The sequence below is a fragment of the Engystomops pustulosus genome, chromosome 7, assembly GCF_040894005.1.
Source record: "Engystomops pustulosus chromosome 7, aEngPut4.maternal, whole genome shotgun sequence".
Taxonomy (NCBI): Eukaryota; Metazoa; Chordata; class Amphibia; order Anura; family Leptodactylidae; genus Engystomops; species Engystomops pustulosus.
The window spans coordinates 172611608-172755786 of NC_092417.1; the positions used below are offsets into that span (position 1 = coordinate 172611608).

Here is a 144179-nt window from a genome sequence, read left to right on the forward strand (position 1 = left end):
TTTTTTTTTTAAACAGATAATTTTAATGGAACTGTTTAAAAAAAAAAAAAAGGATATTTTGTTTTCCATTAGAGTGGTAGCACACGTTTTTAGGGTCTCATTCCAATTAATGGAGCGCCAGGTTGAGCGCATATACTGCCGTGCCGTGCAGTCTATAGGCGTCTTCCCACGTGGCATTTTTCTTGCGTGGCGTTTTTAGGCCGCGGTCACACGTACCGCTAGGCGTCCGTCATAACGTGACGCTAGCGCACAGGGGGAGGTCCTCGGCCCGAACGCACATGCGTTTCCAGGGAAATGCATGCGATTGTTAAGCCGATCGCATGCGTTTCTCTGGAAACGCATGTGCGTTCCGGCCGAGGACCTCCCCCTGTGCGTTATGAACGGACGCCAAGCGGTACTTGTGACCGCGGCCTGAGGGCGCGTTCACACGTTGCGCTTTCGTCGCGTTCATAACGCGACGCTAGCGCACACAGGGGGCGGAGTTTGGGGCGATCGCATATGCGTTTCCAGAGAAACGCATGCGATTGGGTTATCAATCGCATGCGTTTCCCGGGAAACGCATATGCGATCGGCCCGAGCCCCGCCCACTGTGTGCTAGCGTCGCGTTATGAACGCGACGAAAGCGCAACGTGTGAACGCGCCCTTAGGGTGAAGACACACATGGCGTTTTTGGGCCGTTTTTACTAAGTGCGTTTTCAGATCGTTAAAAAACGCATCCGTTTTTTAAAAACGCATGCGTCTTTGTCCGTTTTCCCACAATTGCGCAATGAAAAACGGACAGAAACGCATGCGTTTTTGACCAGTTTGAATTAAGATAATTGGTCACGTTTTTCAAAAACGTATGCGGTTTTTAACGCATGCGTTTTTAACGATGTGAAAACGCGCTAACTAAAAACGGCCCAAAAACGGCCTAAAAACGCCATGTGTGTCTTCACCCTAAGGGTGATGACACACGTAGCGCTTTGTCTGCGCTTGCAAACGCAAACGCAGACAAAGTCGCGCCCACCGGGGCGGGCATCGGCCTGATCGCATCGGCGTTTCTATGGAAACGCCTGCGATCGGGAACGAGCCACCTGTATTTTGCCTTTAGCTGGTACATTTAAAATAAAACGTCAGGTTTAAGGGTCTGGTCACACGTACCGCTAGCGCTGCGCTCGCCAATCTCTGCCAGCGCCATAGAGTTGACTGGAGCAGAGCGGGCACACGCGGCCATCGGCTCCATTCATCTCAAACGCATGTATATATATATACTTTGAAGCATTTTCTTATTAGCCAAACCCAAGTGTGGATCATATCGGGATTGGAACCTATAAAGTCTCATCTAGGGATCCACATCTGGTTTTGGCTTTGAAGACCCTTCCCTCGGGCTGTGTCACCATCAATCATAAATTTAAAGGGGTGTTCCAGTAACTCCTCCTATTCCCTGGAGAGGGGAGAAGGATTTGATTGTAGGACCTCCTGCTATCATGTGCTTGGGGGGTCCTCTGCCCCACGTATCGTCTATATACCCCTCACTGAGCCACCAGTATGGAGCAGGTTATTTATTCATGTTTCCCAGAATTTTATCTTTTCGTGGAGTTGGGTTTTGATTTTGGACATTCCTGATAAAAGTGAAACACATCTGAGATTTCTGCTTAATGAGGAAACATGGGCACAAGGTGGAGACCACCCTGCCAGGACCTTCAAAGTCTTCCTCCAGATTATTCTAATCTCTCTATTTTTCTTACCCTGCGGCGGATGTGATCACAGGATGAAGAAGGGTCATAGATGTTATAGGGAAACTGCATCAAACGGAGCTTCACTACTGTGCGTCTTCTATGGCGTCTCTCCATAAGCCAGAATCAGCGCCATTGACTACTCCGTTCAGTGCGGGGATATTCTCCCCCATGCTTTACACTGCAGTTCAGTTTGTATTGACTATTAACTTAAAGGGGTAATGTAGCTCTATAGAGGAAAAGAAGTGGATTAGGGAGGTAAAGGGTTAATGAGAAGACCAAAGGGGGAAAATTCTGTGATGGATGAGCAGTCTGGGAAAGAGTACGGGAAACAGTCTGTGAAGGGGTACGGGGAGCAGTCCGGGAAGGGGTACAGGGAGCAGTCTAGGAAGGGGTAGGGGAGCAGTCTAGGAAGGGGTATGGGGAGCAGTCTGTGAAGGGGTACAGGGAGTAGTCTGGGAAGGGGTACGGGGAGCAGTCCGGGAAGGGGTACAGGGAGCAGTCTAGGAAGGGGTACAGGGAGCAGTCTGTGAAGGGGTACAGGGAGTAGTCTGGGAAGGGGTACGGGGAGCAGTCTGGGAAGGGGTACGGGGAGCAGTCTGGGAAGGGGTACGGGGAGCAGTCTGGGAAGGGGTACGGGGAGCAGTCTGGGAAGGGGTACGGGGAGCAGTCTGGGAAAGAGTACGGGGAACAGTCTAGGAAGGGGTAGGGGAGCAGTCTAGGAAGGGGTAGGGGAGCAGTCTAGGAAGGGGTAGGGGAGCAGTCTAGGAAGGGGTAGGGGAGCAGTCTGGGAAGGGGTACGGGGAGCAGTCTGGGAAAGAGTACGGGGAACAGTCTAGGAAGGGGTAGGGGAGCAGTCTGGGAAGGGGTACGGGGAGCAGTCTGGGAAGGGGTACGGGGAGCTGTCTGGGAAGGGTTACGGGGAGCAGTCTGGGAAAGAGTACGGGGAACAGTCTAGGAAGGGGTAGGGGAGCAGTCTGGGAAGGGGTACGGGGAGCAGTCTGGGAAGGGGTACGGGGAGCTGTCTGGGAAGGGGTACGGGGAGCAGTCTGGGAAAGAGTACGGGGAACAGTCTAGGAAGGGGTAGGGGAGCAGTCTGGGAAGGGGTAGGGGAGCAGTCTAGGAAGGGGTAGGGGAGCAGTCTAGGAAGGGGTAGGGGAGCAGTCTAGGAAGGGGTAGGGGAGCAGTCTAGGAAGGGGTAGGGGAGCAGTCTGGGAAGGGGTACAGGGAGCAGTCTAGGAAGGGGTAGGGGAGCAGTCTGTGAAGGGGTACAGGGAGCAGTCTAGGAAGGGGTAGGGGAGCAGTCTAGGAAGGGGTAGGGGAGCAGTCTAGGAAGGGGTAGGGGAGCAGTCTAGGAAGGGGTAGGGGAGCAGTCTAGGAAGGGGTAGGGGAGCAGTCTAGGAAGGGGTAGGGGAGCAGTCTGGGAAGGGGTACAGGGAGCAGTCTAGGAAGGGGTAGGGGAGCAGTCTGTGAAGGGGTACAGGGAGCAGTCTAGGAAGGGGTAGGGGAGCAGTCTGGGAAGGGGTAGGGGAGCAGTCTGGGAAGGGGTAGGGGAGCAGTCTAGGAAGGGGTACGGGGAGCAGTCTGGGAAGGGGTAGGGGAGCAGTCTGGGAAGGGGTACAGGGAGCAGTCTAGGAAGGGGTAGGGGAGCAGTCTGTGAAGGGGTACAGGGAGCAGTCTGTGAAGGGGTACAGGGAGCAGTCTAGGAAGGGGTAGGGGAGCAGTCTGTGAAGGGGTACGGGGAGCAGTTTGGGAAGGGGTACAGGGAGCAGTCTAGGAAGGGGTAGGGGAGCAGTCTGTGAAGGGGTACAGGGAGCAGTCTAGGAAGGGGTAGGGGAGCAGTCTGGGAAGGGGTACGGGGAGCAGTCTGCGAAGGGGTACGGGGAGCAGTCTGGGAAAGAGTACGGGGAACAGTCTAGGAAGGGGTAGGGGAGCAGTCTGTGAAGGGGTACGGGGAGCAGTTTGGGAAGGGGTACAGGGAGCAGTCTGAAGGGGTACGGGGAGCAGTTTGGGAAGGGGTACGGGGAGCAGTCTGAAGGGGTACGGGGAGCAGTCTGGGAAAGAGTACGGGGAACAGTCTAGGAAGGGGTAGGGGAGCAGTCTGTGAAGGGGTACGGGGAGCAGTTTGGGAAGGGGTACAGGGAGCAGTCTAGGAAGGGGTAGGGGAGCAGTCTGTGAAGGGGTACGGGGAGCAGTTTGGGAAGGGTTACGGGGAGCAGTCTAGGAAGGGGTAGGGGAGCAGTCTGGGAAGGGGTACGGGGAGCAGTCTGGGAAGGGGTACGGGGAGCAGTCTGAAGGGGTACGGGGAGCAGTTTGTGAAGGGGTACGGGGACCAGTCAGTGAAGGGGTACGGGGAGCAGTCTGTGAAGGGGTACGGGGAGCAGTCTGTGAAGGGGTACGGGGAACAGTCTGGGAAGGGGTACGGGGAGCTGTCCGGGAAGGGGTATGGGGAGCAGTTTGGGAAGGGGTACGGGGAGCAGTCTGGGAAAGAGTACGGGGAACAGTCTAGGAAGGGGTAGGGGAGCAGTCTGTGAAGGGGTACGGGGAGCAGTTTGGGAAGGGGTACGGGGAGCAGTCTGAAGGGGTACGGGGAGCAGTTTGGGAAGGGGTACAGGGAGCAGTCTGTGAAGGGTACGGGGAGCAGTCTGTGAAGGGGTATGCGCCGCAGTCTGTGAAGGGGTACGGGGAGCTGTCTGGGAAGGGGTACGGGGAGCTGTCTGGGAAGGGGTACGGGGAGCTGTCAGGGAAGGGGTACGGGGAGCAGTCTGTGAAGGGGTACGGGGACCAGTCAGTGAAGGGGTATGGGGAGCAGTCTGTGAAGGGGTACGGGGAGCAGTCTGTGAAGGGGTACGGGGAACAGTCTGTGAAGGGGTACGGGGAACAGTCTGGGAAGGGGTAGGGGAGCAGTTTGGGAAGGGGTACGGGGAGCAGTTTGGGAAGGGGTACGGGGAGCAGTTTGGGAAGGGGTACGGGGAGCTGTCCGGGAAGGGGTAGGGGAGCAGTTTGGGAAGGGGTACGGGGAGCAGTTTGGGAAGGGGTACGGGGAGCAGTTTGGGAAGGGGTACGGGGAGCAGTTTGGGAAGGGGTACAGGGAGCAGTCTTTGAAGGGGTACGGGGAGCAGTCTGAAGGGGTACGGGGAGCAGTTTGGGAAGGGGTACAGGGAGCAGTCTTTGAAGGGGTACAGGGAGCAGTCTGAAGGGGTACGGGGAGCAGTTTGGGAAGGGGTACGGGGAGCAGTCTGAAGGGGTACGGGGAGCAGTTTGGGAAGGGGTACAGGGAGCAGTCTGTGAAGGGGTATGGGGAGCAGTCTGTGAAGGGGTAGGGGAGCAGTCTGGGAAGGGGTACGGGGAGCAGTCTGTGAAGGGGTACGGGGAGCAGTCTGGGAAGGGGTACGGGGAGCTGTCTGGGAAGGGGTACGGGGAGCAGTCTGTGAAGGGGTACGGGGAGCAGTTTGGGAAGGGGTACGGGGAGCAGTTTGGGAAGGGGTATGGGGAGCAGTTTGGGAAGGGGTACGGGGAGCAGTCTGTGAAGGGGTATGGGGAGCAGTCTGTGAAGGGGTATGGGGAGCAGTCTTGGAAGGGGTAAGGGGAGCAGTCTGGGAAGGGGTACTGGGAGCAGTCTGTGAAGGGGTACGGGGAGCAGTCTGTGAAGGGGTACAGGGAGCAGTCTGTGAAGGGGTATGGGGAGCAGTCTTGGAAGGGGTAAGGGGAGCAGTCTGGGAAGGGGTACTGGGAGCAGTCTGTGAAGGGGTACGGGGAGCAGTCTGGGAAGGGGTACGGGGAGCAGTCTGTGAAGGGGTATGCGGACCAGTCAGTGAAGGGGTACGGGGAGCAGTCTGTGAAAGGGTACGGGGAGCAGTCTGTGAAAGGGTACGGGGAGCAGTCTGAACAGGTACGGGGAGCAGTCTGGGAAGGGGTATGCGGACCAGTCAGTGAAGGGGTACGGGGAGCAGTCTGAAAAGGTACGGGGAGCAGTCTGAAAAGGTACGGGGAGCAGTCTGGGAAGGGGTAGGGGAGCAGTCTGTGAAGGGGTGCGGGGAGCAGTCTGTGAAGGGGTACAGGGAGCAGTCTGGGAAGGGGTACAGGGAGCAGTCTGGGAAGGGGTACGGGGAGCAGTCTGTGAAAGGGTACGGGGAGCAGTCTGGGAAGGGGTACGGGGAGCAGTCTGTGAAGGGGTACAGGGAGCAGTCTGGGAAGGGGTACGGGGAACAGTCTGGGAAGGGGTAGGGGAGCAGTCATTGAAGGGGTATGCGCCGCTATCTGTGAAGTGGTTCGGGGGAGCAGTCTGGGAAGGGGTACGGGGAGCAGTCTGGGAAGGGGTAGGGGAGCAGTCTGGGAAGGGTTACGGGGAGCAGTCTGGGAAGGGGTACGGGGAGCAGTCTGGGAAGGGGTATGGGCCGCAGTCTGGGAAGGGTTACGGGGAGCAGTCTGGGAAGGGTTACGGGGAGCAGTCTGGGAAGGGGTACGGGGAGCAGTCTGGGAAGGGGTACGGGGAGCAGTCTGGGAAGGGGTACGGGGAGCAGTCTGTGTGACAAAGATGGGTATAGGAAGGATTCATTCTAATATAGAGGGACATAGACAGCAGAGGGAGTGTAGGGAGCAGTCTGTGGGAGATGAGGGGACATGGGGGAAGAATCTGTGGGAGAGTGAGCTGTAATGCTGAGTACATGGGACTGCATGGCCGGCACTCAGGTAGGACATTAGTCCTTATGTTGAACCCTAAACTCCGGAGTGACATTAAAATGAAAATAAATTATTAATACCAATTAAAATAGTCACCATTCGATGTTTCAGCCGGATCCCAGACCCTTCCTCAGATTTCATCATAAGGATAAGACGCAATGTCAGGACCTGCAGCAGAAGTCACTACATCATCCGCATCATCAGGGACTGAACCCACAGACAGATGCAATGTCTTGAACTGAGATGTAAAGTGAGCAGCAGCTGAAAACGCTGAGGCTGCGGTCACACGTTGCGTTTTGTTTGCGTTTAACGCTTGCGTTTTCAAACAGCTGAAGAGGAGATTTGCCTAATTACATTGTTTTCAACATTGCATTGTTAACTCATATGTTAACATCGCGTTAACGCTCGCATTTCTTAAACGCAATGTTGACAACAATGTAATTAGGCAAATCTCCCCTTCCGCTGTTTGAAAACGCAAGCGTTAAACGCAAGTAAAACGCAACGTGTGAACAGAGCCTGAACCCTATTGCTGACTCATAATCGGTTCCTCAATCCTAGGATTCTCACAGAGCACTTAAAGGGGTTGTACGAATAATGACGGATAACAATCTGATTGGTGCCGTTCGGTCTGCTACGACTTCAATCAGACCCAGGGCTTGCATAGCCGGTGGGGGTCCGTTATCGTGATCAGTGAGGGGTTCCAGCAGTCAAAACATCACTGATCAGATTATGATCCCCAATCCTGTAGACAGGGATAACAATTCAACTTGATACAACCCCTTTAATTCCCAGCATTCTAGGAAGTGCATATATGATGTCCTAAATTCAGACTCTCCTATCTCCCCCAACATCTGCAGGCAGGGAGAAGTCATACACATGGGGGGCTATGTGACACATCCAGTTGGTTCTCCTGATCCCCTGATGTGGAGAACATACAAAAAGAATTCTAGGAGCCAAAAACATTACAAATCAAAATGAAGGATATTTGTCTCCATCTAGTGGCCATATTAGGTATTACATCAGTCGAAAATACTACATGGTAGATTTTACTTACTCTCGAATTTTTGCTTACGTTGTGACAATCGATATCAATATTGATTGATAAGAATTGATATAAATAAGGCCCATATGTGTCATGTACTTTAGATTTTTTTTGAGAAGTTTTGAAATGTATCTAAAGTGCATTTAATGGGGTGCGTGCACAATTTAAAGGGATTGTCCTGAGTTTGCATGTCATCTCCTATCCACATGATGGTCTATAACATGTATATTGGTGGGGGTGCGACTTACTGGGGTGAGCCAGTGTCCCAGTCCCCATAACCAGTAGGTCGCCATTGATAGAGAGTAAATATCTGGGGTCTTCAGCTGAGGTTTGGGGGTGACATTTGGCAACAGGTAGTTTAATGGATTCTTAGTATTTTTTTCATCAATTTTGACCCAAATCTAAAATCTAAGGTGTTGCTCAGTTCCACATGTGTCAGGTCTCCTCCTGATGGTTGTAGCCGCCGTCTCCCAGCAGGAAAACATCCATTGTCCCCATATTTTATAGCCATTGATCTGTCTCCTGCACATGTGCCGCTCAGCCCCTGCCCCCTATTTAAAGCCTAATTAATTAAGTAAACTCAGGACAATGCCCTGCGCCCCGCAGACATGATACTCGCATGTACCCCCAGTATCTGAGTAACCGTGTAGGAAGAGACAACATGGAGACAATAGGAGGACAAATAGCCCGGATAGCGAGGGGCCCGAGGCCGCCCCAGCTGTGGTCCCCATGGAAAACACATAATATATGTATGGAGAGCGGCAGATGTAGCATTCGCCTGGAGGACCCACTTATTGGCTGGAATGTCTGGTGTCAAGTGAACCTGGTGCAAGATATTTGTCCAGGCCTAAAAGAGGGAACAAAGTCAATAAAAGCACAAGAATGTCTAATAAAAGTGATGTCCCAATCAGGGGGGGCAACTATAGGGGGGCAGGGGGTGCAGCCGCACCTGGATCCGGGTATCCAGGGGTCCCAAAGCTGCCACATAGGAAGACAACCGTGTCATGATACAAAATATGATAAACGTAACAATGAGCAGAGATGAGTCATATTTTGCCTGAGATGAGTTAAGTTTAGAGGCTTCAGGGGAGAGTCACTTCTGATGTCCCTATTGTTTCATGTGACTGTTGTTACTCTCTAATGTCTTATTTTATTTGTGTATGTCCCCCAGAATCTTTAAAGAGCTACAGAATAAATAAAGATTATTATTATTATATTCAGTGCTATAGCACCTAGAAACATGTTACTGTTGTCATATTAAAGGTATAAAGAACAGGATCAGAACAAGATCTTGATAGCTGGACAGAGGAACTCAGCGGGAGCCCATGAAGAATGACATAATCCAATGAGATGATGAGGAATCACAACCACAGGCAGGATCCAGGCTGATTGTTTATTGCTACATTGTATCCAATAGATTTCAATTTATTGTCATTGCAGTTCAGAATTCGTCAAGATCTGGAGTCTTCCCTCAAAATTAATGAAAGTGGAGGGACACTCGACGTCTAGGTGGATTGTGCTGAAAAGTAGGAAATTCGAGGAGAGAATCAAAAGATGCACAAAAACATAAAAAAATATTCATTCATGCAAAAGTGGAGATTCACTTCAGACAGAAATCCTGTAAAATCTGGTGGTTTCTCTTTGTTGTAGCCACAGGGGTTGAAAAATAATTTTATATATATATATGGGCAGATTTACTTACCCGGTCCATTCACGATCCAGCGGCGCGTTCAGATTTACTTACCCGGTCCATTCGCGATCCAGCGGCGCGTTCTCTGCGGTGGATTCGGGTCCGGCCGGGATTCATTAAGGCAGTTCCTCCGACGTCCACCAGGTGGCGCTGCTGCGCTGAAAAGCATCGGCACGCGCTCAAGTTCACCGGCCTATTCCTGGTGTAGGTAAGCGCGAGCTCCGCGACACTTTTTTTGTTTTAAATGCGACAGTTTTTCCGAATCCGACGGGTTTTCGTTCGGCCACGCCCCCCGATTTCCATTGTGTGCATGAGGGAGCCGATGCGCCACAATCCGATTGCGTGCGCCAAAATCCCGGGGCAATTCAGGGGAAATCGGCGCAAATCTAAAATATTCGGGTAACATTTGGGTATATCTCCTTAGCCGGTAAGTCTTTGCTGCATATTGCAGCAAAGGCTTAACGGTAACACCCGTGATCGGTGCTAGCACCGATCGCGTGTGTTTTCACAGCGATGGCTGCCGGCAAAGCTGCCGGCAGCCTCAAAAACATTGCGGCGATCCGTCTCCATGGTAGCCTCGGGTCTTCCGAAGACCCGAGGCTATTTCGTTTTAACCCCTTCATTACAATGTGCTGATAGCACATTGTAATGAATGAGGAAAATCCCCATATACTGCCATACTGTAGAATGGCAGTATATGGTAGGATCGATCAGACAACCTAGGGTTAAAGTACCCTAGGGAGTCTGAAAAATAGTAAAAATTTAAAAAAAAGTAAAAAAAAAATAATAATAATAAAAAAACCTAAAATTTCAAATCACCCCCCTTTCCCTAGAACTGACATAAATATAAATAAATAGTAAAAATCATAAACACATTAGGTATCGACGCGTCCGAAAAATGCCAGATCTATCAAAATATGATAACGGTTTTTCAATGCGTTTAACCCCGTAACGGAAAATAGCGCCCAAAGTCGAAAATGGCACTTTTTTGCCATTTTGAAAAATATTAAAAAATCGATAAAAAGTGATCAAAAGGTCATACAGTCCTAAAAATGATATCATTGAAATTATTATTAAATTTCGCAAAAAATGACACCACCCACAGCTCCGTACACCAAAGTATAAAAAAGTTATTAGCGCCAGAAGTTGGCAAAATCAAAAAAATAATTTTTGTACAGGAGGTTTTCATTTTTGTAAATTTTTGTACATTATAAAACCTATACACATTTGGTATCCCCTTAATCGTACCGACCCAAATAATAAAGTAGACATGTCATTTGGGGCGCTCAGTGAAAGACGTAATATCCAAGCCCACAAGAAAATGGCGCAAATGCGTTTTTTCACTATTTTCATTGCATTTGGAATTTTTTTCCCGCTTCTGAGTACATGGCATGGAATATTTAATAAAATAAAAATGTAAGGTACAGTATGGTAACATTTACAGTAAAATGGACGATGGTAATGTTGTTGTTGTATGCCTTATGTTTATGAGCGACAGTTTTCCTGCTATATACCTGCATGTCATAAGAATTTAAATTAAAAAAAGGACCATGTTAAATTCAAATCTGTTTTTTTTTTTAAATTTTTACCGGTGTTTTGTATGCGTTGGAAAAGGGGTAGTCTTATACGGCAAATATATCTTAAACAGGAAAGTAGGGGGGTCGTCTTATACACCAGGTCGTCTCATACGCCGGAATATACGGTATTTACTGAAACAGACATGTCAGGAGAGGAATTGGTTGTTCTTGAAGGAGAACCTTAAACCACCCATGATCATGGTGATCCACACACCATTCTGTAGGGAAGGCTACACAAATTCAGGGGCACTTTGAATTTTCTTTCTAGCCCCCACGGTTGCTGAGATATCAGTCCTAGTATCTGACCATTATAATCTTCTCCACTGTCAGAGAGGAGGGGGGCGTGTGCTATGCTAATCTTCTCTGCCCTCTGCTCCATCTCCTCCTCTCTGACAGTGGAGAGGATTATAATGGTTTCATATTTTTACTGATATCTCAGGAACCATGGGGGCTAGAAAGAAAATTCAAAGTGTCCCTGAGACTGTGTAGGGGCAGTATGTTCACCTCCATGTGTGTGAGGAGGTGAAAGGTCATCTTTAACCAATTAAAGGAGAGGTTTAATCACTAGGATCTGCATAATGGACACTGCAACCTGTGCCATTGGCATGAATGGAGTTAGAACAGGGAAGAGAGTGCAGCACATAACTACAGCTGTGCCCCCTTAGTTCTCAGTGGGGGTCCTAAAGCCTCCCAGAACGGGGCATTGTGAGCATCCTATTACTTCTTACCAAAATGATAGTCCGCGGAGTATCCGCCCATGTTGAACCAGTTGTCGCTGCGGAATTCTAACAGGAGAACGTTCCCGCTGGAGACAATGGGGGGAAGGGGATGGTTCCAGCAGTATCTGCCCAGCAGGGGGGAGTCTGTCCGGCCCCCATCATAGATCAGCAGGAAGTCATAGAGGCAGGAGCTGGAGTATTCCACATCGAAGGCTGTGAAGTTCAGGACAATCTGGAAGGAGATACATAAGATATATACCGGTCTATGGGTGCCCTGACAGTGCGTCCCTATGTGATCCGCTTACAGCAAAGTCCCCTTTATCACTTGTGATCATACAGACCGAAGCCAGTGTTATGTATTATACCTGGGGAGACTTTTGTGTATGTTGTTAGTAGCAGCAGGACTGTGTAATATGGATTGCAATTCCAGGATTGTAGCTTCTCCAAGTGCAATATGGGTGTGTCCTCACACTGCTGTGCTCTTAGCTCTCTTCAGCCAGTGTTAGGTTTTGTCCCTGGTGAGATGTGTAATCATCCCTTTATGTAGGTTGCCAGTAGCAGCAGGACTGTGCTATGTTGAGTTTCCAGGAGCATGGTTTCTGCAATAGGGGCATGCCCTCACACTGCTGTGGTCTAAGCTCTCTGCAGCCAGTGTTATCTATTGTACCTTGGGAGACCTTTGTGTATGTTAGTAGTAGCAGCAGGACTGTGTAATATGAAATTGCTATTCCAGGAATGTAGCTTCTCCAAGTGTAATATGGGTGTGCCCTCACACTGCTGTGCTCTTTGTTCTAGGCAGCCAGTGTTAGGTTTTGTCCCTGGTGAGATGAGTAATCATTCCTTTATGTATGTTGCCAGTAGCAGCAGGACTGTTTCATATGGATTGAGATTCCAGGGGTGTACCTTCTGCATGTGCACTAGGGGCGTTTCCTCACACTGCTGTGCTCTGTGCAGTAGTGTATGTATGTCTTACCTGATAGCCTTCAGGGGCCCATATGGTGCTGAGACAGTCGGACAGGTTTGGATAGAGATCTGGGTAGCAGGGAGATGTGATAGTGCCGCTATCTGCTGTGTATGTTCCACCACAGTCCACTAGGGGAGAGGGAAATTTCACAATTAATTAAAAACAAAGATTTCTTACCTCTACATAGTGAGACATATAACTGCCCGCCTACTAGGTGTGCCCTCACACTGCTGTGCTCTTAGCTCTGTGCATTGGGCTGATCCAAGGTCCTTTCTATTATCTCTTATAGACGGCTCTAATTGTTTGGGTTTAATGCTAAAGCAGTCGCTCAGAGCAGGATAGAGGTAACATAGAGCAGATCAATGCAGAGAGCACAGAACACAGCAGTGTGGGGACACAGGGCATTTGAAGAAGCTACAATCCTGGATAAATACATATATCACAGTCCTGCTGCTACTAACAATATACACAAATATCTGATTACACATCTCTCCAGGGACAATACCTAACACTGGCTGCAGAGAGCACAGAGCACAGCAGTGTGAGGACACGCCCCCAGTGCACAATAAATACATGAACATATTCTTATCCTACCTAAGCTGTAGGAAGCGCGAAGATCAGAAACTACAAGCGGATCCTCATACACGAGCTCCACCAGCATGGAGTTCCCTGACCCCACCATCAGGGGGAGCTCCTGAGAGCCACACATTCTGTCTAGTAGCACAGGGGAGGTCTTGCTCGGCCCATCGTATACCGTCATGTGGTACGCGGTGCAGTCAGCGGAGGCCGGGACGTCAAAACTATCAAACTGCAAGACGGCCTGAAAGATACACAATACAGGACACAATGTATAGGACACAATAGTGATCTGCTCTATACATACAAATATACACACATACTACATAATGCCACCATACCGCTATACAATGCCATACCACACTCCAACCCTATATAATACCACTATACACTGTCATACCACACTCCAACCCTATATAATACCGCTATACACTGTCATATCACACTCCAACCCTATATAATACCGCTATACACTGTCATACCACACTCCAACCCTATATAATACCGCTATACACTGTCATATCACACTCCAACCCTATATAATACCGCTATACACTGTCATACCACACTCCAACCCTATATAATACCGCTATACACTGTCATATCACACTCCAACCCTATATAATACCACTATACAATGCCATACCACACTCCAACCCTATATAATACCGCTATACAATGCCATACCACACTCCAACGCTATATAATACCGCTATACAATGCCATACCACACTCCAACCCTATATAATACCGCTATACAATGCCATACCACACTCCAACCCTATATAATACCGCTATACACTGCCATACCACACTCCAACCCTATATAATACCGCTATACACTGCCATACCACACTCCAACCCTATATAATACCGCTATACACTGCCATACCACACTCCAACCCTATATAATACCGCTATACAATGCCATACCACACTCCAACCCTATATAATACCGCTATACACTGCCATACCACACTCCAACCCTATATAATACCGCTATACACTGCCATACCACACACAGACCCTATATAATATTATCATACACTGTCATACCACACACTGGCCCTATATAATACCAATATACACTGCCATACCACACTCCAACCCTATATAATACCGCTTTACAATGCCATACCACACTCCAACCCTATATAATACCACTATACACTGCCATACCACACTCCAACCCTATATAATACCACTATACACTGCCATACCACACTCCAACCCTATATAATACCAATATACACTGCCATACCACACTCCAACCCTATATAATGCCAATATACACTGCCATACCACACTCCAACCCTATATAATACCACTATACACTGCCATACCACACTCCAACCCTATATAATACCAATATACACTGTCATACCACACTCCAACCCTATATAATACAACTATACAATGCCATACCACACTCCAACCCTATATAATACCACTATACACTGCCATACCACACTCCAACCCTATTTAATACCACTATACAATGTAATACCACACACTGACCCTATATAATACCACTATACACTGCCATACCACACACCTACCATATATAATACCTCTATACACTGCCATACCACACACCGACCCTATATTATACCACTATACACTGAATACCACCTACACTTCCTATATAATACCACTATACACTGCCATACCACACACCAACCCTATATAATACCACTATACACTGAATACCACCTACACTTCCTATATAATACCACTATACACTGCCATACCACACTCCAACCATACATAATACCACTATACACTGTCATACCACACACCAACCCTATATAATACCACTATACACTACCATACCACACACCTACCATATATAATACCTCTATACACTGCCATAACACACATATACCATATATAATACCACTATGCACTGCCATACCACACACCTACCATATATAATACCACTATACACTACTATACCACACTCCAACCCTATATAATACCAATATACACTGCCATACCACACACTGACCCTATATAATAACGCTATACACTGTCATACCACACACCGACCCTATATAATACCAATATACACTGTCATACCATACTCTAACCCTATATAATACCAATATACAATGCCATACCACACTCCAACCCTATATAATACCAATATACACTGCCATACCACACTCCAACCCTATATAATACCAATATACACTGTCATACCACACTCCAATCCTATATAATACCAATATACACTGCCATACCACACTCCAACCCTATATAATACCACTATACACTGTCATACCACACACCAACCCTACATAATACCAATATACACTGTCATACCACACACCAACCCTATATAATACCGCTATACACTGCCATACCACACACCAACCCTATATAATACCACTATACACTGTCATACCACACACCAACCCTACATAATACCGCTATACACTGTCATACCACACACCGACCCTACATAATACCACTATACACTGTCATACCACACACCAACCCTACATAATACCAATATACACTGTCATACCACACACCAACCCTATATAATACCGCTATACACTGCCATACCACACACCAACCCTATATAATACCACTATACACTGTCATACCACACACCAACCCTACATAATACCGCTATACACTGTCATACCACACACCGACCCTACATAATACCAATATACACTGCCATACTTACATACAATAATCACTATTTACAATGACTTACCAGAGCCTCCATACTCACCTTATTCCTATTAACCCTTACAAGCCACAAGCAGCTCGTAGAATCCGTATAGGACGAGGTGACAGTCTCAAAGTCCAAAGATCCATTGACCCCAGTTAATAAAAAGCTGCAAATATCTGAAAAGCAATAAGTGTTAGGGTCTGAGAATGGCCTTGTAGACCCCATCCCTTCCCTGGACCATACCACTTGTCATATGGGGGAGGACTTTATTCACTGTAATCTCGAAGCTCCTTATAAAGTGAAAGTACAGGATTAGTCATAACTACTATTATTCATAAACAGCGCCACACCTGTCCACAGGTTTCTTCTGGTATTACAACTCAGATCCTTTACATTTAAACCCTTTTTGACAATTTGCCCAAAAGACTGTGGACTTTGATGAAATATTCAGTCCTGGTGCCTCCCCTTTTATATATAGTCTGCAGATACATTGTATGACGAGTCATGTGACCTCTATGTATATCGCATTAAAGGGGTCATCTAACAGCATAAGGGATAAGTGTCTGACCACTGGGACCCCCAGCGATCATGATAATGGGGTGGGGGGGGGGGGCGTCAAGTTTCCCATAAGACAATTATATTTATATTATGTTCTGATTCACATACTGCAGTCATACAACATCTTCACTTTAGAGATGTCTAATGGGCTCACTCCGTATCTTTGTCCAATCTCCACAGACTGATCCGGTTTAGGATTGAGGCTCGGCATACCAGACGTGTTAGAGTAAGAAAACCTGCAAGGACAAAGAACATAGAAGAATATGCAATGACTGCACCAGCAGAATAGTGAGTGCAGCTCTGGGGTATAATACAGGATGTAACTCAGGATCAGTACAGGATAAGTAATGTCATGTATGTACACAGTGACTGCACCAGCAGCAGAATAGTGAGTGCAGCTCTGGGATATAATACTGGATGTAACTCAGGATCAGTACAGGATAAGTAATGTCATGTATGTACACAGTGACTGCACCAGCAGCAGAATAGTGAGTGCAGCTCTGGAGTATAATACAGGATGTAACTCAGGATCAGTACAGGATAAGTAATGTCATGTATGTACACAGTGACTGCACCAGCAGCAGAATAGTGAGTGCAGCTCTCGAGTATAATACAGGATGTAACTCAGGATCAGTACAGGATAAGTAATGTCATGTATGTACACAGTGACTGCACCAGCAGCAGAATAGTGAGTGCAGCTCTGGAGTATAATACAGGATGTAACTCAGGATCAGTACAGGATAAGTAATGTCATGTATGTACACAGTGACTGCACCAGCAGCAGAATAGTGAGTGCAGCTCTGGGGTATAATACAGGATGTAACGCAGGTTCAGTACAGGATAAGTAATGTCATGTATGTACACAGTGACTGCACCAGCAGCAGAATAGTGAGTGCAGCTCTGGGGTATAATACAGGATGTAACTCAGGATCAGTACAGGATAAGTAATGCCATGTATGTACACAGTGACTGCACCAGCAGCAGAATAGTGAGTGCAGCTCTGGAGGATAATACAGGATGTAACTTAGGATCAGTACAGGATAAGTAATGTCATGTATGTACACAGTGACTGCACCAGCAGCAGAATAGTGAGTGCAGCTCTGGGGTATAATACAGGATGTAACTCAGGATCAGTACAGGATAAGTAATGTCATGTATGTACACAGTGACTGCACCAGCAGCAGAATAGTGAGTGCAGCTCTGGAGTATAATACAGGATGTAACTCAGGATCAGTACAGGATAAGTAATGTCATGTATGTACACAGTGACTGCACCAGCAGCAGAATAGTGAGTGCAGCTCTGGGGTATAATACAGGATGTAACTCAGGATCAGTACAGGATAAGTAATGTCATGTATGTACACAGTGACTGCACCAGCAGAATAGTAAAGCTTACCTTCCATAGTGCATTACTGATGAGTAGTCATACGGTAGATCCATGTTTTTTGTGTAAACCAAATCAAATTCACCCCAATCCGCTGCAATTGCATTAGGAAATGTTACTTATTTTGGAGTAGAATGACTGTACTTTCCATTGAGTAACATGAGTGCAGTGTAATACTCCAGGGCTTGTACCTTCATTGATGTATTGCCATAGGACGTCAACATGATCATCGCGATCACTGCGACTCTGCTCATGGTAGAATCCTAGAGCGTGTTCTATCTCATGCTGCACCACACCCCGCGCCATGCACCCCCCACTCATCAGGGATAACGGCTGAGGACCCCCGACCTTCCCTATGGAGGACCAGCACCTGAAGGGGAGAAATGTAACACAAGACGTATAATAGCAGGATGAAGGTATTTGTTATAAACTCAAAAACACAGTGTAAAGTAGCATCATTTTACAGAAAGGTTCACCTATATTCCTGTACATAGGGGGCAGTATTATAGTAGTTATATTCTTGTACATAGGGGGCAGTATTATAGTAGTTATATTCCTGTACATAGAGAGCAGTATTATAGTAGTTATATTCCTGTACATAGGGGGCAGTATTATAGTAGTTATATTCTTGTACATAGGGGGCAGTATTATAGTAGTTATATTCTTGTACATAGGGGGCAGTATTATAGTAGTTATATTCCTGTACATAGGGGGCAGTATTATAGTAGTTATATTCTTGTACATAGGGGGCACTATTATAGTAGTTATATTCTTGTACATAGGGGGCAGTATTATAGTAGTTATGTTCTTGTACATAGGGGGCAGTATTATAGTAGTTATATTCTTGTACATAGGGGGCAGTATTATAGTAGTTATATTCTTGTACATAGGGAGCAGTATTATAGTAGTTATATTCTTGTACATAGAGGGCAGTATTATAGTAGTTATATCCCTGTACACAGGGGGCAGTATTAAAGTAGTTATATTCCTGTACATAGGGGGCAGTATTATAGTAGTTATATTCTTGTACATAGGGGGCAGTATTATAGTAGTTATATTCCTGTACATAGGGGGCAGTATTATAGTAGTTATATTCTTGTACATAGGGGGCAGTATTATAGTAGTTATATTCCTGTACATAGGGGGCAGTATTATAGTAGTTATATTCTTGTACATAGGGGGCAGTATTATAGTAGTTATATTCTTGTACATAGGGGGCAGTGTTATAGTAGTTATATTCTTGTACATAGGAGGCAGTATTATAGTAGTTATATTCTTGTACATAGGGGGCAGTATTATAGTAGTTATATTCTTGTACATAGGGGGCAGTATTATAGTAGTTATATTCTTGTACATAGGAGGCAGTATTATAGTAGTTATATTCTTGTACATAGGGGGCAGTATTATAGTAGTTATGTTCTTGTACATAGGGGGAGTATTATAGTAGTTATATTCCTGTACATAGGGAGCAGTATTATAGTAGTTATATTCTTGTACATAGGGGGCAGTGTTATAGTAGTTATATTCCTGTACATAGGGAGCAGTATTATAGTAGTTATATTCTTGTACATAGAGGGCAGTATTATAGTAGTTATATTCCTGTACATAGGGGGCAGTATTATAGTAGTTATATTCCTGTACATAGGGGGCAGTATTATAGTAGTTATATTCTTGTACATAGGGGGCTGTATTATAGTAGTTATATTCTTGTACATAGGGGGCAGTATTATAGTAGTTATATTCTTGTACATAGGAGGCAGTATTATAGTAGTTATATTCTTGTACATAGGGGGCAGTATTATAGTAGTTATATTCCTGTACATAGGGGGTAGTATTAAAGTAGTTATATTCCTGTACATAGGGGGCAGTATTATAGTAGTTATATTCTTGTACATAGGGGGAGTATTATAGTAGTTATATTCCTGTACATAGGGAGCAGTATTATAGTAGTTATATTCTTGTACATAGGGGGCAGTGTTATAGTAGTTATATTCCTGTACATAGGGAGCAGTATTATAGTAGTTATATTCTTGTACATAGAGGGCAGTATTATAGTAGTTATATTCCTGTACATAGGGAGCAGTATTATAGTAGTTATATTCCTGTACATAGGGAGCAGTATTATAGTAGTTATATTCCTGTACATAGGGGGCAGTATTATAGTAGTTATATTCCTGTACATAGGGGGCAGTATTATAGTAGTTATATTCCTGTACATAGGGGGCAGTATTATAGTAGTTATATTCCTGTACATAGGGAGCAGTATTATAGTAGTTATATTCCTGTACATAGAGGGCAGTATTATAGTAGTTATATTCTTGTACATTGGGGGCAGTATTATAGTAGTTATATTCTTGTACATAGGGGGCGGTATTATAGTAGTTATAGTCTGGTACATAGGGGGCAGTATTATAATAGTAATATTCCTGTACATAGGGGGCAGTATTATAGTAGTTATATTCCTGTACATAGGGGGCAGTATTATAGTAGTTATATTCCTGTACATAGGAGGCAGTATTATAGTAGTTATATTCTTGTACATAGGGGGCAGTATTATAGCAGTTATATTCCTGTACATAGGGGGCAGTATTATAGTAGTTATATTCCTGTACATAGGGGCAGTATTATAGTAGTTATATTCCTGTACATAGAGAGCAGTATTATAGTAGTTATATTCCTGTACATAGGGACAGTATTATAGTAGTTATATTCTTGTACATAGGGGGCAGTATTATAGTAGTTATATTCCTGTACATAGGCGGCAGTATTATAGTAGTTATATTCTTGTACATAGGGGCAGTATTATAGTAGTTATATTCCTGTACATAGGGGGCAGTATTATAGTAGATATATAACTGTACATAGGGGGCAGTATTATAGTAGTTATATTCTTGTACATAGGGGGCAGTATTATAGTATTGGTGCTCGTAGGAAAATATATGCTGATTGCGATAGAATAGTGGCAGATATTTAGTATTTTGTCAGATCAACCTTAAAACATGCTCCCAAATCAAACAGTGTGTAGCCAAATGTATGAAAGATTAATATTTATCACCTGTATAATTCTCACGATGTGACTATGATTCTGCAGCTTCTATGATCAACTGGTTCCATCTTGTTAAGTCTAATAGGTCTGTATTCTAATATAACCTCTGTGATGTCCTGTTTTATAGCACTGCTGGCACAGCGGCATCACATGTTGCTGGGTATATACTATGGTATAGAGTATAGGGTGAAGTTACTGCTGTCCCTTTCTCATTTGCCGAACCATAGTAAACTGCTCTCTAGAATTATATTCATACCCGCTTCCAGAGTGGATATTCAGATAATCCGTCTCCGTGGTTCTCTCGATAAAATTGATGCAGGTTAACTCTGTGAAGGTCTGGAGGGCTGAAGTTATTAGTTCTTTGTTTTGATCACCTGGAATCAGAAATTGCACCATATATACAATATTCTATACTGTCATCTATAGGTCTTCAGTATAGATTAGGACCACCAATTCCACTAACCCCCACTCCCACAGGTGGCTCTCTTTTCCTGAGCCCCACTGTTACTGAGCAATCAGTGTGCTATCAATTCCGGCACCCAATATGCTAATTAGGTTCTTGATAGTCAGGTGGGTGGTCCTGGAGTTTGTACTGCCCACTTAGCAGTAGAGAGCATATTCCGAAACTAACAGCGCTGATGGCTAGAACAAACACATGGAGGACCCCTGTTAGAGCTTCCGTACTTACTGTAATCCGGGGCCAGAATGTAGGGCACCCTTACCACTCCATCCTCAGATTTACTCCATAAACATTCGGTGCACTTTACAGCGCTGTAGCTTCTGGCCATCACAATGTCTCCATGGTGTAGCTTAACTGTGGAGTCTAAATGACAAAATCATGTAAACCTGTCATGGGGCTGAGAACAGTTGTTGTTATATGTCTTGGAGAAAGGATGATCCTTACCCTTGTTGGATCTTAATATTTGTGTAAAGATATCTTCATATTCCTCCTCTCCTGGGTGGGTTTTTGAAGAATCTGATGATGAAATGTACATTTCCTATTTTCTACCATGAAATTACAGTATATAATTATTTTGGGCTATGGTCGACCCCCATCGCTGTCCCCTCCAATGAAATAAATGATTACCATGGAATGGGTTGCTGCTTTGGTGTATGACTCTGTAGGTTAGGGCATTGATGAGAAATAGTTTTAGAGTGCCCCTAGACAAACAGTCTAGAACCCAGTGCCCAAACTACAACCAAAACCCACTTATTGTTTGCAAAGAACCAACATGACAATTTAAGCAGTGACTTATTGCACCCTGCTCTGAGGACAACAATACAGTAGAAAGAAGGAGAAATTTGGATTAGCATTGCAGCTTTCCTGAACAGGAAAAATCTGTGGGGCCCAGACCAGGAGCTCTAACGATAATCCAACCCTGTCCAGACCTTCTCACTCCTTCTGTAGTCCTGGAAGCCAAGGATGTGTCACTTTAGAACTGGCACTGAGCATGGCAAGTCCTGAACTACTTCTGACCGGAGAAGACTGATAAACTGTCCTGCGGTGATGGCTTGGGTTTTCATAGGACTTTGCGTGCCACCTCTGGCACCACCACTTGTCTACAATATATTGTTACACATTTACTAAGAGCCATGAGCCAGTATTCTATCGGACTTTGCACGTTCTTTTAGGTAGAAAGAGCTTAAATAGGCTGTCCCCTATTTAAGGACACCCGACTTACAGACGACCTCTGGTTAAAGAAGGACCCCTCTGCACCTTGTGACCTTAAGAGTAAACCTATGGAACCTATCTTGTGCATAATCCGGGGACTGCCTGTATAGGTATTTTAGAAGTGTCTGAACCTCATATGTTTGTGCACTAAAGGGGGTGTTCCGGTCGGACCGTGCGCCACATTTATCATGCAAAGTCTGACAGACAGACACGCCCCATGTTAAAGGTGCACCAAAAAAAAAAGTGGTGCACTCTGTTGGAGCAGTGCAGGGGGTGCCAGATTCATGAAGAACGTGCACCAGAAATCCTGAATTTGGCGCCCCCTACAGTATACACAGGACACTGCACATAGTACACACTGCACTGTTCTTAGTAAATGTGCCCCATTATGTATAAATCAGTGGTAAATGCTACGACAATAGTTCATATTTTAAGCTTTGGGGGACTGTATAGTGGGTTAGTGCTAACTGTATTTTTAATGTCAGATTCAATCAACTCAGGTTTAAATTTGAGTTAAAAAAAATGAGGTGTCCTAAAATCTTTGCACCTTTTTTTTGGCAGGCCTTAGTTTCTGATGAACTTTTCATTATTTTTTGCTTTTTAAAAAGTTTTTTTTTTACAGATTTCCAAGAGTGGTCTTTGAAAAACCATGTTGAAGAATAGTGACCTCACAACCAGGGGTGTGAGGAGGGGGACTCAATATTTTGCATGTATTTTGGAATAGATACTCTCTGATTGATCCATCCATTGCTAAGGCTGGGGCTTAATAGAGCCGCCTGCACACACCCCCCCTACCCCATACCAGTAACTACTAGTTTGTATACAGCTTGTCTTGGCCCACAATGCATGTAATATTGCTCCGATAACTCACCCACTGATGGCCGTATGTATGGCAGCTGCAAAGAAAACACAGATAATAAGAATATTTCTAACACCGATAATATCTAAGTTTGTGTATCACATTATTTTGACACCACAAGGAGCTGCCTTTCCTCTTAATAAATGGATGGAAGGCTATAAATCAGTAAGATTGGGCATCATCATCGCTACATTGACAGCAAGCAGAGCTCTTAAAGGAAATCAGCCATCAAAGTCCATCATTATAAACCAGGGACATTACTCATAGATCCAGGCACGGGGACTGTGGGAATCTTCTTATGTTTGTTATCCATGGCCTCCTTCCTTCTAAAATCAACTTTTTGATTATCAAATTATGATAATGACCATGTAATTCTCTACCAGAGCCACTCCTTGCTGTAACTCCACATGCTGTTACACTGTCTCACCCTCCCCATGCTCCCTCAGCACATCCCACAGTGGGCTGCTGCCAGGTTTTAAGACTTATGCAAATGAACCTGAGGGGCTCCACGCTCAATTAACAGCTATGGTACATGGGTTCATTTGCATAATGTTGAAGCTTTTTTTTTGTAAAATCGAGGGCAAAATAAGCTAAAAGAAGAACAGAGCCTACCAGAGGGGGCGCACACCAGTATTTCAGTGCTTGTTTTACAATCTTTCATCCTGGTGGTAGATGTCCTTTATCGTCATTTTAAAATGTTATTTTAGAAGGAAGGAGGTCATGGATAAGACATATAAGAAGATACCACAGTCCTGGTGCCTGGATCTATGAGTAATGTCCCTGGTTTATCAGGATGGATTTTGATGGTAGATTTCCTTAAAGTTTTTAGTTCTATTACTTTGTTATTATTTTGTCAATTTACTTGCAACATTGTATCATAAGCATCAGAACCTGTTAGTAGAATACAGAGGACACTGCTTTTCATATAAGACTTAGTTCTAGGTTCATCTACGTTATAGGTTAGTGGTAAAACAAAGTGGCGCAGGACCTTAAATGTTTTGTCTTATGTTGGGGCCTATTGTGATCAGTATCAGGCCATTGTAGAAGCTAGTGGGTCAAGCCAAGATCTGAAATCCTGTTGTAGCCTCATTCAGGGTGTGCACATCACTGTAATCCAATCTGTGGCACCTAATGGGTGCACACCTGTCCTCCTCCTAAAAGGACACGTGGCTCAATCAGTATAGTAGGTGGCCAGCTAATCTCTCATGAGGTACGGTAACTGAGTTTTCAGCCACTTGTCCTTTTTAGGGTTAAAGAGTTGCCCCACAACCCACATCCCATCTATCCCTAATGAGTTTTCGGATTTCCGTTAATTAAAGCATGGATAAAAATCTTTAGTAAATTTTATTTATTAGGATTAAAAATTTACAGTAGAGATGAGCGGACCCAAAGTTTCCGTTCGGGTGCGTCCCAAGCAACACAGACGTATTTCCAGTTGATCCCCAGGCTGATCATAGCCATGGCTACTTGTCCCGGACGCTCCCGAATCCCAAACCTGAACGGAAAATTCGGGTCCGTTCATCTCTACTGTACAGCATTTTCAAACAGGTTTTGGCCGATCCATTGGTGACTTTCCAAGATGAACTTTCACCACTTCTATGGCTTTCCATCTAAGACCTATATTCTTCCAAAAAGTGCAAGTCCCAGCTGTCATTGGGGCACATTTACTAAGGGTCCGAATCGCTTATTTTCATCGGGTTTCCTGCAAATTACTGGTTTGCGCCGAATTGCCCCGGGATTTTGGCGCACACGATCGGATTGTAGCACATTAGCACCGGCATGCATGCGCCTGAAATCGGGGGCGTGGCCATCTGAAAACCCAACGGATTCAGAAAAAACGCAGTATCTTTTTAAAAAAAAGTGTCGCTTGACAAGCGCTTATATGCACCGGGAATAGGTTGGTGAACTCCGGCAAACCACGGCGCAGCAGCGACAACTGGTGGACATCAGGCGCACGACCTTAGTGAATCGCCGGATGACCCAAATCCTCGACGGAGAACGCGCCGCTGGATCGCGTCAGGACCGGGTCAGTAAATGTGCCCCATTATCTCTGATATTAATATCCCAAATAATTGAAAAAGTGGACAACCCCTTTAAGTTGTCACTTTGTCTCCGGGCTCTTGTACTCACCGGTATAGCATCAGTGAATGCTAGAAGCAGGAGCCAGATGGGGACACGACTCTGCATTGTGCTGGACCATCTACTGGTGACCATAGACCGAGTGTCTCGTATCTGAGAAGTAGCACCAGCTGCTATATGTACCAGTCTCGTCTGTCAGCTGCCAAGGTTCCCTATTGATAAGGATAACATTTTATTTTGGAAGGCCTTGGTTATAAATAAGCCCTGGCATCCAGTGCTCCTATTAGAAGAGCTGCGGGTGTTATCTACAGGGGCACATGCAAGATTGTGGGTAGAGGTGAGTCACATACACTACCATCCCAATGTTACCATCCCAATGTTACAGAAAGTAAAGAAGTGGGATGACTTTGGATGACAGTGTTGGTTTGGAACACGTAGTCTGAGATCTGGCAAACACCAGATTTATAGCAAGCCCCAGACTTCTCTGCAGTCACATCTCCTTGGACTCTGTATATAAGATGGCGGCTGACGAATGGTTCAATTATTTATTAAAATATTTTTATTCCATTCCCTTATAAAAAATGGCTGTCTGAGATGTAATGGGGGAGTCTGTGATGTAATGGGGGAGTTACCGACGTGCTTTCTGGTGTCTTGTACTACTTTTTGGGACTTTTTGGTCTCATCTTTCAGGTAAAGACTTTTGCATGACTTTTTAGTAAAATTGTCTCAGCAATGAAGTAACTTGTAACTTTTACGTGACAGGATGGCAAAAAATTTGCTGTTGCGATACATGTCTGTTTTTTTTCTTTGTCTCTGAATTGTGGGTTTTGGGGACTTTTTAGGTGCATGTATGGAGTCAGTTGTACTTCATTTTTCAACTAAAAAATCTCTAATTTACTCTACTTTACAAAAGTTGCAAAACAAAGAAAACATCCGTCTTGGAAAGATACAATTAGGAAAGATACATTTGGGAACACTGCAACAGACAACCACTGGATAACTTCTTAAGCATAGTCAAAAATGCTCCTAAAAAGTCCTCAAAAAGTCAAAAAATGGCAAAAAAAAAAGAGAAAAAAACTGATGAAAGTAAAGATACATGTCCCCCAATGTGCAATAAATCCCACTACTGCTTTTTTGGTGTGGGACAGAGATACAACATTGCCCTTCCTTAGGCACCTGGACACAGGGTCAAACACACCACTTTGAACAATAACAGCAGAATCAATCAGGTAATTATTCTGGCAAACAAGCCCCAAAATAATCACAGCTCCTATCCAGGGCACTTAGCAGCAGCATATGATAAATAACCCTCAATGGGGCAAATTTACTTACCCGGTCCTGTCGCGATCCCTGATTCAGTCCTGCGAAGATGAAGTCCAGCATCCGTTGCTTCCTTGCCGAAGTCCGAAGGAGTTCACCTTATTCTTCCCGGTGCTTGTAAGTGCATTGTCTTGCGTCACAATTCTAAATGTTAAATCCCGCGCATTGTCCGAATCTGTCGGGTTGTCCGACGGCCCAGCCCCTGATTTGTGTTGCGTGCAAGCCGGCGCCGATGCGCCAAAATCCAATTGTGTGCGACACAATCCTCTGCGCGATGCGGCACAAACCGGAAATTGTCGGGAAAACTCTCAAAAATGCGCTCCGCATTTACACTTATCACATACAGGATTATAAACCTTATAACCACAATATGGTATATGGAGGGAATATTTTATTTCCCGGTCCTCTGATGTGGAATATCCTGGACACATAGAAGGTAAAGGGCTCTCTGTTTCCTTTTGGTTCTCTCCTGGATGACGTTGGTCTTTTCTTCCATGTTCTCGTTGCTTCCAGCGCTCCTTCACTGTGTTCATTTCTCCTAATTTCAGTGACAGAGCTCAGGGTATCTAACACAAGATGTAAGGTGGGGCACCTCAGCATTTGGGGCAGTTTGGGTCATTTGCAATATCTTCCATTTGAATTGATCTTCAAGACTTGTCCACCACTGCCAGGTCCTTCATCCCTTGTTTTGACCACATGTAAGAAGTTGTTGCGGGTGATCAACAGGTGGACAAGGAACAATACATGTAAGGTGGAGGTGAGACATAATGCTGCTGCTGCTGTTCTCTGGTTTGCATCCATAAACTGTGGAAAAAAGTCAACTTTAGTCGGTCAAGGAGCGTATAAAAAGTAATTGTCAGAGAAGGTAAAATCTGTAATATTCATCTCAATATACTGTAGTTTTTTCCTACTCCTGTTAACTACACAACCCCAAGAGAGCTGCAAGGCTTGTATCACGGTTCTCATAGTAAGCTACGTCACTGGGTTACCAGAAAGAGGTAATTCCTCTAGTATATGTCTACACTAGCATGTCGTCCATGTCAGAGAAATGGCTTTTTGGAAGTTTCTGTTGGGATGAGATGGGAGATCTGGCTGGGACCAGGACTTACCGCTCTTTGTAGATGGGACGGTTCCTTCCTCTTGTGCCCTGTTGGGGCTTGCACCCGGATCAGAGATGAGGGCACTTGCTCCAGATGTAGGCATCATCGCCATCTTAATTGTTCTGAAGGAAGTATCTACAAAGATATTCTGATCCTTCGGAGGTTCTGTGTCCTCCACCTTGGGTCCTCTATCTCCTTAGACTGGGGGTGATGTCAGCATTGTCATTAATTTGTGGGGGTTTTCTGGTCTTCGCTTGTAGAACTGCACTAAGAATTGAAACAAAAATGTAAAAGAAAAACCCAAACATAAGGAATTATTCTACCAAGAAGACACTTGTAAATGGTGAGGGGTATAAATATTCAGATATAGATGTATAGATACCTCACAGAGATTGGATACAACTGGTTCCGTAGGGCAGAATGACATGACCCGGTTCTGATACTACAGTTACTTCTGCATCACCTCCACTTGTGGCTGGTAAAGGAGAAGCCACAGAAGAGCCGCTCATCCTCCGGTGATATCGGGGACTTGTCTTCTTCTTCCTCCTCCCACAGCACGACATCGAGAGGGATGGTCTCATTATAATCATCAGCTGGAGTCTAGGAGAGAAGACACATACAGTATATCAAATGGATCATAAGAACTGGACTTGTTTGGCATCGATGGTCCTAAGTGTAGATATAGTATCACAGCTTTAGTGTGCACTTACTAACATTGAGCGGACATAAAGAAACTGTATGTGACGGATGAACATTTCCCATCGTTACCATAAACTTACTGGATCCATTATATATGGAGGACACAATATTCCTTCCTCTGCCTCCTCCCAGTTGACTCCTTCAAAAAACGAGTGGTTTCTGATGGCGTCACAGAACTGCTGCCGCTGGTTACATGACTTGCAGAAGAGCTGGGATAAAATAATAGCAAATTGTAGTCAGATGAGCCCTAATCATGTGACCTATACAGACATAGATATATAATATATATTTCATCTGTAACATTGTATACACTCACCCCCTCTAGAATGGAACGGATAGTAGACGACATGTCCTCGGGATACTGGAGCTGTCGGATGGAGCGGCGGATCCGAGCAGAGTTTCCACCCTTATAAAATGGGTATCGCCCCACAACCAGCTCATATAAGATTACGCCAAATGAGAAGTAGTCCACGCTGGCGTTATATGGGTTCATGCACATAACCTGTGGGAGCATCATGGAGGATTAGTCACACGGTTTAAGAAATAACCTGGATGTATTATAGGTGCCATACTGAGGACACTTGTATTTCTCACCTCCGGGGCCATGTAGCCGGCAGTACCTGCACGATCCCTCATCTTCTTATTACCAAAGATATTCAATGCTGCCAGGCCAAAATCACTGATCTTTATATGGCCGGTGGTGTCCATCAGTATGTTTTCAGGTTTTAGGTCCCTGTGCAGATATTTAGGGTCAGTTTGGCTTAATACACTGTAATCTGTCATGTATGATCCCAAAATGTAACCTCCTCTTGGATATCTGCACTATGTAGTATGTAAACCCTTCTGACATTATCACATGCTCTCCATACCTGTGTATGACTCCTCGCCCGTGCAGGTACTGCAGCCCGCAGACGATCTCCGCTGATATAAATCTAATGACAAAGAAGAAAACATTGATTATTATCCAACACACTAGCAAAGTGATCACCACAAACCCAACGTCTACTGGACAATGGGAGAAATGGTGACTACGCGACCTACAATACACAATGTGCAGGTACCTGGTGGTCTCCATGTCACAGGGGGCTCTACGATCCATGAAATTTCGGAGCTCTCCACCGGTGATGTACTCCATGGCATAAAAGACGTAATCCTGGAGAAAAGACAGAAATGATACTACAGGACATGATGGAAACATTTCCCGTTCTAGCAGCCTAGACATGGCTACACGTAGAAGCCTCACAAGGTGCGAGGACTGATGTCTCTTCTTATGTAGTGGATGAACCAATTTAAGGAGACAAGCAGAGGTCTCCTACCTCAGTCTGGAAGGTGGCGTAGCAGTGGGTGAAAACATGGCTGTGGGCAGTGACCTCCAGGGCTCGGCGCTCTACGAGGACGGATCTTCTCGAATCTTCCAGCAACAGTCTCTTTTTCACAATCTTTAAGGCAACATGTTTTCCGTTTGACGGATGTGAGGCCAGGAACACCTGAAAGAGAAGGTGTAGAACTTCAGTCTGATCCACCATTAGGTCACTGAGAAGAACCTCCACCTAGAAGTCAAGATAATGGGATTAGGGATGTCCAGCCTTTTAGCTCCTGTAATTCATCTCTTCTGTCCACTTTCGCTCTTTATTAGTCATCATTATTAGACCTCATTCACACTAGAAGGAACGTAGGGGGAGATTTATCCATAAGTTGTCCATAAAGACCAATCAGCCATGGGCAACTAGAACACTTCTGCTCTCAGACACTCTTGATAAATCTCCCCCATAGTGTTCTATGGTTCCGACCAGGATTCTGCCAAACAGGATTCCGATGTTACAGATGATGTTGTTTGAGTTCTATTTCTATATAGTAGTAATTTACCTTCCCATAACTTCCCGATCCAAGTTCTTTATGGAAGATAAAATGATCCAATCTTGGAGGAGCTGTCACTTCGCGTACCATAGGCCTTGGTGGGAATTCTCCTAAAGGGAAAGAAGGCAAAGTAGTGTTTTTGGTAATCCTGCAACAGCATCCGAAATCTCATGTGCCCGGGATGCAAAGTAGTCAGGGAAAGAGAAATTTGGAAGCTGGTGTTAGCATGTGTAGCGACCCACAAAGGGGTTCCTACTAAATGTACTCTGGATAATCCTTGTGGTGGGAGACCTACCTACTCGCTCCAGTCAATTGCTGACGACTGACTCCGTAATTTTATCTGTGAAGCCCCTATCATGCTACTGAGCTGTATTGGTATTAATGTTCAGTGTTTGCTAATTAACATATTTTATTATGTACAGTATATTCAATGTTTACGCTTTAAAAAAAACAATCCACAACAGCACATGGACACCACCATCTTGCCTGTGATTGGTGCTCTCCATGATGTTATCAGCTAGCGATGATCCGTCACCATTACAGCCTCTTTGTATGTTATGAAGATCTGTTACATTATGCCAGTAGCACATTGTAACAGATCATGTTCAAAATCCGCTTATACTGGCATACTGTAGTTAAAGTAGCCTAGAGGATCTGAAAAGATAGTAAAAAAGATGAAAAAAAGTAAAAGAAATTTTTTTTAAAAGTTCAAATCACCCTCCTTTCCCTAGAACTGATATAAAAATGAACAGTAAAATCCTAAATATGTTAAGTTTCGCCAAGTTCGGATCTATCAATATATATAAAAGCAATGAATAACATAATGGAAAATAGCGCCAAAATGTCTGAAACGCCCCTTTGTTGTTTTGCTACTCATAAAAATTAAAATAAAAAAGCAATTGAAAGATGGTACTGTGCTACAAATGTTAGAAATATAAACTTCATCACGGCCTGCAAAAAGCAACACCTTTCACAGCTCCATACGCCAAAGTATGAAACGGTTATGAGCGCCAGAGCATGTTCCGTACAAAAGGTTTTAATTTTTTAAAATCTTTTAAAACACAATAAAACCTATATAAATTTAGTATCCCTGCGATTACACCCACCCAAAAGGAAATGGCGCGAATGTGTTTTTTTCGCCAGTGTCAACACATTTGTACATTCTCAGTACACAGAATGCAACATTAAATACCATCAATGGAAAGTACAGTTTGTTACACAGAAAATAAGTCCTCATACACCTCTATACATGGAAAAAATAACCAAAAATTATGGATTTTTAAAGGCGGGGAGTAAAAAATGGAAACATCCCACAAGTCCCATAGAAGGGAATGGAGCACCGGTGGATTGTATGCACCTCCACTATGTTCACATGGAAATCTCGGGGGGAGTTTTGGATATTCCCTCCGCCCCCCCATGCTTCAGATTACTGGGGGTTCCAGTGGTTGGCCCCCATGATCACTCAATCATTCCATATTCTATACATTAAAAAAAGGCCTATAGTGGGACCATCCCATTACCTGTCCTCGGGTTGTTGTCCAATTTCTTGGGGGTCGTCCTGTGGCTATCAGTTGGGTCCGAGATGATGCAAGGACTCTTTTTCTTGGTGGGAGGTTCTTCCTCACAATCCCTGTTACGCTTCTTTTTGCCTAATCTCTTTTTGGTCTCCATAGGATGCCCGGATGATGCTGTTGGGGGATCCTTCTTTCCGTCCATTCGTTTCAGCAGGATATATGGATATACAGATTATAGGGTGGAAGTAGCGTTTGTACCGGTGGTGCGGGGGGCTTCTTTACTCCATCAATTCGTTCCAAAATTGATAAAAGGAATCTTCTTCTTCGGAGGTTGGAGTTCCTCATCTCTCTGATTCTGCATTTCAAAATGTTGTTTTTCAATGATTATTGGATTCTATGAGGCCGGTGACAACGTGATGTTATAAAGCCACGTGACCTCATGGGATTCCGCGTATAGAACCATGTGACCTCATGGGATTCCGCGTATAGAACCATGTGACCTCATGGGATTCCGCGTGTAGAACCATGTGACCTCCGGAACAGCCCAGTGTTCTTCCTCCAGGCAGGACCTGATGTTATCATATAGTATAGTCCATGGTTTTATTCCATTAGATTGGTCCCCATTAACCATCTGGTTGTGGGCGGATCTTCATATAGGCGGTTTGGTCGGGCGCCTCATACCCGGGCCCTATATGAAGAACCGCTATAAATCTATACTCGCCTTCTGGCTTCTTCCCCCTGGCCCCACGGCTCCGTGTTCTCCGTCTTCCTTTTGGCCCGGCCGCATCACTATGAGGCGGTGGTGTCGCCACAGCGTGACATCATAGTTTATGCACCGCGCGGGCCCTTACAGTATGACGTCATGCGGCCGCGACACTGCCGCGTCATAGTGATGTGCCCGGGCCGGAAGATGGAGCCGCATGGCCGGGTGGAAGAAGCCAGGAGGTGTGTATACATTTTTTTTATTTTATTTTTTAAGCAGCTGGAGGGGTTTATGTAAAGGAAGGGGGGCATCTGCTGTGGACATTTCAGTAAAGGGGGGCATCTGCTGTGGACATTTCCGTAAATGGGGACCCTGCTGTGGGCATTTCAGTAAAGGGGGGCATCTGCTGTGGACATTTCAGTAAAGGGGGCCTCTGCTGTGGACATTTCAGTAAAGGGTGTCATCTGCTATGGACATTTCAGTAAAGGGGGGCATCTGCTATGGACATTTCAGTAAAGGGGGGCATCTGCTATGGACATTTCAGTAAAGGGTGTCATCTGCTATGGACATTTCAGTAAAGGGGGGCATCTGCTATGGACATTTCAGTAAAGGGTGGCATCTGCTGTGGACATTTCAGTAAAGGGAACATCTGCTGTGGACATTTCAGTAAAGGGGGGCATCTGCTGTGGACATTTCAGTAAAAGGTGGCATCTGCTATGGACATTTCAGTAAAGGTGGCATCTGCTATGGACATTTCAGTAAAGGGGGCATCTGCTGTGGACATTTCAGTAAAGGGAACATCTGCTGTGGACATTTCAGTAAAGGGGGGCATCTGCTGTGGACATTTCAGTAAAAGGTGGCATCTGCTATGGACATTTCAGTAAAGGTGGCATCTGCTATGGACATTTCAGTAAAGGGGGGCATCTGCTATGGACATTTCAGTAAAGGGAGGCATCTGCTATGGACATTTCAGTAAAGGGGGGCATCTGCTATGGACATTTCAGTCAAGAGGGGCATCTGCTGTGGACATTTAATTAATGAGGTGCGGCTGCTGCTGGACATTTTATTACAGTAGCGACTGCATTTCCTACCTAATAACTTTTCCCAGGTTTTTTTTGGGGGAAAAATTAGGAGCTTCAGCTTATATGCGAGTATTTACAGTGTAGAGGAGTTCAGCAGCAGAGTGCACAGGGCAGCATTCACCTCTCCTGCACTGTCTGGGGATCTTATCTGGACGGGAGTCGGGGTGGAGGGTTTCATGCAGTTAGGGAATGTGATTGGCTTTCCTGGATAGATGGGATATAAGAGCAGGATTGTAGTTCTTCATTAAATGAAGATATATAGGATATACAGTAGCACTTAAAGAGGACCTGTCACCCAAAATTTCAGCACTAGTGCTTGAACGAACACCGCAGTGTTAGAAGGATAGTGTTACTGGAAACCTAACACTGCGGCGGGGTACAATGCGGCGGGGGACAGCTGCTCACAAAGCTGTCCGACATATTCATGAGGGGGCGTGGTTGTCGCGCGGCAGTCACCGCCACCTTATGGAGAAAGCGGGGCGGTCCGGGGAAGAGGCAACGCCTATTATTGGATTCTATGAGGCCAGTGACAACGTGATGTTATAAAGCCACGTGACCTCATGGGATTCCGCGTATAGAACCATGTGACCTCCGGACAGCTTTGCGAGCGGTCCGACGATTACATTGTACCCCGCCGCAGTGTTTGATAGCGTTACCGAAAATTTCCGGTAAAGCTGTCACTCTAACACTGCGGCGTTTGTTCAAGCACTAGGAGCTGCTTACTTTAGTAACATCTCCTAGTGCCGAAATTATGGGTGACAGGTCCTCTTTAAGTCCTAACATCCGGACACATATTGGTTTGGACGCTGGGGGGGCCCTAGTCATGTGAACAGCCTGGGGCCCATGGACAATTAATCCGCCGTATTGCACTTTGTCTAAAGATAACCACCACAGATGTCAGTACAGCACAAAGGACAAGGAGCTTTTGTCCAGTGAATGTTATTACGGCACAAACCTGGCGCTGCCATCATGAAGTTAACATAATGACCAGCAGGTGTCAGCACAGTTTACAGTGGTAGCAGACACTACAGTCAGTGAGGCATCTGATTGAAGGGGTTAACCCCATGGCATCTTAGGGGTCCCCCTGGACTTGTACCTACACACACATACACATCCCGCCATTGGAGTTTGGTGATCAGACATCAGGGCCTGTCAGGTCATCATTTGTCCCGAATCCAAAAAAAAAAAAATAAAGTAAAAAAAAAAAAATATTGCTTCATTTTTTCAGAGGTTGTTCAAGATGACAGAACATCGATCACATCCTGAAATGGCGCCTCTCTTGTCCATAGGTTTTCATTGGTATTGCAGATATTGTGGAAGTTACGAGACCTAAGCTGCAATACCAGAAGCAACCACTAGACAAGAGGGGCGCAATATGTAGAAAAAGGCAGCCATGATTTCTGTAATTTCCTTCATCCCCACATGATAAGGGATAAGTTACGGTAGTAAATTCACACGTTGGGTATAAAGGCAACTTATCACGAGACAGTGAGAGGTAAGTGACGCCATCATGTGTACAACTCAAGAGGTGAAAGCGACACCGATCACATAATTATACAGTCACCTGGACCACCCCTTTAAAATTGAAATACCCATTTAAATCCGTTTTGCCAAAGAAATGACCCCATAAAAGGCTCTTGGAGCTGACTGGGTTCAATATTTGCATATATTATATTATCAGCAATAAAACTATAACTAAAGGTTGTGCAACAGACTACAAAAAGTCTCATATAAAAAAATATATAAAGTGTTCCTGATGTGTGATGATGATCCGACTTCAACGGCAGTCGGGAGGCGGGGCGGGCCTCTCACCCTGTCTCCTCCCCCTCGGGGTCACGTGGCTCGGTGCTCGCAGCTGGTGCTGCACTTCCCGCAGGAGCCGCTGGGGGCCGCTGTGACGTGGCGCGGTCAGCGCTGAGATCTCGTCTTTCCCGCGCCGCCTCCTGTACAGTTGGTGTCTCTGTGCTGCGCACACACTGAGGAGATCGCCGGAGCCCGGGACATCGCCGCACACACAGAGGGAGACATGCCGACCGTGGAGGAGCTCTACCGGAACTATGGCATCCTGGCCGATGCCAAGGACGACGTGAGCCAGGTGAGCAGCGCCCGGGCCCGTATCCCGGCAGGGGGCGGCCATGTTCAGGCTTCTGCGGGGTCTAGGCCTCGTCCGGTCCCTTCACCCCTCGAGTATCCCTGTACCCGGGCTTCCCGCCTCCACGCGTGCCAGGCCCCGCTCTACTCATCGTACAATGGGATCGTCTACTGAGCTCAGAACCGACCAGTAACGATCTGATCGTCGTAGTAGTGATCCCTGACCGCCCCCCCAGGCCTTGCCCCTGTAATGTAGACCCCCCTCTCCCCAGGCCTTGCCCCTGTAACGTAGACCCCCCTCTCCCCAGGCCTTGCCCCTGTAACGTAGACCCCCCTCTCCCCGGGCCTGGCCCCTGTAACGTAGACCCCCCTCTCCCCAGGCCTTGCCCCTGTAACGTAGACCCCCCCTCTCCCCGGGCCTTGCCCCTGTAACGTAGACCCCCCCTCTCCCCGGGCCTTGCCCCTGTAACGTAGTCCCCCCCCCTCTCCCCGGGCCTTGCCCCTGTAATGTAGACCCCCCCCTCTCCCCGGGCCTTGCCCCTGTAGTGTAGACCCCCCCCCCCCTTTCCCCGGGCCTTGCCCCTGTAACGTAGACCCCCCCTTTCCCCGGGCCTTGCCCCTGTAACGTAGACCCCCCCTCTCCCCGGGCCTTGCCCCTGTAAGGTAGACCCCCCTCTCCCCGGGCCTTGCCCCTGTAAGGTAGACCCCCCTCTCCCCAGGCCTTGCCCCTGTAATGTAGACCCCCCCCTCTCCCCAGGCCTTGCCCCTGTAAGGTAGACCCCCCTCTCCCCAGGCCTTGCCCCTGTAAGGTAGACCCCCCCTCTCCCCGGGCCTTGCCCCTGTAACGTAGACCCCCCCCTCTCCCCGGGCCTTGCCCCTGTAACGTAGACCCCCCCCTCTCCCCGGGCCTTGCCCCTGTAACGTAGACCCCCCCCTCTCCCCGGGCCTTGCCCCTGTAACGTAGACCCCCCCCTCTCCCCGGGCCTTGCCCCTGTAACGTAGACCCCCCCCTCTCCCCGGGCCTTGCCCCTGTAACGTAGACCCCCCCTCTCCCCGGGCCTTGCCCCTGTAACGTAGACCCCCCCCTCTCCCCGGGCCTTGCCCCTGTAACGTAGACCCCCCCCTCTCCCCGGGCCTTGCCCCTGTAACGTAGACCCCCCCTCTCCCCGGGCCTGGCCCCTGTAACGTAGACCTCCCCCCTCTCCCCGGGCCTTGCCCCTGTAACGTAGACCTCCCCCCTCTCCCCGGGCCTTGCCCCTGTAACGTAGACCTCCCCCCTCTCCCCGGGCCTTGCCCCTGTAACGTAGACCTCCCCCCTCTCCCCGGGCCTTGCCCCTGTAACGTAGACCTCCCCCCTCTCCCCGGGCCTTGCCCCTGTAACGTAGACCTCCCCCCTCTCCCCGGGCCTTGCCCCTGTAACGTAGACCTCCCCCCTCTCCCCGGGCCTTGCCCCTGTAACGTAGACCTCCCCCCTCTCCCCGGGCCTTGCCCCTGTAACGTAGACCTCCCCCCTCTCCCCGGGCCTTGCCCCTGTAACGTAGACCTCCCCCCTCTCCCCGGGCCTTGCCCCTGTAACGTAGACCTCCCCCCTCTCCCCGGGCCTTGCCCCTGTAACGTAGACCTCCCCCCTCTCCCCGGGCCTTGCCCCTGTAACGTAGACCTCCCCCCTCTCCCCGGGCCTTGCCCCTGTAACGTAGACCTCCCCCCTCTCCCCGGGCCTTGCCCCTGTAACGTAGACCTCCCCCCTCTCCCCGGGCCTTGCCCCTGTAACGTAGACCTCCCCCCTCTCCCCGGGCCTTGCCCCTGTAACGTAGACCTCCCCCCTCTCCCCGGGCCTTGCCCCTGTAACGTAGACCTCCCCCCTCTCCCCGGGCCTTGCCCCTGTAACGTAGACCTCCCCCCTCTCCCCGGGCCTTGCCCCTGTAACGTAGACCTCCCCCCTCTCCCCGGGCCTTGCCCCTGTAACGTAGACCTCTCCCCGGGCCTTGCCCCTGTAACGTAGACCTCTCCCCTCTCCCCGGGCCTTGCCCCTGTAACGTAGACCTCTCCCCTCTCCCCGGGCCTTGCCCCTGTAACGTAGACCCCCCCCCCCCCACCCCCCTCTGCCCGGGCCTTGCCCCTGTAACGTAGCAGAATAGTGAGTGCAGCTCCGGAGTATAATACAGGATGTAACTCAGGATCAGTACAGGATAAGTAATGTCATGTATGTACACAGTGACTGCACCAGCAGCAGAATAGTGAGTGCAGCTCTGGAGTATAATACAGGATGTAACTCAGGATCAGTACAGGATAAGTAATGTCATGTATATACACAGTGACTGCACCAGCAGCAGAATAGTGAGTGCAGCTCTGGGGTATAATACAGGATGTAACTCAGGATCAGTACAGGATAAGTAATGTCATGTATGTACACAGTGACTGCACCAGCAGAATAGTGAGTGCAGCTCTGGGGTATAATACAGGATGTAACTCAGGATCAGTACAGGATAAGTAATGCCATGTATGTACACAGTGACTGCAGCAGCAGCAGAATAGTGAGTGCAGCTCTGGGGTATAATACAGATGTAACTCAGGATCAGTACAGGATAAGTAATGTCATGTATGTACACAGTGCCTGCACCAGCAGCAGAATAGTGAGTGCAGCTCTGGAGTATAATACAGGATGTAACTCAGGATCAGTACAGGATAAGTAATGTCATGTATGTACACAGTGACTGCACCAGCAGCAGAATAGTGAGTGCAGCTCTGGAGTATAATACAGGATGTAACTCAGGATCAGTACAGGATAAGTAATGTCATGTATATACACAGTGACTGCACCAGCAGCAGAATAGTGAGTGCAGCTCTGGGGTATAATACAGGATGTAACTCAGGATCAGTACAGGATAAGTAATGTCATGTATGTACACAGTGACTGCACCAGCAGAATAGTGAGTGCAGCTCTGGGGTATAATACAGGATGTAACTCAGGATCAGTACAGGATAAGTAATGCCATGTATGTACACAGTGACTGCAGCAGCAGCAGAATAGTGAGTGCAGCTCTGGGGTATAATACAGATGTAACTCAGGATCAGTACAGGATAAGTAATGTCATGTATGTACACAGTGCCTGCACCAGCAGCAGAATAGTGAGTGCAGCTCTGGGGTATAATACAGGATGTAACTCAGGATCAGTGCAGGATAAGTTATGTCATGTATGTACACAGTGACTGCACCAGCAGCAGAATAGTGAGTGCAGCTCTGGGGTATAATACAGGATGTAACTCAGGATCAGTGCAGGATAAGTTATGTCATGTATGTACACAGTGACTGCACCAGCAGCAGAATAGTGAGTGCAGCTCTGGGGTATAATACAGGATGTAACTCAGGATCAGTGCAGGATAAGTTATGTCATGTATGTACACAGTGACTGCACCAGCAGCAGAATAGTGAGTGCAGCTCTGGAGTATAATACAGGATGTAACTCAGGATCAGTACAGGATAAGTAATGTCATGTATATACACAGTGACTGCACCAGCAGCAGAATAGTGAGTGCAGCTCTGGAGTATAATACAGGGTGTAACTCAGGATCAGTACAGGATAAGTAATGTCATGTATGTACACAGTGACTGCACCAGCAGCAGAATAGTGAGTGCAGCTCTGGAGTATAATACAGGATGTAACTCAGGATCAGAACAGGATAAGTAATGTCATGTATGTACACAGTGACTGCACCAGCAGCAGAATAGTGAGTGCAGCTCTGGTGTATAATACAGGATGTAACTCAGGATCAGTGCAGGATAAGTAATGTCATGTATGTACACAGTGACTGCACCAGCAGCAGAATAGTGAGTGCAGCTCTGGTGTATAATACAGGATGTAACTCAGGATCAGTACAGGATAAGTAATGTCATGTATGTACACAGTGACTGCACCAGCAGCAGAATAGTGAGTGCAGCTCTGGGGTATAATACAGGATGTAACTCAGGATCAGTACAGGATAAGTAATGTCATGTATGTACACAGTGACTGCACAGCAGCAGAATAGTGAGTGCAGCTCTGGGGTATAATACAAGATGTAACTCAGGATCAGTACAGGATAAGTAATGTCATGTATGTACACAGTGACTGCACCAGCAGCAGAATAGTGAGTGCAGCTCTAGAGTATAATACAGGATGTAACTCAGGATCAGTACAGGATAAGTAATGTCATGTATGTACACAGTGACTGCACCAGCAGCAGAATAGTGAGTGCAGCTCTGGGGTATAATACAGGATGTAACTCAGGATCAGTACAGGATAAGTAATGTCATGTATATACACAGTGACTGCACAGCAGCAGAATAGTGAGTGCAGCTGTGGGGTATAATACAGGATGTAACTCAGGATCAGTACAGGATAAGTAATGTCATGTATGTACACAGTGAGTGCACCAGCAGCAGAATAGTGAGTGCAGCTCTGGAGTACATGGATGTTACTCAGGATCATTATAACTGTGTATTTATAAGGTTTCTTGGCCTCTGAGATTGTCAAAAGCTTTTTCTTCCTCTCATCTGTCCTCAGTCAGTCATATGTGAGTGAATGTCCTTACTGTTGTCCTGCAGGGGACGTGGTGCAGGTAGCTGTGGCTCTTGGACACATGTAGTGATCTTTTCTGGTGCTGTTTTTGCAGCTGTCACGTGTTAGTTTGTCTTTGTGTTGTATCCCGTGTAGTTCGTGTGCAGTAGTGACACCACCTCCCCATTGTCTCCACAGCATAAAGCCGCCTACCAGATCATCCTGGATGGAGTGAAAGGAGGCGCCAAGGAGAAGAGATTGGCCGCTCAGTTTATCCCCAAGTTCTTCAAACATTTCCCGGACCTTTCTGATGCTGCGCTCAATGCCCAGCTGGACCTGTGCGAGGATGAGGATGTTTCGGTACGAGATCTCATCTAATTTTCGGCGGCTGAATTTTTTTCTGTGTATAATTTGACATGTTTGCAGGTTTTTATTAAGTCTGTTACCGAAAATCTACCATAGTGTTCCTTTAGCTAACCCTGACTGTTTCCTTTCTGTATTAGATCCGTCGGCAAGCCATCAAAGAACTGTCCCAGTTTGCCACCGGAGAGAACCTGCCGCGTGTGGCCGATATTCTCACCCAACTTCTACAATCAGGTACTGGGCGAATCCGGACTATCATTGTAGCTTTTCTCTAGGGTCCCTCTGTACATGAAGATTTGTGGGGTCAGCAGAAGGGCCAAAGATAACCCAGCCCTGTCCATTACTTCTTGGCTTCTTGGGCTTGCAGAAGATGATGTGCTGCTTTAAAATGGAGTCTTGTCTGGTGAACTCTGTTCTGGGGCAAAGCCCGGCTGACCCCACAGAGGGCTCCAAGTGCCACCTCTAGCGCCCATGCCATTGATTTACCAACAAACCATGTGTCTTTGTACTGTATTACACACATCGAAATACCGCGAACTACCATTCTACATGTAGCGTCTCCAATTCATAGGGGTACCCCACCTTCCCATTTTAGTATGGCCAGATTCTGCAGTGACCGGTGCTGCTGCGCCCAACAACTGTTAGGCGCATATAGACGCTGCCAAATTGTTCATTTGGATTATTTTGACCCAGATTAAAAATCTACCTGTTGTCCCACCCCTTTAATGAAAGACTAAAGGGATTAAAGATTAATTTCCGACAGATTTTAATGTTGTATTTTTGTTTTTTAGACGACTCAGCCGAGTTCAATCTGGTGAATAACGCTTTGCTGAGCATCTTCAAGATGGATGCCAAAGGTAATTACCCATCAGAAATCTTATGGGCTTTGCATTCTTTCTCCAGACGAGGTTTCGGTTTTCTTCAGAGCCTTAATACATATTAAGTTGGTGTCTCCTCTCTCCCGCTCAGGCACATTGGGAGGCTTGTTCAGCCAGATTCTTCACGGGGAAGATATAGTGCGTGAGCGAGCCATCAAATTCCTTTCCACTAAGCTGAAAGCACTTCCTGAAGACGTCATGACAAAGGAGGTGGACGACTTCATATTCTCAGAATCAAAGAAGGTAATTGCATATCTAGTGATAAGAGATGACTGGGCAGGTTCTGCATTCTTACGTGTCCAGGACATGATGCCAGAGCATGCAACTCGGCAAATTAATTGCCCTAACAACTAGCCATGGCTAAAGAGGGGATAGACTCTATACAGCTATTGGCACCAAAGGCCCTAGTGATCAGCGAAAACGAGCACTGAGTGATATTTCATAGTATCATATTTCGTGAGCTTTATTTCAATACAGCAAATGGGTTACACAGGAGCCACGTCCCATGGCAAAGTCCTGCAGCTATCACCTAGTATGGGGTGGTGGGAACTTCTTTCAAACCCTAGTATAGCAGACCTGCATTGGAATGCTATGGAGAATATGGACTTCTGGCGTAGAACATTCTGCCTAGAAGCGTCCAGGGGTCAACGGTTATACGTGTGATTATAGATATAGTGATTATACATCTAATACACACATAGTAAAATGTCACCATGTTCTGTGAGAGCTATATACTATGTCTCGTGAAAGGGTCTTGTTAAGTCTCTAAAAGTTTACAAAGTTTCATCTTTTGTATTGTAAAGTGGGAATTTATGGGCCTCTCTATTCCTTTTGCTTACATTCATTCGTTTCAGGATGAGTTTTATGACTTGGTTATCTGCAGCAGTCATGATTATCACTGTTTGCCTCAGGTTCTGTATGATGTCACCGGAGAAGAGTTTGTTCTGTTCATGAAAATCCTTTCTTCACTGAAAAACCTGCAGACAGTTAGCGGCCGTCAGCAGCTGGTGGACCTGGTGTCTGAGCAAGCGGGACTGCACCAAACGCTGAACCCAGCAGACCCGGACTCTGTGGATCGCCTGCTGCAGTGTATGCGCCAGGCGGTGCCGCTGTTCTCAGTAAGTGTCCAGTCAGGATATAGATCCATAGAATGATGTACTGAGCTATGAGGGAAGATTTGTATCATATTCAACCTAAATTCTTGATTTTTTTTTATTCCTAGAAAAATGTCCACTCAACAAACTTTGTGACTTATTTCTGTGAGAACGTCCTCCCCATCCTGAGCACCCTGACCAGTCCAGCGGAGGGCATTGATGTCCAGCTAGAGGCAAGTAATAGCACTAAGGTGCATAGTCTGCCCTGACTATTACCTTATATACTCGAGTATAAGCCTAGTTTTTCAGCACAAAAAATGTGCTTAAAAACCCAAACTCGGCTTATACTCGAGTCGAAAAAATAAATAAATCAAAACTCGCCTTTCTGGCGGCACCCGTAGATCTTCTGTGCGATCCATCCGGTATTGTTGTGCTGCACGACGGGGAAGGGGGGGGGCTATATACACTGGGGCAGGGGCTGGCAGGCTATATACACTGGGGCAGGGGCTGGCAGGCTATATACACTGGGGCAGGGGCTGGCAGGCTATATACACTGGGGCAGGGGCTGGCAGGCTATATACACTGGGGCAGGGGCTGGCAGGCTATATACACTGGGGCAGGGGCTGGCAGGCTATATACACTGGGGCAGGGGCTGGCAGGCTATATACACTGGGGCAGGGGCTGGCAGGCTATATACACTGGGGCAGGGGCTGGCAGGCTATATACACTGGGGCAGGGGCTGGCAGGCTATATACACTGGGGCAGGGGCTGGCAGGCTATATACACTGGGGCAGGGGCTGGCAGGCTATATACACTGGGGCAGGGGCTGGCAGGCTATATACACTGGGGCAGGGGCTGGCAGGCTATATACCAATGCATTTCCCACCCTCGGCTTATACTCGAGTCAATAGGTTTTCCCAGTTTTTTTGTGGTAAAATTAGGGGCCTCGGCTTATACTCGGGTCGGCTTATACTCGAGTATATACGGTACTTGTTTCAACATTGAAATGTGAGCTCTGATGCATTTGATTTGTACAAAGATTTTGAGCTATAATAACCCGTGAAACAGGGAAGGCATATGCCTATAACATTGTGAATGATAAGCAGCCCGATTGATTCATGCATTTACCCCTAGATAGTTTGCACACCTCATAATGCTGGAACGCTTTCTTTTTTGAAGGTTTTGAAGCTCTTGGCTGAGATGAGCTCCTTCTGTGGGGACATGGACAAACTAGAGTCAAACCTGAACAAGCTCTTTGATAAGTTGTTGGTAAGTAGTTACATATATATTAAGTGCACGTACACAAAAAAGACACATTTGTTTCTATTTTTGTTCTGCAGCAGTGATGCTCTGCAAAAGCTACATGGTCCATAGACTAGACAGGACCGTGGCGGCTAAAACTGCAGAGATAGCCCCCCCCTCATTATATTGGTGCTGCCTGTCGTTATCTTCATATTATGGAGGATAAATGATTCATCCCAAGGTGTTGTCATATCATTAATCTTTGGACTGTCTCCTGACAGGAATACATGCCACTTCCACCTGAAGAGGTAGAGAACGGGGAAAACTCTGCAAACGAGGAGCCGAAGCTACAGTTCAGTTATGTGGAATGTCTTCTCTTCAGCTTCCATCAGCTCGGGAGGAAAATGCCAGATTTTCTGATTGACAAAGTCGATGCTGATAAACTGAAAGACTTCAAAATCCGGTAAGTTATATATGCCAAGATATGTGAGAGCATCAATGGCTGCAAGTCTCCCCCCCCCCCGCCTGCAGAGGTGGCCTTTAATAGCAAAGTCTTAATTCCTGTTTAGGGTTAAAACAGTAATGTTGCATGGTCAATTCTTTGTTTGCTCTCTAGGCTGCAGTACTTTGCCAGAGGACTTCAGGTCTACATCCGACAGCTCCGCCTGGCTCTGCAAGGAAAAACCGGGGATTCCCTGAAGACAGAAGAGGTAATTGTAATGGCCATATTACTGGTCACCTGGTTAAAGGGAACCTGTAAGCTATTTGACTAACCCAGCTCTGGGGGGTACTGGTGATCTCCACCATATGACTGAGCAGAACAAGGACACTGAGGTAGATGTGGACGAAGTCTTACAAATAAATACCTGTCAAGAGCCCTTGACACGTAGCCATGGGGGGGGAGCACCCTAAAAAACATTGTAGGGCTCTCTGAATGTGCCTAATGTAGCGCTAGTGTCAGAGAATAATCATTACAGACATCCAAAAAGTCCACTAAAAATATCTCTGCTTCTTTCTTGCAGAACAAAATCAAAGTGGTCGCCCTAAAAATTACAAACAACATTAATGTTTTGATCAAGGTAAGTGTTTTTTTTTTGTTTTTTTCTCAATGGGGTTTTCTTCATGTTTTGGATACATGGGGAAATGATGCAGTAGTTTTGCATTGTGGGGCAACTCGTGTACATTAAATATTTCATTAACTAAAAATTGTATTGCGAAAATTGCAGAATGTCACATGTAGTTACAGTGGTTATTTATCCCCATCTAGGATCTATTCCATAACCCTCCATCCTACAAGAGCACAGTGACCCTGTCCTGGAAACCAGTGCAGAAAACAGAAGTTGGGTGAGTGTGACGGAGATTATAGAGATGAAGCCGCTAGAGCGATTATATCGGCCCATGTGTAAAAGCTTTGAAAGCTGGACCTTTTTTGTTGATTAAGGATTTAATAGATATAGTGGGTAGAGACCTGTTCCAAAGGTTAGGCATCCCTGTCTGATCACCTGCTCACACATCCCGTGATGCCAGGCTCCAGCATGTTCTATAGCAGGGGTCCCCAAACTTGTTCACTGTCCCCCTCAGACCATTGGAGGGCCGGACTAAAGTTTAAAAATATATAGCGGTACATGTGTCCGCATCCGTAATACACTGGTACCCCCCTCAATTAATTAATATACTGCACCACCTTAAGAACTATTTTAAATATTGGCCCAATTAATGAATTAATTGGGACAGTTATTAAATATACTGGGACCCCCCCCCATTAATTATTGAATATGCCCCCCCCCCCCATTAATTATTGAATATGCCCCCCCCACCCATTAATTATTGAATATGCCCCCCCCCCCCCATTAATTACTAGGCTGCCCCTCATAATTAATTATTTCCTAGGCTGCCCCTCATAATTAATTATTTCCTAGGCTGCCCCTCATAACTATTGGCCCCCGGCCACCACAATCTTTTTACTGCCCTTTTTAATAAAAAATAAAAACCCTGTACTCTCCTAAGTCTCCTGCCGCGCGTCTTCTTGCCACGTCCGTGCAGGAAGGGGGTGCGTGGCCGCGCATCCTAGTTCATGGAGCGATGTGCGCCGCGGTTGTATTCCGCACACATCGCTCCAGTAATAGTGCGTGAGCGGCTGTTTCTGGCCGCATCTAGCACTATACAGTGACGGCCACGAGCTTCCTGTCCGGATGGACTGAGGCTCCTGCCCGACTGTCGAAGGCCGCGGGCCGTAGTTTGGGGAACCCTGTTCTATAGAAATTTATTGGTTGATTGTTATAAGTTTACACTATTATGTTAGTAAACAATCATTACTTTTATTCTCAATGTTTAAAAGATTTATAATCCTGTTGTACCTTTTAGGCAAAAGAGGTCAAGTGAAGACAGTTCCTCAAGTTCCCCTCCCAAAAAGCCTATTCCAGGACCAAAGAGGGATTCCCGACAGATCTACAATCCTCCCAGCGGAAAATACAGCGGAAGCCTAGGAAACTTCCCTTATGGTGAGTAACATTAGTGATCTAGTTATATAGGGGTGTGTGGGAGGGGGCTACATGTCTCGCATAAGGGTCTGGGTCAGTAATCTATTGCTATAACATGATCCTCCTCAGTGACTGTGTAGTGTGTCGGCACTACAGGCAAGTCAACAAGTCTCCCCATGTGACAGCTGTACAGGTGAATGACATAAGACTGCTGAGGCCAGAGGACACGTGTGTTGTATAGGTGGTACTGCTGAGCCCTTGTTCTTGTTATCTATAGGGGTCCGAAGAGTCGATACCTTCCTTCCCCTCACTGATCAGACACCGATACTCTACCTACAAGAAAGGGCACTACATAAGCCTTCCATAAACCTGCGCTGTTTCCCAGTGATCTGCCACTTTCAGAGACATTTCTATTTTTCTCAATGCAAATTAGTGCACTAATGGTGGGACCGTAATTGCAAATTGGCACGAGTCCTCTTCTCCTCATCGCCCTCCCCCAGCCTCTCTCCTGTTACCTCCGCATGCTAACGTCTGCTTACCCCCATGATCAAAAATCATTGGAATTATTCAGATACATTTTTTCTTTTTTTTTCCATCGACATGCCCAAGACTATTCCCTACAGGTTCCCTATAAAGGAACGCTAGAATTGAATTATACCTTGTGCAGGGACTGCATGGAAGAGCAGGACTTCTGGGTTTATGAATATGATGAAAATGAGTCCTGCTCCTCCCTCCAAGCCCTGCACCATGTGTTATTCAATTAATTAGCTTTGTCTGGAGTGTTCCTTTTGAAGGTATTGCCGGAGGTTGAAAAACATGACTTCTTTTTTTCCAAAAACAGAGTTACTCCTGGCCATTGTTTCTGCTGGTATTGCAATTCTGCTACATTTATGTAGCTGAGTTGCAATACCGGCGCACAAACTGTGGTCAGGGGTGGTGCAGTTTTGAGAACTAGTAGGTTCTCTTTAAAGGAAATCTACCATCAAAATCCATCCTGATAAACCAGGGACACTTACTCATGGATCCAGGCACCGGGACTGTGCGAATCTTAAATTTGTTATCCATGGCCTCCTTCCTTCTAAAATCAACTTTAACAATCATGCTAATGAGCCTGAAGAGCTCTGGGAGTTATTACCAAACACCTTAAGCACCTCTCATCCGGCACAGTGTAACAGCCTGTGAAGCTGCAGCATGGAGGGGCACTGGTAACTCCTCCAGAACTTTTCAAGCTCATTAGCAGAATTATAAAAGCTGATTTTAGAAGGAAGGAGACGACTTAATAGAACATTATGGTGCTTGGATTTATGAGTAAGCGCCCTGGTTGATGGATCATGATGGATATTGATGGTAGATTACTTTTTAAGGTGTTAATTATTTTGGTAATATATGCATCTTATGCTGCATTCACACGGCGGCGTACGGGAGTGGTAGGGTGCAGCACACGTGTGCTGTGTATTTCTATGGAGTGGGGCTCATGATACCAATAAGAAAAACCCGCTGTATTGTGGAATGGATCTTTGTAACCGTATACTTTTTTTTTTTTCTTTTTCCACCTGCAGAACAGCGAGGAGGCTTCCGTGGAGGCCGGGGCAGAGGATGGGGAGGACGTGGGAACCGCAGCCGGGGCAGAGTATATTGATGTGGACCTGTAGTGAGGCTGGACTGCTGATCACCTGCCACCGGCAACAGACTTTTTAACATGAAAGCGTTCTTTCTACCTTTGTATGTACCTACCGTTTTTTGTATTCAGACGTCGCAGCAGCTTCATGTCCCCCCTCCCCCTCCAGGTCAGACGCTGCACATAAGAGGATCCGGACCGGCTTCTCCATAGGACTATGTGCAGCCGCTGCAGGACTGTAGAATATTCTTCTAACACTTTTCACATGAACTTTGCCGTTGCTGTCGATCATCTACAGCTCCTAAATCTCCAAGGGCTCAGAAGCCGAGGTGCGGAGCGGTGGATGTTGTTCATTTCCGAGCCCATAGTTGACATTTTTTGGTTCATTGCCAAAGTCCGCCTTGACCACGCGCCCATCTGCATGCCGGCGAGCGCAGAAGGTACCTGCAGACGCCTCCCTCCATCACCCTCTTTTGGTTTGATTCAATTTAATTGTTTTTTTTATTTTCTTTTTAATCTGTTAATTTATTCTTTGACAGTAAAGCTGCGGCACTACAGCGAGGTTTTTGTTGTTTTTTGTTTTTTTTTCCCCGTACTGTGTGATGTCTGAACACGAAAACTCAGAAGGATTTGCTGTTTTCCTTTTTTTTTTAACATGGGAGACTGTGTAACTCCATGTGCTGTTTGTTTTTTTTGTATTTTAATTGGGGGTATAAATATGTTTGGGGTTCAAAACTAGGGGGGAAAAAATCCTGTCTTTGCAATGAATGGATCCATTCCTGTATTGAATCGTCCTTGGATGTAATCCGGTTGTGGGGCGTCTTCTGTGATGCACCTGGGAGGTCACAGCAGGTTTAGAGGTCGTGTGAATGGTGGTGACTAACCCTTGGTAAATACATCTATGAGCATGAACATGTTATATGATAACTATGGGGGTAACTGTGTCCTCAATGTGAGATTTGAGGGTGTCGCATTTAACCCCATTCCAAAAGTAATAGCTCCGTTCTATGTACAGTGTCCGGGTCTGGTAACTGCAGCTCAGCTCATTGAGTATAAAACCCCAAACCGATCACTAAATCCATAAGTTGGAGAACCCCTTTTGGATAATCTCACATCCTGTGTATGATACAAATTTTGAGCTAAAGCCACAGGTGACTCCCTATGGAATGGGAAAAGTGCACGAAAGATTAGTATTATTCTTGCTTTTAGCTGAATCCGGGAGGTCCTTGTCCCAGAAGTCCAGTATTTTGCAGCCAAGCACCAACTTTTATTTTTTGAGGAATTGGATGCAGGCCATAGGAATGAGCTGGGAACAATAAAGATGTGAATAGTAACACTAAGACTGGGCCCCTGACTAGCAATAATGGGGATACAAGAAGGTAGCAGTCCCAGAACACATAACCCCCTGTATAGTTGTACTTTACACCCAAATAATAGTCCTGAGGACTCCTAACTCCAAAAACTGGTCCACATTCTCTGGTTGACCCCCAGAGATCCTGGAAATGAATGGGCCGCAGCACTGATGTAGAAGCCGGCTCATGCATGTCCTATGGTTGTTATATGCAGGTACATCACTAGGTATAATGAATCTCTGTGTATAGTGATGAATACACTGCAGGAGCTGCATCACACCTTGCCCTGGGTAGGTTTTCTTGGAAGCCCTTGATGAAATGTGCTGATAGTCAGGCGATTGCCATGATACTAGGAAAAGAACTATAGATCAGCCCCATATTACGGTTCTAACTTCCATTCTGCTTACTGAAATACATGCACACTTAGCTGGGCCAGGCATGCATGTGTACAGGGGATCCGAGGTCATGGGTTTTAAGACTGTATCTTGCGATGAAGCTGTGAGGCCTTGTCCCTGCACATTCTCCACTATATACTGATTATGTTATATATTGATGAATATTTACGTCCTGTCACCTGGAAAATTTGTGATAAAGTGGGGGGGGCCGTATATAAAGGTAAACTGTTTCCTGCATCCATTAACTCTTTAGACTGCACACTGGTTCACATAGTTTGCTTTTAAAGGGGTTCTCTAAAAAATCCATAATCTGGATGTTGGTGAGGACGTGACCCCAGGTGACCTCTCCTGGCTGGGTGGCCCCTCTGCTCACCGAGCTTTTATGTTTTTCTTCCTGTTCGGTTCCTGGATGTGTGTGATGTTATACTGCAGTTTATTTCGTTTTCCTTCTCCAGAATTGGAATGTTTTTTTTTCTTTTTCCATTTTTGCTCTGTAACAAGTTCCATGCGCTGGAATAAATTTGTTTTATAAGGTGTAAAGCCTCGTGTCAGAGTATGTGTTCAACAAATGAGGTGTCATCCTGGCATCAGGACAGTAAGTAACACTAGATATTAGATAGCCCCAAACATTGACCCCCCCCACCCCCTCCTTATCTATGTTCAGAGTATTGCGACCAACAATGCATTGAATGTGGGAGGCGTGCTAATGGAACCTGGATTATCTACCGGCCTCAGCTGTGTCACACATGAGCAATGACTAACCACCGGCCTCAACTGCATCACACGTGTGACTACTGACTAACCACCGGCCTCAACTGCATCACATGTGTGACTACTGACTAACCACCGGCCTCAACTGTGTCACACGTGTGACTACTGACTAACCACTGGCCTCAACTGCGTCACACGTGTGACTACTAACCACTGGCCTCGGCTGCGTCACACGTGTGACTACTGACTAACCACCGGCCTCAACTGCATCACACGTGTGACTACTGACTAACCACTGGCCTCGGCTGCGTCACACGTGTGACTACTAACTAACCACCGGCCTCAACTGCATCACACGTGTGACTACTGACTAACCACCGGCCTCAACTGCGTCACACGTGTGACTACTGACTAACCACCGGCCTCAACTGCGTCACACGTGTGACTACTGACTAACCACCGGCCTCAACTGCGTCACACGTGTGACTACTGACTAACCACTGGCCTCGGCTGCGTCACACGTGTGACTACTGACTAACCACCGGCCTCAACTGCGTCACACGTGTGACTACTGACTAACCACTGGCCTCGGCTGCGTCACACGTGTGACTACTGACTAACCACTGGCCTCGGCTGCGTCACACGTGTGACTACTGACTAACCACTGGCCTCGGCTGCGTCACACGTGTGACTACTGACTAACCACCGGCCTCAATAATGTTGCACATGACCCCTTATTAATCAACGGTCTCAATATTTGAGACACAACTACAGATTAACCACCGGCCTCAACAGTGTCACGTAATTATTAACCACCGGCCTCAATAGTCATCTGTCACACATGGCCACTAGGCTCAGTGGTCACATACACAATGAAGATGCCATGTGACAGTCACTGATGTCCTGGAGCAGTAACTGGGTCCCACAAACCCCAATTTTGAAGTTCTGGACAACATTTACCATACACTGTATAACATTTTTATGTATATGTATAAATTCGGGATAGATCTTTAATAGAAGCAGCGCAAAAATTGTATGAGGTTGCACTAAATACTAGCAGAATTGGTTTAAGGAAAACACAGGATCTTTTTGAGATTCCTTGTAGTCGGAGCTGTAGTCGTAGAGTTTTGTCGGCAGGAATGTCTGCCGTTATAACACTAAACCTCCTCTGAGCAGGAGCTGCTGGTCCTTGTAGTCCTCCCCCGCAGCCGCCGTCTTCTCATAGGCGCTACACCCTATGCTTCTGGAAGACTTTGCCTCTACTAAGATGGCGGCCGCGGCTCTTCCTCTTCCGGTTTGTGTGGCGGAAGTGATGTCAGCAAGAAAGATGGCGGACAGCAGAAGCGGCCCGCAGAGCCCCCCCGAGACCGGAGCGCAGGTGGGGGCAGTGCGGACCCCTCGGGGCTGGACATGTCTGCTCGGGGTACTCTCCCTGCTCTGCACCCTGGGGCCCGCGGGGGCCACAACACACTGGGTGGTGACGGAGGACGGCAAGATCCAGCAACAGGTAAGAGGACACCTGACAGGGAGGACAGAGGGGACCTGACAGGAGGTAACACAGGGGACCTGACAGGGAGGGGTAACGGGAGGACAGAGGGCACCTGACAGGTGGTGGCACAGGGGACCTGACAGGAAGGGCTAACGGAAAGACAGAGCGCACCTGACAGGAGATAACCAAGGGGACCTGACAGGGAGGGGTAACGGGAGGACAGAGGGCACCTGACAGGAGGTAACACAGGGGACCTGACAGGGAGGGGTAACGGGAGGACAGAGGGCACCTGACAGGAGGTAACACAGGGGACCTGACGGGGAGGGGTAACGGGAGGACAGAGGGCACCTGACAGGAGGTAACACAGGGGACCTGACAGGGAGGGGTAACAGGATCACAGAGGGCACCTGACAGGAGGTAACACAGGGGACCTGACGGGGAGGGGTAACGGGAGGACAGAGGGCACCTGACAGGAGGTAACACAGGGGACCTGACAGGGAGGGGTAACGGGAGGACAGAGGGCACCTGACAGGAGGTAACACAGGGGACCTGACGGGGAGGGGTAACGGGAGGACAGAGGGCACCTGACAGGAGGTAACACAGGGGACCTGACAGGGAGGGGTAACGGGAGGACAGAGGGCACCTGACAGGAGGTAACACAGGGGACCTGACAGGGAGGGGTAACAGGAGGACAGAGGGCACCTGACAGGAGGTAACACAGGGGACCTGACAGGGAGGGGTAACAGGAGGACAGAGGGCACCTGACAGGAGGTAACACAGGGGACCTGACAGGAAGGGCTAACGGAAAGACAGAGCGCACCTGACAGGAGATAACACAGGGGACCTGACGGGGAGGGGTAACAGGAGGACAGAGGGCACCTGACAGGAGATAACCAAGGGCACCTGACAGGGAGGGGTAACGGGAGGACAGAGGGCACCTGACAGGAGGTAACACAGGGGACCTGACAGGGAGGGGTAACAGGAGGACAGAGGGCACCTGACAGGAGGTAACACAGGGGACCTGACAGGGAGGTGTAACAGGAGGACAGAGGGCACCTGACAGGAGGTAACACAGGGGACCTGACAGGGAGGGGTAACAGGAGGACAGAGGGCACCTGACAGGAGGTAACACAGGGGACCTGACAGGAAGGGCTAACGGAAAGACAGAGCGCACCTGACAGGAGATAACACAGGGGACCTGACGGGGAGGGGTAACAGGAGGACAGAGGGCACCTGACAGGAGGTAACACAGGGGACCTGACAGGGAGGTGTAACAGGAGGACAGAGGGCACCTGACAGGAGGTAACACAGGGGACCTGACAGGGAGGTGTTACAGGAGGACAGAGGGCACCTGACAGGAGGTAAGACAGGGGACCTGACAGGGAGGTGTAACAGGAGGACAGAGGGCACCTGATAGGAGGTAACACAGGGGACCTGACGGGGAGGGGTAACAGGAGGACAGAGGGCACCTGACAGGGAGGGGTAACGGGAGGACAGAGGGCACCTGACAGGAGGTAACACAGGGGACCTGACAGGGAGGTGTAACAGGAGGACAGAGGGCACCTGACAGGAGGTAAGACAGGGGACCTGACAGGGAGGTGTAACAGGAGGACAGAGGGCACCTGATAGGAGGTAACACAGGGGACCTGACGGGGAGGGGTAACAGGAGGACAGAGGGCACCTGACAGGAGATAACCAAGGGCACCTGACAGGGAGGGGTAACGGGAGGACAGAGGGCACCTGACAGGAGGTAACACAGGGGACCTGACAGGGAGGGGTAATGGGAGGACAGAGGGCACCTGACAGGAGGTAACACAGGGGACCTGACAGGGAGGGGTAACGGGAGGACAGAGGGCACCTGACAGGAGGTAACACAGGGGACCTGACAGGGAGGGGTAACGGGAGGACAGAGGGCACCTGACAGGAGGTAACACAGGGGACCTGACAGGGAGGGGTAACAGGAGGACAGAGGGCACCTGACAGGAGGTAACACAGGGGACCTGACAGGGAGGGGTAACAGGAGGACAGAGGGCACCTGACAGGAGGTAACACAGGGGACCTGACAGGAAGGGCTAACGGAAAGACAGAGCGCACCTGACAGGAGATAACACAGGGGACCTGACGGGGAGGGGTAACAGGAGGACAGAGGGCACCTGACAGGAGATAACCAAGGGCACCTGACAGGGAGGGGTAACGGGAGGACAGAGGGCACCTGACAGGAGGTAACACAGGGGACCTGACAGGGAGGGGTAACAGGAGGACAGAGGGCACCTGACAGGAGGTAACACAGGGGACCTGACAGGGAGGTGTAACAGGAGGACAGAGGGCACCTGACAGGAGGTAACACAGGGGACCTGACAGGGAGGGGTAACAGGAGGACAGAGGGCACCTGACAGGAGGTAACACAGGGGACCTGACAGGAAGGGCTAACGGAAAGACAGAGCGCACCTGACAGGAGATAACACAGGGGACCTGACGGGGAGGGGTAACAGGAGGACAGAGGGCACCTGACAGGAGGTAACACAGGGGACCTGACAGGGAGGTGTAACAGGAGGACAGAGGGCACCTGACAGGAGGTAACACAGGGGACCTGACAGGGAGGTGTAACAGGAGGACAGAGGGCACCTGACAGGAGGTAAGACAGGGGACCTGACAGGGAGGTGTAACAGGAGGACAGAGGGCACCTGATAGGAGGTAACACAGGGGACCTGACGGGGAGGGGTAACAGGAGGACAGAGGGCACCTGACAGGGAGGGGTAACGGGAGGACAGAGGGCACCTGACAGGAGGTAACACAGGGGACCTGACAGGGAGGTGTAACAGGAGGACAGAGGGCACCTGACAGGAGGTAAGACAGGGGACCTGACAGGGAGGTGTAACAGGAGGACAGAGGGCACCTGATAGGAGGTAACACAGGGGACCTGACGGGGAGGGGTAACAGGAGGACAGAGGGCACCTGACAGGAGATAACCAAGGGCACCTGACAGGGAGGGGTAACGGGAGGACAGAGGGCACCTGACAGGAGGTAACACAGGGGACCTGACAGGGAGGGGTAATGGGAGGACAGAGGGCACCTGACAGGAGGTAACACAGGGGACCTGACAGGGAGGGGTAACGGGAGGACAGAGGGCACCTGACAGGAGGTAACACAGGGGACCTGACAGGGAGGGGTAACGGGAGGACAGAGGGCACCTGACAGGAGGTAACACAGGGGACCTGACAGGGAGGGGTAACGGGAGGACAGAGGGCACCTGGCAGGAGGTAACACAGGGGACCTGACGGGGAGGGGTAACAGGAGGACAGAGGGCACCTGACAGGAGATAACCAAGGGCACCTGACAGGGAGGGGTAACGGGAGGACAGAGGGCACCTGACAGGAGGTAACACAGGGGACCTGACAGGGAGGTGTAACAGGAGGACAGAGGGCACCTGACAGGAGGTAACACAGGGGACCTGACAGGGAGGGGTAACGGGAGGACAGAGGGCACCTGACAGGAGGTAACACAGGGGACCTGACAGGGAGGGGTAACAGGAGGACAGAGGGCACCTGACAGGACGTAACACAGGGGACCTGACAGGAAGGGCTAACGGAAAGACAGAGCGCACCTGACAGGAGATAACCAAGGGGACCTGACAGGGAGGGGTAACAGGATCACAGAGGGCACCTGACAGGAGGTAACACAGGGGACCTGACAGGGAGGGGTAACGGGAGGACAGAGGGCACCTGACAGGAGGTAACACAGGGGACCTGACAGGGAGGGGTAACGGGAGGACAGAGGGCACCTGTCAGGAGGTAACACAGGGGACCTGACAGGGAGGGGAAACGGGAGGACAGAGGGCACCTGACAGGAGGTAACACAGGGGACCTGACAGGGAGGGGTAACGGGATCACAGAGGGCACCTGACAGGAGGTAACACAGGGGACCTGACAGGGAGGTGTAACGGGAGGACAGAGGGCACCTGACAGGAGGTAACACAGGGGACCTGACAGGGAGGGGTAACGGGAGGACAGAGGGCACCTGACAGGAGGTAACACAGGGGACCTGACAGGGAGGGGTAACGGGAGGACAGAGGGCACCTGACAGGAGGTAACACAGGGGGGCCTGACAGGAGGGGGAGGAGGATGAGAGAGAGGAGGAGGTGACAAGGGTCACCTGACAGGAGGAGGCAGCAGAGTTTTTTGTTTTTTTTACTTTGCCTGTGTTATTCATTTTTCCCTGGTATTTATGGTTTATAATACCTCTGCTTGCACTAAGTGAATGGGATTTAGCACAGTTGACTTGCCGGGGATGTGCCTGTAGATACACGTGTGCCCTTGTTCAGGAGGGATAGTTATGTGATATCCTGTCATTGTCTTCTCCCCGGCGGCGGCATAGAGCAGCATTGCCTCATGTTCACATCAGCGTTATCCATTCCCTGATACAAAAATATTAAAGGGCATCTACCACCAGGATGAAGGACTCTATGCAAATGAGCCTGAGGGGCTCCAGGCCCAATAGGTGTTAATGAAGCCTGGAGCCCCTCAGGCTCGTATGCATAGAGTCCTTCATCCTTGTGGTAATGTCCTTTTAAGATACATATTTAAATGGCTGCAGTCACCACTAGGGGGAGCGTATTACATACTGATCATACATTGGGTAAGGTTAGAAAATTGTGTGCATTGAGCTCCCCCCAGTGGTGGCTGCAGGACGTATAGAAATTCATAGGAAGGGTTTAATAGAAAAATTGGAAAGTATTAGGTCTCCCTCCTCACTGAGACTCCTGATCCTGCAGTAACCTAATGCTCCACACTACCGAGAAGATACAGGAACAGGTTATAGAGCGCTATGATGTAAGGAGTCCCGTCCCCAGCAGTGTGGTCCACGATTCACAGTGTGACCTGCCCCAAGTCATCACAGAGACATCACATGGCCAGACAGAACAATAGGAATGAGAATCCTGATCATAGGAGACGAACACCGGCCTCATGATTCTGTATTATATGTATATATCCGTCACCTGATTCCATGGTTTTGTTTGTTGAAGCCGTCAGATACATCCAGCGAATCAGAAAGGAAATAACACAACAACTACTAAGAGGGACACGGGAAATTCTGCTCAAAGTGGGGAAATAAACCTTCTGTGTACTATAATACTGCCCCCTATGTACAGGAATATAACTACTATAATACTGCCCCCTATGTACAAGAATATAACTACTATAATACTGCCCCCTATGTACAGGAATATAACTACTATAATACTGCCCCCTATGTACAAGAATATAACTACTATAATACTGCCCCCTATGTACAGGAATATAACTACTATAATACTGCCCCTATGTACAGGAATATAACTACTATAATACTGCCCCCTATGTACAGGAATATAACTACTATAATACTGCCCCTATGTACAGGAATATAACTACTATAATACTGCCCCCTATGTACAGGAATATAACTACTATAATACTGCCCCCTATGTACAGGAATATAACTACTATAATACTGCCCCCTATGTACAGGAATATAACTACTATAATACTGCCCCCTATGTACAAGAATATAACTACTATAATACTCCCCCTATGTACAAGTATATAACTACTATAATACTGCTTCCTATGTACAGGAATATAACTGCTATAATACTGCCCCCTATGTACAAGAATATAACTGCTATAATACTGCCCCCTATGTACAAGAATATAACTACTATAATACTGCCCCCTATGTACAGGAATATAACTACTATAATACTGCCCCCTATGTACAGGAATATAACTACTATAATACTCCCCCTATGTACAAGAATATAACTACTATAATACTGCCCCCTATGTACAGGAATATAACTACTATAATACTCCCCCTATGTACAAGAATATAACTACTATAATACTGCCCCCTATGTACAGGAATATAACTACTATAATACTGCCCCCTATGTACAGGAATATAACTACTATAATACTGCCCCTATGTACAGGAATATAACTACTATAATACTGCCCCTATGTACAGGAATATAACTACTATAATACTGCCCCCTATGTACAAGAATATAACTACAGTACTATAATACTGCCCCCTATGTACAAGAATATAACTACTATAATACTGCCCCCTATGTACAAGAATATAACCACTATAATACTGCTCCCTATGTACAAGAATATAACTACTATAATACTGCCCCCTATGTACAGGATAATAACTGCTATAATACTGCCCCCTATGTACAAGAATATAACTACTATAATACTGCCCCCTATGTACAGGATAATAACTACTATAATACTGTCCCCTATGTACAGGATAATAACTGCTATAATACTGCCCCCTATGTACAAGAATATAACTACTATAATACTGCCCCCTATGTACAAGAATATAACTACTATAATACTGCCCCCTATGTACAAGAATATAACTACTATAATACTGCCCCCTATGTACAGGATAATAACTACTATAATACTGCCCCCTATGTACAGGAATATAACTACTATAATACTGCCCCCTATGTACAAGAATATAACTACTATAATACTGCCCCCTATGTACAGGATATAACTACTATAATACTGCCCCCTATGTACAGGGATATAACTACTATAATACTGCCCCCTATGTACAGGGATATAACTACTATAATACTGCCCCCTATGTACAGGGATATAACTACTATAATACTGCCCCCTATGTACAGGGATATAACTACTATAATACTGCCCCCTATGTACAGGAATATAACTACTATAATACTGCCCCCTATGTACAGGAATATAACTACTATAATACTGCCCCCTATGTACAGGAATATAACTACTATAATACTGCCCCCTATGTACAGGAATATAACTACTATAATACTGCCCCCTATGTACAGGAATATAACTACTATAATACTGCCCCCTATGTACAGGAATATAACTACTATAATACTGCCCCCTATGTACAGGAATATAACTCCTATAATACAGCCCCCTATGTACAAGAATATAACTACTATAATACTGCCCCCTATGTACAAGAATATAACTACTATAATACTGCCCCCTATGTACAGGAATATAACTCCTATAATACTGCCCCCTATGTACAGGAATATAACTCCTATAATACAGCCCCCTATGTACAAGAATATAACTACTATAATACTGCCCCCTATGTACAAGAATATAACTACTATAATACTGCCCCTATGTACAGGAATATAACTCCTATAATACAGCCCCCTATGTACAAGAATATAACTACTATAATACTGCCCCCTATGTACAGGAATATAACTACTATAATACAGCCCCCTATGTACAAGAATATAACTACTATAATACTGCCCCCTATGTACAAGAATATAACTACTATAATACTGCCCCCTATGTACAGGAATATAACTCCTATAATACTGCCCCCTATGTACAGGAATATAACTCCTATAATACAGCCCCCTATGTACAAGAATATAACTACTATAATACTGCCCCCTATGTACAAGAATATAACTACTATAATACTGCCCCTATGTACAGGAATATAACTCCTATAATACAGCCCCCTATGTACAAGAATATAACTACTATAATACTGCCCCCTATGTACAAGAATATAACTACTATAATACTGCCCCCTATGTACAGGAATATAACTCCTATAATACTGCCCCCTATGTACAGGAATATAACTCCTATAATACAGCCCCCTATGTACAAGAATATAACTACTATAATACTGCCCCCTATGTACAAGAATATAACTACTATAATACTGCCCCTATGTACAGGAATATAACTCCTATAATACAGCCCCCTATGTACAAGAATATAACTACTATAATACTGCCCCCTATGTACAAGAATATAACTACTATAATACTGCCCCTATGTACAGGAATATAACTCCTATAATACAGCCCCCTATGTACAAGAATATAACTACTATAATACTGCCCCCTATGTACAAGAATATAACTACTATAATACTGCCCCCTATGTACAGGAATATAACTCCTATAATACTGCCCCCTATGTACAGGAATATAACTCCTATAATACAGCCCCCTATGTACAAGAATATAACTACTATAATACTGCCCCCTATGTACAAGAATATAACTACTATAATACTGCCCCTATGTACAGGAATATAACTCCTATAATACAGCCCCCTATGTACAAGAATATAACTACTATAATACTGCCCCCTATGTACAGGAATATAACTCCTATAATACAGCCCCCTATGTACAAGAATATAACTACTATAATACTGCCCCCTATGTACAAGAATATAACTACTATAATACTGCCCCCTATGTACAGGAATATAACTCCTATAATACTGCCCCCTATGTACAGGAATATAACTCCTATAATACAGCCCCCTATGTACAAGAATATAACTACTATAATACTGCCCCCTATGTACAAGAATATAACTACTATAATACTGCCCCTATGTACAGGAATATAACTCCTATAATACAGCCCCCTATGTACAAGAATATAACTACTATAATACTGCCCCCTATGTACAAGAATATAACTACTATAATACTGCCCCCTATGTACAAGAATATAACTACTATAATACTGCCCCCTATGTACAGGAATATAACTACTATAATACAGCCCCCTATGTACAAGAATATAACTACTATAATACTGCCCCCTATGTACAAGAATATAACTACTATAATACTGCCCCCTATGTACAGGAATATAACTCCTATAATACTGCCCCCTATGTACAGGAATATAACTCCTATAATACAGCCCCCTATGTACAAGAATATAACTACTATAATACTGCCCCCTATGTACAAGAATATAACTACTATAATACTGCCCCTATGTACAGGAATATAACTCCTATAATACAGCCCCCTATGTACAAGAATATAACTACTATAATACTGCCCCCTATGTACAAGAATATAACTACTATAATACTGCCCCCTATGTACAGGAATATAACTCCTATAATACTGCCCCCTATGTACAGGAATATAACTCCTATAATACAGCCCCCTATGTACAAGAATATAACTACTATAATACTGCCCCCTATGTACAAGAATATAACTACTATAATACTGCCCCTATGTACAGGAATATAACTCCTATAATACAGCCCCCTATGTACAAGAATATAACTACTATAATACTGCCCCCTATGTACAAGAATATAACTACTATAATACTGCCCCTATGTACAGGAATATAACTCCTATAATACAGCCCCCTATGTACAAGAATATAACTACTATAATACTGCCCCCTATGTACAAGAATATAACTACTATAATACTGCCCCCTATGTACAGGAATATAACTCCTATAATACTGCCCCCTATGTACAGGAATATAACTCCTATAATACAGCCCCCTATGTACAAGAATATAACTACTATAATACTGCCCCCTATGTACAAGAATATAACTACTATAATACTGCCCCTATGTACAGGAATATAACTCCTATAATACAGCCCCCTATGTACAAGAATATAACTACTATAATACTGCCCCCTATGTACAGGAATATAACTCCTATAATACAGCCCCCTATGTACAAGAATATAACTACTATAATACTGCCCCCTATGTACAAGAATATAACTACTATAATACTGCCCCTATGTACAGGAATATAACTCCTATAATACTGCCCCCTATGTACAGGAATATAACTCCTATAATACAGCCCCCTATGTACAAGAATATAACTACTATAATACTGCCCCCTATGTACAAGAATATAACTACTATAATACTGCCCCTATGTACAGGAATATAACTCCTATAATACAGCCCCCTATGTACAAGAATATAACTACTATAATACTGCCCCCTATGTACAAGAATATAACTACTATAATACTGCCCCCTATGTACAGGAATATAACTCCTATAATACTGCCCCCTATGTACAAGAATATAACTACTATAATACTGCCCCCTATGTACAAGAATATAACTACTATAATACTGCCCCCTATGTACAAGAATATAACTCCTGATGCTTGCGGTACTGAGTGACTGCTGTTGTATAGATTACTGTTAGTTTCTGCTCCTCTGAGTTGATGTGTCTGATAAATATATAATTTTGTATGACTTTGGTATTGAGTATTGTTGTTGAGTTCCCTATTCTGTTATGGGTGCAGTTCTAGTTCCTTGTATTTCTTTTGTCCTCAGGTGGACTCTCCCATGAACTTGAAGCACCCTCATGATTTGGTGATCCTCATGAGGCAGGAGACCACTGTTGGCTACCTGAAGGATCTGGAGGTGAGTGCTGTCGGCACGGCCTGTAGTCCTACAAGTCCCGGCTTCTTACATCTCACCTGTTGTCGTCTTCTCCTGCAGAAACACCTCGTTGCTCAGAAAATCCACATTGAGGAGAATGAAGACCGGGACACGGGGCTGGAGCAGAGACATTACAAGGATGATCCGGACTGCGTCCTGGCCAAGGTGCCCCTAGGTGACATGGACCTGTATGATGGGACGTACATGCCGCTGGAGGACAAGAATATCAGGTGATGCTTTACTATAACGTGTATTGTGAGGGATTGTGCGATATTTCACCAGAAGTTCTTTGGAGATGTTTATATTGTGTTTTCTTTACAGTCCTGAGGATTACGTGGACGTCCATAGTCCCTCGCCCCCAGACCTGAAGCAGCCTGACTGCACCAGCATCATAGAGCTTCCTTTCAGCATCCACGCTTTTCAGCACCTGCGGGTACAAACTTTAACCTTTTGATGACACAACATTAGTGACGAGGTGCCAGTGTAAATACAGCAGTGCGGAGCTGGCGGGGAGGCGGCTGTAGCGCTTAGTGTGATGAAATAATGCGGCCAGTCTGCTGTTTATTTCCATCTCACTTGGATGACGCCATTTTACATTTTTTGTCATTAACTTCCCCCTTCTGCGCTCCGGGCTCTCGCCTCCCGGCTTTCTTCTCTGCGCTCCGGGCTCTCGCCTCCCGGCTTTCTTCTCTGCGCTCCGGGCTCTTGCCTCCCGGCTTTCTTCTCTGCGCTCCGGGCTCTTGCCTCCCGGCTTTCTTCTCTGCGCTCCGGGCTCTCGCCTCCCGGCTTTCTTCTCTGCGCTCCGGGCTCTCGCCTCCCGGCTTTCTTCTCTGCGCTCCGGGCTCTCGCCTCCCGGCTTTCTTCTCTGCGCTCCGGGCTCTCGCCTCCCGGCTTTCTTCTCTGCGCTCCGGGCTCTCGCCTCCCGGCTTTCTTCTCTGCGCTCCGGGCTCTCGCCTCCCGGCTTTCTTCTCTGCGCTCCGGGCTCTCGCCTCCCGGCTTTCTTCTCTGCGCTCCGGGCTCTCGCCTCCCGGCTTTCTTCTCTGCGCTCCGGGCTCTCGCCTCCCGGCTTTCTTCTCTGCGCTCCGGGCTCTCGCCTCCCGGCTTTCTTCTCTGCGCTCCGGGCTCTCGCCTCCCGGCTTTCTTCTCTGGGCTCTCGCCTCCCGGCTTTCTTCTCTGGGCTCTCGCCTCCCGGCTTTCTTCTCTGGGCTCTCGCCTCCCGGCTTTCTTCTCTGGGCTCTCGCCTCCCGGCTTTCTTCTCTGGGCTCTCGCCTCCCGGCTTTCTTCTCTGGGCTCTCGCCTCCCGGCTTTCTTCTCTGGGCTCTCGCCTCCCGGCTTTCTTCTCTGGGCTCTCGCCTCCCGGCTTTCTTCTCTGGGCTCCTTCATCCCTTTTTACTGCTAACTTATTACTCTTTCACTGCAGGGCATTCAGGAAAGGAAAAACCTTTCCGCTCCGCTGCTGCCTAAGGAGGATCCTGTAATTAGCTCCCTGTCCCAGAAGCTGGGGAAGAACGTGGATGACATTGGTCACAGAATACATGAGGCCCTTGTGAAGGTACAGTAGATAAGTGTAAATTAGTTCCTACACTTCACCAGTGTTTTCCTGTCTTTGGCTCTCTGGTTGTCTGGGCATGCTGGGAGATGTAGTTGCCTAGCAGTGGTAGAATCACACTGCACAGTATTAGAGTAACCTCACAGTATTATACCGGTCAGTCATTAGTGTCAGAGGCGTGGTGGAAAGGATGAGAGAAATCACTATTCACTGTCCGTCTTGCAGAATACAACTTCCTGGGTCCTGTATAATATGGCGTCTTTCTACTGGAGAATAAAGAATGAGCCGTATCACGTGGTAGAATGCGCCATGAGAGCGCTGCACTTCTCTTCAAGGTAACGTCCATTAGAATCATCATCACCTGTGTTATAAAACGCTGTAGTAATTCTTCTCACTGTGTTTCTGAAGATCAATGATGTTCCTGCGTCTGATCCTTAAGGCTGTTTCACATTACTCCGTGATTACGGACTGATCACTATGATCGCGGTTAAACTCTGTGCATTATATTGAGTGTTTTTATTTTCCTGATATACAGCAGAGCTGAATGTTGGGGAAATAAGACCTCAGTGCATCATATATCAATATAATGCAGAGAGTTCAATCTCCAGCATAGTGATCAGTCCATGTCATCTACCCTTAAACACAGATTGATCCCGGAGTAATGTGAAACAGCCCTTAGAGGATGTTTCTACCCTACAGGCATAACAAAGATATTGCACTTCTGAACATGGCGAATGTTATGCACCGTGCACATTTCTCTGCCGATGCTGCTATTCTGGTTCATGCTGCACTCGATGTGTCTCCGGGGCTGGATGTGTCTACGGACTCCTTGGTTAGCCACTACACCCTGGGGAACATATATGCAGTGAGTATTTTTTGAATGATCGACTTTTTATGGCTGTCATCAAGGATACTTCTTCTGATGCAACACCTTTCTACAACATTGTGTCGGAAGAAGTTTGCAGGACTTAGTTCCCAGCCCCTGCACTAACGCCAAGGATCAGAAAAGATCCGATCCTGGGTGATTATACCCTTAGACATCGCGGTCGAACATGGACCAGGATGCCAGGGGGTGCCGAGGGAGCAAGTTCTCTCTGCCAATCATAAGCAACCCACTGCAACGATTGTGGGGTGTCCCATACACCTATAATACACTGCAAAGTAGTGCATTATACAAGTGATCAAATGATCTCATGTAAGTGTCCTTTTGTGGGACAAAGTAGTATAAAATATTTTTAAAAAACTGTAGAGGAATGCTAAAAAGCACCAACAAACTGAAATTGCCTGCCCCTTTTTAAAAAAAAAATGGAAAATCGCACATATTTTACACCTCCTCGCCCCCAAAGCTACAAAACTATAGTAGAATTTAAGCGGTACGACAAATACAATGCCCAGTTTGAGATTTTTTAATCCTCCATCCCACACACAAAATTATATCTACTGCCATTAAATAATGCTATGAATTCCCCCCCCCCCCCCAAAAGTGTTTACGAATAAAATCTTCAAGTCTTTTTGCAAAAACGCAGCCCTCACACGGATAAATTGACAAAAAATCTAAATGGTTATGGTGCCTGGAAGGTGGCGGTGTTCTCATTAGGGTGATGCGACACGTTAGTGTTTTGATTCCGTTTTGTAACATAATCAAAAGGCACTGGGTCGGCCTGCAGCCGATCGCATATGCGTTTGTATGGAAGCAACATGCGATCGGCAATCAACGACTTGTGTCTCACATTTTGGCTGATTGCCAATTGCATGCGTTACTAAACGGAATCAAAACGCTAACGTGTGGCATCACCCATACAGCAAAAAATTTTGAATATCCAATTGTCACTGGGGCCAAAAATTTTTTTGATTTGTATCCACAATGATAAAATATACAGTTGCAACTTGCATACAAATTCAACTTAAGTACAAACCTAAAGAACCGATCCGGTACGTAACCTGGGGGCTGCCTGTATACAGCACAGGAATGGGTTAATAAAAGTTCTACAGTAGGATGTTTGAAACCCAAAATTGTGCTATTTAAAATCTACATTTTGTCCTGAAAAATAGACCCCAATACAACTTTAGTGACCGCTTGGCATTGACGAAAAAAAACATGAAGAGTGCAGATATGAGGGGTGAAGGGGACGTCTGGTGCAGAAAAAATTTGCAAAATTATAGCCCTTACTGCCGGATGAGAGAATTTCACAGCTGGATATTGTTTTGCTGTAGATGTTGGGGGAATACAATCACTCCGTCTTGTGCTATGACCGGGTCCTGGAGTCACGACCTTTCTTCTACGAGGCTGATAAAAGGAAGAAGGCCGTGTTATGTCAGCAGAAGCTGGAGCAGAAGCTGGAGGCGCAGCACAGGTGAGCGTCTGCCCGGGGGGTAGGGGGCGCCGCTGTCTATATAATGCAATGCTACATGGACTGTTCTTGTATCAGATCCCTCCAGAGGACACTGAACGAGCTGAAGGAATATCAGAAGCAGCACGACCATTACCTGAGGCAGCAGGAGGTTCTGGAGAAGCATAAGCTGATCCAGGAGGAGCAGATTCTCCGCAACATCATCCACGAGACACAAATGGCGAAGGAGGCGCAGCTAGGTAAGGCCGCACGGCTGGAGACCCGGTCCTATCCCAAAATCAGTCATCAAAAGACAGTGGTTGGTCGGGATTGAGATAACTTATTGTAGAGGAAGGGCTCCCAGAATAAAGCAAGGTGCACCCGTTGTCTGTTATGTGCGGCCTCTGTATCATTGTAGGGGTGAGCTCCGCTCACATGCTGATGATGGTAGAAGAGGAGGCTGGAATATCACTTGCTCAATCATTTGCGGCAAGGGCTGCCTTCTCACTCCTGGGGTCGTAGGCAATACAGCCATGTGTTTGACCCCATAGAAAGACATGGGGGTCATGTGCTAGCCATCGAAACAACACTTCCGGGTACATGTATCTCATGAACTGATGGCATATGCTTGCAATTTATGATGTTGGCGGTCCTACACCTGGGACTTTCAGATAAAGGGCACACGGCACTATTCCTGTTGTCCTGACTAGGGCTGTGCTGCAGTCACCTACCCGATGAGGTGGCCATGGGATATGCTGTGCTGCACTAGTGTGCTGTCCCTTTATTCTCTGGTTAGATGACCATCTTAGAGATCAGGCCCCACTGGCCATACAGTGATGGCATCTTATAGTAAGTACCAAATATCCCTGGCCCGGTGACCATCGAGGTGACATGCTCTATATTTATATAAGCCGCTTCTACATGGGCTCCACTAAAATTGTCAAAATCTCTCACACAGAGATCAACAGCGGAGTTTGATGCAGATTTTCTTCTAATGACTGTTGTTACTTCATTGTCTTAGGAAACCATCAGATTTGTCAGATCAGCAGCCGTAAGCACAATCTGCACTGCCCTTGGGACTTACCTGTGCGCTACCACCGGGGGGACATCTTTGAGAATGTGGAACTTGTGTTGGTAAGTCGGGGCGGGGATTCTAGAACAAGGGGTTACATTTGTCTCAGAGAAGTCACTTAGATGCCACCACATTCTGTCGGTCTGTCCTGCGCTCAGTGTGTCGCTTCTCTCTTTCCAGTTTGGGGATGATACTTCCTCGGCACAGATGACCTCTGTTAATCTAGAGCTCCAGGCAAATCAGAGTATTCTGCTGCAGCGCCCCCCGGTGTCGAGATCTGCAATAAAAGTTTGGGGTTCGGATGCATCCCTGTATCACGTAAGTTGCAGTTCTCTTTGTGTAGTTGGATCTCACTTTTTCTGTCCTGTTCACTTGTATTAAGTGTAAAAATTCTAATTGGTTTCCAATTTTTTTTTCTGCAGCAAGAAACTGATCATCTGTGGCCCAAGAAGGAAGATTGTGCCAAAAGGTTTCCCACGGTGCCTCCACCTGAAGAGCTTCCAACATACTACCTACCTCCCGGACAGCCCGGGCTGAGGTGAGCCGCAACAGAATAGGAAAGACTTTAACCCCTTACCGCTCCGGTTGCGGGGGTTGTATGAAGAGGGCTGAGCCCTCTTCATACACAGGTGGGGTTTGTTGCATATTGCAGCAAACCCCCACCGCTAATAACCACGGCTATTATGCCGCCCTCAAAGCTGTGGCACCTCCATCTTGGATCGGATTGTCGCTCCATCGAGGGACGGCGATCTGTTGCCATTGACAGCCTTGGGACTTTGTCAGACCCGAGGCTGTCTGGTTTCTGAAGATTTTTCCACATAACGGAAAAAAAAGCGGGAAACAAGAAAAAAAACCTTGTGTCCTTATGGACCTTAAAGGGATTGGCCCAAGTGTTAATGTTGTTTACTATCAACCGTATAGGAAAAAAACATGCTGATCAAAGGGAGCCCCACTGACCACAAGAAAATGGGGCCCATTACCATTTGTGTTGTTTTCAGGCCAAACATCCCCACTGACGCACAGAAACCACCATGGAACCGTTCAGAGTTTGAAAGCATCAAGTACAGAGGTTTTTCGATAGATAGATAGATGGAAAGATGTTTCTTGTGACATATTAAAGATAATAATATCATCTTTCAGATTGCATTAGGATTGTAGTTCTGTGATCTACAGAATCAGAGATTCGGGCAGATAAAAATCCAATTCCTGCCAGTATATTATTATCTTTTTTTTTAAATCGGGTAACTTTTATTAAAGCGTATGTATTTTACAGCATACATATAACAGATATCACAAGTTTAACTGTAAAAATGAAGCATTAGTTCTGTACATATAATCATTCCCCCCCTCCTCCCTCCCAGGTCTGGCTGTATCATGCTCCTCAAGAAGCATCCCATAATCCATCTCCCAAAGAGCTTTCTCCTTCAACCTCAGTACACCTTTTCCCTCCCAATTCCATCTATCCTATATAGGGCATGCCCTTTGCCATCTCCGAATCAGATCTTCTGTTCCCATTCCTGGGCACTCCAGCCATTTTCTCCATTGTTTCCCAAATTTCTTTACTGCATCTCTCTTCAGGTATACTCCCAATTCCATCTTAATTGTGTTGTTCAGTGAGCTTTTGATTTCTGACATCCTCGGCGGATCAGCATCCAACCAATGCCTCGCAATGGTCTTACGTACTTGATACACCACCTTAGCCACTGCCGTTTGTTCTGCCCTAGTGACATCTACCTCGCCCACAAACCCCAATACACACACTTTAGGATCTTGCTGAATCTGAACACCATACACCTTTTGTATCAAACGCTGGGTTTTATTCCACAACCCTCTTAGCTCCGGGCATGCCCAGAACATATGTAGTATGTCAGCTCCCTCAGCTAAGCATCGCGAGCAGTTACTCTAAAATCTCCTCCCATTCATCATTCGGCAATTCCCCGACCTCTAGGTCCCATTTCCTCCTTGTTATGTCCATCAGATCACCCAGCCGTTTATATAATATTGCACCATATAGTATTGATATGACTCCTCATATTCTGGGCTTGCACTACCCCTGTCATGACTCCCAATGGCGAAAACTCAATCTCTTCAGATCCAACTGCGCCTGTAACCTGTGTCTCAGCTGCAAGTATTGATAAAACATGTTCCTGGGCACTTCAAATTCCTCCTCCAATTGACTAAAGGACTTAAGGTTGGATCCGTCATACACCTGTCTTAAATATTTTACCCCCTTCTGTTTCCAACTTTGAAAATTATCCAACATGTATACCTCCCCCAGATATGGATTATTCCATAGCGGAGTATATTTTGTCCAAGGTCCTATCCCCATTAGCTGTTTGTAGACTTTCCAAATTTTTTGCATCAATACTAATGTTGGCTATCGACTTCCTTTGCTCCCCATCTTCCCCGCCTCTAATGCAACCACTGGATCCAACGCTTCCCCAAAATGCCTAACTACTACTGGGCACCAGGACTCCTCACCCGGTCTTTCCAACCCTCCGAAGTGCTGGCACTGAGCTGCCATATAATATGCCCACGCATCCGGGAGCGCCAACCCCCCTTTATGCTTAGGCAATTGCAGTTTCTCCAATTTTATTTTAGGCACACCCTGCTTCCAGATTAAGTCCCGAAATAGGCTATGGATCTTTTTAAACCAAATATTATTATCTTTAGTATGACAATATTAATATCTTTATAGTTTCCATAGATAGTTTCCTAAGATAGACGCTTATCCAGCAGCCTCAAAACTTGACTCCTCTGAGGGGATTCTAGAAAGGACAATTCTTCCCCCTACCTAAACAGTTTACTGGGGTGAAGTCTGGGGATTGTCCATTATTAGGCTATCCTAGATAGTGTCACAGATCTAGAATGAATCGGGCAGCACTATGCATATCCAGTTTGTCATTCTATTTAAACCCTTGGAATTATTCCCCTGTTCTGATTGGGGGTTTTACCATTGGGACCATCACCAGTCATCAGCGTGTTATTTCCTATACTACAATAGGGGATGACATTAAAACTTTGACCAAACCCTTTGACTTCGGAATACTAGAAAGTGGGAAGAATGGATAACCTCGTCATACATCATACATGGTCTGCGTTGCTTCTGCACCATATACGTCACCGAGGTGCTATAAATGGTGCTGGTCACTTACACTACAGGTCCCTATGCACCTCTTAATGTTAATAGGTCACCATGTAAGAAGGGGTTGTGCTGCTCTGAATAGGCGGGGGGGGATCCATAGTGGGGGGATATACTTCTATGACTGGATTGAATACAAATTCAGTAATAAAGTATTTCTCCATTAGGAGTTTTGGACACATAAATGTAACAGATTTGTCCCTTTATCGCCCCAGTGTCAGCCCGGCCGTCCTGAAGCAGATGGATACAGACCCTGAGCTGCATACACCAGACTGCACCTCTGTTCCAGAAAAGCGCAAGAACGAGACTCTTCAGAGGCTGCTAATGGAGGTGGAGGGGAGGATGGACCTGCAGCAGCTGCAGCCGGACAGGCACGCTCAGCAGGTACACGCACACCTGTCTATGTCACATTGCTGTGTGCACAACCTATACCATAGCGCCAGTGCTGTCTCCTCATCTGGGTTATTGTATTGTCCCCAGGCCCTGCAGACGCTCATCAATGACCTCAGTATCTCGGAAGAGGAGCTGAAGCTTTCCTTGTATCACACTTTAGCTCAGGTCTGTAATACAATATCTCTGTATGAGAGGAGAATAATCCTTCACGTGATTCACATGAGGTTTATGTAACGCGTCCGTTCTCTTTCAGCCTTCCGGGCCGGTGTGGTCCGTCCTGAATGAGGCGGCTCTGTATTGGCGAGCCATAGGGAACTGTACACAAGCCATCGCTTGTCTGCGCAGGGCATTGAATGTGGCTCCGGCTTCACATCAACATATTCCACTGGTGAACCTGGCGAATGTGCTGCTGCACCACGGCCTTTATATGGAAGCTAGTAAATTACTAATACAAGCCCGGACCCTGGATCCCTCTGAGGTGAGTGCTGGAGGTTGTTACTGGATACATGGACTCACACCGTTTTCGCTGCAGTTTGGATCTGCTCCTTGTTGCGAAAACGGATGTTCATATTTCATCCTTTTATGATGTTTCTATAGAATATGTCATAAATATCTGATATGTGCAGGTCCCTTCTCTACTTGATATATTTTTGGTGCTTCCATTGACTCAAACTGGCAGAACACAGTCCATTTAACTTCTGCTCCACTCAATAAACCTTAGTTCTCATGATATAGGGGAGACCCGCACCTAGGATAGATGTGACTTATCCTATAGATATGTCCGAAATACCCGAGATGCAACGTCGTCTATAGGTAAGGCTGCGTTCACACTGACGTATAGTCTCCCGGGCTGCGCACTAGCGAGGTGCATGGAACCCGGCCGTACATACACCACGTATCGATATGTAATCTGAAGAATAAAGCTGATAACATCACATATAAACTGCAGATGCAAAGGCGGTGACAGTCGGCACGTGTCAGCTCCATCGCTCTTATTAATTTTTTTTTGTTTTTCATGTAATATAGAGATTTTTCTGCTTGAAAATTCTGCCACGTTTCATTCCTGTGCAAACACTTGGGATGCAGGAATTTGTACTAATCCCATCCAATGTGCCGAGATTGTAAATCGCTACATAAGGCCTCAGGACGCGGGGGCAGGGCTTAGCGAATAGATAAATACATATTTAGAAAATTAGATTTCACCTGCATATGACTCCTCTGGGGGCATTCGGTCCTGTGTTATAAAACGCTATTAATGGGAAGTCCGGAATAACACATATGGAAAGATGGAGGCCAACTGCAACTTACCATCCTGCCATCTCAGCCGTTTACCTATAATAATAGCAAATCTTTATATACGAAAACAACCACAAGGTCCGGCTTCGTACAACAGTCCAGAATAGCATGTAAAAACCGTCGTACTTTATTTCATGTTCTCATAAAAAAACACGTGGGAACATACGGAGAACACAGATGTACACAGCAGTAATGCCTATGCGTTTCGGAAAAACTCCATCATGGCATAGTGTGCGACATGAACAGGTGATTATTTTTAAATAGTCCGCTATTGCGGTCATGTGATCACATTAATAAATCAAACAAATAACAACTTTCATGGATAACGTGTCAAAAAATGTCACACATTGAATCTTAAAGGTGACAAGCTCATCGGAGAATTAAAGCGAATAATAAATATATATATACAAACATACGGACACATTATATCTGATAAATCATATCATGTCTTTTGTTAAGACCTTGAGGGAACCTAGAACCTAACCTAAAAATCCAGTAACTTTCCCTATTCATTACCGTATTTTTCGGACTATAAGGCGTACAAAAAATCCTTTGATTTTCTCAGAAATCAAAGGCGCGCCTTATATATGAACCATACTTACAGACAATAGCTGCCTTGTACTGTGCACAGGTCTCCACCTGCTGGTCATTCATCCTTATAATCAGGTGTGCCTTATAATCCGGTGCGCCTTATATATGAACCGTACTTAGACAACAGCTGCCTTGAGCTGTGCATAGGTCTGCAACCTGCTAGTCATTCATCCTTGTAATCAGGTGCGCCTTATATATGAACCTAGACATTTTAGCAGGCATTTATTGATGGTGCCCCTTATAGGCATTTATTGATGGTGCGCCTTATATATGAACCGTACTTACAGACAACAGCTGCCTTGAGCTGTGCACAGGTCTGCCCCCTGCTGGTCATTCATCCTTATAATCAAGTGCTCCTTATATATGAACCTAGACATTTTAGCAGGCATTTATTAATGGTGCGCCTTATAGTCCGAAAAAATACTGTAATTTGCGTTAATAATTTGCGCAATTCTATGGCAATTCTTGTCATTGCCATAGAGCAGCACTGCATCTCAAGCACAACAGGGGTACAATGCACCCCCTGTTCTCAAGATGAATCGCTGAGGCCCCCCACTGATGAGCAAGTTGGGCCCTATCCTCTGCATAGGACCTAACTTGCTATGACTGGAGAATCCCTTTAAGTGGCTGTGTCTACAAGGATCAGGGAGCAGGAGCCTAGGCAAGTAGGAAAACCCCTTTCATGTTTGTATATGTGACGTGACGTGTTGTGTTTTGTGTCCAGCCTGTGACGCTGCTGAGCCTGGGGAACGCTTACCTGTCCCTCAAGAACCTGTCGGGTGCACTACAAGTCTTCCGCGCTGCTTTGGACCTAAAGAGAAGATGCCCGGAGTGTAGGGACAGCCTCCAAATGATCCGCTGCCTCCAGCTCTACCCACTACTGTACAACGCCACGTCCTCTGTGTGCAGCGGTAAGTGTACAGCCTGGCCTCCGCTCACAGTCACCTCACCCCCCATGTCCATGCAATAAATGCTTCCAAATTACATCACTTCTGCTGTTATGACTTCAGAGGTTTTGCTAGTTTTATGCCTAGAATTTGTTGGTGGGTGCGTGTAGTCTATAGGGACCATCTCCTATTGTGAGCGGTTGTTCAGCCTTTTGATATTATTGACTTACCTTTAGTGCAGAACATCAGATTTGGGGGTCCGGTACCTAAAAGCCCTGCAGCCGCCCCAAGGACAGTATTGTAGAGTTGAGCTGGAGTACTCCCTCATGACCACTATACTGTGTGTGCGCCACCTGCTTCTGTGTAGTGCTGGTGGCTGCTTAGATCTCTAGGTATTAGACCACCACTCCACTGAGGACAGGTAAGTAGTATCAGATCAGTGAGACACAGAAAGACTGCTCCATGTTGTGTGTAGTGGTGATGCTGTGCTACTGCAGCTCGGCCTCCATTCATTATAATAGGAGGCTATCAGCAGCCACTTTACACATACAGAGCCCCCTGCTTCTGGCTCTCTTGGCTGTGTAGTTTTCCGATTGTCGGAGCCCTTACTGACCCATATTAATAACACGTTCTAATCAATATCAGATTCCTGAAAAACTAATTTAAATATGGGATATTTTACAGAAAGGGTTAATCATCAATAGATGAACTTGAATAAAACTCATTAGGGTTCCTCCTGTTCTTGTTGGAGCGTTGATCTTCTCTATCCATTACTTTCTATGTGCCATAGATAACTCTCTTTATAATCTGTATACAGGGAGCTCCCCCTAGTGGTGGCTGCAGAAAGTCATTATGGCAGAAGCTTTCCGATTACTGTTGAACTTTGTACTGTTGGTGGTCCCTGACATTGTATAGTGATACATTTTTGGTACATTTTAAGGATTTATAAAGAGAAATAAAAATATATGGATTTCTTATCTCTTTATATTTTAACATTGGGACTTCTGGATCAGCCCTGGACCGTTGTTTTAGCTCCAAGAGGGTTAAAGTTAAGAGTGCAGCACTACACCCAAAGAGTTAACTATTTTAAGGATTTGCTGCCACTTTTTAGTTAGAATAACCCTTTAGATGCTCTTTAGTCACACAGACCTCGTCTGCAATGGCGACTTTTAGCTCGGACAAATGTGATTAAGGCCTGTGCACCCGGAGTTAGCTGTTCGGTCTTCTGCTGTCCCTCTTTTATTCCTCCCGAATCCTTTTTGGCAGTATTGTCTCCCTTCACAGCAATGATCGGATGTGGAATTTGGGAAATGCCAAAAAAAAAAGGGTTTATTCATTAATTTCCCAGAGGAGTAACAGGAATGACAAAATACAGATTTCTTTAAAAATATGCTAGAAAAATAAGAATATTCCCATTGAAGAGGTGAGAGGTCTTTAACCCCTTCCCGACATTTGACGTACGATTACTGCATGGCGGGAGGTGCGTCCCTGCAATATGCAGTAATAGTACATCAAACTTCTGGCCCCGGCTCCTGAATGGAGCCGGGGCCAGAAGCTGCGGGTGTCGGCTATATATTATAACCCCGCGGCGTGCTAGGGGCATTTAACTGGATTCGGACCCCCCAGCGGCGCTTACCGGGGGGGTCCCGCTGCTCCGATTGCAGCCCCGGGACTGCCGGTGCCCGGGGCTGCGCGATCTTCTTCCGGGAGCCGGGTCCGTGCCTTCTGGCAGGACCCGGCTGTGACACACTGAGCATGCGCAGCATGCTCAGTGTGTCACATAATACAGTGTAATACATCTGTATTACACTGTATTAGGTGAAGAATAGCTTGAACAAGCGATCAGTGGATAACTTGTTCAAGCTAACCTGTAAAAGTAAAGAAAAAGTTAAAAACACTGAATAAACACAATTTTTAATAAGAATAATTAATTAAATAGAGTTAAAGTCCCCTAAACACAAACATTTCCTATACACATCTAATAAAGTAAAAATACCTGAAAATCAACAAAACCCCCCACATATTTGGTATCGCCGCGTCCGTAACAATCCGTACAATAAGTCAGAAACATTATTGGACCCGTACGGTGAACGCCGTAAAAACAAAACCCGAAAAACTCGCCAAAAATATAAATTTTCATAAAATCCCTTCACAAAAATGTTCTAAAAAGTGATCAAAAAAAGTTATGTGCCCCAAAATGGTACCACTGAAAAGGACAACTCAACACGTAAAAAATAATCCCTAAACTAGCTCTGTCAACCAAAAAATATTAAGGTTAAGTTTCCGAAAAGATGGCGATGCAGAAACAAATGAGATTTCCTCTATATTAGTTTTTCTCCAGCAAAATTGTAAAAATAAATGAAAAACTATATAAATGAGGTATCACCGTAATCGTAGTGATCTATAGAATGAAAATATCATAGTATTTTTAGTGTACGGTGTACGACCCCCAAAATATACAAAAAAAAGAAACCCCAAATTGACAATTTTCTTTTCCTCCATACATTAAAGAGTTAATGAAATCGCATCGAAAAGCTACAGATCCACTTAAATGAAGTATTTGTAAAGTGCATCTCATGTCGCAAAAAATAAGCCCTTTTATGTCCAAATTGCCAAAAAAATAAAGATTGTATAGCCAATAAAAAGTGACAATGCATAATCTGCTCTGAATGGCGCAGCTTCCCTTCCATGCCCTGGCGTGTGCCCATACAGCAGTCACCACCACATATGGGGGATTGTTACACGCGGGAGGGATTGGGGATCAAATTTTGTGGAGCGTTTTGTTATTTTATCCACTGAGAATTTGTACATTTTATGAAAAACACAATCATTTAGCCAAAGAAAATGTAATTTCGAAATTGCACCCGATTTTTGTTTTAACCCCTGTAAACCAATTGAACGGTTAACAAACTTCATAAAAGTAGTTATACATACGTTGAGGGGTGTAGTTTCTATAATGGGGTAATTTATGGGGTTTTACTTTTATTTAGGCCTCTCAAAGTGACTTGAAACCTGAGCAGGTCCCTCAATAGCAGGATTTTGCTTTTTTTATGAAAATGTGAAAAATCGCACCTAACGTTCAAAGCCCCATAACATCCTACAAAAATAAGAGGATGCATAAAAAACCACGGAGGTATAAAGTAGACATTCGGTGAATGTTAGTTATTATGTTTTTTGGTGTTATGACTCATGTGTGGAAAAAGTAGAAAATTTTGAATTTTGAAAATTGCAAATTTTTCCAAATTTTCACCAAATATCTGATTTTCTCATAAATAAATGCAAAACATAGCACCAAAATTTTTTAACTAACATGAAGTACGATGTGTCACGAGAAAACAATTTCAAAATCACTTGGATATGTTAAAGCGTTCCAAAGTTATAACCATTTATAGTGTCAGAGGGCCGTGTCAGGAAGGTGAAAAGTGGCTTCGGCGTTAAGGGGTTAAATTTGTTGGCCCATGCTGTAAACCTATCCCCCAATCATGTGCATGACTCGCTGGTGGCCCTGAGATCATGACAATGGGGTCCGCTTCTTCCGGATCCGATCACTGTCTCTGGGACTCCCGGAGCAATGCCATCTCCGGTAGTCCAATAGAAAGGAGGTAGAGCTGGGGCGCACTGCTACATACATTACAGGGAATAGGACCCCTGTTGTTGTGCACAATGGTGATCCCTTCAATGCTATGCATACAGATGAGCCCTACATGCTGAACCTGAAACTTTAAAGGGATGTAGAAAACCTACCTTAATTTCAGATAATTGGGAATCTGCAGCTGCATTGATCAGAAAGAACAGGGCTCCTATTCTAGGGATTTATGGGCACCAATCAGATTCTTTTATTCTATCCTGTAGATGACTGATAACCGTTCAAGACGGAAGATCCCTTTAAGTATGTAATACCAGACACTGCCACACAGACCAGAGTGATGCTATTTGAAGACAACCTGTCACAAAGTTTTACCCCACTCAACTACCAGCCCCCTCGGGTTGGGGAACAAATGTCCTTTCAAGTCAAGACAAATATGACTCTTCTCATCTAACTTTCACATGAGATGAGTCAAATTTAGTGGTTACAGTTGTAGTGCCCCTATCTGTTCTATAGCACCTAGAAACTTGCTGCTTTTGTCATATTTAATTATAAGATTATCATCTTTCAAATTACACCAGGCTTATGGTTTTGTGAGCTACAAAAGAAGAGATAGAGGCAGCTAAAGACCTAGCTTGAAATGCAAACTGCGGATAAAGATGGAGTTCCTGTCTAATTTTAGCGTCCTGTCTATAGAAACAGAACCATAAACCTGATGTGATCTGAAAGATGAGATTTGTATCTTTAATATGACACCGGCAGCATGTTTCTAGGTGCTACAGCACAGGAGATTAAGGATTCTGCATTGACTCTTCCCCGGTAACCACTAAACTTGACTCATTTCATGTAAATATGGTGAGAAGAGTCATATTTGCTCAACTCTAAGGATATTTTTTTATAGGTAAATGGAAGATATCTCACATAAAAGATGAAATTCTAGAAAGGATATTTCATTCCGGACCCAGGGGGGTGGTAGTTAAGTGGGGTAAAACCTGGTGACAAGTTCCCTTTAAAGGGTAAGAGCAGATCCTCTGTAGAATAGTTTAGAATTCCGTGTGGGATTCTTTGTTACATTGTTGCCCCTGTGCTGTGGTACCACATGTCCCAGCATTCCGTTGTATCTTGCAGTCTCCTGTCCTCTCTGCTCTCTCCTTCATCCTCCTCCCCCTCCTCCCTCTCTCCGGCTCGTGATCTCCTCTGGATGAGGCGGTTATTAATATTCGGGGCACGGGCGGCCTGGCTATATGTAGCAGCGGCACGCCGTGTGTGAGAGGCATCACTAATCACATTTTCTAGTCTCTCTTATCTGCACTCGGGGTTGGAGAGTTAAATTTAGCTCCGTGTTTGGGCCCAGAGAGCGGAGGGGAAGTCACTTCTGCTTTCACGTCACACATTGAGCCGCAGCCAGTGACAGGAGGGATATGAAAGGAGCCGCAGCGTCTCCTAGAGAATAACCACCACCCCCATTCATTACTGAGAAGACTATTTATAGATCAGCACCCACTGTGCTGCCAGATGTAAGTCATACACAACCCCCCCAATACACCCCAACACCCGCCACACCCCTGCCTGATGGAGAGAGCGCGTCACATAGACAACATGTCATAGATGGAGAGGACAAAACCCAGGGGGCATCTCAGGACATGGGACCTGATTACATAGAGGATCATCGCTGCTATATTCCTGTACATAGGGGGCAGTATTATAGTAGTTATATTCTTGTACATAGGGGCAGTATTATAGTAGTTATATTCTTGTACATAGGGGCAGTATTATAGTAGTTATATTCCTGTACATAGGAGGTAGTATTATAGTAGTTACATTCCTGTACATAGGGGGCAGTATTATAGTAGTTATATTCTTGTACATAGGGGGCAGTATTATAGTAGTTATAGTCTTGTACATAGGGGGCAGTATTTATAGTAGTTATATTCCTGTACATAGGGGGCAATATTATAGTAGTTATATTCTTGTACATAGGGTGCAGTATTATAGTAATTATATTCCTGTACATAGGGGGCAGTATTATAGTAGTTATATTCCTGTACATAGGGGGCAGTATTATAGTAGTTATATTCCTGTACATAGGGGGCAGTATTATAGTAGTTATATTCCTGTACATAGGGGGCAGTATTATAGTAGTTATATTCTTGTACATAGGGGGCAGTATTATAGTAGTCATATTCCTGTATATAGGGGGCAGTATTATAGTAGTTATATTATTGTACATAGAGGGCAGTATTATAGTAGTTATATTCTTGTACATAGGGGGCAGTATTATAGTAGTTATATTCTTGTACATAGGGGCAGTATTATAGTAGTTATATTCCTGTACATAGGGGGCAGTATTATAGTAGTTATATTCTTGTACATAGGGGGCAGTATTATAGTAGTTATATTCTTGTACATAGGGGGCAGTATTATAGTAGTTATATTCTTGTACATAGGGGGCAGTATTATAGTAGTTATATTCTTGTACATAGGGGCAGTATTATAGTAGTTATATTCCTGTACATAGGGGGCAGTATTATAGTAGTTATATTCCTGTACATAGGGGGCAGTATTATAGTAGTTATATTCTTGTACATAGGGGCAGTATTATAGTAGTTATATTCCTGTACATAGGGGGCAGTATTATAGTAGTTATATTCCTGTACATAGGGGGCAGTATTATAGTAGTTATATTCTTGTACATAGGGGGCAGTATTATAGTAGTTATATCCCTGTACATAGGGGGCAGTATTATAGTAGTTATATTCTTGTACATAGGGGCAGTATTATAGTAGTTATATTCTTGTACATAGGGGGCAGTATTATAGTAGTTATATCCCTGTACATAGGGGGCAGTATTATAGTAGTTATATTCTTGTACATAGGGGGCAGTATTATAGTAGTTACATTCCTGTACATAGGGGGCAGTATTATAGTAGTTATATTCTTGTACATAGGGGGCAGTATTATAGTAGTTATAGTCTTGTACATAGGGGGCAGTATTTATAGTAGTTATATTCCTGTACATAGGGGGCAATATTATAGTAGTTATATTCTTGTACATAGGGTGCAGTATTATAGTAATTATATTCCTGTACATAGGGGGCAGTATTATAGTAGTTATATTCCTGTACATAGGGGGCAGTATTATAGTAGTTATATTCCTGTACATAGGGGGCAGTATTATAGTAGTTATATTCCTGTACATAGGGGGCAGTATTATAGTAGTTATATTCTTGTACATAGGGGGCAGTATTATAGTAGTCATATTCCTGTATATAGGGGGCAGTATTATAGTAGTTATATTATTGTACATAGAGGGCAGTATTATAGTAGTTATATTCTTGTACATAGGGGGCAGTATTATAGTAGTTATATTCTTGTACATAGGGGCAGTATTATAGTAGTTATATTCCTGTACATAGGGGGCAGTATTATAGTAGTTATATTCTTGTACATAGGGGGCAGTATTATAGTAGTTATATTCTTGTACATAGGGGGCAGTATTATAGTAGTTATATTCTTGTACATAGGGGGCAGTATTATAGTAGTTATATTCTTGTACATAGGGGCAGTATTATAGTAGTTATATTCCTGTACATAGGGGGCAGTATTATAGTAGTTATATTCCTGTACATAGGGGGCAGTATTATAGTAGTTATATTCTTGTACATAGGGGCAGTATTATAGTAGTTATATTCCTGTACATAGGGGGCAGTATTATAGTAGTTATATTCCTGTACATAGGGGGCAGTATTATAGTAGTTATATTCTTGTACATAGGGGGCAGTATTATAGTAGTTATATTCTTGTACACAGGGGGCAGTATTATAGTAATTATATTCTTGTACATAGGGGGCTGTGTTATAGTAGTTATATTCTTGTACATAGGGGGCAGTGTTATAGTAGTTATATTCTTGTACATAGGGGGCAGTATTATAGTAGTTATATTCTTGTACATAGGGGCAGTATTATAGTAGTTATATTCCTGTACATAGGGGGCAGTATTATAGTAGTTATATTCCTGTACATAGGGGGCAGTATTATAGTAGTTATATTCTTGTACATAGGGGCAGTATTATAGTAGTTATATTCCTGTACATAGGGGGCAGTATTATAGTAGTTATATTCCTGTACATAGGGGGCAGTATTATAGTAGTTATATTCCTGTACATAGGGGGCAGTATTATAGTAGTTATATTCTTGTACACAGGGGGCAGTATTATAGTAATTATATTCTTGTACATAGGGGGCTGTGTTATAGTAGTTATATTCTTGTACATAGGGGGCAGTATTATAGTAGTTATATTCCTGTACATAGGGGGCAGTATTATAGTAGTTATATTCTTGTACGTAGGGGGCAGTATTATAGTAGTTATATTCCTGTACATAGGGGGCAGTATTATAGTAGTTATATTCTTGTACGTAGGGGGCAGTATTATAGTAGTTATATTCTTGTACGTAGGGGGCAGTATTATAGTAGTTATATTCCTGTACATAGGGGGCAGTATTATAGTAGTTATATTCCTGTACATAGGGGGCAGTATTATAGTAGTTATATTCCTGTACATAGGGGGCAGTATTATAGTAGTTATATTCTTGTACATAGGGGCAGTATTATAATAGTTATATTCCTGTACATAGGGGGCAGTATTATAGTAGTTATATTCTTGTACATAGGGGGCAGTATTATAGTAGTTATATTCTTGTACATAGGGGGCAGTATTATAGTAGTTATATTCCTGTACATAGGGGCAGTATTATAGTAGTTATATTCTTGTACATAGGGGGCAGTATTATAGTAGTTATATTCTTGTACATAGGGGCAGTATTATAGTAGTTATATTCCTGTACATAGGGGGCAGTATTATAGTAGTTATATTCCTGTACATAGGGGGCAGTATTATAGTAGTTATATTCCTGTACATAGGGGGCAGTATTATAGTAGTTATATTCTTGTACATAGGGGGCAGTATTATAGTAGTTATATTCCTGTACATAGGGGGCAGTATTATAGTAGTTATATTCCTGTACATAGGGGGCAGTATTATAGTAGTTATATTCCTGTACATAGGGGGCAGTATTATAGTAGTTATATTCTTGTACATAGGGGGCAGTATTATAGTAGTTATATTCCTGTACATAGGGGGCAGTATTATAGTAGTTATATTCTTGTACATAGGGGCAGTATTATAGTAGTTATATTCTTGTACATAGGGGGCAGTATTATAGTAGTTATATTCTTGTACATAGGGGGCAGTATTATAGTAGTTATATTCTTGTACATAGGGGGCAGTATTATAGTAGTTATATTCTTGTACATAGGGGGCAGTATTATAGTAGTTATATTCCTGTACATAGGAGGCAGTATTATAGTAGTTATATTCCTGTACATAGGGGGCAGTATTATAGTAGTTATATTCCTGTACATAGGGGGCAGTATTATAGTAGTTATATTCCTGTACATAGGGGGCAGTATTATAGTAGTTATATTCTTGTACATAGGGGGCAGTATTATAGTAGTTATATTCTTGTACATAGGGGGCAGTATTATAGTAGTTATATTCCTGTACATAGGGGGCAGAATTATAGTAGTTATATTCTTGTACATAGGGGGCAGTATTATAGTAGTTATATTCCTGTACATAGGGGGCAGTATTATAGTAGTTATATTCTTGTACATAGGGGGCAGTATTATAGTAGTTATATCCCTGTACATAGGGGGCAGTATTATAGTAGTTATATCCCTGTACATAGGGGGCAGTATTATAGTAGTTATATCCCTATACATAGGGGGCAGTATTATAGTAGTTATATTCCTGTACATAGGGGGCAGTATTATAGTAGTTATATTCTTGTACATAGGGGGCAGTATTATAGTAGTTATATTCTTGTACATAGGGGGCAGTATTATAGTAGTTATATTCCTGTACATAGGGGGCGGTATTATAGCGGTTATATTCTTGTATGTTATTGCAGTAGAATACCTATGTATGTATTTGTGAAGCAAATTAAAGATTGATGTTAAAAAAACAAAATAAAAAAGTGAGTATTTGGTGGATAAGTTGTACAGTTTGTGTGGCTGGTGATGTGGAGGGTCTGGGGTACATATGATATGAGTAACAGGGGATGGGGCAGGGCGTTCGGCTTGTGACATCAGGCAGTGATACGTTACAGTCGCGTCTGATGTGGAGCAGGAGAGACGTAAATTGCCATTAAACGGCTTCAATGCACTGCAAAAAAATTATCGTTTCCTTGATGTGATCTCTGGGGCTAATTTTATCCTGCGAGGCGGGAGCTGGAATATGGCGTCAGCGCTCTCATGAATTACACATCTTCTGCCGCGCTGCTGCTTGTTGCATCTAAGTGTAAAAGTGATTATGGTTAATGGGGGAGCGGGGGACTCATCCCCTCTGTGACATCCATCCCCCCCCTCATCAGATCACGAGCCTCATGTAACCCATTATGTGTCCAGGCATTCCACAACGGACATGAGCCTAAATATGTCACATACATGACATTACTTATCCTGTATTATACCCCAGAGCTGCACTCACTATTCTGCTGCTGGTGCAGTCACTGTGTACATACATGACATTACTTATCCTGTACTGATCCTGAGTTACATCCTGTATTATACCCCAGAGCTGCACTCACTATTCTGCTGCTGATGCAGTCACTGTGTACATACATGACATTACTTATCCTGTACTGATCCTGAGTTACATCCTGTATTATACTCCAGAGCTGCACTCACTATGCTGCTGGTGGTGCAGTCACTGTGTACATACATGACATTACTTATCCTGTACTGATCCTGAGTTGCATCCTGTATTATACTCCAGAGCTGCACTCACTATTCTGCTGCTGGTGCAGTCACTGTGTACATACATGACATTACTTATCCTGTACTGATCCTGAGTTACATCCTGGATTATACCCCAGAGCTGCACTCACTATTCTGCTGCTGTTGCAGTCACTGTGTACATACATGACATTACTTATCCTGTACTGATCCTGAGTTACATCCTGTATTATACTCCAGAGCTGCACTCACTATTCTCCTGCTGGTGCAGTCACTGTGTACATACATGACATTACTTATCCTGTACTGATCCTGAGTTACATCCTGGATTATACCCCAGAGCTGCACTCACTATTCTGCTTCTGGTGCAGTCACTGTGTACATACATGACATTACTTATCCTGTACTGATCCTGAGTTACATCCTGTATTATACTCCAGAGCTGCACTCACTATTCTGCTGCTGGTGCAGTCACTGTGTACATACATGACATTACTTATCTGTACTGATCCTGAGTTACATCCTGTATTATACCCCAGAGCTGCACTCACTATTCTGCTGCTGGTGCAGTCACTGTGTACATACATGACATTACTTATCCTGTACTGATCCTGAGTTACATCCTGTATTATACTCCAGAGCTGCACGCACTATTCTGCTGCTGGTGCAGTCACTGTGTACATACATGACATTACTTATCCTGTACTGATCCTGCGTTACATCCTGTATTATACCCCAGAGCTGCACTCACTATTCTGCTGCTGGTGCAGTCACTGTGTACATACATGACATTACTTATCCTGTACTGATCCTGAGTTACATCCTGTATTATACTCCAGAGCTGCACTCACTATTCTGCTGCAGGTGCAGTCACTGTGTACATACATGACATTACTTATCCTGTACTGATCCTGAGTTACATCCTGTATTATACCCCAGAGCTGCACTCACTATTCTGCTGCAGGTGCAGTCACTGTGTACATACATGACATTACTTATCCTGTACTGATCCTGAGTTACATCCTGTATTATACTCCAGAGCTGCACTCACTATTCTGCTGCAGGTGCAGTCACTGTGTACATACATGACATTACTTATTCTGTACTGATCCTGAGTTACATCCTGTATTATACCCCAGAGCTGCACTCACTATTCTGCTGCAGGTGCAGTCACTGTGTACATACATGACATTACTTATTCTGTACTGATCCTGAGTTACATCCTGTATTATACCCCAGAGCTGCACTCACTATTCTGCTGCAGGTGCAGTCACTGTGTACATACATGACATTACTTATCCTGTACTGATCCTGAGTTACATCCTGTATTATACCCCAGAGCTGCACTCACTATTCTGCTGCTGGTGCAGTCACTGTGTACATACATGACATTACTTATCCTGTACTGATCCTGAGTTACATCCTGTATTATACCCCAGAGCTGCACTCACTATTCTGCTGCAGGTGCAGTCACTGTGTACATACATGACATTACTTATCCTGTACTGATCCTGAGTTACATCCTGTATTATACCCCAGAGCTGCACTCACTATTCTGCTGCTGGTGCAGTCACTGTGTACATACATGACATTACTTATCCTGTACTGATCCTGAGTTACATCCTGTATTATACCCCAGAGCTGCACTCACTATTCTGCTGCTGGTGCAGTCACTGTGTACATACATGACATTACTTATCCTGTACTGATCCTGAGTTACATCCTGTATTATACCCCAGAGCTGCACTCACTATTCTGCTGCTGGTGCAGTCACTGTGTACATACATGACATTACTTATCCTGTACTGATCCTGAGTTACATCCTGGATTATACCCCAGAGCTGCACTCACTATTCTGCTGCTGTTGCAGTCACTGTGTACATACATGACATTACTTATCCTGTACTGATCCTGAGTTACATCCTGTATTATACTCCAGAGCTGCACTCACTATTCTGCTGCTGGTGCAGTCACTGTGTACATACATGACATTACTTATCCTGTACTGATCCTGAGTTACATCCTGTATTATACCCCAGAGCTGCACTCACTATTCTGCTGCTGGTGCAGTCACTGTGTACATACATGACATTACTTATCCTGTACTGATCCTGAGTTACATCCTGTATTATACTCCAGAGCTGCACTCACTATGCTGCTGGTGGTGCAGTCACTGTGTACATACATGACATTACTTATCCTGTACTGATCCTGAGTTGCATCCTGTATTATACTCCAGAGCTGCACTCACTATTCTGCTGCTGGTGCAGTCACTGTGTACATACATGACATTACTTATCCTGTACTGATCCTGAGTTACATCCTGGATTATACCCCAGAGCTGCACTCACTATTCTGCTGCTGTTGCAGTCACTGTGTACATACATGACATTACTTATCCTGTACTGATCCTGAGTTACATCCTGTATTATACCCCAGAGCTGCACTCACTATTCTGCTGCTGGTGCAGTCACTGTGTACATACATGACATTACTTATCCTGTACTGATCCTGAGTTACATCCTGTATTATACTCCAGAGCTGCACTCACTATTCTCCTGCTGGTGCAGTCACTGTGTACATACATGACATTACTTATCCTGTACTGATCCTGAGTTACATCCTGGATTATACCCCAGAGCTGCACTCACTATTCTGCTTCTGGTGCAGTCACTGTGTACATACATGACATTACTTATCCTGTACTGATCCTGAGTTACATCCTGTATTATACTCCAGAGCTGCACTCACTATTCTCCTGCTGGTGCAGTCACTGTGTACATACATGACATTACTTATCCTGTACTGATCCTGAGTTACATCCTGTATTATACCCCAGAGCTGCACTCACTATTCTGCTGCTGGTGCAGTCACTGTGTACATACATGACATTACTTATCTGTACTGATCCTGAGTTACATCCTGTATTATACCCCAGAGCTGCACTCACTATTCTGCTGCTGGTGCAGTCACTGTGTACATACATGACATTACTTATCCTGTACTGATCCTGAGTTACATCCTGTATTATACTCCAGAGCTGCACGCACTATTCTGCTGCTGGTGCAGTCACTGTGTACATACATGACATTACTTATCCTGTACTGATCCTGCGTTACATCCTGTATTATACCCCAGAGCTGCACTCACTATTCTGCTGCTGGTGCAGTCACTGTGTACATACATGACATTACTTATCCTGTACTGATCCTGAGTTACATCCTGTATTATACTCCAGAGCTGCACTCACTATTCTGCTGCAGGTGCAGTCACTGTGTACATACATGACATTACTTATCCTGTACTGATCCTGAGTTACATCCTGTATTATACCCCAGAGCTGCACTCACTATTCTGCTGCAGGTGCAGTCACTGTGTACATACATGACATTACTTATCCTGTACTGATCCTGAGTTACATCCTGTATTATACTCCAGAGCTGCACTCACTATTCTGCTGCAGGTGCAGTCACTGTGTACATACATGACATTACTTATTCTGTACTGATCCTGAGTTACATCCTGTATTATACCCCAGAGCTGCACTCACTATTCTGCTGCAGGTGCAGTCACTGTGTACATACATGACATTACTTATTCTGTACTGATCCTGAGTTACATCCTGTATTATACCCCAGAGATGCACTCACTATTCTGCTGCTGGTGCAATCACAGTGTACATACATGATATTACTTATCCTGTACTGATCCTGAGTTACATCCTGTATTATACCCCAGAGCTGCACTCACTATTCTGCTGCAGGTGCAGTCACTGTGTACATACATGACATTACTTATCCTGTACTGATCCTGAGTTACATCCTGTATTATACCCCAGAGCTGCACTCACTATTCTGCTGCTGGTGCAGTCACTGTGTACATACATGACATTACTTATCCTGTACTGATCCTGAGTTACATCCTGTATTATACCCCAGAGCTGCACTCACTATTCTGCTGCAGGTGCAGTCACTGTGTACATACATGACATTACTTATCCTGTACTGATCCTGAGTTACATCCTGTATTATACCCCAGAGCTGCACTCACTATTCTGCTGCTGGTGCAGTCACTGTGTACATACATGACATTACTTATCCTGTACTGATCCTGAGTTACATCCTGTATTATACCCCAGAGCTGCACTCACTATTCTGCTGCAGGTGCAGTCACTGTGTACATACATGACATTACTTATCCTGTACGGATCCTGAGTTACATCCTGTATTATACTCCAGAGCTGCACTCACTATTCTGCTGGTGCAGTCACTGTGTACATACATGACATTACTTATCCTGTACTGATCCTGAGTTATATCCTGTATTATACCCCAGAGCTGCACTCACTATTCTGCTGCTGGTGCAGTCACTGTGTACATACATGACATTACTTATCCTGTACTGATCCTGAGTTACATCCTGTATTATACTCCAGAGCTGCACTCACTATTCTGCTGCAGGTGCAGTCACTGTGTACATACATGACATTACTTATTCTGTACTGGATGATGCAGGTCACATGACTGCTGTATATGACAGGACACGGCTCTGGGTTGTATCAGGACACATAATTGTCTTTGGCTTTGAGTCTCTCGTCGTAACGTTTTACGAGTTGTCTGAATACGTCTGTGAGCTGTTTGCCGCCTGATGACGAACGTTGTCGCTAAAGAAGCGTCTCCTTTCTTCATCCAGACGTCCGTGCGCTGCTGGCGGGAAACTGCTGCTAATGTACCAATCACGTGAAGGATGTTGAGGACCATCGCTTCTTAAAGGAGCATCTGTCATTGCATGCTGGGAGTTGTAGTTACCTGCCATTCTCTTTGGCTAGCAGCCTAATAACACTGCAGATTTTAGGGTCTTGCTCAGAGAATGGGGGGCACCTGCCATATAATCCACTTTGCTATTTATCTCACCCCTTTAATTGTGTACGTTGTGTTTTCCAGGGCACTGCCACGCTCCAGACAAGGAGCCCAATACACAGAAATACTTCCACAGTTACACACAAGAGGACGACCAGCGCCCCCCGGAGGAGAGGACGGACCCTTCAACTGGCTCCACATTGCATCTAGAACGTAAGTGTTCACCTGTCAGGGGCGCTGTAATAGTGCACAGAGCGCAGCAAGGTATTCTAGTGATGTCTTACTGTATACTATAGATGGGACTATTTTTGGGTTATTTTTAAAGGGAGGTTGATCAGCAAATATGACTACCCCCAACAGCTCTATAGAAAGGAAGAGGAGAGTAGTTCAGATAAACCTAAGTAATGTCATGTATGTACACAGGGACGGCAGCAGCAGAATAGTGAGTGCAGCTCTGGAGTATAATACAGGATGTAACTGAGGATCAGTACAGGATAAGTAATGTCATGTATATACACAGTGACTGCACCAGCAGCAGAATAGTGAGTGCAGCTCTGGAGTATAATACAGGATGTAACTCAGGATCAGTACAGGATAAGTAATGTCATGTATGTACACAGTGACTGCACCAGCAGCAGAATAGTGAGTGCAGCTCTGGAGTATAATACAGGATGTAACTCAGGATCAGTACAGGATAAGTAATGTCATGTATGTACACAGTGACTGCACCAGCAGCAGAATAGTGAGTGCAGCTCTGGAGTATAATACAGGATGTAACTCAGGATCAGTACAGGATAAGTAATGTCATGTATGTACACAGTGACTGCACCAGCAGCAGAATAGTGAGTGCAGCTCTGGGGTATAATACAGGATGTAACTCAGGATCAGTACAGGATAAGTAATGTCATGTATGTACACAGTGACTGCACCAGCAGCAGAATAGTGAGTGCAGCTCTGGAGTATAATACAGGATGTAACTCAGGATCAGTACAGGATAAGTAATGTCATGTATGTACACAGGGACGGCAGCAGCAGCAGAATAGTGAGTGCAGCTCTGGAGTATAATACAGGATGTAACTCAGGATCAGTACAGGATCAGTAGTGTCATGTATGTACACAGTGACTGCACCAGCAGAAGAATAGTGAGTGCAGCTCTGGAATATAATACAGGATGTAACTCAGGATCAGTACAGGATAAGTAATGTCATGTATGTACACAGTGACTGCACCAGCAGCAGAATAGTGAGTGCAGCTCTGGGGTATAATACAGGATGTAACTCAGGATCAGTACAGGATAAGTAATGTCATGTATGTACACAGTGACTGCACCAGCAGCAGAATAGTGAGTGCAGCTCTGGGGTATAATACAGGATGTAACTCAGGATCAGTACAGGATAAGTAATGTCATGTATGTACACAGGGACTGCACCAGCAGCAGAATAGTGAGTGCAGCTCTGGTGTATAATACAGGATGTAACTCAGGATCAGTACAGGATAAGTAATGTCATGTATGTACACAGTGACTGCACCAGCAGAATAGTGAGTGCAGCTCTGGGGTATAATACAGGATGTAACTCAGGATCAGTACAGGATAAGTAATGTCATGTATGTACACAGTGACTGCACCAGCAGCAGAATAGTGAGTGCAGCTCTGGAGTATAATACAGGATAAGTAATGTCATATATGTACACAGTGACTGCACCAGCAGCAGAATAGTGAGTGCAGCTCTGGGGTATAATACAGGATGTAACTCAGGATCAGTACAGGATAAGTAATGTCATGTATGTACAGTGACTGCACCAGCAGCAGAATAGTGAGTGCAGCTCTGGGGTATAATACAGGATGTAACTCAGGATCAGTACAGGATAAGTAATGTCATGTATATACACAGTGACTGCACCAGCAGCAGAATAGTGAGTGCAGCTCTGGAGTATAATACAGGGTGTAACTCAGGATCAGTACAGGATAAGTAATGTCATGTATGTACACAGTGACTGCACCAGCAGCAGAATAGTGAGTGCAGCTCTGGAGTATAATACAGGATGTAACTCAGGATCAGTACAGGATAAGTAATGTCATGTATGTACACAGTGACTGCACCAGCAGCAGAATAGTGAGTGCAGCTCTGGGGTATAATACAGGATGTAACTCAGGATCAGTACAGGATAAGTAATGTCATGTATGTACACAGTGACTGCACCAGCAGCAGAATAGTGAGTGCAGCTCTGGGGTATAATACAGGATGTAACTCAGGATCAGTACAGGATAAGTAATGTCATGTATGTACACAGTGACTGCACCAGCAGCAGAATAGTGAGTGCAGCTCTGGGGTATAATACAGGATGTAACTCAGGATCAGTACAGGATAAGTAATGTCATGTATATACACAGTGACTGCACCAGCAGCAGAATAGTGAGTGCAGCTCTGGAGTATAATACAGGGTGTAACTCAGGATCAGTACAGGATAAGTAATGTCATGTATGTACACAGTGACTGCACCAGCAGCAGAATAGTGAGTGCAGCTCTGGAGTATAATACAGGATGTAACTCAGGATCAGTACAGGATAAGTAATGTCATGTATGTACACAGTGACTGCACCAGCAGCAGAATAGTGAGTGCAGCTCTGGGGTATAATACAGGATGTAACTCAGGATCAGTACAGGATAAGTAATGTCATGTATATACACAGTGACTGCACCAGCAGCAGAATAGTGAGTGCAGCTCTGGAGTATAATACAGGGTGTAACTCAGGATCAGTACAGGATAAGTAATGTCATGTATGTACACAGTGACTGCACCAGCAGCAGAATAGTGAGTGCAGCTCTGGAGTATAATACAGGATGTAACTCAGGATCAGTACAGGATAAGTAATGTCATGTATGTACACAGTGACTGCACCAGCAGCAGAATAGTGAGTGCAGCTCTGGGGTATAATACAGGATGTAACTCAGGATCAGTACAGGATAAGTAATGTCATGTATGTACACAGTGACTGCACCAGCAGCAGAATAGTGAGTGCAGCTCTGGGGTATAATACAGGATGTAACTCAGGATCAGTACAGGATAAGTAATGTCATGTATGTGCACAGTGACTGCACCAGCAGCAGAATAGTGAGTGCAGCTCTGGGGTATAATACAGGATGTAACTCAGGATCAGTACAGGATAAGTAATGTCATGTATATACACAGTGACTGCACCAGCAGCAGAATAGTGAGTGCAGCTCTGGAGTATAATACAGGGTGTAACTCAGGATCAGTACAGGATAAGTAATGTCATGTATGTACACAGTGACTGCACCAGCAGCAGAATAGTGAGTGCAGCTCTGGAGTATAATACAGGATGTAACTCAGGATCAGTACAGGATAAGTAATGTCATGTATGTACACAGTGACTGCACCAGCAGCAGAATAGTGAGTGCAGCTCTGGAGTATAATACAGGATGTAACTCAGGATCAGTACAGGATAAGTAATGTCATGTATGTACACAGTGACTACACCAGCAGCAGAATAGTGAGTGCAGCTCTGGAGTATAATACAGGATGTAACTCAGGATCAGTACAGGATAAGTAATGTCATGTATGCACACAGTGACTGCACCAGCAGCAGAATAGTGAGTGCAGCTCTGTCTCGTCATTCAGATGTTGTTATGGCTGAAACCAACACTACAGAAGATTCTGCCCCGGAGGCCCCGATCTCTGATGAGATGTTGGCTCTTGTGGATGAGTTTGAGAACTCGTGGCCTCTTGAAGCCTTTGAGGGGGCGCTGGAGCTGAAAGGTCGTCGTATGGACCTTCAGGGAATTAGGGTCTTGAAGAAAGGGTCTCAGGACGGTCAGTCGGGGTCCTGCTTTGGAGACTGTGAAGATGATGAGGAGGCTGAGTGGGTAAGTTGTATTTGTGATGGGGTAGTTACTCTGTGCAGTGGGGTGGGGGGGATATTGTACCGATTGATGACTCTCCGTCTTGTGTCATAGATCACGTTCCAGGTAAAGCGAGTAAAGAAGTCGAGGTCAGACGACCCCAGCGCCGCCGACCTCCCGGAGGGGATGGGAGAGGACGTCATTGATGCGGATAATGAGGACTTTCAAGCTGGGCTGGAGATCAGCGGGCCAAAAATACCTTCCCCCGGACCTTCAGGTAAATGATTTGCAAGGTTTTTGTGTTCACCATCTCTGCTTGCTGTCAGTGAATGGTAATCCTCCTGCATCAGAACTCTCTGCTTCCTTGTTACAATGTATATGCTCAGTCTGTTCTGTATCATGACTCTTCCATGTTCAGGCAGGAGACCGGATTACCGCAGCCTTGGGTGGCCCAGCCCTGACGAGTGCCTAAAGCTGCGGCGCGTGGAGCTGTCCACCGTGGCCAGTACCTGGCTGGCCGTATCAGCCAAGAACATTGAGTAAGTAGCGAGATTTATCCCAACGTATCCCCACAATTCTGTGTGTCCGTGGTCTCACTGCCGGGTTCTGCCCTCGTAGTATCACAGAACACGTGGACTTCGCCACGCAGCTGCAGGAGCCCGGGGTAGAGCCCCTGTGCAACGCCAACCTACCCCCCAGCATGCACACCCTGGACCACCTGTATGGGGTGTCCAACAGAGCCGCCATACACTACACAGGAGAGAGCCAGCTCAAGGAGGTAAGTACCACTGTAAGTTCTCCACAGAACCGTGCAGACCCGAGACTCAGCAGAACTGATACATTGTATCCATCAGGTTTTACAGAACCTGGGCAAGGATAAGTACCCACCACAGTCCCTGGAGCAGGTGGGCACCAGAATCATGAAGGTGCTGGAGAAGGTGAGTCCACATAATGGATTCGGGTCTAAGTGGGGTCTTAACGACGGTCACAACATAAACTAGATGAAACCCGTCTAAGGGGTTAACGAGTGTGTTCTGTCATTGATACACTTCCGTAGTATAGATCGCTGAGGACCAGACGTTGGGAGTCAGTGAAATCTGCTGCGGGTCTACCTGTACATACACCTGCGCCTGGCACTGAGAGCTGCCAGGGCTCGGACCCCCAAAGGAGAGACATTCATCATCTTAAAGGAATCTACCATCAAAATCCATCCTGATAAACCAGGGACATAGATCCAGGCACCGGGACTGCGGTATCTTCTTATATGTGTTATCCATGGCCTCCTACCTTCTAAAATCAACTTGTATCATTATGCTAATGAGACAGAAGTGCTCTGGTGGGCGTTACCCTGTTACTCCTTCACAGGTTGTTACACTGTCTCCCTATCATAATCTCACACAGTGGGAGCAGGGAGGGGTGCTCCTGCACAGTGTAACAGCCTGTGAAGCTACAGCAGGGAGTTGCTCTGCTAACACCCCGAGGCACATTATTCTAAAATCAACTTGATTAATTATGCTAAAGGAGTCCATGGATAACACATATAAGAAGATTACCTGTAAGTGTCTCTAGTTTATTGTGATGGATTCTGATTGGTCCTTTTAATAATTCTCACTCATTATTTTATTCCCTTTAAACCTAAACAAAAAATTGAGGTCACTTGATTTCCATTGAACAGATAACTTGAATTCCTGTCTGGGAAATTGGATTGTAAGCTTTTGGGACCAGGGATCTGCTATGAGAGGAGACATAGGAGATCTATATATCCCTGTCCTGCTGAATATATAACATAGTTACCTAAGTTCTTAATAAAAAAATCTTGACAATTCCTTAACTTTTTTTTTTTTTTTCTTTTCTTGTGTTTTTCTCCCCTTGTAGAACCAGACGTCCTGGGTGCTATCCAGCATGGCGGCTTTATACTGGAGGGTGAAGGGTCAGGGGAAGAAAGCCATAGACTGCTTACGCCAGGCCCTGCACTACGCCCCACATCACATGAAGGTCAGTCCCAGGTTTCCTACACAGGGGTCCTTTATACATGAGGGTCCTGCGTGTCTGCTCATTGGCCCGGGGTCCAAGAGGGGTACAAACACCGGGATCCCTTGTGCCCTGATCCTACAGAGCTATGGCCATGCCGCATCCACACCAGACAATGTCCGATCACCAATCTCAAGGTGTTCTCTAATTTTGATCGGTGTCTTTACATTTGAATATAAACAATTTATGAAATACTGATGTATTACTTATGTTAGGATATAATCTCATAGTCCACACAACGACCTTGACCTTTAGGAAAGGTCATTGTGTTCTCTAATTTTGCTCTCCAGTGTATATATTCATGTCTATGGGGGCAGAGGTCACCTATCTCCTGTACTGCCATGTAGATGATTGGTGCGCTGCTTCAGCCAAACACTACGAGGGACCAGAGATGAGCGGACCCCACTTTCAATTTCTGGTTTAACCGACTGAGCCGGACATATTGCCGGATTTTCCAATCTTGGCCATGACTAGTTGTTAGGGGGATCCATTTGCTGGGATTGGCTAAATTTGAGCTTTTGTCCGCTCATGTCTACTAGGGACCTCCATTCTCCCAGTTATGGAGATCCCAACCGTCACCCTCCACCTACCTACCTACAAGTTAGACATCCATAGATGCCCTTGTCTGTTGTGAAGCTGTAAACTGGATTAGAACAGAACCGTTACAATGTGTCAGTGCAGGGAAAATTTATACTAAGTGTTAAAGTATTGTCTACACTTGATACAATTGTAGCAAATGTTCATCATTAAAAAGTATCAGATCTATTCAGGACATATGAATTGAGATTTGCCTGCGTACTGACTGCAAGCAGAGGTTTTGAAAATGGTGATGAATTGAGACATAAATTGTATTAGAAGTTTGTAGCCTGATGGCACCATATTACACCATCGCCACCTAAAATCTCTCTCTTCTGTCTCTCCAGGACGTGCCACTCATTAGCCTAGCCAACATCTTCCACAACGCCAAGCTATGGAACGACGCCATCATCGTGGCCACCATGGCGGTGGAAATTGCCCCTCACTTTGTGGTGAATCATTTCACACTGGCCAATGTATACGTAGCGATGGTGAGTGCATCCGGTTATCTGGTTCCATGTAGGTGTGTGTGGTTGCTGTGACCCCTGGGGGTCACGCTAACATCCAACCAATATAGCGACACTAGTGGTGGACCCCTATACTGGTCAGGGGGTCATGCCTGCATCAGACCAGTATATGTTGGACCCCTATGATGTAGGTAACACCTCATCCTGTGTTTGTGTCCCCAGGAGGAATATGAGAAGGCCATGAGGTGGTACGAGTCCACCTTGGAACTCCAACCGGAATTCGCCCCCGCCAAGGACAGAATCCGCGCCATTCAATGCCACCTGCTAATGAAGAAGGGAAGACGTAGCCCTTAACCCCTCCCTCACCTATAATCCAAATTTTTATTTTTAAGTTTCTAAATGGTTATTATATGAAACAATCTGGGCTGATGGAGAAAATTTTAGTTTGCTTGTTACTGGAGAAGTTTGCGAAGTGTTGGGGAGGGGTTGGGGGTCTCCGCAGTGGGGAGGGGGTGTAATGATGGGTGGGGGGGGTGCGTCCTGGTCATGCTGTACTGGCACTTTTACCCTGTAGGAATGGCGGGTATCTTAAAGAGATCTAATCCCGGGTTCAGGCTGCCTTGTTCTTTCTGTGCCGCCATGTTTTTGGGATGGACCACGATTATGTGCCCCAGGTAAGGAGTCATAAAGCAGTAACCACCGCATTGTCCGTGACGTTACAGACAGACCTTACATACGCTATAGGGTCTCACTGTAATGTTCCTGACATCCAGGAGCTGCCTATACGGTTCGGGAAATATGGCGGCGTGCACCGCGTTTCGCGGATGGAATGTTGGCACCTAAAACCAGATAACAAAAACGACACATTTTGAAAGTCTTACAATAGGCCGTGCAATTATTATTATTTTTTTTACATTAAATGTTTTTTTTAATACTTTTGCCCTAAATTATTATATGAGATCTGATGCCATGCAGTACCCAGAGATCCTGCAGGAATCGGGCACAGATTAGCAATGCACTTTATTTTAAAGGGGCAGCTCAGATTTCCCCCTCCCAAAAAATCTTAAAATTCTCTAAGCAAACCTATAGCGATGTAAGATGATGAAATGATAGGTCTGATAGACCCGCTCCCTGGCATCCCCCATAACATATCCGAAGGGTGGGGGATCGTGGACACATATCGGTTGATTATATAACATATCATTGGAGATAAAGGCTTGAAGGGTAGTAATAAAAGCATTAAAAAATAATCTCATATCATATTTAGCCTCTGGGGTCCAAAAGGTCCTGAAAACCCACAGAATCCTCAAGTAGGTTGTAAAATTACCAATTTACCGAAAAAAAACCAAAAAAACAACTAAACTATAGCAACTATAACCAAGATTCTGGTGTCATTTTTCAGATACAAAAGCTTTAGAAATGCACCAGCATAGGTGTTGTAGAAGCAGAGATAAGGGAAGGGACGATTCCCGACAAAGTCGTTTACCGATTTTTGTATCTCCAGTTCTATATCTTTTCTTCGAAATAACACCAGACTCACAGTTCTAGGTGCTATAGAGCCCCCAACATAAGAGCCTGTCAGTTCTGCTCGTACTATTATCAGTTCATTTCCATATGATTTTGGAGGTGATTTTATTTAATATTTTTCGGTTAACACAATATAGTGACCTCTAGATTTCAAATTCCTTATCTGTTGGTTCATTAGTGCAATGCTTTTTCACCAGTGACCCCTTTAAGAGAGTGTGACCATACAGACTGCAGCCATTGTTATGTATGGTCCCTGGAGAGATATGTGTAATCAGACCTCACACTGCTGTGCTCTGTGCTCTCTATAGTCAGTGTTGGGTATTGTCTTTGGATAGATGTATAAATCAGACCTGTAGAAGCAGGACTGTGATAGGTGGGTTATAGGTTCTCCAGGTGCATTATAGACAGATCCTTATGCTGCTGTGGTCTGTGTCCTCTACATTTAAATGCTGCTCATCCCCTCCCTTGCACAGAGCTAAGAACAAAGCAGTGTGAGGACACCCCCCCCCCCCCCAGAAGGTACAATCATGGAATATAAATCCATATATCACAGTCCTGCTGCTACTAACAACATGCACAGAAGTATGAATACACATCACTTCAGGACAATATCTAACACTGGATGCACAGAGCACAGCAGTGTGAGGACACGCCTATAAATCCATATATCACAGTTCTGCTGCTACTACCCACATACACAGAGGTCTGATTACACTTCTCTCCAGGGACAATACATCACACTGGCTGCAGTCTGTATGGACTCACCTGCTCATACACTCCCTTTAAGTTTAGGTCTCTCTTAAAGGGAGTTCTGCTATATGGTTTCTGGTCCTCACTTCTATGTCATGACAATCGCTTGTGCCGGTTGTCGCCCTCCATAAATGATTTCTTATGGGACATGAAAAGTTCTACAAAGCCCAATCCCCGCAGATCCGTTCCCTGGTGCCGGTTATGACCCATTCGCTCCATCCCATGTATTTTAGATAAGTTTATATATTCACCTGTTCAAAAAATGTTTAGAGATAAATTTGGAATTTTTCAAATCAAGTGTCCAGCGCCCTCCTGCAACCTGAGCCACATGTGTAACCAGGAGGGGGCGCCGTATCTTATGCTGATTACACCCGAGGTCCTGCACAGGGCACATACATACTCTAATAAATTCCTCTAATTAACCCTGCGTGTCTGTGTGTATTTGGAAACCATCAAAGGATATATCGTTCCAACTTACATACAAATTCAACTTAAGAACAAACCTACATATCTTGTATGTAACCCTGGAACTGCCTGTATACTCCAGAGCTGCACTCACTATTCTGCTGCTGGTGCAGTCACTGTGTACATACATGACATTACTTATTCTGTACTGATCCTGAGTTACATCCTGTATTATACTCCAGAGCTGCACTCACTATTCTGCTGCTGGTGCAGTCACTGTGTACATACATGACATTACTTATCCTGTAGTGATCCTGAGTTACATCCTGTATTATACCCCAGAGCTGCACTCACTATTCTGCTGCTGGTGCAGTCACTGTGTACATACATGACATTACTTATCCTGTACTGATCCTGAGTTACATCCTGTATTATACCCCAGAGCTGCACTCACTATTCTGCTGCTGGTGCAGTCACTGTGTACATACATGACATTACTGATCCTGAATTATACTTCAGAGCTGCACTCACTATTCTGCTGCTGGTGCAGTCACTGTGTACATACATGACATTACTTATCCTGTACTGATCCTGAGTTACATCCTGTATTATACTCCAGAGCTGCACTCACTATTCTGCTGCTGGTGCAGTCACTGTGTACATACATGACATTACTTATCCTGTACTGATCCTGAATTACATCCTGTATTATACTCCAGAGCTGCACTCACTATTCTGCTGCTGGTGCAGTCACTGTGTACATACATGACATTACTTATCCTGTACTGATCCTGAGTTACACCCTGTATTATACCCCAGAGCTGCACTCACTATTCTGCTGCTGGTGCAGTCACTGTGTACATACATGACATTACTTATCCTGTACTGATCCTGAGTTACACCCTGTATTATACCCCAGAGCTGCACTCACTATTCTGCTGCTGGTGCAGTCACTGTGTACATACATGACATTACTGATCCTGTATTATACCCCAGGGCTGCACTCACTATTCTGCTGCTGGTGCAGTCACTGTGTACATACATGACATTACTTATCCTGTACTGATCCTGAATTACATCCTGTATTATACTCCAGAGCTGCACTCACTATTCTGCTGCTGGCGCAGTCACTGTGTACATACATGACATTACTTATCCTGTACTGATCCTCAGTTACATCCTGTATTATATCCCAGAGCTGCACTCACTATTCTGCTGCTGGCGCAGTCACTGTGTACATACATGACATTACTTATCCTGTACTGATCCTGAGTTACATCCGGTATTATACCCCAGAGCTGCACTCACTATTCTGCTGCTGGTGCAGTCACTGTGTACATACATAACATTACTTATCCTGTACTGATCCTGAGTTACATCCTGTATTATACACCAGAGCTGCACTCACTATTCTGCTGCTGGTGCAGTCACTGTGTACATACATAACATTACTTATCCTGTACTGATCCTGAGTTACATCCTGTATTATACCCCAGAGCTGCACTCACTATTCTGCTGCTGGTGCAGTCACTGTGTACATACATGACATTACTTATCCTGTACTGATCCTGAGTTACATCCTGTATTATACTCCAGAGCTGCACTCACTATTCTGCTGCTGGTGCAGTCACTGTGTACATACATAACATTACTTATCCTGTACTGATCCTGAGTTACATCCTGTATTATTCTCCAGAGCTGCACTCACTATTCTGCTGCTGGTGCAGTCACTGTGTACATACATGACATTACTTATCCTGTACTGATCCTGAGTTACATCCTGTATTATTCTCCAGAGCTGCACTCACTATTCTGCTGCTGGTGCAGTCACTGTGTACATACATGACATTACTTATCCTGTACTGATCCCGAGTTACATCCTGTATTATACACCAGAGCTGCACTCACTATTCTGCTGCTGGTGCAGTCACTGTGTACATACATGACATTACTTATCCTGTACTGATCCCGAGTTACATCCGGTATTATACTCCAGAGCTGCACTCACTATTCTGCTGCTGGTGCAGTCACTGTGTACATACATGACATTACTTATCCTGTACTGATCCCGAGTTACATCCGGTATTATACTCCAGAGCTGCACTCACTATTCTGCTGCTGGTGGAGTCCTATCATCCATTATTTATTAGTAGATGAGCCGATAATTCTGTATAATAGATCGAGCATTTTATCTGCTCTTTTATGGTTTATACAGATAAATCCAATGATTGATTTGTGATCACGATTTGTTTTCTTAAATTTCTTTTGTTTCCCTCCTGTGGAATATTCGCTGCACTTCCTGTGAGTGTCCTGTAGGCGGCAGTCATGTCCCAGGTATTGGCTGCGCTGCTGGGATCCCCTCTCAGTGTTTGCATTTCGTGTGGTTATAAATAGCCGTCACATTGTGTGAGGTGAGGAGACGAGTTATACGGACGCTGATGAGAAATGGCCGCCACCAGCGCAGGTTACGCGGGGTCCTTAGAGGAAAAGTTCATGTCCCCTTTCTCCCTACATGTTCATAGGGGGATATTTCATGGATTACAATATTATTAATATGCGGATAGAGGATAATGGGATCTGTGGGATGAGCATTGTATATAGCGTATACACCTGCCTAATATTGGGGGGCTCATCTGTATTATTATATGGGGGCTTTGGGATCACTTAGGGGATTGGCTTTGCTCTTCTCTATCCCAAAAACACTGGGACCCCCATTGCTGATAAGTGGATTCTTACTGCTAGGACACTAGTAGAACGTAATTGTGGTGTCAGTGATTGCTAGGACACTCATTTACCCTAATTTGTGGGGTCCCTGACTCTTCAGACGCTCATATACCTTATAGACGGAGGTCCCTAACTCCTAGGTCACTCACACAACATAACAGGTTGGGTTCCTGAGTCCTAGGACATTCCCAGAACCTAGGTGCCAGGGTTCATAACTTCTAGGACACTCACACAACCTAACAGGTTGGGTTCCTGAGTCCTAGGACATTCCCAGAACCTAGGTGCCGGGGTCCTTGACTTCTAGGTCACTCACACAACCTAACTGATTGGGTCCTTGAGTCCTAGGACATTCCCAGAACCTAATTGATATGGTCCCTGACTCTTTAGTTCGATCACACATCCTAATCGGCGGTGTCCCTGGCTCCTAGGACATTCCCATACCCTATTTGGTGGTGTCCCTGGCTCCTCGGACATTCCCATACCCTTTTTGGTGGTGTCCCTGGCTCCTCGGACATTCCCATAACCTTTTTGGTGGGGTCTCTGGCTCCTAGGACATTCCCATACCCTATTTGGTGGTGTCCCTGGCTCCTAGGACATTCCCATACCCTATTCGGTGGTGTCCCTGGCTCCTAGGACATTCCCATACCCTTTTTGGTGGGGTCCCTGGCTCCTCGGACATTCCCATACCCTTTTTGGCGAGGTTCTTGACTCCAAGAATGCTTACAGACCCCAATTGATGGGGACCCTGACTCTTAAGGCACTACAAATACTAATTAGTGGTGCCCCTGACACCTTGGATGCTCACACAACCAATGGAAGATGGTCCCGAACTCCTAGGTCACTAACACAACCTAATTGGTGGGGTCCTTGGGTCCTAAGAGACTTCCAGAACCTAACCTAGACCACTAGGACACTCACATCCCCTAAGTGGTGGGGTCCCTGGCTCCTCGGACTATCACACACCCCAATTGTTGCTAAGACCTACCTTCTATTGGTAGGTAATACATTTTTTATGTGAACCTGGACCATCCCCTTTTATCACTGTCTTTAAGGTGGGGTCACCCAACTTTTACAATATGAAGTGAGATTCCAGTAATCTGATATATTACATAATCTTGTTCCATGTGTGTATCCAGCAGCAGATGTTACCTCCCCTGATGGAGCGTGCGGACCATGGATGTGATAGGTGGGTATCAGCACTTCTCTACACATACACATTGCTGTAGGTGCCGCTACTCAAATGTATTGGATTCATTGATCACCAGCCAGTGTGACCAGCTCTATGACAGCAGAAGTTCTGCCATTTTGCTGATCTGGAGCCTTCAGGCTTGTGCTTTATAATTAACCCTTCATACATTAATCTGGACAGTTCCATGAGGTTGCACTTTATTTTTTTCATGATTGTACGATCTTAAATTCCAAATGTCTGGAAGTTTTGATATTCCGGTAACTGAATATCTCAGAGGAGATGGAAAATACTAGAATTTTATACAATATTGGAATATTATAGTATCTGTTATACAGGCAGTCCCCGGGTTATATACAAGATAGATTCCAAAGGTCTGTTCTTAAGTTGAATTTGTATGTAAGTCGAAACTGTATATTTTATAATTGTAGCTCCAGACAAATTTTTTATTTTTATTTTTTTGGCCCCAGTGACAATTGGAGTTTCAAAACTTTTTTGCTGTAATGGGACCGAGGATTATCAATAAAGCTTCATTCCAGACAAAGAGTAAAGCATCCAGAGAGGCCACCAGAGGTCACAGTGGGTAGAGGGGTCCGTCTTTAACTAAGGGTTGTCTGTAAGTCGGGTGTCCTTAAGTAGGGGACCGCCTGTATATTGTAAATCCTAATCCACAGGCTTCCATACATCACCGTAGTTAGGAACTGTGCTTGCTTTTGATGACATTTATTGTACTCAATCAGACGGTTTGTTACAATGTATCAGTCTAACTCTCAATAATCTGCTTTGTTACCTGGACTCCAGGTTGGTGATGATCACACAATCAGCTTTATAAGGCAAAAGTTTTTTCTATTCACTATTCATCAGCAAGCAGAGATATTATTATTATTATTATTATTATTATTATTATTATACAATGTTTCTTTTACTTAACATAGAACACAAAATTTGCTACAATGTATCAGAAACCTTTCAGTGTTTGTTGACTAGCTTTTTCTAGAATGTGACTGCGGCTGCTATACACCAGATTGACCACAGGACAAGTGTGGCGCTGTTTTTGTAATTCCTCCTGACCTTACCCCACTGTAGAGACATCAAAGAAACCATTTAAAGGGCACCACCAGTATGAAGGGCTGTATGCAAATGAGCCCGAGGGGCTCTAGGCTCCATAGCTGTTAATGGAGCCCCTCAGGCTCATTTGCATACAGTGGTGGTAGATGCCCTTTAAAGTGAATCTCCTCCCGTTACTTTTCTAGTTTCATTATTCTTCACAAAATCCAAATAGGAGTCACGTCACAATTCCTGATACACAGCTCCAACTCTCAGAATCAAATTCTGACCGCCGGCAGCCACCCCTAGGGGGAGCCGTGGGGCTTACTGTGTACTGATCATACATTCAACTCAATGATAAAAAGATATCGGCTCTGGAGCCTTCAAAATTGTGAATCCATTCAAATGTGTATTTTGTATTGTACAATGTAACTTTAGCCCAGGTATTTGGGGGGTTTATGACCCTTTATCGGGGTAGGAGTGTCCTTCAGACTTGTACTCAACAGCCCCCCCTCCCGACCCGACCACATGATTACTGGTGTCCAATAGAAGCCATGACACTGCTGCATCTACACACTACATAAACTACAGCGCCACACATTCTATAGTGGCCGTGACTGGTATTGCATCTCAGCTCCATTCACTTCATATTGTAAAGATTAAAGGGAATGGAGCAATTTCACAGAATTTCCAACAGAAGAGACTCCAGACAATAAAGTTCTGAGAATATCCCTGCAGTCAAGCGCCACACGTTTTATAGTGGCGGTAAATGGTATTGCAGCTCAGCTCCATTCACTTCAATACATTTGAACAGCAACCGGGTCATGTGACATCTTTTGGGGGCTCTAAAGGACGCCCCTGTTTATATCTATAGGAAGAGTTGTGGAGCGTCCCTTTAAATCCTTTGTTGACCGTTCTGAGCGGGAAGTAATGAAAGCCTCGTCCTCGCGTGTCCTCCGTCTCATCTCCGCCAACTCCATTCATGTGTCACCTAAAAATATTTGTTTTCTGGCCGCCATCTCTTATCGCACGGGTGACGGCGCTATCACTGGGGGGGGGACATCAACAGCGCGGAGGAGCGGGCGTCCTGGGGGGGGCGGGGCGCCCCTGACCAGCCATGTTATTGATTGCGATTAGAGTATCTGCGGCGCTCCGGTGTCAGTCAGCGTGGGGCGCCGGCGAGCAAAATATTTACCTGTAAGTTGGTGTTGATCATCTGTTGGGATGTTGACCCAGACATCTCCCGGCCCCCTCCCCTCCCCCCTCCGGCTCTTTCAACTCTTCGGAAATTGCTTGTTCTTGTTTGGTGGAGTTTTCCGATGTTTGTTTTTCCACCGTCTCTTCCTAATGGTGACAATGGGATCGGAGGAGCGCGGATATATTTAGCCTCATGTGACTGAACCTTCTTAAAAATAACCTGGATGTACCTGGAAGCCCAAAACCTGTCCGGGAGGAGTTTCCATCCTGATCACTCGTATGTATGTATTACTGCAGCACAATATGGCGGCACAACATGGACTCCATATACACATCACACCAGGACCACAGGAGCGCAAGGAACGTAACGTCATATCCTGCAAATCATCCGGGGGTCCAATATATTTCCAAAGCCCCTCCCCCTTTATATTACTGATCCATTATTATACCCCAGAGCTGCACTCACTATTCTGCTGCTGGTGCAGTCACTGTGTACATACATGACATTACTTATCCTGTACTGATCCTGAGTTACATCCTGTATTATACCCCAGAGCTGCACTCACTATTCTGCTGCTGGTGCAGTCACTGTGTACATACATGACATTACTTATCCTGTACTGATCCTGAGTTACATCCTGTATTATACTCCAGAGCTGCACTCACTATTCTGCTGCTGGTGCAGTCACTGTGTACATACATGACATTACTTATCCTGTACTGATCCTGAGTTACATCCTGTATTATACTCCAGAGCTGCACTCACTATTCTGCTGCTGGTGCAGTCACTGTGTACATACATGACATTACTTATCCTGTACTGATCCTGAGTTACATCCTGTAAATCTTTTATTTTATATAAAAATGAAAAACATAACAACCATAAACATAAATCAAGCCATAACTTCTGGCAAAATAAAACAATAATAATAATAACAAAACAATAATACAAACTAAAAGAGTCTTACGGAAATCTCCTGGCCCAGCCACACACACACCACACACTCAGCATAAGAACAAACAAAACCATCACCCATTCCCACCACCTAAATTTTTTTTTTTTTTTTTTTTTTTTTTTTTTTTTTAAATACACAGCAAAATACACATAAACGAACAAGAAATAAACATAGAAATAACAATGAATATAACTGAAATAACATTAATAACATTAAATAACATTAAATATAGCTAACTAAATCCCACGCCCATCACCCTCCCCCCCCCCCAGACACTGGTCTAACGTCCAAAGTTCGCGTTATATAGTCCAGACCAGTGCCCAGGATCGTACAGTCCAAGTCCCGTCCACCCCCCTCCCAACCCAACACCCTAACACCAACACCCCAAAACCAACCAACCTATAAACACACACAAGAACTATAACTACATATAACTATAAATAAATACACAATGTACACAAGATACAAACACATTAAACAAATCAACATAACAAATCCAAACCACATAAAGCCCAGGTTCGGCGCCTGCAAGCCCCTACATCACTATAACCTCAGATACAAAACAAAAATCTACAGTGTCAGCTTCAGCCCAACACCAGGAGAGGAGATGACAGACTAAGGGACACTAAAGGAGAACCCCCTCCAAAGGAGAGAGGCCCTCCCCGTGCCCCGCCTCTCATACTCCAGAGAGCGCACCTTCACCAGGTCACCCAGAATGTTCCTAACCACCTCATCCACCGGGAGGATTTTACGCTGCGTCGATACTAAACACCGTGAGTTCCACGTGTGGTACCTGACCACTAGACTAACTAGGAATAACGTGCAGCGGTCCCGGCCACCCAGGCCTCTGAATGCTCCATAGGCCCACTCCGCATAGGAGAGACCGGCCAACCCGGGCCAGTGGATGGAAGCGCCCACCCGGTTGTACACCTCTGTGTTAAAGGGGCACTGAAGCAGGAAGTGGTCCATGCTCTCCAGAAGGCCACCGCACTCCTCCCGGGGACAACCCCTTTCCTCAGAGCTCCTACACTTCAGATTGTCCCTCACACACAGCTTTCCATGGAAGCAGCGCCAAGCCAAGTCCCAAAACTTCAAGGGGATCCTGATGGAATTCAAAAGACCTAAACCCACCCCCAGATCCCGACTTGGGCAATCCCTGAGGGCCAGAGGCTTCTGGAAACGGGCAAACAGAACCCTCCTGTCAAGGAGTTTCCTCGACAAAGTCCTGATCTCCCACATTCCCAGACCCCACCGGCGAATCACCTTCAGAACCGGGGTAGCGTAAGCCGGAAGATGCCCATGCGGTGTACGAAGATCCTTCACTCGCCCTCCTGTCTCCCATTCCTGGAAGAAAGGCCGAAACCATCCCCTGCAGGAGTATACCCACGGAGGAGCCCTCTCTTTCCAGAGGTTTGCTACATTGATCTTAAGAAAGGTATTCACTAGGAACACCACAGGGTTGACCATACACAACCCTCCTTGTCTCCTCGTGCGGTAAGTAACCTCCCTCTTGATTAGGTTCAGCCTATTCCCCCATAACAGCTGGAAGAACAGACTGTAGACCCGAGTCCAGAGGGGTTCTGGCAACATGCACACACTGCCCAGATATATCAGCAATGGGAGCAGGTAAGTTTTAATCAAGTTCACCCTTTCCCTGAGGGTCAAAGACCAACCCTTCCACTGGTCCACCTTCTGGGCGGCGATCTTAAGCCTGCCATCCCAGTTTTGCATGGGGTAATCCCCCTGGCCAAATTCGATGCCGAGAACTTTGGCAGAGTCTTGGGGCCCTGGAAGAGTGTCCGGGAGATCAAAGCCTGGATCCCCCTCTCCCAGCCAGAGACTCTCACACTTATCCCGGTTGATCTTGGACCCAGAAGCCTCTGAGTAGCGGTCAACCTCTGACATCACCCATTGCGCCTCCCCTCTCGAGGACACAAAAATGGTGACATCATCAGCGTACGCTACCACCCTTAGAGTGGCTTCCGGTGCCGCCTGGTCCATCCCGACTCCAACCAACGGCCCACGATCGACCCTCCTAAGGAATGGGTCAATCGCGAACACGTATAAAAGTGGGCTCAGAGGACAACCCTGGCGAACACCAGACCCAACCTCAAAAGAGCGGCCAATCCAACCGTTCACAAGCGGGAAACTCTCTGCCCCTGCATACAAAACTTTCAGCCAATTGACAAACTCCCCCGGCAGGCCATACCTCAGAAGGACAGACCAGAGGTACTCGTGGTCAACCCGATCAAACGCTTTTGCCTGATCCAAGGACAGCAAGTACCCCTTCCAGTTACCAGCCCTGCCCTGCTCCACTGCCTCCCGAACACAAAGCACAGCACTAAATGTACTGCGGCCTGGAACAGAGCAGTGCTGGGTCCCCGAAAGGAGCCGGGGCGCAAACTGCACCAGCCGATTAAACAGCACCTTTGCCAAAACCTTTCTGTCCGTATTGAGAAGCGCTATGGGACGCCAGTTCTCAATACGAGATCGGTCCTTACCCTTTGACAGGATGATCAGGGCAGACCTCCTCATTGACTTCGGCAGAGTGCCCGAGGAAAGACACTCATTGAATACCTCAGTCAAGAGGGGAACCAAGGCGTCCTTAAAGGTCTTATAGAACTCAGATGTTAAGCCATCCGGACCTGGCGATTTCTTGAGGGCGAGCCCTTCAATCGCCAGGCTGACTTCCTCTTCCCTGATCATCTCTGTCAAAACATCAAGAGAGGGGTCTACTCCTGGCTCAGGGACAGTTTCTGCCAGGAAAGCCGACATCACATCCCGATCTAGATCCTTCCTGCCCAAGAGGTGCGAGTAGAAGGATCTGACGACCTCCAGAATCCCTGATCTGGACCTTTTCAGGGATCCCGTACTGTCAACCAGTCCCGTGACAACTTTACCATTCACTGACATCTTGCAGTTTCTGTAAGGGTCGGGCGAGCGGTATTTCCCGTAATCCCTCTCAAAAACCAAAGATGCGTGTCTATCGTACTGACACCTCTTCAGCAAGGATTTCACTCTGGAGATGTCCTCACGACTACCTCCAGTCGAGACGAGATGCTCGAGTTTCCTCCTCAGGCCCTGATACAGGCGGTACCTGTCCAGGCTCCTGAGGCTCGAGAGCTGGCGGAAGAATCTCGCCACCCTTTTCTTGAGCATCTCCCACCACTCTGACTTACTGCTACAAAGGCCCAGCAATGGTACCTGGCTCTGAAGAAAGTCCTCAAAGGATTGTCTTATCTCTGCTTCTTCCAGGAGAGACGAATCCAGTAGCCTCTTCCCATCCGGGGGGTCTCTGTAACATTCAGAGAAAACAAAATTAGACAGTGGTCGGAGAACTCCACCTCAACAACGGACACTGCTGAAGAAATGGCTTCCTCCTTTAAATAAAACCTGTCTATTCTAGACCTGCAGCTACCCCTATAATAGGTGAACCCCGCGTGGCCTGGGGTGTGCCGGATGTGGACATCCACCAGGCGAGCCTCACTAGCTATGCTATTAAGAGCGACGCAATCATAAGTCAGCTTGTCTCTGGAACCTCCCCTATCCTGGGACCTCGTGACAGCATTGAAGTCCCCTCCAAAGACCACCTGCCGACTTGTAAAAAGGTAGGGCTTGATCCTCATAAAGAGACACTTCCTGTCCCACTTGGACTGGGGACCATAGATGTTAATTAGGCGAAGTTCTTGTCCCTTCATGAGGACATCCAGGATCAGGCACCTCCCCATTTCTAACTCAATAACTCGTCGGCATTCTACCGGTGCGGTAAAAAGGACCGCCACTCCGCTATACGGCTCGGCCGCAAGAGACCAATAGGAAGGCCCGTGTCTCCATTCCCTCTTAGCTTTAAACACGGCCGCCAAATCTGGCAGCCTGGTCTCCTGCAAAAATAAAATGTCAACGCGGCCGAGAAAATCAAAGGCCGCAAATCTAGCCGCATCAGACTTAATGCTGGCGACATTAATGGACGCCAGCGTCAACGGAGTGGGTGCCGCCATCATGAGTGATTAAGTTAGACGGCTTTTTTCTTACTATTTCCCTTCCCCCGACTCTCCTCTGAAGATGATGCCTTTTCCCTTTTCCCTCCAGAATTGGGGCAACTTCTTTTTAACGAAATTGAGGTGTCCATGTTATTACTGGCCCCCAAGGACCCACCCGGACCACCCTCTCCTTCGTCCTTGTCTCCTGACTCTGAGTCAGTCTCCCACTCTGAGGACCCGGCTTCCCCAGAGGATAGAGACTCGGCGCCCCCTGCAGGCTGCTCCGCCGCCACCTCCAGAACCCCACCCTCAGCCTCTCCTTCCGAGGAGGCGATCTCATCGAGGGTGAGGAACCGGTTGGAAAGCTCAACCAGAGGGGAGGAAGTTTTCCCTTCCTTAGGTACCTTAGATACACCGCGTTTTTTCTTTTTCTGCTTGCGCTTATTTTCTAGCCAAATCCTGTTATCCTCATCCATACTCTCATAATGGGAGGACGTGGAGGACATGGCACCTTTCTCGCGCTCCATCCTCCTGACCTCCTCATCCAACTCATCATCCCTCAGGGCCTCAGTAGCATGACCAGCCTCTGAGGAAGGACCAAGGGTCACCCCAGCAACCTGAGGTTTCCCCAGTTCTCTCCCTTTTTGTCTGGCTTCAAGCCGCCTCAACTGAGAAGGTGACTTATTCTTACTTTTCTTCACAGGCCCCTCAGCTCCTCCACCTCTGCTGGTACCTTCCCCAGCAGAAGCAACCTCATGGCTCTCCTCCACTGGGGTCACAACCGCATTGGCAAAGGAGCGAGGACAACGGCTGAAAGGGTGACCGAGCTCACCACACAGGTTACACCTAATGTCCTTACAGGATGCAGCGAGATGACCTAGCCCACCACACAAAGCGCACTTCTGCACTTGGCAGCTGGCGCTAAAGTGTGTGGGGTCACCGCACCTGTGACAGACCTTCGGCTGCCCCTGGTAGAAAATCAGGATTCTGTCCCGCCCAAGAAAGGCTGAAGAAGGAATGTGGGCGACTGTGCCGCCTGAACACTTCAACTTCATCATGAAGGTCCAGGCCCCAGACCAAATGCCAAATTCATCGCGGTTTTTCTGAGGTACCTGAACTACTTCGCCATAACGACTTAGCCAAGTCATGATGTCCATGCAAGAAAGTGACTCATTACGGGTCAAAACGGTCACCTTCTTGACTGCGTTTTGGCGAGACACTGCTTGCACAGCAAAGTCTCGCCATGCGGGCTCGTTCTTTGCCAGCTCATAATTCGACCAGAAGAGCTCTAAGCCCTCCGGCCGGACAAAGCTGACATCGAACTCCGGAGTACCATAAGGATGTATCAGGGCAAAGATGTCACTAGCCCTGAAGTTCATCTTCAGGAGGAGCTCCACCACCCTTGACCTGGGTGGGCATGCATCACTGCCCCTCCAGCGAAGACGAACCACATTCCTACGGGCAGCTCCGGGCCCGGTTGTGGGTAAAGACCATACAGTCTCTCCCCCCCTTTTCTCTTGGAAGGCTGCCAGGCCATGCCTGTCTGTCCAGAAGGACAGATCAACATCTCTCCCCTCTACAGTGATTGACTTTTCCCCTCTCCTGAGAGCCTCCAGAAGACGCCTTTGCAAAACGCTATTCCCAGAGCCAGGAGACAAGGAGTTAACCCCACTTGCCCCAGCGGTGACACTCGCATAGCTCCTTATGGGAGCGGCCACCACTGGGGGTGCAGATGGTCCAGCACGCACACCAGGATCACCCCCCTCAGCACCATTCACCAACCCAACATTAACCACACTATGTACAATACTGCCTCGCTTCCTTGCATCACTCACACCAGCTGGGCCAGGAGGACCTGGGGTTGCCTCGGCGTCACTGGACACTGGGGGTAGAGCCACCTCCATAGCTGATACAGCCTGAGAAGAGGCAGCTCCAACCCCGATCTTAAAGGTGCCCTCTGCCTCATTGGCATTAACCCCTTGTTGACCAGCTGTTTTAATGTTTGAGCACCGCTGCTCGCTAGATGCATGAGGTCTCTTTTCTTTATGAAGTCCGGACAGTCTCTTGTTACCATCTCCTGGGTCAGATGATCCAATGCAAAATAATATTTTTCCTGCACCCTTTCCTGCAGGCTGCACAGGACGCTTGGGAGGCGCCGCACTACAAGCCCCAGCAGCCCCATCACACTGCCGCTGCTTACCGGAGCAAGCAACAGCCACAGCGCTAGGGGCCACAGGAGCCACCGCCACTGCCCCTGGCACAGGGCCACCCCCCCCTCCCACTGGGGGGCAGAGCACAGTACCAGGACCTGCTGGATCGCCCTCACTGTCCGGCCTTTCAGCCGATGCCTTCCCTGCACCATCCTTGCTACTACAAACAAGGCTGGTGCTCTGCGCCATGATGGAACGTGGCTTTGCACTCTCCCCGCACCCTGGCACCGAGTCCACTGCAGGATTCGTGCTGGGCTGGGCAACGGGGCCTACACGACAGGCTGACACTGCTGCCCGCCCGGAGGGAACAGGGAGGGGACGAAACACCAGATTCACCTCCTGAGACGCCTTGGTCTTCTTGGCTCTCTTCTTTCTCTTTAGGTCGTCATCCGGGATCTCATCGCCGAAGGAGAAGTTTTGGAGGTGAACTGGGGACTCAAGCTGACGGATCTGAGCCATTAGCGCCCCCCCCTGGCCGCTGTCATCACTTTCCTCCTCCAGGTTGGCAGAGCCGCAGCCTGATGGTAATGGCGCTTGCTCTGCAGGCAGCCTGTCGTGCGAGGCCTGCTGGTGTTGGTGCAGGCCACCAGACGGACACGGCAGGTCTTCCTCATCCTCCTCATCATCGCCATCGCCTTCATCCGCCTGGATCTGAAGCCCCTTCAGCTTTCTCAGCTTCTCCTGGCGCATCTCCTCAAATCTGGCGTCATTGTCCAACTTTTCCCTGAACGGACCACTGTGCTCCCGGATCAACCGTCGTTTTTCCTGCAGAGCGGTGACCTCGGCTTTAAGTCTGTCTATGGTGTTAAGATGATCAGACTTTTTCTTCTGTGTAGCCACCCCCGCTAGGGCCAAGGTCTCACGTATCTCCTCCTGGAGCCTATTCATCGCCTTGCCAGCTTCCTCGTACTCACGGAGGTGCTCAGCAATCCGGGAGCCATAGATGGTAGCAGACTCCCGGGCCTTTAGGTGTCCCCATGCTTTTTGCACACCTCCGTGAGCACCCAGCTTTCCAGCTGAACCACCCAACTTTCCCGCACAGTCACTCAGCTTTCCAGGAGGAGCACTCAGGCTGATGTTACTTGCCTTGATCTTCTGTGTTCCGGAGACCTTGCGGCTTCCCTGGGTCTTGGGGGTGGCAGCCGAGGTCACATCGCTGCGTCCTTGGGTTCGGGCAGATCTTCTCACCCCCTCCATGTTGGCCGGTATCTGGCTTTTCCTGCCCCCCGCCGGCCTGGTCCGGGAGGCAGAAGCCTGGGATTTTCCTGGCTCACTCATCCCAGAAACCCACTCCCTCCCTGGGGAGGAGAGAGCAGGCCTGGGTGGATTGGTCTTCCACCAGGTGGTGCAGGAGCTCAGTCACAAACAACCACACCCGTCAGCAGTTCACAGCGGAATGAGTCAGCACTCACTATTCTGCTGCTGGTGCAGTCACTGTGTACATACATGACATTACTTATCCTGTACTGATCCTGAGTTACATCCTGTATTATACCCCAGAGCTGCACTCACTATTCTGCTACTGGTGCAGTCACTGTGTTCATACATGACATTACTTATACTGTACTGATCCTGAGTTACATCCTGTATTATACTCCAGAGCTGCACTCACTATTCTGCTGCTGGTGCAGTTACTGTGTACATACATGACATTACTTATCCTGTACTGATCCTGAGTTACATCCTGCATTATACCCAGAGCTGCACTCACTATTCTGCTGCTGGTGCAGTCACTGTGTACATACATGACATTACTTATCCTGTACTGATCATGAGTTATATCCTGTATTATACCCCAGAGCTGCACTCACTATTCTGCTGCTGGTGCAGTCACTGTGTACATACATGACATTACTTATCCTGTACTGATCCTGAGTTACATCCTGTATTATACTCCAGAGCTGCACTCACTATTCTGCTGCTGGTGCAGTCACTGTGTACATACATGACATTACTTATCCTGTACTGATCCTGAGTTACATCCTGTATTATACCCCAGAGCTGCACTCACTATTCTGCTACTGGTGCAGTCACTGTGTTCATACATGACATTACTTATACTGTACTGATCCTGAGTTACATCCTGTATTATACTCCAGAGCTGCACTCACTATTCTGCTGCTGGTGCAGTTACTGTGTACATACATGACATTACTTATCCTGTACTGATCCTGAGTTACATCCTGCATTATACCCAGAGCTGCACTCACTATTCTGCTGCTGGTGCAGTCACTGTGTACACACATGACATTACTTATCCTGTACTGATCATGAGTTATATCCTGTATTATACCCCAGAGCTGCACTCACTATTCTGCTGCTGGTGCAGTCACTGTGTACATACATGACATTACTTATCCTGTACTGATCCTGAGTTACATCCTGCATTATACTCCAGAGCTGCACTCACTATTCTGCTGCTGGTGCTGTCACTGGGTACATACATGACATTACTTATCCTGTACTGATCCTGAGTTACATCCTGTATTATACCCCAGAGCTGCACTCACTATTCTGCTGCTGGTGCAGTCACTGTGTACATACATGACATTACTTATCCTGTACTGATCCTGAGTTACATCCTGTATTATATCCCAGAGCTGCACTCACTATTCTGCTGCTGGTACAGTCACTGTGTACATACATGACATTACTTATCCTGTACTGATCCTGAGTTACATCCTGTATTATACCCCAGAGCTGCACTCACTATTCTGCTGCTGGTACAGTCACTGTGTACATACATGACATTACTTATCCTGTACTGATCCTGAGTTACATCCTGTATTATACTCCAGAGCTGTACTCACTATTCTGCTGCTGGTGCAGTCACTGTGTACATACATGACATTACTTATCCTGTACTGATCCTGAGTTACATCCAGTATTATACCCCAGAGCTGCACTCACTATTCTGCTGCTGGTGCAGTCACTGTGTACATACATGACATTACTTATCCTGTACTGATCCTGAGTTATATCCTGTATTATACTCCAGAGCTGCACTCACTATTCTGTTGCTGGTGCAGTCACTGTGTACATACATGACATTACTTATCCTGTACTGATCCTGAGTTACATCCTGTAAATCTTTTATTTTATATAAAAGTGAAAAACATAACAATAATAAACATAAATAAAGCCATAACTTCTGGCAAAAAAATTACAAAAGAACAAATATAAACGAAAATAAACTTACAAAACCTCCTGGCCCAGCCACACACACCACACACTCAGCATGAAAACAAACAAAACCTTCACCAAGTCCCACCACCTAATTTTTTTTTTTTTTTTTTTTTTTTTTTATATCGAAATACACAGCAAAATACACATAAATAAATAAACAATAAATAAACACAGAAATAACAATGAATATAACGGAAATAACATTAACATTAAATAACAATAAATATAACTAACTAAATCCCACGCCCATCACCCTCCCCCCCCCCAGACACTGGTCTAACGTCCAAAGTTCACGCTATATAGTCCAGACCAGTGCCCAGGATCGTATAGTCCAAGTCCCGTCCACCCCCCTCCCAACCTAACACCCTAACACCAAAACCAACAACCTATATACACACAAGAACTATAACTACATATAACACAAGATACAAACACATTAAACAAACCAACATATATCAAAACCACATAAAGCCCAGGTTCGGCGCCTGCAAGCCCAACATCACTATAACCTCAGAACACAAAACAAAAATCTACAGTGTCAGCTTCAGCCCAACACCAGGAGCGGAGATGACAGACTAAGGGACACTAAAGGAGAACCCCCTCCAAAGGAGAGAGGCCCTCCCCGTGCCCAGCCTCTCATACTCCAGAGAGCGCACCTTCACCAGGTCACCCAGAATGTTCCTAACCACCTCATCCACCGGGAGGATTTTACGCTGCGTCGATACTAAACACCGTGCGTTCCACGTGTGGTACCTGACCACTAGACTAACTAGGAATAACGTGCAGCGGTCCCGGCCACCCAGGCCTCTGAATGCTCCATAGGCCCACTCCGCATAGGAGAGACCGGCCAACCCGGGCCAATGGATGGAAGCGCCCACCCGGTTGTACACCTCTGTGTTAAAGGGGCACTGAAGCAGGAAGTGGTCCATGCTCTCCAGCAGGCCACCGCACTCCTCCCGGGGACAACCCCTTTCCTCAGAGCTCCTACACTTCAGATTGTCCCTCACACACAGCTTTCCATGGAAGCAGCGCCAAGTCAAGTCCCAAAACTTCAAGGGGATCCGGATAGAATTCAATAAACTCAAACCCACCCCCAGATCCCGACTTGGGCAATCCCTGAGGGCCAGAGGCTTCTGGAAATGGGTCAACAGAACCCTCTTGTCAAGGATTTTCCTCGACATGGTCCTGATCTCCCACATTCCCAGACCCCACCGGCGAATCACCTTCAGAACCGGGGTAGCGTAAGCCGGAAGATGCCCATGCGGTGTACGGAGATCCTTCACTTGTCCTCCTGTCTCCCATTCCTGGAAGAAAGGCCGAAACCATCCCCTGCAGGAGTATACCCACGGAGGAGCCCTCTCTTTCCAGAGGTTTGCGATATTGATCTTAAGAAAGGTATTCACTAGGAACACCACAGGGTTGACCATACACAACCCTCCTTGTCTCCTCGTGCGGTAAGTAACCTCCCTCTTGATTAGGTTCAGCCTATTCCCCCATAACAGCTGGAAGAACAGACTGTACACTCGAGTCCAGAGGGGTTCTGGCAACATGCACACACTGCCCAGATATATCAGCAATGGGAGCAGGTAAGTTTTAATCAAGTTCACCCTTTCCCTGAGGGTCAAAGACCATCCCTTCCACTGGTCCACCTTCTGAGCGGCGATCTTAAGCCTGCCATCCCAGTTTTGCATGGGGTAATCCCCCTGGCCAAATTCGATGCCGAGAACTTTGGCAGAGTCTTGGGGCCCTGGAAGAGTGTCCGGGAGATCAAAGCCTGGATCCCCCTCTCCCAGCCAGAGACTCTCACACTTATCCCGGTTGATCTTGGACCCAGAAGCCTCTGAGTAGCGGTCAACCTCTGACATCACCCATTGCGCCTCCCCTCTCGAGGACACAAAAACGGTGACATCATCAGCGTACGCTACCACCCTTAGAGTGGCTTCCGGTGCCGCCTGGTCCATCCCGACTCCCACCAACGGCCCACGATCAACCCTCCTAAGGAATGGGTCAATCGCGAACACGTATAAAAGTGGGCTCAGAGGACAACCCTGGCGAACACCAGACCCGACCTCAAAAGAGCGGCCAATCCAACCGTTCACAAGCGGGAAACTCTCTGCCCCTGCGTACAAAACCTTTAGCCAATTGACAAACTCCCCCGGCAGGCCATACCTCAGAAGGACAGACCAGAGGTACTCGTGGTCAACCCGATCAAACGCTTTTGCCTGATCCAAGGACAGCAAGTACCCCTTCCAGTTACCAGCCCTGCCCTGCTCCACTGCCTCCCGAACACAAAGCACAGCACTAAATGTACTGCGGCCTGGAACAGAGCAGTGCTGGGTCCCCGAAAGGAGCCGGGGCGCAAACTGCACCAGCCGATTAAACAGCACCTTTGCCAAAACCTTTCTGTCCGTATTGAGAAGCGCTATGGGACGCCAGTTCTCAATACGAGATCGGTCCTTACCCTTTGACAGAATGATCAGGGCAGACCTCCTCATTGACTTCGGCAGAGCGCCCGAGGAAAGACACTCATTGAATACCTCAGTCAAGAGGGGAACCAAGGCGTCCTTAAAGGTCTTATAAAACTCAGATGTTAAGCCATCTGGACCTGGCGATTTCTTGAGGGCGAGCCCTTCAATCGCCCGGCTGACTTCCTCTTCCCTGATCATCTCTGTCAAAACATCAAGAGAGGGGTCTACTCCTGGCTCAGGGACAGTTTCAGCCAGGAAAGCCGACATCACATCCCGATCTAGATCCTTCCTGCCCAAGAGGTGCGAGTAGAAGGATCTGACGACCTCCAGAATCCCTGATCTGGACCTTTTCAGGGATCCCGTACTGTCAACCAGTCCTGTGACAACTTTACCATTCACTGACATCTTGCAGTTTCTGTAAGGGTCGGGCGAGCGGTATTTCCCGTAATCCCTCTCAAAAACCAAAGATGCGTGTCTATCGTACTGACACCTCTTCAGCAAGGATTTCACTCTGGAGATGTCCTCACGACTACCCCCAGTCGAGACGAGATGCTCGAGTTTCCTCCTCAGGCCCTGATACAGGCGGTACCTGTCCAGGCTCCTGAGGCTCGAGAGCTGGCGGAAGAATCTCGCCACCCTTTTCTTGAGCATCTCCCACCACTCTGACTTACTGCTACAAAGGCCCAGCAATGGTACCTGGCTCTGAAGAAAGTCCTCAAAGGATTGTCTTATCTCTGCTTCTTCCAGGAGAGACGAATTGAGCTTCCAGTAGCCTCTTCCCATCCGGGGGGTCTCTGTAACATTCAGAGAAAACAAAATTAGACAGTGGTCGGAGAACTCCACCTCAACAACGGACACTGCTGAAGAGATGGCTTCCTCCTTTAAATAAAACCTGTCTATTCTAGACCTACAGCTACCCCTATAATAGGTGAACCCCGCGTGGCCTGGGGTGTGCCGGATGTGGACATCCACCAGGCGAGCCTCACTAGCTATGCTATTAAGAGCGACGCTATCATAAGTCAGCTTGTCTCTGGAACCTCCCCTATCCTGGGACCTCGTGACAGCATTGAAGTCCCCTCCAAAGACCACCTGCCGACTTGTAAAAAGGTAGGGCTTGATCCTCATAAAGAGACACTTCCTGTCCCACTTGGACTGGGGACCATAGATGTTAATTAGACGAAGTTCTTGTCCCTTCATGAGGACATCCAGGATCAGGCACCTCCCCATTTCTAACTCAATAACTCGTCGGCATTCTACCGGTGCGGTAAAAAGGACCGCCACTCCGCTATACGGCTCGGCCGCAAGAGACCAATAGGAAGGCCCGTGTCTCCATTCCCTCTTAGCTTTAAACACGGCCGCCAAATCTGGCAACCTGGTCTCCTGCAAAAATAAAATGTCGGCTTCAACACGGCCGAGAAAATCAAAGGCCGCAAATCTAGCCGCATCAGACTTAATGCTGGCGACATTAATGGACGCCAGCGTCAACGGAGTGGGTGCCGCCATCATGAGTGATTGAGTTAGACGGCTTTTTTCTTATTGCTTCCCCTCCCCCGACTCTCCTCTGACGATGATCCCCTTTCTTTTTTCCCATCAGATTTAGGGCAACTTCTTTTTAATGAAATTGTGGTGTCCATGTTATTATTGGACCCCAAGGACCCACCCGGACCACCCTCTCCTTCGTCCTTATCTCCTGACTCTGAGTCAGTCTCCCACTCTGAGGACCCAGCTTCCCCAGAGGATAGAGACTCGGCGCCCCCTACAGGCTGCTCCGCCGCCACCTCCAGAACCCCACCCTCAGCCTCTCCTTCCGAGGAGGCGATCTCATCGAGGGTGAGGAACCGGTTGGAAAGCTCAACCAGAGGGGAGGAAGTTTTCCCTTCCTTAGGTACCTTAGATGCGCCGCGCTTTTTCTTTTTCTGCTTGCGCTTATTTTCTAGCCAAATCCTGTTATCCTCATCCATACTTTCATAATGGGAGGACGTGGAGGACATGGCACCTTTCTCGCGTTCCATCCTCCTGACCTCCTCATCCAACTCATCATCCCTCAGGGCCTCAGTAGCAAGACCAGCCTCTGAGGAAGGACCCAGGGTCACCCCAGCAACCTGAGGCTTCCCCAGTTCTCTCCCTTTTTGTCTGGCTTCAAGCCGCCTCAACTGAGAAGGTGACTTATTCTTGCTTTTCTTCACAGGCCCCTCAGCTCCTCCACCTCTGCTGGTACCTTCCCCAGCAGAAGCAACCTCATGGCTCTCCTCCACTGGGGTCACAACCGCATTGGCAAAGGAGCGAGGACAACGGCTGAAAGGGTGACCGAGCTCACCACACAGGTTACACCTAATGTCCTTACAGGATGCAGCGAGATGACCTAGCCCACCACACAAAGCGCACTTCTGCACTTGGCAGCTGGCGCTAAAGTGTGTGGGGTCACCGCACCTGTGACAGACCTTCGGCTGCCCCTGGTAGAAAATCAGGATTCTGTCCCGTCCAAGAAAGGCTGAAGAAGGAATGTGGGCGACTGTGCCGCCTGAACACTTCAACTTCATCATGAAGGTCCAGGCCCCAGACCAAATGCCAAATTCATCGCGGTTTTTCTGAGGTACCTGAACTTCTTCATCATAATGACTGAGCCACATCATGATGTCCATGCAAGAAAGTGACTCGTTACGGGTCAAAACGGTCACCTTCTTGACTGCGTTTTGGCGAGACACTGCTTGCACAGCAAAGTCTCGCCATGCGGGCTCGTTCTTTGCCAGCTCATAATTCGACCAGAAGAGCTCTAAGCCCTCCGGCCGAACAAAGCTGACATCGAACTCCGGAGTACCATAAGGATGTATCAGGGCAAAGATGTCACTAGCCCTGAAGTTCATCTTCAGGAGGAGCTCCACCACCCTTGACCTGGGTGGGCATGCGTCACTGCCCCTCCAGCGAAGACGAACCACATTCCTACGGGAAGCTCCGGGCCCAGTTGTGGGTAAAGACCATACAGTCTCTCCCCCCCTTTTCTCTTGGAAGGCTGCCAGGCCATGCCTGTCTGTCCAGAAGGACAGATCAACCTCTCTCCCCTCTACAGTGATTGACTTTTCCCCTCTCCTGAGAGCCTCCAGAAGACGCCTTTGCAAAACGCTGTTCCCAGAGCCAGGAGACAAGGAGTTAACCCCACTTGCCCCAGCAGTGACACTCGCATAGCTCCTTATGGGAGCGGCCACCACTGGGGGTGCAGAAGGTCCAGCACGCACAACAGGATCACCCCCCTCAGCACCATTCACCACCCCCACATTCACCACACTATGTGCATTACTGCCTCGCTTCCTTGCATCACTCACACCAGCTGGGCCAGGAGGACCTGGGGTTGCCTCGGCGTCACTGGGCACTGGGGGTAGAGCCACCTCCATAGCTGATACAGCCTGAGAAGAGGCAGCTCCAACCCCGATCTTAAAGGTGCCCTCTGCCTCATTGGCATTAACCCCTTGTTGTCCAGTAGTTTTTTTAATATTTCTGCTCTGCTGCTCGCTGGATGCAAGAGGCCACTTGCCCTTGCAGACTCCGGACAGTCTTTTTGTGCCCTCTCCAGGGTCTGATGATCCAATGCAAAACAACACTTTTTCTGCGCCTTTCTCTGCAGGCTGTTCGGGATGCTTGGGAGGCGCCGCACCACAAGCCCCAGCAGCCCCATCACACTGCCGCTGCTCACCGGAGCTAGATGCAGCCACAGCGCTAGGGGCCACAGGAGCCACCGTCCCTGGCACCGGGCCACCCCCCCCATCCCACTGGGGGGCAGCGCACAGTACCAGGACCTGATGGATCGCCCTCACTGTCCGGCCTTTCGGCCGATGCCTTCCCTGCACCATCCTTGCTACTGCAAACAAGGCTGGTGCTCTGCGCCATGATGGAACGTGGCTTTGCACTCTCCCCGCACCCTGGCACCGAGTCCACTGCAGGATTCGTGCTGGGCTGGGTTACGGGGCCTACACGACAGGCTGACACTGCTGCCCGCCCGGAGGGAACAGGGAGGGGACGAAACACCAGATTCACCTCCTGAGACGCCTTGGTCTTCTTGGGTCTCGTCTTCTTCCTCTTTTGGTCGTCACTCGGGATATCATCACCAAAGGAAAAGTTCTGGAGGTGAACTGGAGACTCAAGCTGACGTATCTGAGCCATTAGCGCCCCCCCCTGGCCGCTGTCATCACTTTCCTCCTCCAGGTTGGCAGAGCCGCAGCCTGATGGTAATGGCGCTTGCTCTGCAGGCAGCCTGTCGTGCGAGGCCTGCTGGTGTTGGTGCAGGCCACCAGACGGACACGGCAGGTCTTCCTCATCCTCCTCATCATCGCCATCATCCGCCTGGATCTGAAGCCCCTTCAGTTTTCTTAACTGCTCCTGGCGCATGTCATCAAACCGGGCATCATTCTCCAACTTTTCACGGAACGGACCGCTGTGCTCGCGGATTAGATGTCGCTTCTCCTGCAGAGCGGTGACCTCGGCTTTTAGTCTGTCTATGGTGTTAAGAAGATCAGACTTTTTCTTTCTCTGCGTAGCCACCCCCGCTAGGGCCAAGGTCTCCCTTATCTCCTCCTGGAGCCTCCTCAGCGCTTTTCCAGCTTCCTCGTACTCACGGAGGTGCTCAGCAATCCGGGAGCCATAGATGGAAGCAGACTCCCGGGCCTTAAGATCACCCCATGCTTTTTGCACACCTCCGTGAGCACCCAGCTTTCCAGCTGAACCACCCAGCTTTCCCGCACATACATCCAGCTTTCCAGGAGGAGCACTCAGGCTGATGTCACTTGCCTTGATCTTCTGTGTTCCGGAGACCTTGCGGCTTCCCTGGGTCTTGGGGGTGGCAGCCGAGGTCACATCGCTGCGTCCTTGGCTCCGGGCAGATCTTCTTACACCCTCCGATTTGGCCGGTAACTGGCTTCTCCTGCCCCCCGCCGGCCTGGTCCGGGAGACAGGAGCCTGGGATTTTCCTGCAGGATTCATCCCACAGAACCCACTCCCTCCCTGGGGAGGAGAGAGCAGGCCTGGGTGGATGGAGATTGCTCCAGGTGGTGCAGGAGCTCAGCAGCACACAACCACACCCGTCAGCAGCTCACAGCAAAATGAGTCAGCACGAACTATTCTGCTGCTGGTGCAGTCGCTGTGTACATACATGACATTACTTATCCTGTACTGATCCTGAGTTACATCCTGTATTATACTCCAGAGCTGCACTCACTATTCTGCTGCTGGTGCAGTCACTGTGTACATACATGACATTACTTATCCTGTACTGATCCTGAGTTACATCCTGTATTATACCCCAGAGCTGCACTCACTATTCTGCTGCTGGTGCAGTCACTGTGTACATACATGACATTACTTATCCTGTACTGATCCTGAGTTACATCCTGTATTATACCCCAGAGCTGCACTCACTATTCTGCTGGTGCAGTCACTGTGTACATACATGACATTACTTATCCTGTACTGATCCTGAGTTACATCCTGTATTATACTCCAGAGCTGCACTCACTATTCTGCTGCTGGTGCAGTCACTGTGTACATACATGACATTACTTATCCTGTACTGATCCTGAGTTACATCCTGTATTATACCCCAGAGCTGCACTCACTATTCTGCTGGTGCAGTCACTGTGTACATACATGACATTACTTATCCTGTACTGATCCTGAGTTACATCCTGTATTATACCCCAGAGCTGCACTCACTATTCTGCTGCTGGTGCAGTCACTGTGTACATACATGACATTACTTATCCTGTACTGATCCTGAGTTACATCCTGTATTATACCCCAGAGCTGCACTCACTATTCTGCTGGTGGATTCCTTGTGTACATACATTCGGGGGTCCCCTCTTCTATATGAATGGGATGTGTCCGCTCTGTCTGTGGAGCCTCTGTCCATGGTGCTGAAATCCCCTCGGACCACAGGCAGCTCCTGATACATAGGGTGAGATTGATCATGTACATCAGGAGGATTGGGTATCCGGGAGGCAGTGCGGGGACCACGTGGCTGCCCTGCTACTCCCTGTCCTCGCCCACGTGGTGTGGAATTGGTATTTGCTATTTTAATCTCAAATTCTTGCACTTTGCGATAATTTGGGATTATTTCACTGCTCCCCTTGTATAAGGTCTCCCCTTTCTCTGGGCTCCAGAACACTCAGAATTCCAAGGTCTTTTTAGAATTTTCAGTCATTTTAAGCTGATTTCGGGGTGTCCTGTCTTTTCAGTGGGAGGTAAAGCCGAAATAATTGTTCTATTTTCCCGCAGCGCCTCCGCAGGATACATGAGGTACTGCACCATTCCCATAGACATTTATGTGCTGCGAGTCCTCCAAAGGGGAGAGAGAAGACTCCAGTGTAACTTTGGAGATTACACTGAAGTACAACAAGTCCCAGCAATTTCAGTCCTATCATTGTTGTAGCAGAGCCGAGTTTGCAACAAACGAATAACAATCATAATATGGAGTTATATAGCGGTAACACATGCCATAGCGCACTACAAGTCACTTAGTCCAGATACAGACAACCTTAGACATTACAAAGTAATAGTAGTCAGGTCCTTGTTCCCAAGAGCTTACAATCTATCACAGTGATGTGTCCTTAGTCTATGATATGGGACTGAAGCTAAACCTACAACATGAACTTGATTCCTCCCACCGCAGCCCGTGAAGGGTTAAAGAACACATCCAGCCCTGCTACATCCCCAGTGCAGCTACTATGGATGTTCTAAGGCCTCCCTATAATAAATACAGGTAACCCCCCCCCCCCCCCCCCCAAAAAAAAATTCCAATTCATATAATTCCCATCTGTCGGACGCATTGAGGTTCCTGATCACATGTCTCGGTGTTTTGGCGCATATCACGATCTTATCTCATCCCCCCCCAGACCCCCCTCCCCACCAGGATTCATTTAGAAGAAAGCTGGGGGTCCGCCCTGCCTGCTATATATAGATCTCCCAGAAATAATACACAGAATGTACAAGAGCCGGGGACCTGGAGATGGGGCGCAGATCATCGCACCCCCCCCCCCTCCTTATCAATGTACAAAGTATTAATGACTTGGTCTTTGTGTTTCTGGGGGGGAGGAGGAAGGAACAATATGGGGCGATTTGTGGGGACTTCTTCCTTGGGGTTTGGGATGGTGGTGCGATAGTCTGCAGGCGCTGGAGGGAGCAGTGGGCAATGCACAGGCTGCTTTACCTTAGATGAACCCACTTAGTCTGGTGCAATACACTGCATGGAGCGCGCGCTGCCCCCCCCGGCCATCGATTGATCGATATCTCCCGAGCTCCAATGTATCATCCAACCCAAAAACTGCAACACAAAAGCTCCGGCACCTCCCAAGACGAGAGGTTATTTATAGAACCGGAGAGGGGGGGGGGGGGGGGGTGAGCGCGGGGCAGGGGTGCAGGGTGCAGGGGGTGATGGGGGCAGCCTGCTACAGGGGGGGAGCCTGCCCCCTACTGGAGGGATAGTCTGCAGGGGAACCTCAGCGCAGCGGCTGCAGCAGCACAACACGGTCCAGTCCTGAGCAGAATCCGGGCCGCAGATTCCGTGTCTCCGCTGAATTAATTTGATACTATTTTTGAAAGTCAGTGTTTCTAAGGGAGACCTAATGACGCAATGACGTCAATGCAGGTCAATAGCACACTGCTGGAGAAGAGACAGCCCCAGCCAGAAAGAGACTGCCCGAGACCGCTACACAATGCAGGGTAATAGCACACTGCTGGAGAAGAGACAGCCCCAGCCAGAAAGAGACCGCCCGAGACCGCTACACAATGCAGGGTAATAGCACACTGCTGGAGAAGAGACAGCCCCAGCCAGAAAGAGACCGCCCGAGACCGCTACACAATGCAGGGTAATAGCACACTGCTGGAGAAGAGACAGCCCCAGCCAGAAAGAGACCGCCCGAGACCGCTACACAATGCAGGGTAATAGCACACTGCTGGAGAAGAGACAGCCCCAGCCAGAAAGAGACCGCCCGAGACCGCTACACAATGCAGGGTAATAGCACACTGCTGGAGAAGAGACAGCCCCAGCCAGAAAGAGACCGCCCGAGACCGCTACACAATGCAGGGTAATAGCACACTGCTGGAGAAGAGACAGCCCCAGCTACAAAGAGACTGCCCGAGACCGCTCCACAATGCAGGGTAATAGCACACTGCTGGAGAAGAGACAGCCCCAGCCAGAAAGAGACCGCCCGAGACCGCTACACAATGCAGGGTAATAGCACACTGCTGGAGAAGAGACAGCCCCAGCCAGAAAGAGACTGCCCGAGACCGCTCCACAATGCAGGGTAATAGCACACTGCTGGAGAAGAGACAGCCCCAGCCAGAAAGAGACCGCCCGAGACCGCTGCACAATGCAGGGTAATAGCACACTGCTGGAGAAGAGACAGCCCCAGCCAGAAAGAGACCGCCCGAGACCGCTGCACAATGCAGGGTAATAGCACACTGCTGGAGAAGAGACAGCCCCAGCCAGAAAGAGACCGCCCGAGACCGCTGCACAATGCAGGGTAATAGCACACTGCTGGAGAAGAGACAGCCCCAGCTACAAAGAGACTGCCCGAGACCGCTCCACAATGCAGGGTAATAGCACACTGCTGGAGAAGAGACAGCCCCAGCCAGAAAGAGACTGCCCGAGACCGCTCCACAATGCAGGGTAATAGCACACTGCTGGAGAAGAGACAGCCCCAGCCAGAAAGAGACCGCCCGAGACCGCTGCACAATGCAGGGTAACAGCACACTGCTGGAGAAGAGACAGCCCCAGCAAGAAAGAGACCGCCCGAGACCGCTGCACAATGCAGGGTAATAGCACACTGCTGGAGAAGAGACAGCCCCAGCCAGAAAGAGACCGCCCGAGACCGCTGCACAATGCAGGGTAATAGCACACTGCTGGAGAAGAGACAGCCCCAGCCAGAAAGAGACCGCCCGAGACCGCTGCACAATGCAGGGTAATAGCACACTGCTGGAGAAGAGACAGCCCCAGCTACAAAGAGACTGCCCGAGACCGCTCCACAATGCAGGGTAATAGCACACTGCTGGAGAAGAGACAGCCCCAGCCAGAAAGAGACCGCCCGAGACCGCTACACAATGCAGGGTAATAGCACACTGCTGGAGAAGAGACAGCCCCAGCCAGAAAGAGACTGCCCGAGACCGCTCCACAATGCAGGGTAATAGCACACTGCTGGAGAAGAGACAGCCCCAGCCAGAAAGAGACCGCCCGAGACCGCTGCACAATGCAGGGTAATAGCACACTGCTGGAGAAGAGACAGCCCCAGCTACAAAGAGACCGCCCGAGACCGCTGCACAATGCAGGGTAATAGCACACTGCTGGAGAAGAGACAGCCCCAGCCAGAAAGAGACCGCCCGAGACCGCTGCACAATGCAGGGTAATAGCACACTGCTGGAGAAGAGACAGCCCCAGCCAGAAAGAGACCGCCCGAGACCGCTACACAATGCAGGGTAATAGCATACTGCTGGAGAAGAGACAGCCCCAGCCAGAAAGAGACCGCCCGAGACCGCTACACAATGCAGGGTAATAGCACACTGCTGGAGAAGAGACAGCCCCAGCCAGAAAGAGACCGCCCGAGACCACTACACAGTGCAGGGTAATAGCACACTGCTGGAGAAGAGACAGCCCCAGCCAGAAAGAGACCGCCCGAGACCGCTACACAATGCAGGGTAATAGCACACTGCTGGAGAAGAGACAGCCCCAGCCAGAAAGAGACCGCCCGAGACCGCTCCACAATGCAGGGTAATAGCACACTGCTGGAGAAGAGACAGCCCCAGCCAGAAAGAGACCGCCCGAGACCGCTACACAATGCAGGGTAATAGCACACTGCTGGAAAAGAGACAGCCCCAGCCAGAAAGAGACCGCCCGAGACCGCTACACAATGCAGGGTAATAGCACACTGCTGGAGAAGAGACAGCCCAAGCCAGAAAGAGACCGCCCGAGACCGCTCCACAATGCAGGGTAATAGCACACTGCTGGAGAAGAGACAGCCCCAGCCAGAAAGAGACCGCCCGAGACCGCTCCACAATGCAGGGTAATAGCACACTGCTGGAGAAGAGACAGCCCCAGCCAGAAAGAGACCGCCCGAGACCACTGCACAATGCAGGGTAATAGCACACTGCTGGAGAAGAGACAGCCCCAGCCAGAAAGAGACCGCCCGAGACCGCTCCACAATGCAGGGTAATAGCACACTGCTGGAGAAGAGACAGCCCCAGCTACAAAGAGACTGCCCGAGACCGCTCCACAATGCAGGGTAATAGCACACTGCTGGAGAAGAGACAGCCCCAGCCAGAAAGAGACCGCCCGAGACCGCTCCACAATGCAGGGTAATAGCACACTGCTGGAGAAGAGACAGCCCCAGCCAGAAAGAGACCGCCCGAGACCACTGCACAATGCAGGGTAATAGCACACTGCTGGAGAAGAGACAGCCCCAGCCAGAAAGAGACCGCCCGAGACCGCTCCACAATGCAGGGTAATAGCACACTGCTGGAGAAGAGACAGCCCCAGCTACAAAGAGACTGCCCGAGACCGCTCCACAATGCAGGGTAATAGCACACTGCTGGAGAAGAGACAGCCCCAGCCAGAAAGAGACCGCCCGAGACCGCTACACAATGCAGGGTAATAGCACACTGCTGGAGAAGAGACAGCCCCAGCCAGAAAGAGACTGCCCGAGACCGCTCCACAATGCAGGGTAATAGCACACTGCTGGAGAAGAGACAGCCCCAGCCAGAAAGAGACCGCCCGAGACCGCTGCACAATGCAGGGTAATAGCACACTGCTGGAGAAGAGACAGCCCCAGCCAGAAAGAGACCGCCCGAGACCGCTGCACAATGCAGGGTAATAGCACACTGCTGGAGAAGAGACAGCCCCAGCCAGAAAGAGACCGCCCGAGACCGCTGCACAATGCAGGGTAATAGCACACTGCTGGAGAAGAGACAGCCCCAGCTACAAAGAGACTGCCCGAGACCGCTCCACAATGCAGGGTAATAGCACACTGCTGGAGAAGAGACAGCCCCAGCCAGAAAGAGACTGCCCGAGACCGCTCCACAATGCAGGGTAATAGCACACTGCTGGAGAAGAGACAGCCCCAGCCAGAAAGAGACCGCCCGAGACCGCTGCACAATGCAGGGTAATAGCACACTGCTGGAGAAGAGACAGCCCCAGCCAGAAAGAGACCGCCCGAGACCGCTGCACAATGCAGGGTAATAGCACACTGCTGGAGAAGAGACAGCCCCAGCCAGAAAGAGACCGCCCGAGACCGCTGCACAATGCAGGGTAATAGCACACTGCTGGAGAAGAGACAGCCCCAGCTACAAAGAGACTGCCCGAGACCGCTCCACAATGCAGGGTAATAGCACACTGCTGGAGAAGAGACAGCCCCAGCCAGAAAGAGACCGCCCGAGACCGCTACACAATGCAGGGTAATAGCACACTGCTGGAGAAGAGACAGCCCCAGCCAGAAAGAGACTGCCCGAGACCGCTCCACAATGCAGGGTAATAGCACACTGCTGGAGAAGAGACAGCCCCAGCCAGAAAGAGACCGCCCGAGACCGCTGCACAATGCAGGGTAATAGCACACTGCTGGAGAAGAGACAGCCCCAGCCAGAAAGAGACCGCCCGAGACCGCTGCACAATGCAGGGTAATAGCACACTGCTGGAGAAGAGACAGCCCCAGCCAGAAAGAGACCGCCCGAGACCGCTACACAATGCAGGGTAATAGCACACTGCTGGAGAAGAGACAGCCCCAGCCAGAAAGAGACCGCCCGAGACCGCTCCACAATGCAGGGTAATAGCACACTGCTGGAGAAGAGACAGCCCCAGCCAGAAAGAGACCGCCCGAGACCGCTACACAATGCAGGGTAATAGCACACTGCTGGAGAAGAGACAGCCCCAGCCAGAAAGAGACCGCCCGAGACCGCTACACAATGCAGGTCAATAGCACACTGCTGGAGAAGAGACAGCCCCAGCCAGAAAGAGACCGCCCGAGACCGCTGCACAATGCAGGGTAATAGCACACTGCTGGAGAAGAGACAGCCCAAGCCAGAAAGAGACCGCCCGAGACCGCTGCACAATGCAGGGTAATAGCACACTGCTGGAGAAGAGACAGCCCCAGCCAGAAAGAGACCGCCCGAGACCGCTCCACAATGCAGGGTAATAGCACACTGCTGGAGAAGAGACAGCCCCAGCCAGAAAGAGACCGCCCGAGACCGCTCCACAATGCAGGGTAATAGCACACTGCTGGAGAAGAGACAGCCCCAGCCAGAAAGAGACCGCCCGAGACCGCTACACAGTGCAGGGTAATAGCACGCTGCTGGAGAAGAGACAGCCCCAGCCAGAAAGAGACTGCCCGAGACCGCTACACAATGCAGGGTAATAGCACACTGCTGGAGAAGAGACAGCCCCAGCCAGAAAGAGACCGCCCGAGACCGCTGCACAATGCAGGGTAATAGCACACTGCTGGAGAAGAGACAGCCCCAGCCAGAAAGAGACCGCCCGAGACCGCTACACAATGCAGGTTAATAGCACACTGCTGGAGAAGAGACAGCCCCAGCCAGAAAGAGACCGCCCAAGACCGCTCCACAATGCAGGGTAATAGCACACTGCTGGAGAAGAGACAGCCCCAGCCAGAAAGAGACTGCCCGAGACCGCTGCACAATGCAGGGTAATAGCACACTGCTGGAGAAGAGACAGCCCCAGCCAGAAAGAGACTGCCCGAGACCGCTGCACAATGCAGGGTAATAGCACACTGCTGGAGAAGAGACAGCCCCAGCCAGAAAGAGACTGCCCGAGACCGCTGCACAATGCAGGGTAATAGCACACTGCTGGAGAAGAGACAGCCCCAGCCAGAAAGACTGCCCGAGACCGCTGCACAATGCAGGGTAATAGCACACTGCTGGAGAAGAGACAGCCCCAGCCAGAAAGAGACCGCCCGAGACCGCTCCACAATGCAGGGTAATAGCACACTGCTGGAGAAGAGACAGCGCAAGCCAGAAAGAGACCGCCCGAGACCGCTCCACAATGCAGGGTAATAGCACACTGCTGGAGAAGAGACAGCCCCAGCCAGAAAGAGACCGCCCGAGACCGCTGCACAATGCAGGGTAATAGCACACTGCTGGAGAAGAGACAGCCCCAGCCAGAAAGAGACTGCCCGAGACCGCTCCACAATGCAGGGTAATAGCACACTGCTGGAGAAGAGACAGCCCCAGCCAGAAAGAGACCGCCCGAGACCGCTCCACAATGCAGGGTAATAGCACACTGCTGGAGAAGAGACAGCCCCAGCCAGAAAGAGACTGCCCGAGACCGCTGCACAATGCAGGGTAATAGCACACTGCTGGAGAAGAGACAGCCCCAGCCAGAAAGAGACCGCCCGAGACCGCTCCACAATGCAGGGTAATAGCACACTGCTGGAGAAGAGACAGCCCCAGCCAGAAAGAGACCGACCGAGACCGCTGCACAATGCAGGGTAATAGCACACTGCTGGAGAAGAGACAGCCCCAGCCAGAAAGAGACCGCCCGAGACCGCTACACAATGCAGGGTAATAGCACACTGCTGGAGAAGAGACAGCCCCAGCCAGAAAGAGACCGCCCGAGACCACTGCACAATGCAGGGTAATAGCACACTGCTGGAGAAGAGACAGCCCCAGCCAGAAAGAGACCACCCGAGACCACTGCACAATGCAGGGTAATAGCACACTGCTGGAGAAGAGACAGCTCCAGCCAGAAAGAGACTGCCCGAGACCACTACACAATACAGGGTAATAGCACACTGCTGGAGAAGAGACAGCCCCAGCCAGAAAGAGACTGACCGAGACCGCTCCACAATGCAGGGTAATAGCACACTGCTGGAGAAGAGACAGCCCCAGCCAGAAAGAGACCGCCCGAGACCGCTATACAATGCAGGATAATAGCACACTGCTGGAGAAGAGACAGCCCGAGCTACAAAGAGACTGCCCGAGACCGCTGCACAATGCAGGGTAATAGCACACTGCTGGAGAAGAGACAGCCCCAGCCAGAAAGAGACCGCCCGAGACCGCTCCACAATGCAGGGTAATAGCACACTGCTGGAGAAGAGACAGCCCCAGCCAGAAAGAGACCGCCCGAGACCGCTACACAATGCAGGGTAATAGCACACTGCTGGAGAAGAGACAGCCCAAGCCAGAAAGAGACCGCCCGAGACCGCTGCACAATGCAGGGTAATAGCACACTGCTGGAGAAGAGACAGCCCCAGCCAGAAAGAGACCGCCTGAGACCGCTACACAATGCAGGGTAATAGCACACTGCTGGAGAAGAGACAGCCCCAGCTACAAAGAGACCGCCCGAGACCGCTCCACAATGCAGGGTAATAGCACACTGCTGGAGAAGAGACAGCCCCAGCCAGAAAGAGACCGCCCGAGACCGCTCCACAATGCAGGGTAATAGCACACTGCTGGAGAAGAGACAGCCCCAGCCAGAAAGAGACCGCCCGAGACCGCTCCACAATGCAGGGTAATAGCACACTGCTGGAGAAGAAACAGCCCCAGCCAGAAAGAGACCGCCCGAGACCGCTCCACAATGCAGGGTAATAGCACACTGCTGGAGAAGAGACAGCCCCAGCCAGAAAGAGACCGCCCGAGACCGCTCCACAATGCAGGGTAATAGCACACTGCTGGAGAAGAGACAGCCCCAGCCAGAAAGAGACCGCCCGAGACCGCTCCACAATGCAGGGTAATAGCACACTGCTGGAGAAGAGACAGCCCCAGCCAGAAAGAGACCGCCCGAGACCGCTCCACAATGCAGGGTAATAGCACACTGCTGGAGAAGAGACAGCCCCAGCCAGAAAGAGACCGCCCGAGACCGCTCCACAATGCAGGGTAATAGCACTCTGCTGGAGAAGAGACAGCCCCAGCCAGAAAGAGACCGCCCGAGACCGCTCCACAATGCAGGGTAATAGCACACTGCTGGAGAAGAGACAGCCCCAGCCAGAAAGAGACTGCCCGAGACCGCTACACAATGCAGGGTAATAGCACACTGCTGGAGAAGAGACAGCCCCAGCCAGAAAGAGACTGCCCGAGACTGCTGCACAATGCAGGGTAATAGCACACTGCTGGAGAAGAGACAGCCCCAGCCAGAAAGAGACCGCCCGAGACCGCTACACAATGCAGGGTAATAGCACACTGCTGGAGAAGAGACAGCCCCAGCCAGAAAGAGACTGCCCGAGACCGCTACACAATGCAGGGTAATAGCACACTGCTGGAGAAGAGACAGCCCCAGCCAGAAAGAGACTGCCCGAGACTGCTGCACAATGCAGGGTAATAGCACACTGCTGGAGAAGAGACAGCCCCAGCCAGAAAGAGACCGCCCGAGACCGCTACACAATGCAGGGTAATAGCACACTGCTGGAGAAGAGACAGCCCCAGCCAGAAAGAGACCGCCCGAGACCGCTACACAATGCAGGGTAATAGCACACTGCTGGAGAAGAGACAGCCCCAGCCAGAAAGAGACCGCCCGAGACCGCTGCAAAATGCAGGGTAACAGCACACTGCTGGAGAAGAGACAGCCCCAGCCAGAAAGAGACCGCCCGAGACCGCTACACAATGCAGGGTCATAGCACACTGCTGGAGAAGAGACAGCCCCAGCCAGAAAGAGACTGCCTGAGACCGCTACACAATGCAGGTCAATAGCACACTGCTGGAGAAGAGACAGCCCCAGCCAGAAAGAGACTGCCCGAGACCGCTCCACAATGCAGGGTAATAGCACACTGCTGGAGAAGAGACAACCCCAGCCAGAAAGAGACCGCCCGAGACTGCTACACAATGCAGGGTAATAGCACACTGCTGGAGAAGAGACAGCCCCAGCCAGAAAGAGACCGCCCGAGACCGCTACACAATGCAGGGTAATAGCACACTGCTGGAGAAGAGACACCCCCAGCCAGAAAGAGACTGCCCGAGACCGCTGCACAATGCAGGGTAATAGCACACTGCTGGAGAAGAGACAGCCCCAGCCAGAAAGAGACCGCCCGGGACCGCTACACAATGCAGGGTAACGGCACACTTCTGGAGAAGAGACAGCCCCAGCAAGAAAGAGACTGCCCAAGACCGCTACACAGTGCAGGGTAATGGCACACTGCTGGAGAAGAGACAGCCCCAGCCAGAAAGAGACCGCCCGAGACCGCTCCACAATGCAGGGTAATAGCACACTGCTGGAGAAGAGACAGCCCCAGCCAGAAAGAGACTGTCCGAGACCGTTAACAATGCAGGGTAATAGCACATTGCTGGAGAAGAGACAGCCCGAGCCAGAAAGAGACCGCCCTAGACCGCTCCACAATGCAGGGTAATAGCACACTGCTGGAGAAGAGACAGCCCCAGCCAGAAGGAGACCGCCCGAGACCGCTCCACAATGCAGAGTAATAGCACACTGCTGGAGAAGAGACAGCCCCAGCCAGAAAGCGACTGCCCGAGACCGCTACACAGTGCAGGGTAATAGCACGCTGCTGGAGAAGAGACAGCCCCAGCCAGAAAGAGACTGCCCGAGACCGCTACACAATGCAGAATAATAGCACACTGCTGGAGAAGAGACAGCCCCAGCCAGAAAGAGACCGCCCGAGACCGCTGCAAAATGCAGGGTAACAGCACAGTGCTGGAGAAGAGACAGCCCCAGCCAGAAAGAGACCGCCCGAGACCGCTACACAATGCAGGGTCATAGCACACTGCTGGAGAAGAGACAGCCCCAGCCAGAAAGAGACTGCCTGAGACCGCTACACAATGCAGGTCAATAGCACACTGCTGGAGAAGAGACAGCCCCAGCCAGAAAGAGACTGCCCGAGACCGCTCCACAATGCAGGGTAATAGCACACTGCTGGAGAAGAGACAACCCCAGCCAGAAAGAGACCGCCCGAGACTGCTACACAATGCAGGGTAATAGCACACTGCTGGAGAAGAGACAGCCCCAGCCAGAAAGAGACCGCCCGAGACCGCTACACAATGCAGGGTAATAGCACACTGCTGGAGAAGAGACAGCCCCAGCCAGAAAGAGACTGCCCGAGACCGCTACACAATGCAGGGTAATAGCACACTGCTGGAGAAGAGACACCCCCAGCCAGAAAGAGACTGCCCGAGACCGCTGCACAATGCAGGGTAATAGCACACTGCTGGAGAAGAGACAGCCCCAGCCAGAAAGAGACCGCCCGGGACCGCTACACAATGCAGGGTAACGGCACACTTCTGGAGAAGAGACAGCCCCAGCCAGAAAGAGACTGCCCGAGACCGTTAACAATGCAGGGTAATAGCACATTGCTGGAGAAGAGACAGCCCCAGCCAGAAAGAGACCGCCCGAGACCGCTCCACAATGCAGGGTAATAGCACACTGCTGGAGAAGAGACAGCCCCAGCCAGAAAGAGACCGCCCGAGACCGCTCCACAATGCAGGGTAATAGCACACTGCTGGAGAAGAGACAGCCCCAGCCAGAAAGAGACTGCCCGAGACCGCTACACAATGCAGGGTAATAGCACACTGCTGGAGAAGAGACAGCCCCAGCCAGAAGGAGACCGCCCGAGACCGCTCCACAATGCAGAGTAATAGCACACTGCTGGAGAAGAGACAGCCCCAGCCAGAAAGAGACTGCCCGAGACCGTTAACAATGCAGGGTAATAGCACATTGCTGGAGAAGAGACAGCCCCAGCCAGAAAGAGACCGCCCGAGACCGCTCCACAATGCAGGGTAATAGCACACTGCTGGAGAAGAGACAGCCCCAGCCAGAAGGAGACCGCCCGAGACCGCTCCACAATGCAGAGTAATAGCACACTGCTGGAGAAGAGACAGCCCCAGCCAGAAAGCGACTGCCCGAGACCGCTACACAGTGCAGGGTAATAGCACGCTGCTGGAGAAGAGACAGCCCCAGCCAGAAAGAGACTGCCCGAGACCGCTCCACAATGCAGGGTCATAGCACGCTGCTGGAGAAGAGACAGCCCCAGCCAGAAAGAGACCGCCCAAGACCGCTCCACAATGCAGGGTAATAGCACACTGCTGGAGAAGAGACAGCCCCAGCCAGAAAGAGACCGCCCGAGACCGCTCCACAATGCAGGGTAATAGCACACTGCTGGAGAAGAGACAGCCCCAGCCAGAAAGAGACCGCCCGAGACCGCTCCACAATGCAGGGTAATAGCACTCTGCTGGAGAAGAGACAGCCCCAGCCAGAAAGAGACCGCCCGAGACCGCTCCACAATGCAGGGTAATAGCACACTGCTGGAGAAGAGACAGCCCCAGCCAGAAAGAGACTGCCCGAGACCGCTACACAATGCAGGGTAATAGCACACTGCTGGAGAAGAGACAGCCCCAGCCAGAAAGAGACTGCCCGAGACTGCTGCACAATGCAGGGTAATAGCACACTGCTGGAGAAGAGACAGCCCCAGCCAGAAAGAGACCGCCCGAGACCGCTCCACAATGCAGGGTAATAGCACACTGCTGGAGAAGAGACAGCCCCAGCCAGAAAGAGACCGCCCGAGACCGCTACACAATGCAGGGTAATAGCACACTGCTGGAGAAGAGACAGCCCCAGCCAGAAAGAGACCGCCCGAGACCGCTACACAATGCAGGGTAATAGCACACTGCTGGAGAAGAGACAGCCCCAGCCAGAAAGAGACCGCCCGAGACCGCTGCAAAATGCAGGGTAACAGCACACTGCTGGAGAAGAGACAGCCCCAGCCAGAAAGAGACCGCCCGAGACCGCTACACAATGCAGGGTCATAGCACACTGCTGGAGAAGAGACAGCCCCAGCCAGAAAGAGACCACCCGAGACCGCTGCACAATGCAGGGTAATAGCACACTGCTGGAGAAGAGACAGCCCCAGCCAGAAAGAGACTGCCCGAGACCGCTACACAATGCAGGGTAATAGCACACTGCTGGAGAAGAGACAGCCCTAGCCAGAAAGAGACTGCCCGAGACCGCTACACAATGCAGGGTAATAGCACACTGCTGGAGAAGAGACAGCCCCAGCCAGAAAGAGACTGCCCGAGACCGCTCCACAATGCAGGGTAATAGCACACTGCTGGAGAAGAGACAGCCCCAGCCAGAAAGAGACCGCCCGAGACCGCTCCACAATGCAGGGTAATAGCACACTGCTGGAGAAGAGACAGCCCCAGCCAGAAAGAGACCGCCCGAGACCGCTACACAATGCAGGGTAATAGCACACTGCTGGAGAAGAGACAGCCCCAGCCAGAAAGAGACCGCCCGAGACCGCTCCACAATGCAGGGTAATAGCACACTGCTGGAGAAGAGACAGCCCCAGCCAGAAAGAGACCGCCCGAGACCGCTCCACAATGCAGGGTAATAGCACACTGCTGGAGAAGAGACAGCCCCAGCCAGAAAGAGACTGCCCGAGACCGCTACACAATGCAGGGTAATAGCACGCTGCTGGAGAAGAGACAGCCCCAGCCAGAAAGAGACTGCCCGAGACCGCTACACAATGCAGGGTCATAGCACGCTGCTGGAGAAGAGACAGCCCCAGCCAGAAAGAGACCGCCCAAGACCGCTCCACAATGCAGGGTAATAGCACACTGCTGGAGAAGAGACAGCCCCAGCCAGAAAGAGACCGCCCGAGACCGCTCCACAATGCAGGGTAATAGCACACTGCTGGAGAAGAGACAGCCCCAGCCAGAAAGAGACCGCCCGAGACCGCTCCACAATGCAGGGTAATAGCACTCTGCTGGAGAAGAGACAGCCCCAGCCAGAAAGAGACCGCCCGAGACCGCTCCACAATGCAGGGTAATAGCACACTGCTGGAGAAGAGACAGCCCCAGCCAGAAAGAGACTGCCCGAGACCGCTACACAATGCAGGGTAATAGCACACTGCTGGAGAAGAGACAGCCCCAGCCAGAAAGAGACTGCCCGAGACTGCTGCACAATGCAGGGTAATAGCACACTGCTGGAGAAGAGACAGCCCCAGCCAGAAAGAGACCGCCCGAGACCGCTCCACAATGCAGGGTAATAGCACACTGCTGGAGAAGAGACAGCCCCAGCCAGAAAGAGACCGCCCGAGACCGCTACACAATGCAGGGTAATAGCACACTGCTGGAGAAGAGACAGCCCCAGCCAGAAAGAGACCGCCCGAGACCGCTACACAATGCAGGGTAATAGCACACTGCTGGAGAAGAGACAGCCCCAGCCAGAAAGAGACCGCCCGAGACCGCTGCAAAATGCAGGGTAACAGCACACTGCTGGAGAAGAGACAGCCCCAGCCAGAAAGAGACCGCCCGAGACCGCTACACAATGCAGGGTCATAGCACACTGCTGGAGAAGAGACAGCCCCAGCCAGAAAGAGACCACCCGAGACCGCTGCACAATGCAGGGTAATAGCACACTGCTGGAGAAGAGACAGCCCCAGCCAGAAAGAGACTGCCCGAGACCGCTACACAATGCAGGGTAATAGCACACTGCTGGAGAAGAGACAGCCCTAGCCAGAAAGAGACTGCCCGAGACCGCTACACAATGCAGGGTAATAGCACACTGCTGGAGAAGAGACAGCCCCAGCCAGAAAGAGACTGCCCGAGACCGCTCCACAATGCAGGGTAATAGCACACTGCTGGAGAAGAGACAGCCCCAGCCAGAAAGAGACCGCCCGAGACCGCTCCACAATGCAGGGTAATAGCACACTGCTGGAGAAGAGACAGCCCCAGCCAGAAAGAGACCGCCCGAGACCGCTACACAATGCAGGGTAATAGCACACTGCTGGAGAAGAGACAGCCCCAGCCAGAAAGAGACCGCCCGAGACCGCTCCACAATGCAGGGTAATAGCACACTGCTGGAGAAGAGACAGCCCCAGCCAGAAAGAGACTGCCCGAGACCGCTCCACAATGCAGGGTAATAGCACACTGCTGGAGAAGAGACAGCCCCAGCCAGAAAGAGACTGCCCGAGACCGCTACACAATGCAGGGCCATAGCACACTGCTGGAGAAGAGACAGCCCCAGCCAGAAAGAGACCGCCCGAGACCGCTCCACAATGCAGGGTAATAGCACACTGCTGGAGAAGAGACAGCCCCAGCCAGAAAGAGACTGCCCGAGACCGCTCCACAATGCAGGGTAATAGCACACTGCTGGAGAAGAGACAACCCCAGCCAGAAAGAGACCGCCCGAGACCGCTACACAATGCAGGGTAATAGCACACTGCTGGAGAAGAGACAGCCCCAGCCAGAAAGAGACCGCCCGGGACCGCTACACAATGCAGGGTAACAGCACACTGCTGGAGAAGAGACAGCCCCAGCCAGAAAGAGACCGCCCGAGACCGCTACACAATGCAGGGTAATAGCACACTGCTGGAGAAGAGACAGCCCCAGCCAGAAAGAGACCGCCCGAGACCGCTACACAGTGCAGGGTAATGGCACACTGCTGGAGAAGAGACAGCCCCAGCCAGAAAGAGACTGCCCGAGACCACTACACAATGCAGGGTAATAGCACACTGCTGGAGAAGAGACAGCCCCAGCCAGAAAGAGACTGCCCAAGACCGTTGACAATGCAGGGTAATAGCACATTGCTGGAGAAGAGACAGCCCCAGCCAGAAAGAGACCGCCCGAGACCGCTCCACAATGCAGGGTAATAGCACACTGCTGGAGAAGAGACAGCCCCAGCCAGAAGGAGACCGCCCGAGACCGCTCCACAATGCAGAGTAATAGCACACTGCTGGAGAAGAGACAGCCCCAGCCAGAAAGCGACTGCCCGAGACCGCTACACAGTGCAGGGTAATAGCACGCTGCTGGAGCAGAGACAGCCCCAGCCAGAAAGAGACTGCCCGAGACCGCTACACAATGCAGGGTCATAGCACGCTGCTGGAGAAGAGACAGCCCCAGCCAGAAAGAGACCGCCCAAGACCGCTCCACAATGCAGGGTAATAGCACACTGCTGGAGAAGAGACAGCCCCAGCCAGAAAGAGACTGCCCGAGACCGCTACACAATGCGGGGTCATAGCACACTGCTGGAGAAGAGACAGCCCCAGCCAGAAAGAGACCGCCCGCGACCGCTACACAATGCAGGGTAATAGCACACTGCTGGAGAAGAGACAGCCCCAGCCAGAAAGAGACTGCCCGAGACCGCTCCACAATGCAGGGTAATAGCACACTGCTGGAGAAGAGACAGCCCCAGCCAGAAAGAGACTGCCCGAGACCGCTACACAATGCAGGGTAATAGCACACTGCTGGAGAAGAGACAGCCCCAGCCAGAAAGAGACTGCCCGAGACCGCTACACAATGCAGGGTCATAGCACACTGCTGGAGAAGAGACAGCCCCAGCCAGAAAGAGACCGCCCGAGACCGCTACACAATGCAGGGTAATAGCACACTGCTGGAGAAGAGACAGCCCCAGCCAGAAAGAGACCGCCCGAGACCGCTCCACAATGCAGGGTAATAGCACACTGCTGGAGAAGAGACAGCCCCAGCCAGAAAGAGACTGCCCGAGACCGCTCCACAATGCAGGGTAATAGCACACTGCTGGAGAAGAGACAGCCCCAGCCAGAAAGAGACCGACCGAGACCGCTGCACAATGCAGGGTAATAGCACACTGCTGGAGAAGAGACAGCCCCAGCCAGAAAGAGACCGCCCGAGACCGCTACACAATGCAGGGTAATAGCACACTGCTGGAGAAGAGACAGCCCCAGCCAGAAAGAGACTGCCCGAGACCACTACACAGTGCAGGGTAATAGCACAGAGACTAGTATCAATTGCAGAGAGACCCTGCAAGAAGAGACAACACACAGCCAATGAGACATGCAGGGGAAATCGCTCCTTACTTCTATGAGAAGACCCCTTTATCCAGACCTTATTTACAGTTCTGCATAGGATTTTGTCCTGGGAGAAGAGAAGACCACCTTTAATGCAATGCGGGTGGTCTTCTCAAAGTATCAAATGTAGTGGTGCTGGGTGCAGTACATCTGCCCCTAGGCAGGGGGTGCCATAGTGCAAAGTCTCACATACAGGGATTATTCTGGAACTACTACTCCCAGCAGAGATGGATAATGGAAGAATATAGATAATCAGTAAATAGATCACAGATATCTGGAGGGGTCTCTGCTTCCAGTATTGCACCCACTTCCCATTTCTATGGGTGATATAAGGTGCTGGGTGCTCCTATCTGATAATCCTCTCCTAGGGGGCGCTGTGCTGACTCTCCCCATGTGTCTCCCCTCTTGTGCTGTGTTTACCCTCCTTCTTGTTAGCTGCAGGTTCGGTACAATCTCTCCCTCCCTGTGCACAGATGTCCCCTCTCTCCGCCTCCTCCGTGTTGAAGCCCCTCTCTGCAGCCCACCCTACTACTGCTGCTGCCACCACTCTCAGGGCTCGGAGGCTACAAGGACGGGCTGGCACAAAGTGCAGCAAGGTAAGCACAGTCTGAACAGGGCTCTGGGCTGCGGTCCTGTCCTGCACACTAGTGGGCAGCACTTGGCATTGCCGGGCAGTGCCCCCTCTCTGCCAGTCTTTGTTGTATGACTTTTCTTACAGCCCCTCCACCTCCATCACCCCAGATGCCCCCTCATTGTCCTGACTCTACAAGTGACCCCCAGCAGCTGCAGCTCTATAGGGGGGATCCTTGCTTCAGGGGACCCCCATGTCTGATAGAAGCTGCATCCTGAATCCCATCTCTTCTAGAGGATGCTGAGTCTGGATTCAGTTTTCGGAAGCCCCATGTAAGTGGAGGCGGATTCATCAACAGGTGCTGGAGCTTTTCTCTTTAAGGGGGTCGGAGCCAGACACAGACAGCAATGGCTGCAATTCCCTCGTCAGCCGCAGTTACTGCAAGTGGCCGCAAGATGGCGCCTGTGCCCCCCTTATAAGGAGGAGAAGACGTCAAGGGCTCAATGCAGACACTTTCTGCAAAACTATATGTTACTCCTGAGCCTGGGGGTGCAGCTACAGGGGAGGGGGGCAGTGCTGGACATGACTTATAGGCATACAAGATTTTTTTCACCCTAAAAATGCTGAAGGGGTTAAAAGGAGAATATCAGAAGCTGTCACCATACAGACTGCAGCCAGTGCTATGTATTGTCCCTGGAGACATGTGTAATCAGACCTTTGTGCATGTTGTTAGTAGCAGCAGGACTGTGATATATGGATTCACATACCATGATTGCAGCTTCTCGAAGCACACTGGGGTTGTGTCCTCACACTGCTGTGCTCTGTGTTAGGTATTGTTCATGGAGGACTGTGTAATCATTGCACTTTGTTTTTTGTTAGTAGCAGCAGGACAGTGATATATGGATTTATATTCCAGGATTGCATCATCTCCAAGTGCACTGGGGGTGTGTCCTCACACTGTTGTGCTCTGTGCTCCCTGCAGCCAGTGTTGGGTATTGTCCCCTGTAATCATATCTCTCTGTATGTTGTTTAAGCAGCGGGATACTGAAATATAGCTTTATATTTCAAAATTGTAGTGTCCTGAAATGCACTAGAGACCTGGCCTCACACTGCTGTGCTCTGTGCTCCCTGCAGCCAGTGTTATGTATGGTCCCTGGAGAGATGTGTAGTCATATCTCTCTGTATGTTGTTTTAGCAGCGGGACAGTGAAATATAGGTTTATATTTCAGAATTGTCGTGTCCTGAAATGCACTAGAGACCTGGCCTCACACTGCTGTGCTCTGTGCTTTCTAATAATTGAACTAATTTACAGTTTCTTCCTTCTTCTCTCAGTATTCAAGCAAAAGACTGCTACAGCAGTCAATCAGAACAGGGTGAAGGAGCTATGGAGCATTAGAGTGCTCAGAGCACAGCAGTGTGAGTACACAGAAGCTACAATCCTAGAATATAAATCCGTATATCACAGTCCTGCTTCTACTAACAACAAACACAATCGGGCTCATTTACTAAGGGCTCCGCAGCCGCATTTCCGTCAGGTTTCCCAAATTTTTCCGTTTTGCGTTGAATTCCGCCGGGATTTTGACGCACGCAATCGGATTTCGACGCGTCGGCTCTCACATGACAGAAATGAGGGGGCGTGGCCGTTGGACAACCCAATGGATTCGGAAAAAAAGTGGAATTTAAAAAACGTTTTGTGTTGCAAGATCACGCACTTACGTGCACCAGGAAGAAGAAGGTGAACTCCGGCGGACCTCGGCACAGCAGCGACACCTGCAGGATATCGGGCGCACGACCTTAGTGAATCGCCAGAAGACCCGAATCCTCGCCGGACAACGCGCCGCAGGATCACGACAGGACCGGGTAAGTAAATGTGCCCCAATGATCTGATTGCATTTCTCTCCAATATCTAACACTGGCTGCAGAGAGCACAGAGCACAGCAGTGTGAGGACACGCCCACAGTGCACTTGGAGAAGCTACAATACTGGAATATAAATCCATGTATTACAGTCCTGCTGCTACTAACATACACAAAGGTCTAGTTACACATCTCTCCAGGGACAATATATAACACTGGCTACAGTCTTCCTGGTTACACCTGCTGATGGGTTCCCTCTAAGGGGCCCTGAGTGTATAAATAATGTGGGTGTCATTACTGATGTATTAGTAACATTTCATTAATTTGGAAACACATTGTCAAGTATAGATGTGGGATCTGTGTCTAAAGACCTAGGGACTTAAATGAGTTTGTGTAAACTAACACACTGTAACGAAATACTTTTATGGTGGGGAATTGTATTCTGAGCAATTGTCTTTGAGATGTGAATATGATACAACCGCACTGATACTTTGTTACATAAGTTCTTCATCTCGCATTTTGGGGTCATCCAAGTCCCCGGTCTGTAGGTTAAATAAAGTATAATCTGGGGGTCTCCACTATCAGTAGGAGGAGTTACAATGTGTCATGTGATAATCTAGGGGTCTCCTATCATCATACACAATGTAATAAAAATCAATTACTTCCACACTATATCATTATATGGGTAAGGGGTCTGTTGTTCTGAGACATTGCTCCAAACCCTCTGCATGGATACAAAGATAAATTATAATATTATGTCTGTCTGCAGCCACCACTAGAGGGAGCTCAATAAGAACTCTATATGAGATGAGCTCCCCCTAGTGGTGGCTACAGGCAGCAAAATAATAATATTACACTGGACAGAGGGTTTGGAGCTTTGTATCCATGAAAAAGAAGCTCTGGTCCGTATCAAGGTGGATGAAGAAAATCATCAGTGCTTATTTTCGTTTTTTACGCAATGTAATGAATAGAATAATTCCATAAAATATCTTTACAGGGGGTCAAAATTCTGTATTGCTGAAACACTGCACCAAACTCCCAGCATTAACAAAGAACATGGTAGTATTCTGTATGTCTGCTGTCACCACTAGAGGGAGCTCAATAATGACTCTCTATGAGATGAGCTCCCCCTTGTGGTGACTACATGCAGATAAAATAACATTATTAAACTGGGCAGGAGATTTGAAGCTTTGTATCAGGAAGAAAAAGCTATGACTAGTATAAAGATATATAAAGAAATGACAGTGTGTCAGGTGTTGACAGCAAGCAGAGTTACTGCCACAGATGCTTCTCAGGGATTTGCAAAGATTGGGAAGACAAATAAAGTTTAATGAGACGTCTAATGGGGAGTTCTGGAACTTTCCAAGTGGTGGAGAGTTTCACAGTTTTCAAGATCTCTTCTTGCAGTTAGTGAATGAAAAGATTTTTCTTCCATCAAAAGTTGTACAGACCTGCTCACAGCTGAGGGGTTGTTACAGTTGTATCCAGTAGAAATAATCACGTGTGAGGTAAACACAGGAGGTGCACGATTCTCTTCTCAGTCTAGGGAGTTTGTCACAATGTATCAGGACCCGGTACAGTCTACACTGGATACAAATGTAGCAAACCCTCAGCTGTGAGTTCTGAGTGACTTCCCCCCATAGTCGCTCTCTATGGTAGGAGGACTGCCGACACTATACAGACCAGAACTGCCAATAGCAAGTGGAGATTACCCAGCTGCTGCAGAACATCTTGGCAAACAGAGCCGTCAATCACTGTTCTGCCTTCTCTCCTCTTCCCTTTGGTCTCTAGTTTAGTCTCTGGAGACTTTCTTCCAGGTAAGTTGGATTCTGTGTGATGTCCCCTGAGGTTGGATATTTACC

At 47.6% G+C, this 144179-nt stretch overlaps 4 protein-coding genes across 4 annotated transcripts; 2 read left to right on the forward strand and 2 right to left on the reverse strand.

Moving 5' to 3' along the window:
- Nucleotides 1-8819: 8819 nt before the first annotated feature.
- LOC140069068 (astacin-like metalloendopeptidase) lies at nt 8820-25430 on the reverse strand. Its single transcript, XM_072114396.1, has 13 exons — nt 25302-25430; nt 23184-23208; nt 21545-21616; nt 21329-21463; nt 20897-21014; nt 17786-17964; nt 17607-17688; nt 16319-16446; nt 15713-15828; nt 12985-13210; nt 12400-12518; nt 11436-11658; nt 8820-8959 (listed from the first exon to the last, which is right to left on the reverse strand). Exons 1-13 carry the CDS (start codon nt 25383-25385, stop codon nt 8946-8948), a joined length of 1521 nt encoding a protein of 506 aa, XP_071970497.1. The 5' UTR covers nt 25386-25430; the 3' UTR covers nt 8820-8945.
- A 1814-nt stretch (nt 25431-27244) lies between these two features.
- LOC140069069 (protein kinase C delta type-like) lies at nt 27245-32176 on the reverse strand. Its single transcript, XM_072114397.1, has 11 exons — nt 31747-32176; nt 30236-30336; nt 29686-29856; nt 29431-29522; nt 29239-29301; nt 28964-29102; nt 28686-28871; nt 28450-28578; nt 28053-28270; nt 27680-27937; nt 27245-27374 (listed from the first exon to the last, which is right to left on the reverse strand). Exons 1-9 carry the CDS (start codon nt 31940-31942, stop codon nt 28130-28132), a joined length of 1218 nt encoding a protein of 405 aa, XP_071970498.1. The 5' UTR covers nt 31943-32176; the 3' UTR covers nt 27245-27374; nt 27680-27937; nt 28053-28129.
- Nucleotides 32177-35399: 3223 nt separating this feature from the next.
- On the forward strand, nt 35400-48391 carry API5 (apoptosis inhibitor 5). The gene is made up of 14 exons (XM_072118992.1): nt 35400-35620; nt 40353-40514; nt 40658-40751; nt 41309-41374; nt 41487-41638; nt 42307-42513; nt 42618-42722; nt 43669-43758; nt 44013-44194; nt 44348-44441; nt 44754-44810; nt 44999-45075; nt 46096-46232; nt 47771-48391. The coding sequence occupies exons 1-14, from the start codon at nt 35552-35554 to the stop codon at nt 47848-47850; spliced, it is 1572 nt and encodes a 523-aa protein (XP_071975093.1). The 5' UTR covers nt 35400-35551; the 3' UTR covers nt 47851-48391.
- Nucleotides 48392-51539: 3148 nt separating this feature from the next.
- On the forward strand, nt 51540-95992 carry TTC17 (tetratricopeptide repeat domain 17). Its single transcript, XM_072118993.1, has 25 exons — nt 51540-51794; nt 61961-62050; nt 62129-62298; nt 62390-62501; nt 63489-63620; nt 63843-63952; nt 64317-64482; nt 65832-65971; nt 66047-66207; nt 66969-67081; nt 67200-67337; nt 67442-67557; nt 70377-70545; nt 70642-70719; nt 70808-71032; nt 73166-73352; nt 88654-88782; nt 92212-92456; nt 92547-92709; nt 92851-92971; nt 93051-93210; nt 93287-93370; nt 94308-94427; nt 95387-95530; nt 95729-95992. The coding sequence occupies exons 1-25, from the start codon at nt 51555-51557 to the stop codon at nt 95858-95860; spliced, it is 3645 nt and encodes a 1214-aa protein (XP_071975094.1). The 5' UTR covers nt 51540-51554; the 3' UTR covers nt 95861-95992.
- The last annotated feature ends 48187 nt before the right edge of the window (nt 95993-144179 follow it).

Excerpts from the sequence above, each read along its gene's own strand:
- LOC140069068 (XM_072114396.1), bottom strand. The coding sequence starts at position 25,385 with ATGGTCACCAGTAGATGGTCCAGCACAATGCAGAGTCGTGTCCCCATC. Across the intron at positions 21,617-23,183 it reads ATACATACGGCCATCAGTGG|ATTCTTCAAAAACCCACCCA; the intron begins GTGAGTTATCGG and ends TTTCATCATCAG. Across the intron at positions 21,015-21,328 it reads CATTCTGGCCCCGGATTACA|GTGATCAAAACAAAGAACTA; the intron begins GTAAGTACGGAA and ends TTCTGATTCCAG.
- LOC140069069 (XM_072114397.1), bottom strand. The coding sequence starts at position 31,942 with ATGGACGGAAAGAAGGATCCCCCAACAGCATCATCCGGGCATCCTATG. Across the intron at positions 29,302-29,430 it reads TGTGACATGGAGACCACCAG|ATTTATATCAGCGGAGATCG; the intron begins GTACCTGCACAT and ends CTTTGTCATTAG. Across the intron at positions 29,103-29,238 it reads GGGCGAGGAGTCATACACAG|GGACCTAAAACCTGAAAACA; the intron begins GTATGGAGAGCA and ends ATATCTGCACAG.
- API5 (XM_072118992.1), top strand. The coding sequence starts at position 35,552 with ATGCCGACCGTGGAGGAGCTCTACCGGAACTATGGCATCCTGGCCGAT. Across the intron at positions 40,752-41,308 it reads CACCCAACTTCTACAATCAG|ACGACTCAGCCGAGTTCAAT; the intron begins GTACTGGGCGAA and ends TTTGTTTTTTAG. Across the intron at positions 42,514-42,617 it reads AGGCGGTGCCGCTGTTCTCA|AAAAATGTCCACTCAACAAA; the intron begins GTAAGTGTCCAG and ends TTTTATTCCTAG.
- TTC17 (XM_072118993.1), top strand. The coding sequence starts at position 51,555 with ATGGCGGCCGCGGCTCTTCCTCTTCCGGTTTGTGTGGCGGAAGTGATG. Across the intron at positions 65,972-66,046 it reads AAGCTGGAGGCGCAGCACAG|ATCCCTCCAGAGGACACTGA; the intron begins GTGAGCGTCTGC and ends TTCTTGTATCAG. Across the intron at positions 73,353-88,653 it reads CACGTCCTCTGTGTGCAGCG|GGCACTGCCACGCTCCAGAC; the intron begins GTAAGTGTACAG and ends TGTGTTTTCCAG.